The sequence below is a fragment of the Pimephales promelas genome, chromosome 1 (genome assembly GCF_988280905.1).
Source record: "Pimephales promelas chromosome 1, fPimPro1.hap1.1, whole genome shotgun sequence".
NCBI classification, from domain to species: domain Eukaryota; kingdom Metazoa; phylum Chordata; class Actinopteri; order Cypriniformes; family Leuciscidae; genus Pimephales; species Pimephales promelas.
Window position 1 is genome coordinate 41,545,714 of NC_142769.1, and position 144,179 is coordinate 41,689,892.

Here is a 144,179-nt window from a genome sequence, read left to right on the forward strand (position 1 = left end):
TTTTTAAATATCAATGTTTAAATGTTAATTTAAAAAAATTTACCAAGAGGCCTTAATTTCTTCATACTTCGTATTAAATACTTTTGTAATAAAATATCCAAAAATCACTTGCACGGTGTGATATATTTCCTGCAGTTGTGTACTTACAGTATCCCAAAAGTCTCCAAAAATTGTTTTTTATTTCAGAGAAATTCCAATTCTAAATAAGTGGCCAAAAAAAATGTTGCCTCTCAATGACGCAATATCCATGCTATCCTCAGTTTCCATTCATACTGCCATAGCCTTGACGTAACCATGGTGACAACTGCGTAGTGCATAATGTTTAGCGGCACACAGTTATGTTTCTTTCAAACATAGACCATGGCAAGCAGACTTTGGGACAAACAAGGAGAACTAAAATGAGGAACTTCATCATTTTATATCAGAGTGGTGAATAAAGGTGAATTGCACTTATTCAGTCAAAAAAAGAAAAATATATATTTACACTGTTACAGACCTCAGTTTGTTAGCAGCCCTATAAAATTTTTACAAAAAATAATAAATTGACTGAGACATTCTAAGAATGTCTAACTTTAAAAAAATGAATGAGGAGGAGGGTAGTGAACTACGTCCTGGAGCACCAATGCTACAATTTTCTGTATCATAATCATTTGTTAACAAACATGTATTCATTAGTTTAATGAGCTCGTTGTTTCTGCTTTAAAGCTGCAGTCTGGCGTTTTTCCTCCTTGTCGCCATCTCTGTTCGAAATCTGCAATCGCAGTTATTCGCGGAATTATCAACTTTACGTGAGTTGTACTTCAACACCCTCAAAACCATAGATATCAGCACAGCGTGGATGAACACAATGTTTGAGGAGACTGAGGCTGTCATTCACCGCGCTGGTGTGGATACGGTCATTCAGAATCACAGATAATAATAAACCAACATACTAATTTTCGCTGGAAAATGTAATATGAACAAGTAAGAAACATCCACCTTTGTTCTGGTTCTGACATTGCAGTAAATCGCTCTGATTAAATCACTTATAATTTTTTTCACACAAAACATGTGCAAATTATACTTTGTTCTAAAATTGATAATGTTAACAATATCAGCATTGTGTGACATGTAATGTCCTTCCGATATGTATCCTTGTTTTCCCATGGGTCCGGTTGCAGTCTCTTAAGGCTATAAATCTCCACCACCAGCATCCTCACACACAAGCCGACTAACCGAGACTCTTCTTTATGTGTACAGATTTGACATAATGATGCAAATACATGCTCGAATCTCCCGCGGAAATCCATGTGAATTGAAATAAAGACCCGAGGGATGCGTTAAAGGCTTAAATAAAATACCAAATAGGCTGTTATAAGTAATTTCAAATCAAATAATTATGTTGATCAAGTTATTTATACTTTAAATAAATAGTAGTGTGTAGTTTTAAATAAACTGCCCTCCATCTGAAATCGCCCGCTTTCGTGCGTCACCGTAATCACGTGCCTTTTTTTTTGACTTGAAACTTGATGGACACAAATTAGAAGATTTAATAAATAATATTGATTTATTTAGGTTGCACTTTATTTCACAGTACGTGCACTTTCACTTACACAACTACATGGGTTATGGTTAGGTTTATGGCTAGGTTCAGGGTTACCCAGTTATTGTAAAAACTATAATAAGGAACAGGACTGTAAAATAAAGTGCTACTATTTAGAATTTTAAATGGTTAAATACTTCAAATTCTAAATTCTGAATGGATGAGCCACGTTCAAAGGTCACATTTTAACATGAATTCACACATCAGTTGAATCCTATATTAATGTGAGTTGTAACATTACTCTGTAAATGTTTTTTGTAACCTCTTCCTCATCTTGACACTGTATTTTTGTAACTGGCATCACTTTTGCGAGTAAATAATGTAAAACAGTGCTGAACAACGTGATATCCTTTCGGTCAATATCCTGTCTCATTTATAGACCCTTAGCGCTATTGGAAAGAAATCTACTTTAATAATGAAACAAATTTCCAATCTGAGAGGCCTTGTCTTGAAGAACTGAACCACATTCCACCTCTTTCAGCAGGCTTGTGGATTATCCCTGCATTCATCAAGTGTACGAGCCCTTTCACGTCCTCGGTGAGGTCTGGTCTTTAAACGGACATGCAGTTTGGGAACAGTAATTAGTGTTCGCTCAAGGACGCAGGCAATAGTAACCATGGCAACGACATTAGCAATTTAATAGAGAATTACAGCTGTCCCCTCCGAGCAGGACATGGTGAAGGAAACCTTTCATCTCTGAATTAACCCCGGTGTGGACAGGGGCTGCGGCTTTGATAAAGAATCCCTAAATCATTTAGAAACCGCTTTGTTTTGGGAATAAAGTGAAACTAAAAGTGTCTGCTCAGATATTATCTCCGATAACCAGCTAATGACTTCTCCATTTATCTGTTCGGTCCATTTCTGGAACCGTCACGTTTGAAAGGATAGCTGATAAAAGCTGATAAATTTCCTACTGAGAATCAAAAGCAATTATTGACAAGCTGATTAAAAAACGCTTTCAATATGGTGCATCAAGATGAACAGATGAAGGCCAATTTTAGTCTGATTAATTAAAAGCCTAAAGGAGACAACGCAGAAAACACTGACAGCAATTCATAGAGACTTGCAATACGAGGTTCATTCTCGTGTGTTACGCAGCACATTTGAGCTTCCTCAAGAACCAATGAGGTTCATTCTTGTGTTACACAGCATGTTTGAGCTTCCTCAAGAACCAATGAGGTTCATTCTCGTGTTACACAGCACGTTTGAGCTTCCTCAAGAACCAATGAGGTTCATTCTCGTGTGTTACGCAGCACGTTTGAGCTTCCTCAAGAACCAATGAGGTTCATTCTTGTGTTACACAGCATGTTTGAGCTTCCTACAGAACCAATGAGGTTCATTCTTGTGTTACACAGCATGTTTGAGCTTCCTCAAGAACCAATGAGGTTCATTCTTGTGTTACACAGCACGTTTGAGCTTCCTCAAGAACCAATGAGGTTCATTCTCGTGTGTTACGCAGCACGTTTGAGCTTCCTCAAGAACCAATGAGGTTCATTCTTGTGTTACACAGAACGTTTGAGCTTCCTCAAGAACCAATGAGGTTCATTCTCGTGTGTTACGCAGCACGTTTGAGCTTCCTCAAGAACCAATGAGGTTCATTCTCGTGTGTTACGCAGCACGTTTGAGCTTCCTACAGAACCAATGAGGTTCATTCTCGTGTTACGCAGCATGTTTGAGCTTCCTCAAGAACCAATGAGGTTCATTCTCGTGTTACGCAGCACGTTTGAGCTTCCTCAAGAACCAATGAGGTTCATTCTTGTGTTACACAGAACGTTTGAGCTTCCTCAAGAACCAATGAGGTTCATTCTCGTGTGTTACGCAGCACGTTTGAGCTTCCTCAAGAACCAATGAGGTTCATTCTCGTGTGTTACGCAGCACGTTTCAGCTTCCTCAAGAACCAATGAGGTTCATTCTTGTGTTACACAGCACGTTTGAGCTTCCTCAAGAACCAATGAGGTTCATTCTTGTGTTACGCAGCACGTTTGAGCTTCCTCAAGAACCAATGAGGTTCATTCTTGTGTTACACAGAACGTTTGAGCTTCCCCAAGAACCAATGAGGTTCATTCTCGTGTGTTACGCAGCACGTTTGAGCTTCCTCAAGAACCAATGAGGTTCATTCTTGTGTTACACAGCATGTTTGAGCTTCCTCAAGAACCAATGAGGTTCATTCTTGTGTTACACAGCACGTTTGAGCTTCCTCAAGAACCAATGAGGTTCATTCTTGTGTTACACAGCACGTTTGAGCTTCCTCAAGAACCAATGAGGTTCATTCGTGTGTTACACAGAACGTTTGAGCTTCCTCAAGAACCAATGAGGTTCATTCTCGTGTGTTACGCAGCATGTTTGAGCTTCCTCAAGAACCAATGAGGTTCATTCTCGTGTTACGCAGCACGTTTGAGCTTCCTCAAGAACCAATGAGGTTCATTCTTGTGTTACACAGCACGTTTGAGCTTCCTCAAGAAACAATGAGGTTCATTCTTGTGTTACGCAGCACGTTTCAGCTTCCTCAAGAACCAATGAGGTTCATTCTTGTGTTACACAGCACGTTTGAGCTTCCTCAAGAAACAATGAGGTTCATTCTTGTGTTACGCAGCACGTTTCAGCTTCCTCAAGAACCAATGAGGTTCATTCTTTGCGTGTTACGCAGCATGTTTGGGCTAGTGAACTATCCCTTTAAGGCAAGTATGCAAATGAAAGCACTACTAGTTATGCAATATGTCATACCGCAATTCATAATGAAACCCAGGTACTAGTATAAACTGTGTACATCTTCAGTCGGTTTTCTCTTTCAGGCCAACTACTGTCATAGCAGAGCAACAGTCTGAAGATAATACTAAACAAGTAGGTTAAAGTTAAATCGTCAACATATTACGGCTTCCTGAATTTAAAAAAAAAAGTGTCAAGTTCTGGATGCAAGTACCTGGATGCTTAGCCAACATATTAAAAGTGTTTATTGAATATACTCACATGCTCTCTTGCATTGCTGTGGTGATAATGTCTGTTTCTGGCCTTAGTTGAGTCTTCTACCCACACATTTTGGTGGTTAAAGGGTCTAAAAGCTGTCACTGGCGATAAATTATTATTGTTATCATTTAAGCTGTGATAGTGTATGAAATTTGCAGTATTTTGATAATTGCATGCTGTGATTAACGACTCAGCCATTGATGGTGTTAAGCTGTCTAAGCTGGGATGGGAGATAACGTGTGTGTGTGTGTGTGTGTGTGTGTGTGAGAGAGAGAGAGAGAGAGAGAGAGACAGACTACAGTGCCACTCAGGCCTGACATGAAGAACAACTCAATTTACCAGTGGCTAGAGGGGAGGGGAAATACATCCTTGAACATCTTGTGTATGAGCCTTTGTGTGTTGGGTTAGTTGCATGAAAAAATGGAAGCTTGCAGTTAATAATATCATGTATCATGGCAAGGGAATCGGAAGGAATTTAACAATTATTCTAACTCAGATTAAACTTTTATATTTTTTATGCCGCCCTTCTGGACTCCACTCATACCACTCCGGGCTCTGGACATCCAGGTAGCATACCCTCTCACTCCTCAGTAGCCGGTACTGGTGGCCGTCCATTTCTCAGGACGACTCCAGGTATGTCAGAGGGTGCTCAGTCTGTGCCGTTACCAACACCCCCAGAAGACTCCCGGAGGGAAAGTTTGTGCCACTTCCTATCTCACAATGATCATGGTCTCACATTAGAGTTGATTTCATGACTGACCTTCCCCGATCCAGCAATCACACTTGCATCTGCGTCGCTGTGGATCGCTTTTCAAAGGCCTGCAAGCTAATTCCATTGCCGGGGCTTCCAACTGCTTTTGAGGCTGCTGAAGCTCTCTTCAATCATGTGTTTCGGAACTTAGGCATCCCAAAGACATTGTGTCGGACAGAGGTTCACAATTCATCTCTAGAGTGTGGCAAGCGTTCTTCTGACCGGAAGATCCAGGAGATTGGACGGTACAAGAGGACCTATTGCCACCAGTACTAGGACAGCTGGAGCCAGTTCCTCCCCGGGGCTGAATACACCCAGAATTCCCTTCGGACGTCCTCCACTGGGCTCACCCCCTTTCAGTGTGTCCTGGGTTTTCAACCGCCACTCTACCCTTGGTCTGCTGAGCCCTCTAAGCTTCCAGCTGTTGATTACTGGTTCCATCAAAGTGAGAGGGTATGGGACTCGGCTCAAGTGCATGTCCAGCAGGCAGTGCGGAGGCAGAAGGACCAAGCAGATTGTCCCGTTCGGAACCTCTTTAGTACCAGCCTGGACAGAAGGTGAGCCTTACCGTAAGCAGAGTCCTCGATACATTGGTCCTTTCACTGTGCAGAGGCAGCTGAACGAACTCACCTACAGGCTAAACCTTCCTCCTCAATACCAGATTTCACCTTCTTTCCATGTGTCACGGTTGAAGCCCTTCACTGAACCTGTCACTTCTCCTCCCACAGAACCTGTTCCGGCTGACATACCTCCTCCTCCGGTTCCCATTGAAGAGGAGCCCATCTACCAGGTCCGCATCTTCTTGGACTCATGGCGACGAGGACCGCGGCTAGAATACCTGGTTGACTGGGAGGACTATAGAGCTGGTAAGTCCCGCCCCTTCCGCTAACTCCGCTGGACCTCTAGGTTGAAAAATCGTCAATGCAAGTGAATGAGAGAAAATAATTATTTTCTAATCCCGTTTGAATTTTGCAATGAATGTGAACATATGTTGTCTGTGAATTGAATATACCATCTTAATACATGCCTGCATGAATATACCATCTTAATACATGTTAGTACATGCTTGTACATTTCGGGGTAAACTAAATCAAACTTGCTCTAGAAAATGGACACATTTTGTTGCTCAAAAGAAGAGCAAGAACCCTAACTGAAAAACATCCAACTGCATTATGATATAAAGACAGTAAACCAATTTTTAGCTTTCAGATATTCCATGAGATGACAGGAAATTAACATGTTTAGTATAAGAAAACTGTAATTAAATATAGTTTGACTTCCCATTGCACTTTGTAAACAAGTGATTGTTAACTGCAGGCTACTTTATTGCAGTTATGTCATCAACCAATTTGCATGCTTGGACTATTTTGTAAAAGATCATTTTGCAAAAAACAAACAAACAAATAGACCTCGAGGGAGCATATGTTAAATAGTTCACACTTCAACACCGCAATTTCAAACCAAAACTACTACTGAGGGAGCCAAACAGCCAATCCTCCTTCAAACAAAGCCCCGCCCCCTTTGGTGAGTACTGGCTTTCTTTTTCCCACTTCAAGCACTAATTACAGTTCTGTTTGTTAGTGTGTTTGCATTTAGCCCCAGAGAACACTCATCTTGCTATACCGCACACATTTCCCTCCAACCCTCCCCTTTTCCACTTTATTATCTTCAATCTTCTCTCAATTCCCACTTGTTTCTCCTCTTGCCACAGAATACTGCATCATCATGTGGTTTCAAACTCATTTATTTTTATTGTAGAGCACAATAGGAGAATTTTATTAGCACTTTTATGTTAAAATTCTGGCTCCAGTAGTTACGAGTCAAATTGATCCAAATTGAATTCACTACAATTCAGCAACAATCACACCATGAAAGACATCAACAACAAAAATTAAAAGATTGAACCTTGCACATTAATAAATCTCACACATTACAAGAAAATGAGAACATGTGCTTTATAAAACTCTATTTAACAAAAGTTTTTAAACGTTTGTTTTTCACAAAACAGTACGTTAAATAGGCTACTTTCTTTTATATAAAAAAGTTAAAAAAATAAATATTATTAATGTGTGCTTTCCTGAAGCTTAAAGAGTAGAGATTCCAAGCAAATTTTGGGTGTCTTTAAAATTTGTGGATCAACATCACAACGTACAGAAATAACATTACAATCGCAATAGAAATTTTGTATGCACATTCCACAAAACCTCAGTGTATTGAAAATTTGCCGGCATTACACCTATAAGAAACAGCCACACAATTTTCCGACAACTCAAAAAAGTGCTGCGGGTCAAATTGACCCGAAAGGCTGAAACACAGTGGGTTAGAACAACGTTCCAGATTCCTCCTTCCCCCAACCGCATCGATAGTCATGCATGCATGTGAACATGCTCATGTCAACATAAAATGATACAACCAAACACCGGTCTTCTAACAATCCACATCTTCCGATCATTTGATTTCACATGCTTCTCTGGATCACATAAATGGAGGTAACTGAGTTGATGTGATGTGTTTTAGCAGAGTGAGTCGGGAATCCAGCCAAAAGGCCTTAAATCAAATCCACCACAATCCCAATGGCAATAAGCCCACATGAGTTCACTTTTTCTCACTTTCCTGCTTTTCATCAGGCTAAGCGAGCCTACTGTACTATTCTTCTGACACAGAAAAGCCTACAAATCAAAACAAAACAAACGGCTTCATATTAGTGTCAGGTGTAGATATTTAATATAACATCATTTCTGAGTGAATTCCCAGGTGGACGAAGGGATTTGTATACTGATTTGTTAACTTGTAAGTCACTGATTCAAGTCAGTTAAAGGAGAACCCCGGCGCAAAATGAACCTTTGGTCTAATAAAACTTTGGTACTAGTTGACCGTTCTCTGAGATTTGTTTTCATGATAATCAAATATAAAGCGTTTAATCTCTAAAAACTGTTTAGGGTATAATGCTAGTATATGGGGGCATTTAATAAGTAAAAAGAAATCGCTAGTTAATACCACTAACAAGGCTCAAAATAGCACACTAACACAGTAACATAATGAGGGTCCCTGCATACAAAACAAAGCATTGAGAACTTTGTAAGTGTACAGACCGTTTAATAAGAAGATATTTTCTAAAGACAGTTCACTTCGTGTAAACAGGCGGGCCCATCTTTGGAAATCAGTCTCGACCAGTCAAACCGCGAACGATGTGCCAAGTGAGCAGAATTGTATGAAGTTCAGCGAACTTCTGAACTGTATGAACAGCGTTCGGGGATCGACTTGTCGAGACAGTTTTCCAAATATGGCTCCTGCATGTATACACGAAGTGAACTGTCTTTATAAAGTATCTTCTTATTAAACGGTCTGTACACTTATAAAGTTCTCAATGCTTTGTTTTGCATGTAGGGACCCTCATTATGTTACTGTGTTAGTGTGGGGCTATTTTGAGCCTTGTTAGTGGTATTAACTAACAATTTCTTTTTAATTATTATATGCCCCCATATATTAGTGATATACGCTAAACAGTTTTTAGAGATATAACACTTTACATTCGATTATCATGAAAACAAATCTCAGAGAACGGTTGAGTAGGTACCATGTTTTATTAGACCAAAGGTTCATTTTGCGCCAGAGTTTTCTTTAAGGTCTAATGATGTTGCTACCTGTTTATTACCTGTTTTAAAGTTGCATAGTATAATCTTGTTCTTTCAAATTTAAATGTTCTTAATTGAGATCATGTTTATTCATAAAAAAAGAAAATAAAGTTTTGGGTTGGTAAGATTTTTGAAAAGAAGTCTCTTATGCCAACACTATCTCACGACCAATTCGTACGAATTCGACGCATGATTAAAAAGTGTATAATTCGTACGACCTCACTCGTACTAATTCGTACGATTTGTCTAAACCCACGTGATGGTTAGGTTTAGGGGCGGGGTAAGGGGTAGGTCATTCGTGCGAATTCATACGAATTGGCCAATTCGTAAAATATGTACGATTTAGCAAAAGTGAGGTCGTATGAATTGTTACGAATTAGCCACTTTTTAATCATTCGTCGAATTCGTACGACTTGGTCGTGAGATCGGGTTGCTTATGCTCACCAAGGCTGAATTTATTAAATCAAAATACAGTAAAACAATTACATTGTTCCTGTGATGCAAAATTTCTTATTATTATCAATGTTGAAAACAGGTGTGCTGCAGGAAACCATGATACATTTTTTTTCCCAGGGATTTTTTTATTTTCAAATCTCTTCACTGTAACCTTTGATCAATTAAATGCATCCTTTTGGAATAAAAATGGTAATTTCATTATATATATATATATATATATATATATATATATATATATAAAACGTACTGATCCCAAACTTTTAGAAGGTAGTGTATCTGTTTAAAAAGATACAGAGATGTGGATATCTTTTATTGGAATAGCTACAAGCTATTTTTTCAAAGGAAATGTCACCATGTAGTGCCTGAGGGCTGCTTTAAAGTAATGAGCTGTTACAATGTTTGGCTGATTCAATCAATCCACAAGAGAATCGCACTGCTCCTCTGGGCCAGCAGGGATTTTTAATATTGACCGGGACAACGTGAATATTCCTAACCCTCAAAAAAGAGATGGAGTCTTTACCCTCTAAAAATGATTAGCTTTTATGACAGAAATATTTTAATGCAAGTACACAGACACAATCTCCAATTTTACACCTTATTTTGCATAATGTGTATTAGTTTGTGTCTGCACAGGTTTTAAGAGGTTATTGTTTATTTGTGGCACAGGAGGCTAGTTGACATTTCAAGTAAAGCCCACACACTTCATTTTATTTTAGTTTAAGCTTTAGTTTTAGTAATTTTTATGTGATTTTGTCATTTTTTATCATTATTTTTGAAATACCTCTATTTAGTATGTTGTCTTTTCATGTTTTATGGGGACTCTCTGTAGGCATAATGATTTTTACTGGACAAACTGCATATTCTATCTCCCCACCCTAACCCTATAGCCCTAAATCTATCCATCACAGACAATTTTCAGCATTTTTACATTTTCAAAAATATCACTTAGTATGATTTATTAGCTGTTTTCCCCATGGGGACCAAATAATGTTCCCACAAGGACAAACATTTTAGATATAGGCATGTTTCCAGGAGAGCATTGATCAATGTCACATTTGTTTCCACGTAGTGTTTATTCCAGATGAATCATATGCCAATAATGATGTGTTTAATCATGTCTAAATAGCAGATGGAGTTGGATACAGATCTTCCCATTGGCAGTCTAACGGTTTCATTCATTATTAAAGCTGCATTAGGTTTTACCGCATCCACCAAACAGAAAATAGCTTTTTTTAGCTGCAATAATAGGTTAAAAAAAAAAAACGTGCTACCTTACTCTTTGTCGACTGCATTGGTCGTATTTTCATCTATATGAACTGCCTCCATTTCCAATCATTGCAGGAATGTCAAAACAAAGGAGAAATTGGTTATGCTATTCAACTTGATGAAATCACACATTTTATGGTTTCAAGAGTGTGCTTGCATGTGTAAATGCAAAAATACACTATTAGTGCAATGACACGCTAAAGAAAAGCTTTACCAAAAAGGGATAATGCAAGCAACATAAGACACTAATATTTCAATATATTACTGATGTTGTCTTGTGACATTTTGTTTTAGAGGCTCTTAAAAGCATGCAATGGACATTTAATTTGTAACTGCCATTGAGATGAATAATAATGCTAACATTTATTTCCAGATGTTATAGACTTTAAGGTCATGTAAATAAACACTTTCTGTCTATTCTAGTGAAAAGAAAATATACCAAAATAAATGTAAAATACATTATTTCAAATACCATTAACATATTTACTGACATAATGCTTGATATTTTATCTTACTGATAAAAAAAAAATATTATTAAACTTTATTTATTTCACAATACACATTTCTTATTATTAAGTTTTGATATTACTACTATATGATAATAGTAATATATGATCTATCTCTCTCTCTCTCTCTCTCTCTCTCCCTCTCTTCTACCTTTTTCTTCAGCTCTCTCTGAGAGGATAGTTCATATCTTGGTGCCCAGAAAATATTCCACGAATTAATTTCCTGAATGAATTAATTTTCCATTCACCCCAATAAACCTCAGGTCCAAACTGGAGAGTTTAAAGCGCAATTTCCATTTTATCATCATTGCTAAAGTCTGCTGACTATAAGGGTCTGTACTTCCACAGGTTTACAAGACCAATGGTTTTATTTTGAGGAAGGAGAACATTAGAGCTGATTTAAAATTTCCAATGAGATTATTTGAAAAAAAAAAAAAAACATCAAAGTGTGAGTTTAAAGGGAGCAAGGGAGCAACAATTTGATCTAGAGGGGGAATAGTGAAGGTAAAAATTATTAAGCTATGGTTTAATAAATCATATTCGTCATGATTCCAGGCACAAATCGATTAAGTGTGTTTGCCAGTATAATCTTTCATTTTTAATAGTCTGGCACCAACACACGTTCTCTATGAGGAACGTTCTTGTCAATATGCTCTCTGAAAACTGTAAGAAAAGGCTGCTTTGTTATGGTTATTTCATGCAATAACGGAGTAAATATTTCATATTAGGAGCTATTAGAGGAATTTCGCCTCAGTGTGCTTTTTCTTTGGCCATTAAATCTTGTAAAGTCTTTGACATTTGATTATTTCTGTTATTCTTCATTGTGTTGTCACTCGTATTTAATTCAAAGTCAAGAGCATTTTGATTTCCATAATTTGATCTATTTTCTGATACAGAACAATGAAGGCCTGGATATTTTTTTCTGATCTGATTGTGAAATCTTGTCTTTTTTGACAGGCGGTTGGAGGGGAGGAAAGTTGTTTCAGAGACAGAAAAACTGTAAGATTCTTAAAGGGATAGTTGACCCAAAAATTATTATTCTGTCATTACTCTTTTCATGTTGTTCCAAACCTGTATGATTTTTGTCTATCTTTGGAATAATGAAGATCTTTTTGATTAAATCTTTCTGTACCGTCAAAATTAAACAGCTACACAACTACCACATAAAAAAACCTTAAAAAAGTTCATTAAGAGATTGTAAAACTAATCCATATGAATTGAGTGGTTTAGTCCAAATTTTATAAAGAGACACGCTCACTTTTATATGATGAACAGATTTAATTTAGGCTGTTATTCACATAACATTGATCAGTGAAAACAAATAACCTGCTTGATGCGCGAGACCAGACCTCTTGCGTAAGCTCAAACATGTTGTGTAACACACCAGAATAAACCTCATTGGTTCTCGAGGAAGCTCAAACCTGCTGCGTAACACGAGAATGAACCTCATTGGTTCGTGAGGAAGCTCAAACGCGCTGTTTAAAAATGACAAGAACACACATAACAATTACTAAAACTAACTTAAATTAGAATGAAAATGAAATCTACAATTAAAAGCTAATTTAAAATATTCATGAAAAAATATAATAGTATCTCAATGGTAACAGTTTCATGATGATTTCAGATATCTGATATCTTAACTATCCAATCTAGTAATTTACAATTTTGAAGATGATCATATAGCTGCTTTTAGAAAATGTATTAATATGTACTGAAGTGTTATGTCTTTAGTGTGTGTTTGTGTGTGCGTACATGAAATGCAATTTTCATTTGGTTGATAACTTCTAAAAACGTTCTCAGTAAAACGTTTTTTTCCGTTTTCTCAGCACATTTTCAGCATGCTCATGTCACTCATGTATTTCTGTGCTATATTCTTACAGCACACCTCGAAAATGTTGACAGATGCCTGAGAGAATCAGTCATAAATGATTACAGTGATTCAGATTCTGCTTGATCATGCATGACTGACTGATATGAATCAATACCTTCATTACAGTGCTATTAAAATATTTAAATTGAGAAAGATGATCATAATTTAGAGATTAATAGAGTAAGTCATGCGCTCTATTTTAAAAATTAGATTGACTTATTGCCAGAATAATGTGTTTAAAGCAGAAGTCTATGAGAGACATATAATATTAAATGTTCAAGATATTTTAAAGATTCATTCTTTCAAATCAGTCATGCAATTTCTATTTCAAAACTAGTGTTATAATTGTCCTCAAAATCGCAGCCATCAGCAGCTCTCAGCAACAGTTATAGTTTGTAGTCGTATTAACAAAAGAAAAAATAAACAGTACAGAAGTTTAAATTCAAAGGCATCAACCCTTTAGACAGGTGAAAAAACAACACCTGTATACCTAAATACCACTTTAAATTTCTCACAGAGTAATAAAGTCACAGTTCATTGTCTCAGACAGAAAGATATTATGATGAATTGTGAAATTTAAACGGTTATAAATGCCTCTGCTTTTTTATGGCGATTGCATGTAAGACTGAACGATTCACAGGCAAAAGCATCACATCCTCATCTTAAAGATTGCAAAAACTTTCTGCATTCCCCTGACCATGAAAGACAACTAAGTTATTAAAACAAGATGAAGTCGTCAATCCTCAACATCATTCTCCAGCTTTAAACAGGTAAAAATGCTCAAACCACCTCTCATTCAATGAAACATGCAACAATTATTTGGTTCTCTTGAAACAAGACAAGAGACACTGTGACCAGACTCTTCTTTCTGGCTTCCCAAGGTGGATACGAGGGATTGGGAGCAGCAGAGAGACATGATAGAAGGAAAGAAAGGATATGGTCCTACCTGAACTCACATCCCGTGGAGCAGAAAGTGTGGAAGAAGTGTTTCTTGATGCATGCTGCAGAGCGTCTGACACTGAGCCTGTGGATCCTGCTGCACTCAGAGCTCACTCGTACTGCATTGCTTCTTAAAACACACACACACACACACACAGAGAGAGAGAGAGAGAGAGAGAGAGAGTAAGAGCACGAGTATTTGGAAATGGAAGTGAGGGATTCCCACTCCACATAGTGTACACTCACAGACAACATTTTCTGGCTGTGACCAACGTTTGAGCATATCTATCCAATGCATTCTTATTCTTTGGCGTCATATAGGTGATGCCATATGACAGTTCGTCATCATTCTATATAGATCCATGTCTATGTATGTATATCTATGTATGTATATGCATGTATGTTTCTATCTATCTATCTATCTATCTATCTATCTATCTATCTATCTATCTATCTATCTATCTATCTATCTTCCTATCTATCCATCCATCCATCTATCCATCCATCCGCCCACCTGTCTCTCTGTCTACAATATTTATCCATCTGTATCTCTATGTATGTCTTTCTACAGTATTTATCCATCTGCCTGTTTGTCTGTCTGTCTGTCTGTCTGTCTGTTTTTTCTACAGCATTTATCCATCTGTCTGTCTGTCTGTCTGTTTGTCTGTCTACGGCATTTATCCATCTGTCTGACTGTCTGTCTGACTGTCTGTTTATCTGTCTACAGCATTTCTGCCTGTCTGTCTGTTTGTGTACAGCATTTATCCATCTGTCTGTCTGTTTTTCTACAGCATTTATCCATCTGTCTGTCTGTCTGTCTACAGGATTTATCCATCTGTCTGTCTGTCTGTCTACGGCATTTATCCATCTGTCTGACTGTCTGTCTGTCTGCCTGTCTGTCTGTTTGTCTACAGCATTTATCCATCTGTCTATCTGTCTGTCTACAGGATGAATCCATCTGTCTGTTTGTCTACAGCATTTATTCATCTGTCTGACTGTTTGTCTGCCTGTCTGTCTGTTTGTCTAGCATTTATCCATCTGTCTGTCTGTCTGTCTACGGCATTTATCCATCTGGCTGTCTGACTGTCTGTCTGTCTGTGTCTGTCTGTCTGCCCGTCTGTCTGTTTGTCTACAGCATTTATCCATCTGTCTGTCTGTCTGTTTGTCTACGGCATTTATCCATCTGTCTGACTGTCTGTCTGTCTGCCCGTCTGTCTGTTTGTCTACAGTATTTATCCATCTGTCTGACTGTCTGTCTGTTTGTTTGTCTACAGCATTTATCCATCTGTCTATCTGTCTGTCTACAGGATGTATCCATCTGTCTGTCTGTCTACAGCATTTATCCATCTGTCTGTCTGTTTGTCTACAGCATTTATTCATCTGTCTGACTGTTTGTCTGCCTGTCTGTCTGTTTGTCTAGCATTTATCCATCTGTCTGTCTGTCTGTCTACGGCATTTATCCATCTGGCTGTCTGTCTGTCTGTCTGTCTGTCTGCCCGTCTGTCTGTTTGTCTACAGCATTTATCCATCTGTCTGTCTGTCTGTTTGTCTACGGCATTTATCCATCTGTCTGACTGTCTGTCTGTCTGCCCGTCTGTCTGTTTGTCTACAGTATTTATCCATCTGTCTGACTGTCTGTCTGTTTGTCTACAGCATTTATACATCTGTCTGTCTGTCTGTCTGTTTGTCTACAGCATTTATCCATCTGTCTGTCTGTTTGTCTACAGCATTTATTCATCTGTCTGACTGTTTGTCTGCCTGTCTGTCTGTTTGTCTAGCATTTATCCATCTGTCTGTCTGTCTGTCTACGGCATTTATCCATCTGGCTGTCTGTCTGTCTGTCTGTCTGTCTGTCTGTCTGACTGTCTGTCTGTCTGTCTGTCTGCCCGTCTGTCTGTTTTGTCTACAGCATTTATCCATCTGTCTGTCTGTCTGTTTGTCTACGGCATTTATCCATCTGTCTGTCTGTCTGCCCGTCTGTCTGTTTGTCTACAGTATTTATCCATCTGTCTGACTGTCTGTCTGTTTGTCTACAGCATTTATCCATCTGTCTGTCTGTCTGTCTGTTTGTCTACAGCATTTATCCATCTGTCTGACTGTCTGTCTGTCTGTATACGGCATTTATCTATCTGTCTGTCTGACTGTCTGGCTGTCTACAGCATTTATCCATCTGTCTGACTGTCTGTCTGTCTGCCCGTCTGTCTGTTTGTCTACAGTATTTATCCATCTGTCTGACTGTCTGTCTGTTTGTCTACAGCATTTATACATCTGTCTGTCTGTCTGTCTGTTTGTCTACAGCATTTATCCATCTGTCTGTCTGTTTGTCTACAGCATTTATTCATCTGTCTGACTGTTTGTCTGCCTGTCTGTCTGTTTTTCTAGCATTTATCCATCTGTCTGTCTGTCTGTCTACGGCATTTATCCATCTGGCTGTCTGTCTGTCTGTCTGTCTGTCTGTCTGTCTGTCTGCCCGTCTGTCTGTTTTGTCTACAGCATTTATCCATCTGTCTGTCTGTCTGTTTGTCTACGGCATTTATCCATCTGTCTGTCTGTCTGTCTGTCTGCCCGTCTGTCTGTTTGTCTACAGTATTTATCCATCTGTCTGTCTGTCTGTCTGTTTGTCTACAGCATTTATCCATCTGTCTGACTGTCTGTCTGTTTGTCTACAGCATTTATCCATCTGTCTGTCTGTCTGTCTGTTTGTCTACAGCATTTATCCATCTGTCTGACTGTCTGTCTGTATACGGCATTTATCTATCTGTCTGTCTGACTGTCTGGCTGTCTACAGCATTTATCCATCTGTCTGACTGTCTGTCTGTTTGTCTACAGCATTTATCCATCTGTCTAACTGTCTGTCTACAGCATTTATCCATCTGTCTGTCTCTCTGTCTGTCTGTCTGTCTGTCTACAGCATTTTTCCATCTGTCTTTCTGTCTGTCTGTCTGCCTACAACATTGATCCATCTGTCTAATGTTAAATCCTGAAGTATCCCTTTAAGACATATTGAAGTGACATTCTCTAAAAAAAGCCTGCCTTACCATGCCTTATGTTAGAAATGTTTTAGGTCTAAGTTTTATGATTGACTAAGTGTGTTTGCTGGGTGGAAACTTGTGTGCTATAGTTTTATGAAAGAATGGCTTGATTTGAGACATGTATGAAGTGTTTTGGTAGTTTTGGTGCATTTTGAATGTTGAAAATTGGTGAGGAGAACTGTTTGAAGAGTTTTGGGGAAAAATACCCAAGTATTGAGAAATGGGTCCAAGCGATTGTAAAAAAAAAAAAAAAGAAAAGAAAAAAGAAAAACTGTAATATTAATCGTATGTAGCCATATTTGAAGAAAATGTATTAAATGTAAACTTGAAACATTTACACATTATCACTAAAAATCCGTTTGTCTTACTTATGAGCGGTCATATGTATCAGTGAGAGTCCTGTGATGCTAATGGAAGCAGACAAGCAGCAGAGGCACTCTCACCATCCTCCTGCATTCTGGATGTTTCCGTCAGCAGTTAGTGCTGTCGGGACAGGTGCGCCACTCTATCTGCCTGTCCCATAAACATACCTAACAAGGACAAACAAGAGAGCTTTGAGCAAGTGAAGTTCATGCAGTGTAGAAGATCATATAAATGCACTTTGTCATTTGCTGGGTGTCTCAATCTCATGATGAACAGTGTAAACAGAAACTTGCACTTTGTCAATATCTTTATTTCGGCATTCAGAGCTCAATTTGCACCTGACATTATCCAAAATTGCTAATGTGCTTCAGGGACTTTTCAACATTGGTGTTTTCATATATTCCAAACTGATGCATAAAAATGACACCCATAATCGGTGCTCCAGTCCACATTCAGTCAATAATCAGTTCAGTACTATTTCTCTTAAGGGATTTTAAGACAAAGACATCTAATACAATAACATCTATTTAAAATAAATGCTGTTCTTTTGAACTTTATTGGGATCAAAAAAGAAAAGTATATGGAATTCCTTTTTGAAAGCTGTTCTTTGATTAAAATATCATCTCAAGATTAAAATGCATATAAAATTATGACCGTTCTTATATTTTGCAGAGGGGCCGGTGAGATGAAGACATTGATGGCTGATTTATCAACAGGGAATTTCACTTCTGAAGTTTACAGGGCTCAAAGTTTGTTCTGACTGCTGATTATAAAAATTCAATGAACAGCCCTCGTTTAGTTTTGCTTTTCAGTTTGATCTGCCAAGCCTGTCAGTTGTTAAAGCGTTAAAGCGCAGGCTAGTTTTTCTTTACCCGGAAAGCATGTTTAATAAAGAAGAGGTCAGCAAAACTTCCTATGAAGGTGTCTGCAGTGCAAGAGCTTATTAAACCAGGTCAGAGCAGCACTGCAGAGAAACCAGAGGAGGAAATCTAGTACAACACTGCTGCAGAACACATTTATCTATCTATCTATCTATCTATCTATCTATCTATCTATCTATCTATCTATCTATCTATCTATCTATCTATCTATCTATCTATCTATCTATCTATCTATCTATCTATCTATCTATCTATCTATCTATCTATCTATCTATCTATCTATCTATCTATCTATCTATCTATCTATGTATGTATGTATGTATGTATGTATGTATGTATGTATGTATGTATGTATGTATGTATGTATGTATGTATGTATGTATGTATGTATGTATGTATGTATGTATGTATGTATGTATGTATGTATGTATGTATGTATGTATGTATGTATGTATGTATGTATGTATGTATGTATCTATCTATCTATCTATCTATCTATCTATCTATCTATCTATCTATCTATCTATCTATCTATCTATCTATCTATCTATCTATCTATCTATCTATCTATCTATCTATCTATCTATCTATCTATCTATCTATCTATCTATCTATCTATCTATCTATCTATCTATCTATCTATCTATCTATCTATCTATCTATCTATCTATCTATCTATCTATCTATCTATCTATCTATCTATCTATCTATCTATCTATCTATCTATCTATCTATCTATCTATCTATCTATCTATCTATCTATCTATCTATCTATCTATCTATCTATCTATCTATCTATCTATCTATCTATCTATCTATCTATCTATCTATCTATCTATCTATCTATCTATCTATCTATCTATCTATCTATCTATCTATGTATGTATCTATGTATCTATGTATGTATGTATGTATGTATGTATCTATGTATGTATGTATGTATCTATGTATGTATGTATGTATGTATGTATGTATGTATGTATGTATGTATCTATGTATGTATGTATGTATGTATGTATGTATGTATGTATCTATGTATCTATCTATCTATCTATCTATCTATCTATCTATCTATCTATCTATCTATCTATCTATCTATCTATCTATCTATCTATCTATCTATCTATCTATCTATCTATGTATGTATGTATGTATGTATGTATGTATGTTCGTATGTATGTATGTTCGTATGTATGTTCGTTCAGAGAGATGGCTCTGGTGTGTTATAGTCATGTTCCTGTAGTTTATTGTGGGCAGTCAGTTTCAAAAGTCTCCGTTTGGAAATGTTCCGTTTCAAAAGTTTCCAAACTAAACGGTGTCTGCAGCGTTTCCAAAAATCTCGGTTTCCGAGGGCCGAAACCTCCGGAGTTAAACCTTTTTAAAGCGAAAACACACTAGTAAACAGGGCCTTAGCAACACATCATCATAGCCTCGCAACCACTTGGAACCACTTGGAACACTTCAGAAAAATGCTTAGCAAAGCTGAAGTAACCGTCTAGATTCTAGAACACTAGAAAATAATCACAACATTCTAGAAACAGAATCAATGGCATCTGTATTACTTTCCGACTTTTATGTTACTGTGACAAACCTTTCTTTTAGATAAAATGAGAATCTCCGGAAAATCCAGACTGTATAATTAACCTAAAAGAGTCAAACATTGTGTCATCGTGTGTATCCTTGTGTGTGCATTTTCTTGAATTGCATTTGAATTTCCTGACCTCCTATACAGTGTTGATCACTCATTGTTTGACCCTCACTACATCTAGTGGGAAATAGTTTTTTGCTCCATCATAAATCATCAAAAGAGTTACTGGAGTGGAACACTGGAAGATTAATGTTTTCACTGTGTTTGTGTTTCATCATCTTTATATAAAAAGGGCACCATCACTTCTGTGAGTAAGAAATGTGCAAAACAAGATGGAGTCGACTGAGAGCGGTTTCAGTCCAAAACAATGAGCATTACTGTACCTCACATCTGTTCTGATAAAGGAACCTGTGTTTTAAAGACACTAACTTTGATCCTATTCAGATTAACTTGTATTTAACAATGTGTGATGATAAATGATTTTGGAGCAGTGTGATATGAGGGGTCACTGTACGACAGAATTTTAAAGCCAGGGGATTCCTTGGGAACTTGACCTCAATAGGAATCTATTCACGGAATTCATCATCAGATTGTCTCTAGGCACATGATTAATCAGGTAAATCCCCATGGAAATAATACTAAAATTATATTACACTCTTGTGATCGCTGTGTTCTGATCGCTGTCACGATTTAGCTCAATTACAAAAACTAGATCGTGTGACAAAACTAAACAGATTTACCTTTTTTTTAAAATGCTTATACACTATAAGTGGTACTTGAGGCCCACTTGGCGAAATCATTCACTCATACCTTTTTTTAGACCAAAACTGCAAGTACATAATCTGCTTTACACTCAGTTTGAAATTTTGTGAAGCAAACTTTTTTCAAAACTCTAAACTAGACACATAGTTCAAAACTAACAGCATTTGGAAATCAATGCAATTTCAATAGCACACTCGTTTACCGATTACCTACACCTAGCGATCATGTGCAAAAACATTTGTACCTATTTGTTCAATTAAAAAAAATCAAAACTCAATAGCATTTCTGTTTATATTGTAAATGTAGCCTACATAATTTAATCACTTACAGTAGAAATAAAAACTCAAATGTACCTCAGCTCTAACATGTGTCATTATGCAGGTCAAGTCAGTTGTGTTGATTCAGTTCAGTTCAATTACAGTTCAACTGTAAAGTTTATCAACTGTGCATACTGTACATATAGTTTATAATTTGTGCAAATACATGTTCACTTATAAATTGATTAATGAGTTATGGCAACAAATGTTTTCAAATTGCTCATCAAAATAGGCTTATCAATTTTCAACTTTTTTATGTTATACAATAGGCTATTCAATACATTTTTACAAATTATTTCAACATCCAAGTTGACTGTACTTAAAAATGAAAGGCAGCAACTTTAGTGTATACCTATGAGTGATATGACAAACCCCTGTACACTCGACTGCACACTGAACAAACAAAAGACACAAGATACTGTTTTATTTACACATCCGTGCGTGTAGACGTGACTATTTAATGGTTTGTGTGTTGAGTTGCAAAAACACCATTTTTAGAAGTGTTAAAATAGTTCTGAATGAAGTGTTTGCTTTTGCATGAGATGTGAGAAATGTGAGTTATGTGAGAAACAGAGCCGTAGTTTCAGAAATTGGGTGTAGCCTAAGCAATTAACAAAAACTGTAAGGGAAATTCAAGACCATTAGACCATATTAAACACTGTGCAATATAGAAATTTAATTTATACAAATTATTTTACATAAACAGACATGCTTTTGGATATGACAAATTATAAAATGATGGCAAACATTTAACACTTTATACACAAATGAGGAAAACTGGGGCTATCTTTCTCATGGTGGCTTTATTTTAAATCACATTAAGTCTAAAAAGCTTGACAACATCATCATTGATGCCAGGAAAAAAGATACAGTCTAGTTCATTGAACACACACTGACCATTTTCACAATGGAATCATTTTTGATCAATGATTGATCGATATCAATGGATTTTTTAACAATAAAACGATTATGAAACAAATTACATTTTTATTTAGAAAAAATAAATATGTTAGACTTTTATTTGGAAGACATTTCGCAAAAAATATTAACACATTTTCTAATAAACTAGTGTTTTTTTTTTAACTGTGAGTCTGAAACCAATAGCCTATACGAGAAAACTCTACATAGACTATTACGGATCTCAGAACAGGCAGTGATGTCTAAGCGCACACGGCCATAGCAAAGCAACCAGCCAGGTCTGAAGTTCTCGGAGGACAGAAAGGCGCCGAAGCTGCTGCTTGGATCCTGCATTCATTAATTCACTGAAGTCTCGCGGTGTTCACACCACCTCTCAGACATCTTGCGTTTGTCAGACGAACTGCTACATGAACGAACAGAAACGCAGAAAAATCTCACCCAGCATCGCTCGAACGCCATCACCTCTTCACATGCGGGGCTGAACTGAGTTTGCGCGTTTGAGACACTCGGAGAGGATCGCGTGCGGCGTTATTTTCGTATTGTGCGTCATTTCTGCATTTCTGCGTTTCCACCCAGGCAATATGGCAACACCCGCCGCTGTAAACCCATCGGGTGAGTAGCAATTTTATCGTTGTGCTTTTAAATATATTGTGTGTGGTGTTTAAAGGGAAACCGAACGTCGGGGTTTTACCCAATATTGTGTTTTCGCCTTAACAAAAGAAACCGCGGCTGTTTAAACGCACGCGAGCACCCCCTCCCCCCTGCACAAGTAACAACAACGACATTTAGAATAAACATACTGTATCACGGCTATATATCGTCAATATAACGTTAATTCTGTCGTGACTGTAGAACATCGCGCGACTGTAATGTGACGTCAGAACGAAATGTACCACATTTGGCGTTATTCCGCCGTGGTTTGTTACTAATGCAAATTAGATGCTGAATAAATTTTCTCAAACCAGTACGTGATTTGATTTCCTTGATACGCAGCTAGTGAATCTGATACGTTGCTTATGGCACTGTAATGGTGATAATGGCGAGGTTATTTGTTATGATCTTTACTTCCTCAGCCTGTTGATTCCGTAGCCTAGTATTAACCAAAATATTCAAGTTTATTGTCATATGAACAGATTAGAGATTAGTATAGCAAGTGAGATTTTTGATGTCTCTGTGAAACACTTAAAAAGACAACTGGCAAAATTTATCACGTAGCTACAAATTGCAATAAAATAGGAGCAAACGGTAAAGTGACAGTGCGAGATGTAAACACGAGCACTGGATTGTTGTGCAAGATTGTCCCAGGACAATTGTCTCAGGTGAGCTATGTAAGTTTACACGAATGTTTGACATTTTTAGTTTTTCACTGAATAGAGTTGAAACTTTCTTGCCACCAGAGTCACGATTATGTGGGCATTTGTGGTCTATTTTAGACAGCACATAATTTCAGGTTTCGATGTTGACTCAGAACAACAATGATGAATAGATGTAGAAGGCCAAATTATTAAATTAGCAGGGCTGCAGATATAGAAAATTTTCTTCAGGTGACTTTTGTTAACACTTTAGTTGTATTCAGAGGCCCAAACTGAGCAAAAATGTGCAATTTGGTGCAGATGTTGTTATTTATATGGCTAAACAGATGAAATGCTAATAACCTTTAATATAACTATCAGAGCTAATGCTAATAACCTTTAATAATGCTAATATCTTTTAATGTGACTATCCAGAATTCTTTAAAGAGACAGTATCCACAATATGCATGCACATCAGTTGTCACTCTAGATCTCCCAAGAATATATTATATTATTATAGAATATCTTATAAATGCTTAGTTTTATTATCAAGGTTTTGGGTCAAAACATAATGCAATTCAATGCCATTATGATTGTGAGATGTACATTAGTCAAAAGCCTGATGTATCAAATGTGATAATTAACAATTAAAAAAAGTAATTGTTCATCTTGAAATATTTTTAGCTGCATAAAAATGTATTTAATTTTTACTTAGAAGCTAATAATCAAAGATTTAATAGCAAAAACACATTTTTCACAAAGGCATTTTACTTGCTAAAACTGTCAATCAAGTGACTGAATGGATGTAGTAGACGTGTTGATAATTTAGAGGCCCTAAATGTTCATATAAAAATATGTTTGCATACAATCAAAATTGTCTGAATTGGAAAAAATATAAGCAATATTATCTCTTGCATGATAAAAAAAACTCCTACTTCTAGTAAACTTTATGCAACAAACACGCTGTACAAATCAAACAAACTGGGTTAGTGATTGATAGAAGCATGTCACAGAAACCTACTGCTGCTCAATTTATTCAGCCTCCACTTGCTAAAGTAAATTACGCTCCATGACTCTTTCCCCCCCAGCGGGCAATTCCTTTCCCGCTACCTCATTGTAAATGCAAATGAGGTGAAATGAATAAAGAATGTGTGCGTTATTAGCACCTGGTTGACGCACAGAGCTGCCAAGCGTGCTTTAAAATGCACGAGAGCGTTCTGGGCTGAAGTCACATGACTGTAGTTGAACTCAAGGGCACTTTGTTTTAAAGTCAGCTTGCTTTAATTTTGCTTGGTTAAGAAATATGTAGGCCATCTGTACTTTTACCGTTATGCCCACAATGCTTAACAAAAGGCCCTGGTTGCAGCATGGCTGCGATAAGAAGGTGTTTCGTACAAATAGCAGTTGGCGTTTGTCAATGGGGATTACAGGCACAGTTGATTGGCAACAGTTCAGGCTGTTTGCCGACCACTTGTGTTTGTGAAGGAAGCCTTTCTATTGAGAGGAGGGATGGATAACAGGGCTGACCAGAAGTGTAGCATTGCTAAGAAAGACTTGTGTGTTTCTAGAGCATATGGTGGGCCATATCAGCTAGCAAATGCTGATCACCTGTTGACAGGTTTGACTTTTTCTTGGTATTTTGGTTCATTTATATGTCTTTAGTATGTTGTGTTCAGTCAAACCGCATCAGCGTTCGTTTGGAAGTGGACCGAGACCCATCTTTTCAGGGGGCTCTTTCCGCATGTTTGTTGCACACCAGGGTTTGGATGACAGCGTTCACACTTAATCAAATGAACCGCTCTAACAGAGGAATCGCACCAGAGTTTGTTTTAATTGAACCAAACCTGCCAAGTGTGAACACACCTAAGACTTCTGTGTAAATGAAAAGGAAGTCTGTGATGAAAGACAGCAGTACGTTAACTTGCATTTTTATGTGCTGCAAGTCCAATATAGGGTTTTTAACAGCTTCATTCTTCAATAACAGCCTATTTGTAAAGCTGCATGACATTGTGACAGATTCCTTAAACAACTTGTGCTGAAATATATATATGAAATATGCTTCTGATATTTCCTCTTCTTTATGTGGGCGAACCAAGTTTCTGATCATCCAGGCATTGTTGACTTATGTTGTTTTTTAATATATATTGATTTACCTGATATCAGACAGTTGGATTCAGAACAAGTCAATTTGCAGCTTAGTTTTAATAAATGCTTTAATAGTTTTTTCGCCCTGAAAGTTACATTTTGTTTTCATAGTTTAGTGAACTCTTTGAAAATTGACATTTTCATAGCCTCTTTAATTCGGTTATGATTTTTTTTTAACTTATGTCAAGGAATACAGCATTGATTTCTGTAAACTCTTGAAATTAGAATAAAGATAAAAAAATGTTCTGCTGACCATCATGTCTGAAATATCTAAAGCTTTTGGCAGCATGAACTTTCTTTGGCTGTGGAACAGTAGACCAAAAGAGAAGAGTCATTGTTCTTGACATATTCGTGCTTTCAGGAAAAAAAGGATTTGATCATGTTAATTAAATTATTTGTAGATTCTCCCTTTAAACTTGTTACTTTCTGATCCATTCCTGCTCTGAATCAAACTCTTTTCTGCATGGAAATAGGCCAAGTGTCCCTTCAACCTCATCTACACCCTGAAATCATAATGCTTCAGCTGCTCTGAATCACCCTTTTCACTCTTGTTTTAGTGCTGGAGAGAATAGAAACTAAGGGGATAGTTAGATGAGACAATTTTCCATGTGTTTTTTACACATTTTGGTGCACTTCAGAGTGCAAGTTTTTGAAAACGATACCGTTATCATCTCTGTGTAAACTACAAAAACAGGAATCTGTGAAAATGGTGAATGCATGTTCAGTCTATATGCGTCTATTCTTTCTTTACAAAGTTACATTGCCAACTCCTTGCCTGGCAGTGCAATTCAGCATTTTTTGTCATTTTCAGATCCATGTGAACGGGGATCGTTTTGACAACTTTTGTCATCTGTACAGATAAAAAAACCTTCCTTTATTTTTGTACATAGTTGTGTAAACATACCCTAAATGTTAAGTTTTCAAACCTTCCTAGATGAAGAGGTTGAATAATTTAATAGCTAGCTATATGTTTTAAAGTCCATTCTTAAGTCAATTCAGACGTTTATTTAGCTGTAATATTTCTGTTTAACTCATATTCAAAATAATATACAGGGCTGAAAACTATGTGCTCTGCGACTGGGCATTTTCAAGGACTATAGACCATTTCACAAGATGTAAACAACACTGGTCCAAAAGCACTTCCTGTTTCAGTTTTTTAACACTACATAAAAGCTGGGATAAAATACAACCAACAGAACATTTAAAACTGAATCAAAAAGTTAAACAAACATGTTTAAGATGTTTCTTTACATGTGAAATAAAGAAAACAGTTACAAACAGGAAGTGTTTCTGGACCAGTGTTGTTTACATCTTGTGAAATGGTCTATAGAGAAAAGTTTTTGATTTTTTTATGGTATGTATGTTTTTCACATAAGCCTCTTTTGCGTACCAAGGCTGCATTTATTTGATAAAAATAGGGAATAATAGGGAAAACAGTAAGATTGTGAAATGCATTCCTGCACTGTAAAAAAAATATTTTCATGATTTGTAATCACATTTTTTCTTTTGTCAAATATACTTAGATAATTTATGTTGTACAGATAACATAATATTTTGAGTTTCTGATGATTAAATTAATCTCCTTCATTGTATTAACTCAATTTTTTCATTTAAATGAACTTCAAATTTTAAGGCAACTTATTTTTTTAAGTTAAATCAACAAATTTTTTTTACAGTAAGGCAAAGCTAAGCTTTTGCAAAGGAAAAGTAATTTTCAGCTTCAATACTCCAGTCTTCAGAGACATGTGATCTTTCACAATCATTCTAATCTACTGATTTGCAAATGAAACATTTATTTTCAATGTTGATATTTATGCAGAAACCATGATATTTTTTTCAGGATTCTTTGATTAATAGAACGTCCAAAATAACATCATTTGTTTTTCTAATGGTACAAGTGTCTTGTCACTTTTGATGAATTGAATTCATCCTTGCAGAATAAAAGTATTAATACTGACCAAACATTTGATCAATAGCTCTCCAGCATCTGCTATTGCAACACCAAAATCGACTGAAACTGCCGCAGCACAGACCCATGATCCAGTGCTGAACCTCAAGTACGGGTACTGATAATCCAGACCTGAATCATTCCTCCAAAGAATCAATTTATCTAAGTGTATCTGTCACAGCATAGATCCGTAAAGATGGCCACGGTCCAATAGACCATGGTGTTCTTGGAAGTTTTTCCCTACAATTTGATTGAAGAATTTGTTCATTTGGCCTGTTTTTGTCTCGATGGAGTTCACTTCTCACGCAAAACACATGAGGCGTGCACTGTCCACATTTCTAAAGAGCTCAAACATTACAGGCGGGATCCCAATTGATGGGTGCCATGTAGATGTTTTGTTTAGGGGCAGATCTGGATGGAAAACAGGCCTCTGACATTGGAAAGAATGAGTCAGAGGAGAGAAAAGAGAGAGAGGAGCACGTAGGCTGTGGAGTCGTGATTTATAATGAGCGACAGCAGCATCCTATCTCTGTCGTCTATCCTTCACTCCATCCCATGAGACAGGTTAATGAGTTTGACCTGAGGGCTTTCTAAGAGACAATGACTGGATGAGGGACCTTTAGAAAGTTCTGGAAAGCAGTAAGGTATCTACAATGGAGATATTTTGAAGAATGATCACACAGTTTTTGCTATGTTGCATATGTTTCAAACATTTACATATGTTAACATTAGTTAAATATCATTGTTACGTCAGGCTTTTTTTTTGGCTCATGTAGTATAGCGAGAATATAGAGCTCATACTCGAGGAGGAGAAAAATCCTTCTTTTTTATTCAGAGATCCAAACTGTGCAAAAATATGTGATTTGGTGCACTTTCTGATATTTATGTGCATGGCCAAAAAATAAGATGAATATTTTAACATTAAATTTAATGTTTGGCAACCTTTTGCCCATCTGAATTTGCTCTTTGGATTCATGGTTTCTCGTACCTTCATATGAACTAAGGTTTGAAATAAGGTGTAAGTTTGTAAACCTCATAAATGAATTAATGAGAACTCACTGAAAGGGTCTGCTTAGCTAGTACTGGAGAAGTTGAAGGCAGACTTTATCAAATATTAATATGATTCTTAAATCAATGGTGCTGAACACGTCAGTATGTGCTCATTTTCTTAGTCAACTGCTGTTGGCGATGTTAGTCTGAACTGGTGTGTTACATGATGCTGTTTAAATGAATGCGTCAGGTATAATGGTTTTTGGTGTATTTGTGTCTTGCCATGTGACCAGAAACACACAAATACAAAATGTTGAGCTATTACTTTTATTTAGTAGGGATGCATTGAATGATTCAAAAGTTATAAAGATTTATAATGTTACAAATGGTTTCTATTTCAGATAAATGCTATTCTTTCTATTCATTAAATTCATTAAAGAAAGTTTTATGGTTTTCACAAAACCATTTATTAGCACAAATGTTTTCAACATATAATATTATGATACTATTAAGAATTGTTTCTTGAGAAGGAAATCAACATATTAGAATGCATTAAATTCACATTTATTTATATAGCGCTTTTCACATTACACATAGTTTCAGAATGATTTCTGAAGGATCATGTGACACTGAAGACTGGACTAATGATGCTGAAAAAATTCAGCTTTGCATAACAGGAATAAAATATTAATTTCAATTAATTATATTTCACAATATTACTGTTTTACTGTGTTTTGCTCAATGCTCAAAATAAAATACTAGAATTACTCTATAAAATACTCTAGTAAGAATAGCAGAGACTTTCAAAAACATTAAAAAAAATATCTTACGGATCCCAAACTTTTGAGCATGTTTGTACTTTGGCTGGATTGTGTGATGGGACTGACTTCCCTTTACTTTAAATTAGGGAAGGAGAGTGGGAACATTGTGGGTATGCATAAAAGTTGTAAGTTATGCATATGCATCTGCATTTATACACCAGCTTAATGTATGTGGTCAGTGTTTCACTTTGTTGATTGTGAAGATGTTTTTGGCCTTTTCAGAAATGGGCACGGATCTGCCGGGGTCGGTAGCCATGCCAGGCGCTGTGGGTGCGGGCCAGGTCAGGATGGTGGGCACCATGCCAGGGCGAGGAGGCAAGCGGAGATCAACAGGGTGAGTTATTTTGCTAAACAGACGATTATTTTCATATTTACAGATTCTCTTTTTATTCTCACAGTTCAAAGTGTTTGCAAAGTAAAAAAAATCAATAAATAATCAAATAGTCAGCTGTGTGGTTTAGTTGTTTGAGCGGAATGGGGCTGGTGGGGAGAGACAAATTCAAATGTGAAAAATATCCTATCATTACAACATAGAGAGAGAGAGAATTTATGCGTCATCATCTATTTACACACATTCTGAATTTCGACTATTAGACTGTTATTATTACTGAATGAGTAAATTATGAAATGATTGTTCATTCAGACGTTCAGTTTCCCTAAGGGAATGAAACTTCTTTATATACATAGTTTTTTTTTTTTAAATCTATGTTTATAATTTCTATTTACGTAATTTCTTTTTGAATAAAGTAAGATGTGTAATGCAAGCTTTAATGTGAAAGCAGCACATTAAAGCACACATTACACACTTTAGCTGCAATCACTTTTTTAATGAGATATTAATTGAATATAATGAATTGCTAGCTATTTTTAATTCTTTATTAGACATAGTATACACTTTTATAGGGCCCTTTGTATAGATTTGATCACAATTAACTGTAGAATACCAGAACATGATAATTCATCTCAGTGGGTAACAGTGGCATATACTGTTGCTAGAGGCAGAACTACAGTTCCCAGAATGCAAACTACTGCTCAGGGCCCGGTCCCCCAAAACCACCTTATCGCTAAGTAGCTCTTAACCTATTCCTTAACTTCTGTCTTAATTTTATGGCACGATTCCCGACACGTCCGTACACTAAGTTTATCTTCTGTAAGTCAGACTTTTGTAAGGTTGGTCTGGACCATTCGTAAGCTCTCTCTTAGCATTGTTTGAGCTCAAGACGCTAGTCGCCGCCACTGTGCAGCTGTCTTTAGAAATCAGTGCAGCGCAGTACAAGTCAAACTACGGTATGCTGACAATGTTGTGGCTCAACAATGACTTTATGTTATGGACATTTTAAGACTAATAATAAAATATGTTTGCAATGGATACAGGCCTAATTTATGAAGTTGAATTTTTATTTGGTAATATGATGGTAATTAGCCTAGGCTATTTTGGAATGTCATTAAAGAGTTTAAATTGGTAATCACTTTTGATTATTAAAATCTGGCAAAACAATTTTGCTCTAAATGGATAAGATCTATAAATAAGTATGCATGGTGGTGTCTAGTAAGCGACCAACTGTGGCAGCGATCCAACATGTCCTTGTATCGAAGATGGCGCCGGCTGCGGAGCTGTTTAGTCAATGTAATTTTTTTTTAATTCGGCAAAACTTAAGCCCTTTTGACATTTTGCCTGACGTGGCTATATTAAAAAAATCGCCTCCCAAGACAACTCATTATGGAGCTGCTGGACCTTTTCAGACCTGCGCTTGCCAGGCTAACGCGGCGGAATTTTGCTTTAAGCCTTTAAGCCTTTAACCAATGGCAATCAATACCACATTAAACAGAAGTAACTGCAGCTGATTGCCCATCAATTCTAATTGTCAATTACCTTACCATTAATATAAAAGTGTATTACATCATTTTTAGAAGTCGTTAAACCCGCGTTATCAGAGAACCGGGCCCAGTTTTTTACTTTATTAACTGTGTAGTATGTGCGTCATTGTAGTAGTTTGAATCTAAAATGAAGAAAGTATAGTCTCTAGGTATGGTGAAGGCTATGTGATGATGTGGGGCTATTTTAATTCCGAGGGAACTTCATCTAGCCTGGTTCAACCAGACTCTAGTTCATTTCATTTCCACATAGAGTCTGGAACCGCTCCATTGAGAAACGTTTCCTTCCTTGTAGGCGGGTTCACTATTAAAGTTCAAATCTATTGGATCTGCCCAAAGTCACTCACGATCTGCCATAGCCAATCGCTAACGGGGTGTCGTGAGTGACGTATGTCACGCGCCGAAGAGGATTATGTTTACAATAGGATTTCAGTCAACGAGCGCCGCAGGTTTTGTTAATCTAGGAACAATTATTAATTCGAAATGTATATTTGACACGAAGGACAATGATACATCCAACGGTGGAAGCTGTGTCTAATCATTACAAATACGCCGCTGTGGTCGTTTTCTGATCTGCCGCAAATGCTGTAACGTTAGCTGCTACAGTGAATGATCAGTCTGTCTCTATCTGCAGATGTGTAATAAACAACAATTTTTCATATTACGTCTTATTGTTTCTTAATTACCTTAATTTTGGTCTTCAAAGTATGTGTAACGGTTACCAGCTGGAGTGCCCTATTTATCCACCAGAGGGCACTCCAGATAAGACTAGGTTTCACACGAACTCCATTTCCCATAATGCCCCGTACCTAGGTCTAATCACCAACACAGGTGTTCCTCATTTACCCCTCCATATAAGCTGCTCTCTGACTCTCAATCAGGGCGAAGTCTTGTTTTGCCCCGGCGACATTTCTGAGCGGTTTCCCTGTGATTATCTGGATTCTCTGGTTATCGACCCTCGACTGTTCCTGGACTTTGATTCTCTGTTTGCTGCCTGCCCCGACCCTTGCCTGTTATCCCTGGATTCTGATTGTTGCCGCCTGTCCTGACCTCTGCCTGGTATTGTTTATGCTCTGGATTTCCTGCTCTATATTGTATGCCGATCGTTGACTTCTGCCTGTCTGACTATTCTTAATAAATATAACTGCACATGGATCTGCACGCTTCTGACTCTTCATGACAGAAGACTTCGCCCTGATTGAGAGTCAGAGAGCAGCTTATATGGAGGGGTAAATGAGGAACACCTGTGTTGGTGATTAGACCTAGGTACGGGGCATTATGGGAAATGGAGTTCGTGTGAAACCTAGTCTTATCTGGAGTGCCCTCTGGTGGATAAATAGGGCACTCCAGCTGGTAACCGTTACAGTATGTGTTTGTACATTTTTATATGGCATTTATTTTTTTTAGTAAAACAAATCAACCATTGCCATCTAAAACTGAAAATCAAATATCTTCAAAGTATGGTTTTTCACATTTTTATTTATGACAATTATTATTTTTTTAAATCACAACCAATTTGTATGATTTACAACATGTAAAACTGACACACCAACCTCCTGCACGAGTGCACAAAGGGGCTCAAAATGTTCTGTTCATCACAAGAATCAGTAAATATACAGTTGGGAATATGAGCGACTGACATGACTCCTGAGCGGATCTTCAACAATAGTTTAGCAGCCAGGACTCGGGGCTTCCGAACACCGCGAACACCAGGCTAATAAACCGTCCGTCCAAAATGTCACGGTCATCGTGCACGAACTGCCCAGCACAAACTTCCAAACTTTCTGCCTCCTTCACTTGGCCCTCAGTTGTGCAACAAGAGGTGAGAAGATAACAATCCGGCTTTAAATTCTGTATATTCGGCAGTTTCTTTTCCAACAACGGACCGAATAGCTTTTCTCACGTCTTTCTCCGCTGCCATTACTGAACTCAAACTGACGCGAACTGAAATCAACGTCATCGTTCTCAGCCACTCCCTCTATTCGCTGATTGGTCCTACAAAAAATTGATTTCTGGAAACCTAAGGATATGGAGCGATCCCAGACGCAGTACTGAAGTAAAATGAAATTGAGCGGAAGTGCGTAGGAGGGCGCAGCCAGGCTACTTCATCATTATCCTGGATCCATGAAATAACTGGCCTTTAAAAATAAAAATCTGCCTGACTATGGGAATTTAAAATAGGGGTGTCCTGACTTGTGCACCCTGTATTTTAAGGAAGAACATTTATTTATTTATGATGCACTCACCTAAAGGATTATTAAGAACACCTGTTCAATTTGTCATTAATGCAGTTATCTAATCAACCAATCACATGGCAGGTGCTTCAGTGCATTTAGGGGTGTGGTCCTGGTCAAGACAATCTCCTGAACTCAAAACTGAATGTCAGAATGGGAAAGAAAGGTGATTTAAGCCATTTTAAGCGTGGCATGGTTGTGAGTATTTGACAATCTGCTCAGTTACTGGGATTTTCACGCACAACCATTTCTAGGGTTTACAAAGAATGGTGTGAAATGGGAAAAACAACCAGTATGCGGCAGTCCTGTGGGCGAAAATGTCTTGTTGATGCTAGAGGTCAGAGGAGAATGGGTCCGACTGATTTAAGCTGATAGAAGAGCAACTTTGACTGAAATAACCACTCGTTACAACCGAGGTATGCAGCAAAGCATTTGTGAAGCCACAACACGCACAACCTTGAGGCGGATGGGCTACCACAGAACAGAAGATCCCACCGGGTACCACTTATCTCCACTACGAATAGGAAAGAGAGGCTACAATTTGCAAGAGCTCACCAAAATTGGACTGTTGAAGACTGGAAAAATGTTGCCTAGTCTGATGAGTCTCTATTTCTGTTGAGATATTCTGATGGTAGAGTCAGAATTTGGCGTAAACAGAATGAGAACAAAAATCATTAGGATATAAAGTAAAGATCATGTTCCATGAAGATATTTTGTAATTTCCCTAACATATATATAAAACATTTATTTTTGTGAGTGAATATAGCACAATCACAAACATAAATTGACAAATTTAAAGGCGAGTTTCGATTTTTTGTTGTTTTTTTTTTTCACCCTCAGATTCCAGATTTTCAAATCGTACATCAATGAAAATCTTATTTAATTAACTTTCAGATGATGTATACATCTACATTTCAAAAAATGTACCCATGTGACTGGTTTTGTGGTCCAGGGTCACATACTGTGTATATATATATATATCGTGCCTAGTTATTAATCATTCACAAATAAAAAGAGGAACTAAGAGGACTCATTCACAAATAAAAGAGGAACTATTATGGAAACTTAACTGATATTGATTTTTTGAAAAAAAAAATATATATATATTTTTTTAGAGATTGTGCTAAAAAACATTGTGTTTCTATTGTGTAAACAACTCTCATAGTTTATGACTATAAACCTTGCCATAGTTAATTTATTACTAATGAAAGTAAAAACACCTGAACTTCTGTCCCTTACAGCCTCGTATTCATTCACATAAAAAAAATCAAGCAAAATATCACAATCTCCTGATAGAAGTTTCTGACTAACTGACTGTAGAAGTTTGACTGTTACTAGCTAGTGTAATAATCTGCTTTTTGGTTTTTGATTTTATGATGGACTGTTTGGTTACTTTTTCGTTTTTTGTGTTTAGCTTCTCTGTTCTATTGTTACTTAGATTTACTTTGTTTATGTGCTTGTATGAAGTATATGAAGCAGTTTTTCTGTTGCATCACCAGCATATATTTTCTTTTATTGATTTAGATTTCTTTTTTTCTTGTACTATGATGGATGCATACCACAAAATCAGCCCTGCTGTGCAAAATTTATATACAAATTATTTTTATTTAGGATGGAATTTGATGATGAGGACGGAGAGGGACCCAGCAAATTTTCAAGGTAAACTTTTCACATTTTTGCAAGCTTTTTCAGACAAACGACTTACCTAGTCCATGCGCCATGTCCTTTCTTTTATATTTTATATTGTTTGACCATGTCTTTCAGCTGTGCCAGTTTGTGCCATTTCAAGACATCTCTCATGTTTTGTTGCCCTCAACTTATGGTTTCCTTTCAGTTCATGTTCTTTTTAAAGGAGCTGTACCCATAGTTGCACTGCGACTGACGGTAAAGATGCTTCACCGTTAGCTGTAGCATTAGATTGGAGACACTGACTCCTGCTGGGAGATTCAAGAAACACTCCAGCTATTTCACTCCCACTTAGAGGAATGGTCTTAATTTAAAAAAATAAATAAAATGCTGTCATTATTTACTCAAATTTTACCAATAAGTTGTTCCAAACCAATATGTGATTTTTTTTTTTTTTTGTGCAATTGAATTGCAGAAAAGTCAATCCCACTATATTTCTAGGACTGAAATTTATATTGTCAGTGGCCAAGAACTTTGATTGACACCATCAAATCTCATAAAAACAACAATAGCACACATGTTTGGAACAATATGAGGCTGATTAAATTGACATAATATTCATTTTTTGAGTGAGCTCTTCTGCTTAAACATTATAAGATGGCCATATTAGTTACAGACATTTCTTTCTTAATCTCTTTAATTTTTAAAAAATTTCTTAAATACAAAGGTGCCAAAAAGTATTTTCTGCAGACTAGTTTTAATATTATTTAATAATATGTAATGTAATGTAAATTTCTTTTGAATATAAAGTAGTACATTTATACTGTACATTAAGTGTGACTGAAGCAGTTATTATAGTGTTAACTGAAATACAATTACAAGCAACTTTTCTCATTTTCAATTAGTTTAACTTATCAAACTAAAAAAAATAACAAAAAATAAAAACTACTAGCAACTAAATAGACATATATAAAAAACAATAACTATTAAAAATGACAAACTAGAATAATATCTATATATATATATATGCTGTAATAGTCTCTCAATTATACTAAAATAATACTTGGAACCACTTTTTCGAGCTATTTAGGCTACAGTGATTTTATATTCTGCGATACAGACACCTGAGATTGCTTAGTTTGTCTTTTTTGTTGTTTTTCATTATCCAGTAATCTCAGTCCATTTATTATATTACCATATTCACACACTATCTTTAAGTCAAGCCATTCAACATTAATAAATTTGGTTCATGATCATTTCATTTTAGCCACAGTCATAAAACTTAAAAATGGTGTGACTTTTTAAGACATTTTCAGGCTCTTTTTCCGTTTTTAATTCCAATCTCTCTCTTTATTTTATTTTTTTCATCAGGTATGACGATGATCAAATTCCTGGTGATAAGGAGCGTTATGCCAGGTAGGGCTGTCTCGGGGAAGTTCCCCCAGGATAGATTGAAATCAGGCCCCTGATGCTGTCAGGACCAACCTCATTCTCTTAACCTCAAGCGAGAAACTCTGTTTAGATCTAATCTTAAATGAATGTGTTTAATTATCCTCCGCTGACACTCTCTTCTGAAATTGTCATGTTGCTTTGAGCCATTGCACTCCGTGGACTAATACAGTATCCTGGCTTCTGAATCTGTCAGCGTTCAGTTTATTACCGAAGTCTCAGCTAAATCACAAGAATGAAGTGGAAAAAGTCTTATATTATACTCTCTGGCACTTTTTTAAAATGAATGTGTCAGGTGAAGAAGTGTTGCAGTAGATCAATCCAAGGAACTTTTTTCGAAGTTTGACAAGAAAGCACAAGCCAAATAAATGTATTGCTGTATATTGAAAGTAAAGTGTCCTGAACGCCTCCTGAACGAGAATTTGTGATTATTTATTCATCAATCAAAGTTAACGTCGAATGGATTGTGACGTGAGGGCAGCAATAAGTAGGTGGCATTTAATGAAATAATTTCACAATTTTAATTCCACTAGTGAAAGTAGGATCTTAAAAATGCTGCACACACACACACACACACACACAAAATGCCTTTATTTTTACTCTGTATATAAAGTGAATTAATACTGTATGTATTTTTAATTATAATAATAATAAAAAATAGTGAATGTTTTATGTAGTAGTGCTATTATATGTCACCCTGGACCAAAAAAACAGCCATAAGTCGGTATATTTGAAATTGTGGCAATAGCCAACAATACATTGTATGAGTTAAAATTATTGATTTTTATTTTATGCCAAAAATCATTAGGCTATTAAGTAAAGATCATGTTCCATGAAGATATTTTGTAAATTTCTTTTTCAGCTTTCATATGATATATTAATTTCAATGTCAAAAAATGGGCCCACATATGGGTCACATATATGTAGTATACTGTATAATTTTAAAAAGATAACATTTTAAATGTATAATATATATATATATATATATATATATATATATATATTCATATTCTGTGAACATTGTATAACAAGAATAAATGTATAATATATATATATATATATATATATATATATATATATATATTCATATTCTATGAACATTGTATAACAAGAATAAATGTATAAAATAAAAAGAAACTGTAGATATATAATTTGAGTATTGTAGATGTTCAATATAGAAATCGTTATATTTTAAAATTAGTTATTTATATAGGTGAATTAAATTTTTTATTATTATTTATTTATTAATAAAAGTTTTGACATCCTTGATGGTAATTATCCAGTACCTGTGGTCCAAACGTAGTTGTAAAAATGTGTTGTGCGTCTCTCATTACATGCTAATGATGGCAGTATTGTTCCTTTCTCCATCCAGAGAGAACCACAGTGAGATTGAGCGTCGCCGGCGTAATAAGATGACCCAATACATCACAGAGCTGTCGGACATGGTGCCCACCTGCAGCGCTCTAGCGAGGAAACCAGACAAGCTCACCATCCTGCGCATGGCCGTCTCACACATGAAGTCCATGAGGGGAACGGGGAACACGTCAACCGACGGGGCTTACAAACCCTCCTTTCTGACTGAACAGGTGACGAATGACTCGTCTGAAACATTTGATAGACATCAGTGGATCTCAGCTGATTTCATTTTTTTTTTATTAAACACTTGACACTGGCCAAAATGAAACATTAGCATTTATTAATCCCTATAAAGCGTATTGTATCATATTTGACACGTACATTTCTAAAGCCACTAAATTCAAATAGATCAACATGATCGAATTTTAATTTCTTCATGCCCATATAAATTATTGCATATATGTTTGCTTTTTACTTCACTTTATCATACTATATTAGCCATATAAGCCTGATGTATCAAATATGATACTCAACAAAAAACAAAAGCAAACTTTTGTTTTGGGTTTTGTCGATTCAATAAACTGTTACATTTAAAAAAGAAATAATATCTATTTTTCTCACTACTATTTTATATGTCAGGCTGTACAGGGTTAATATAACCATGAACTGCATAGACCCAAATATATACAAAATGTGCAACAAAACACTGTTTTTAAATAGGAAAATCAAGGCATTATATATACTCTAAATGTCTCTTTAAGGTCTATAGATCTCATTTGAAACTCTATTTACTGTCACAGGAACTGAAGCACTTGATTCTGGAGGCGGCAGATGGCTTCTTGTTTGTGGTGGCGGCTGAGACGGGTCGTGTCATCTACGTGTCGGATTCTGTCACTCCTGTTCTGAACCATCCGCAGGCCGAGTGGTTTGGCAGCACGCTTTATGAGCAGGTCCATCCAGATGACGTGGACAAACTGAGGGAACAGCTGAGCACATCTGAGAATTCAATGACAGGTGAGAGACAGACACTTATTACTGCAAGATGCTTTTCTCGCTCAACATGTCCGGAGCACGAGCACTAACTGCTAGACAATGGCTACCATAAATGTCAAGCTCTAGTCATGGTGTCAGACTCAGCAGTTTGGAATAGCTGATCCAACACATTTCCATCCCAGTCTGGGTGAATTCCTTGCAATTCATGTTTTTGGTGTCTACAACCTGTGTGTTGTCATTTGCAATTTACTACCTACTGTCTAAATTTTGATCAATTCAGTGCATCCTTGCTGAATAAAAGGTCTAATTCTTTTTTATTATCTTACTGACCACAGCATTTTAAATAGTGGTTGTTGTGTGTGTGTGTTTGTGTCCACAAAGATATCCAAAATCCTTGTCCTTGTGGAAACCCTGTGTGTGTTTGGGTGGGTGTGTTTTCACATATACATACAGTCAGCAGTTTGTCGTCTCCTACTCATACTCTGAGTGTGTCCGGATATACTGTTTTTATCTGCCTCAGATCAGTAAAAAGGGGCCATATCGTTTTAAGTCTGAAGTGTGATTGGCTTATGATATGGAGATCATCAAAATAAGTAACAGGGCTGAGAAAGACACACAAGGCAAGAAGTAAATTAAGGCCATTTTAATATTTTTGATGCAAATTTCGAATACATTTTAAGTGAACATCAAAGATATCCACTTATTCAGCAAGTGCTGAAAATGTCCTCTTTAATATTTCTCCACAGGGAACATTCAGACGCCTCATTAGTATTTGAGGCGAGAACGAGTCAGCGGTAACTTTAATTATCTGTGAGATTTTCTAACAAACCGCTGCTTGTTTATGGCACTTTGCATTCAAAGTTTGAACAAACAGTTGAAATCGAGCTAATGAACTTTTCATTAGGACATAACTGAAAAAGTTTGAGTTGCATTTTAAGATTTTTTTTTTGAAAATAAAACAAAAACAAGTTCTTACATGATCAGAATCCTAAAATGAGTTTAGTGCCAAAGGATTCAGTGAACTTAAATGTATGAAAGGCATTCAAGACAACAACAATGCTGAGGTAAATGGGTGATCGTATGCAGATGTTGTACTGCAATGTTCTAGTACAGATTATTCATTTAAAAAAAAAAAATGGTTTGTTTGTGTAAAATTAGCTTTGTTTGAATCTCATCATCACAGAGGTCAGGACTTTGACTTTGACTGGCAAACTCACTCTGTTAATGATAAATATCATAGTGGGGTGGGGGTGAATTTAATCATAGACAGATGCTTAGGCAATTCGCAATTCTGAGTTTTTATCTTACAATTCTGACTTTTCTTGAAATTTAAACACAACTGTGAGGGGAAAAAGTCAGATTTGTGAGATAAAAAGTCTGAATTGGAGAGCAGTTTTTTTTCCGAAAACAGTATTTATCTTTTTTCATTGTAGAACCAATGAAACTTAATTTATACTCAAGATGGCTTTGATTAAAAATGTACTGTTTTTATCGGAGTGTCCAAATTATTTGTTGTATATTTGATGAAGATTAGATCAGATTTTTTGGGCAGGTGCTTAAGTTTAGATATTTGTTTTTCTACTCTCCCAACCACACAAGGACTTGTATAATATCGAGAGAAAGCCATCCATCAGCATTCCCATTCATCTTATTTACGGGCAAAGAGGGTTTCTGTTTGGGCGGACCGCTCTCCATGCTCTTTTTGTTGATTACAGAGGCTAGTGATTTCTCAAGACAACTTTTTCAGTGATGTCTGTCAGATAGATAGGGCATTTTCCCATTGTAGTCTCCAAAATGCTAGTTATTTTTTAACTTTCAAACTAAACTTTCTTTGTTTATTATAGGAAGATCAATGGCTTCACCTCAAAACAGATACATGCTTATTGAATCAAGCACACATGTCCTCAAATACTCAAAATAAGTTGAACTTGCCCACAGTAAATGTTTCTCCACTAGATGGCGCTACATACATACAGCAAACATAGGCTCTTTTCTTCTTTGTGAACACCCACAACGTTTTTTTATAAACCACAAGATGAATTATTCTTCTCAGATACAGAACAAAACGTATTTACTGTGAGAAATCTTTCCATCTTGTCATTGAAATGCGGATTAATATTTCAAGGGACTATAAATGCATAATCTGTGAGATATCACTCTAAACATCAGATATGCAATGGGAAGGTTATTGTAGTGTTGCCTTTTTGGTTTTTATTACCTTATTGGTAATAGTATTTTCAGGTTTAAGGTTCAGTGTATATTCTGAAATGGCTTTGTTAGTCTCAGTTCAGCTTTTATATAAAGGACAAATTTATATTTTAACATTTTTTGCATTGAAAGATGCATGAAACTGTTATCCTAAGTGACTTACATTCTATATATATATATATATATATATATATATAGGCATTCTATATATATATATATATATATATATATATACATAATTACGAAATATGTTGAATATTTGTAGAGATCAAATTATGAAATAATGTACAAAATCAAGGCTGAAATTGTTTTCCATTAGTTCATTGGAAATGGACCATCAAGTTGAGTGCATTGAATTGTGGGAAACAGTTTTCTCCCCTTTGTTTTACTCCAAATGTTGTATAGTTCATCCAGGTATTCCATTCATACAGAATATTTGCATACTGTACACATAATAACTGCAGTTTCAAACATAGTTTTACATAAAAGATCGTTTTTAGTTTTAGTATACGATAATTACCCTGAAACGCTGACCTCCTGAAGCATGCAATGACTTTATAATTTAATTATAGTGACAGTTGGAATTATCCATTGTGGTCTCTGTCTCTCAAAGCCCTTTTGTCGTTCTTGTCTGATTTTCCCTTTTATTAAAAAGTTTCAGTGAGCCGTATGATAATATCCACCTAAGTAATAAAATGTCTCTACAGTCAGACAAGGTGCGAGCAGGGCATTGTCACAGTTCATTATGCCAACCAGTCGTGAGATGATGATTATTTTGAGAGGACCCGTCATCGATGTGGCTCGGACCACATTTAAATCAGACTCGGGGTCAAAGTGTCTGCTGTTACTCACCACAGTAATATGAGCGCTGTCAGATCTCTGAGGATTCACTTTAAATGCAAAGAGGCATCTGTGTTCATCTCTGTATGATTTTAGTTGTGTAATTGTATTCAGCACATCTATCTTCCTGTGGTTTGGCTGTGACATGAAACACACTAATGCGTTTGTCTGTAATATGAAAATTATCATGTTCCTGGTGGCTATTTAGTGGGAGCCAAAAGTCTGAGACCACATTGGAAAACTGAGATTTCTTTTATTTTAATATGTAAATGTAACACTTTTTAAAATGTTTTTGACAGAAGTCTCTAATGCTCACCAGAGCTGCATTTGTTTGTTATGATCAATGTTAAACACAGTTATAAAATATCCTGCTTCATATTTTTGTGGAAACTGTTTGATGGATAGAAAGAGCAGCATTTATTTGAATTAGACCTATTCTAACATAACTTAATGCATCCTTGCTGAATAAAAGTATTAAAAGGAAAGTTCACCCAAAGATCATTTACTCACCCCCATGTTTTTCTAAACCTGTATGAGTCCTTATGTTTCTTTCTTCTGTGAAAACAAAAGAAGATATTTTGAAGAATGTTGGGAACTGACAGTTGACGGTAGCCATTGACTTCCATACTATTTTTTTTTTGAACCCATATAAAGTGGCTTTAAGTACATTGCACTTACATTGAAATTAATAATTTGATACAGTGGACTTATTGTGTACGTATGTTTTTACATTGTACTTATATTTTGAAAATACCTGCATGTAGTTTCAGCTGTACCTAATTTATGTAATTACGTTTGTAATTACACTGTTGCCCCTTCCCTTACACCTTAACCTACCCATACCACCACACCTGACCCTAACCTTACCCGTATCACACCTCAATTGCAACAAAAGTGTTTTAAAATACAACGTGAACACAATGAGTACATTGTACTTCTTTTTCGATGTAAGTGCAAAGTAAAGTACTTAATATAAAGTGGCTTCTGAGCTTCTAAAGTCAATGACTTCTGTCAACTGTTTGGTTACCAACATTCTTCAAAATATCTTCTTTTTAGTTCAACAGAAGAAAGAAACTTAAAAGTGAATATGATATATATATATATATATATATATATATAAAATTTGAAATGAATGTTTTGTTGGTGATCTCAGATGTTGTACATCATGTAAAATGTGTACATCTCCAGAAAAGGGTTGTAAGTAATTTCCTTTCCCATCAAAGAAACTTGTAAGTTTTTCCGTTCTTGCAGAAGGTCCAGATAAAATATTGCGGTTAAAATATGGCACTCGTGATGAGGTTTTGATAACATCATATATTTCAGTGGTAAAGTGATCAAATGAAGCGGCCAAGGGAGATATTATCCACGTCTCCTCAAACTATGCTTCACTAATGTGTTCTCTGTGCTGGAATGTTAAGAGTTGGCTCTGCATACATAATTGATTAAGAGTGATTTGGGCTGCTCTGTTAGTGTGTGTGCGTTTGTGCATGTTTACCCCCGAAGTGGGAAATGATGGCTGGAGACATCAGTTAGATCTTGTACACCATCCATCAGACCACACAACACACCTGTGTGAAACTACACAATCTGTTCTTGTCTCATATACATAATCATATATGCATGGAAAGCTTTACATGAAGCCTGCTGCATACTGTATGTAATTCATCAAAATACTTTACATTTACATACAATTATTTTTTATACAACACATTCTATGTTTCGTAATCACTGTTAAAATTCATTATAACCTATTAATGGTGTTCTGAATTGCAAAACATAATATAATATAATATAATATAAATAACACGAGACATCAGATTAAGAGTTGATCTTAATATTTTATACTTTATAAAGCTGTAAGCATTAATAGAAAAGTATTACCATGTTTCACTGCCACATAAAACTGATCCTAATGTGTATTTATAAAGCATAATGAATGGCCCACCGAAGGCATTTCTGCCATTTAGAGACATTTTTACATAACATTAGTTATGCACATAGTGCCATGAGTCACAAATACTGTTGAACTATCAGAATTTTTACAATGCAATTCATCTTCATGGTGACAAAATGAAATATTTTTCTCATCAGTTATTAAAGCGAGCATTGCGACATGCAAAAAATGCTCAAATTTGTTTTTGTTGCCCATAGCTTATGTATCTAACCTGTTTACAAGTTTTGTGAGCTATGAGCTGTAACATGGCATGAAAACGAATGACTAATCTTAAGACAATAACTGCAAATATATGAGAAAGCAGCTGATTTGAATAATAATACATGTATTATTGTTTGTAAAGCATGGTGCAAGCGTTTGCCAACATCACAATGTTGATTTCCAGGGAATCCATGGATTAATGGAATCATGGTTGAATATAAATGAAAGAATAACAGAATACAGCTTTCCTTAAAGTTACAGATTCAAGCAACATCCCGACCTGAAATTCTCTGTGGAAATTAAACACGACTGCCAAATTTAAAAACCATTCCAGAGTGTCTTCAAACAGTGTAACAGGACTTAATCTCAAAAGAGCATTCTTTAGTCGATGACTAACCCGACCCATTTTACCCGAGTTTATTTTTATAAACATACTTTGCTGATGAAGATAACAATCTCATTACATGCTTAAATTTCCATTTGGACACATCCTTGAAGGACAGCTATTATTTCTCTGGCAACACTATTTATTTGTCCTTCCATCTACGACAGTCTTGTCGAAGACGACCGCCGCCTCAATATTTAGCTTGGCTTTGGTTGGTGGCCTGGGATATTTGCCATTTTTTTTGTTGCTTTGTTCATTTTTAGAATAATGATGATACACTTGCCCACAGAGGAGAAACAATGGAGTCTGTGTGGCAAAAATGGGATGTATATGTGCGGCGCGGCCCTTTATGCATTCTGTAATGCTAATGAAACGGGCCTTTGCCCAGATTCCACATTGTGCCTTTTTCTTCTCAGAGGATTTGGGGATTTTGCTTGGAAGTCCTTGTGGTTCTGGGACCGATCTGGGAGTTCTGGCTAACATTTCCTCATTCCTCCAAGTGTTGTCCTTAGATCCCCTTCAGGTGGTCACGGAGTTGAAGCCATGTTCCCATGGCTGCTGTTGGAGTCCTTTAAAGATCGACCAAAGTTCTCCATTGTATAAGCACCCAGGGAACCTGCTCCAAAGCAAACGCCACCTGCTGAGCTCTGCTTTGGGAAGCGGGAAGCTGATGAACGGTCATCCAAACCCACGCTGGTCTTCAAAACAGCAAATCACCAAGCATATATGACTAGCACTTACTCATACCAGTGCAAACAAAAAGATTGATTGAGAGGCGATCAAAGAGAATTACCGTAAAACCGGTCAATGGCTTTTATGAGGTCATGGCTTGAATAAGTTATCAGGTTGTGGGTGCAGCCATTTGGCTTCTGGTGTCATTCTCTTCCAGTTATTTTACCTGTACAAAACTGTACCTATAAAATGTTTTGGCTTATCTGCTTGCCTGTATCAACCTTTTTTTTTACAATGCAACTATTTTTTAGTGAATGTCCGAGATGTTCGATTCATTAGCCACTATATACCTTGAAGAATATCGAAGTGCAGTAAACTGTATAACTATTTGCACTGCAAACTATTGTGTTTTGTAATAGGCTCTATGCACAACTTACTTCCGTCTCATCGCTTCCGGTTCTGGTCTTTTGTATGTGCTTCATGAATTTTTTTGCGGTTTTACTCAAGATAACTTAAAAGGAGCGAGCAAAGATTAGCATAACCAATGTCCCTCACATGTGTAGATTGATATTTAAACGTTTTATAATTGTTCTTCTTCACAGTAACGTTTAGATATTTAAATGGAATAAAACGCCAATAACAAAGTGAACTAGGTAGGTTAGCTGATTACCTTAAAAATCCATAGATATCGTAGTCAGTTCTTACGGCCGTAACACTTTCTCTGACAAGCGGAAGCGATGAGACCTGTTTTCCGGTTTGGTCACGTGACGCTCGGCATAAAGCCAATTACGACAATATTTGAAGTGTAAGACAAATATTTATCACTAGCTGATTGACAAAGTTTTTTGAATCTTTGAATCTTGAAGTTTTCAATATTAAGCTGCATAATAGACTATTTGTAGACCTAAAATAACTGGAAGCAGATGAGACTGGTGTCATGATTCTGCCTTCTTGTCTTTGATTTTCTCTAGTCGTGAGGCAGGATCATGACAGAATCATGTTTTGTGTGCAAGTGCATGGCCTGTTTGGGCCATGTGCTTGTGTTGTCTCGTTAACTTACCCCGCCCCCTTGTTATCCTAGTCTTGTGATTATTGTCTAGTCAGTTTCACCTGTCCTGGTCATTAGTGTTCCCCTTTATAATCCCCTTGTGTTTGCTGTCCTGTGTCGGTTCATTGTTTGAAACATGCTGTGAAACCTGCTGTGAGATCTGTTTGTTGTTTTGTGAAGTTTGCAGTGAGTAATCCCTTGAGTTAACTGTTAATCCAGAGTCTGTTCGTGTTTTAGTATTGTTCCTGTCTTGACCTCAGTTTAAGTCTAGTGTTTGTTACCCAGTCTTGTTTTGCCCCCTCGTGGGCTTTGTTTTCCTTTTTTGTCCTAATAAACCCTGAGTTCATTGTACACTGTCTGCGTTTGGGTTCATCATCCTTCCACTTCATAACAGAATGAACCGACCAGAGAAGAACCCAGCAGACTGTTTGTCTTTCCCCAATAGACCACAACCGGCTGACCAAGAATTATGGTGGCAGTCGGCCATCGCAGATAGTAGAGCTGGAAGACTTCCATTTCCTCCCCAGGGTGAGTTGTCCCTGCAGAAGTATGCTCAGGTCGTTGAAGAAAGGAGATTCTTCCTGCCTGAGGTCCTGGTTTCTCGCTATTTCATCGCCGGTCTCAACTCTCCACCTCCGTTGACTGAACGGGAGGAGCTCACTCGTCGCCCATTTCAAGCTGTGGTGGATAGCTTATCCCGGAGAGAGTCACAGACACCCACAAGCTTGTCACCACCTGCCAGGCTGCCAGTGATCCCGGAGGGTCACATTTTAGCCGTGGTTACGCAGGGGAACCAGGCTCACTCCACTTCGGCTCCCGACGCATCAGCTGCACCCGCAAGTCTCCGTGGCAAGCGAGAGAGACGGCTGTCGTGGGAGTCTACTTCGGGGGCCTCTTCAACTGAGACCACACTTCCTGTCGTGCTTCCCCAACCGGTCACAAGCCTGGCTATGTCCTCTGCTCCACGACCCAGGAAGAAGAAGAGGAAGAAGGGAGCCTCTGGTCCTCTGTCTCTCCCAGAGCCCGCTCCAGCAGGCGCCGTCCCAGAGCCCGCTCCAGCAGGCGCCGTCCCAGAGCCCACTGCGGAGAGAGTTGCGGCCGATCTAGCCGCAAGAGAGATTCTGCAGTCGGTTTCTGCTCGTCAGGAGATGCCCATCTCTCTGGCTGCCAAGACCCTGTCTGACTATTTGTCCAGTCTGATCAAGATCCTCGAAGTGCCTGTCCTGTCCTGTCCCGAGCCCACTGTGTCTGTAAGTGCTGTCCCTGAACCTGTGTCTGTAAGCGCTGTCCCTGAACCCGCTGCTGTAAGCGCTGTCCCTGAACCTGTGTCTGTAAGCGCTGTCCCTGAACCCGCTGCTGTAAGCGCTGTCCCTGAACCTGTGTCTGTAAGCGCTGTCCCTGAACCTGTGTCTGTAAGCGCTGTCCCTGAACCCGCTGCTGTAAGCGCTGTCCCTGAACCTGTGTCTGTAAGCGCTGTCCCTGAACCTGTGTCTGTAAGCGCTGTCCCTGAACCCGCTGCTGTAAGCGCTGTCCCTGAACCTGTGTCTGTAAGCGCTGTCCCTGAACCTGTGTCTGTAAGCGCTGTCCCTGAACCTGTGTCTGTAAGCGCTGTTCCTGAACCTGTGTCTGTAAGTGCTGTCCCTGAACCTATGTCTGTAAGCGCTGTCCCTGAACCTGTGTCTGTAAGCGCTGTCCCTGAACCCGCTGCTGTAAGCGCTGTCCCTGAACCTGTGTCTGTAAGCGCTGTCCCTGAACCTGTGTCTGTAAGCGCTGTCCCTGAACCTGTGTCTGTAAGCGCTGTCCCTGAACCTGTGTCTGTAAGCGCTGTCCCTGAACCTGTGTCTGTAAGCGCTGTTCCTGAACCTGTGTCTGTAAGTGCTGTCCCTGAACCTATGTCGGTAGGCGCTGTCCCTGAACCTGCAGCGGAGAACACCACTCCCAAGTCGGAGAGGATGATCGTCGGATCAGAGTCACCTTCTGTGAGCTCTGTCCCAGTTTTCCCTCTGCGATCTCCTACCACACCCCCCGTCATGAGTCCAGCTTCGTGTCCATCGTTCGCTGTACCCCCAGTTGCTATCCCTGTTGTGACTTCCACTGTTCCCAAGACCTCGTGTGTTTCCCCGGTCAGTCCTGTCTGCGCTCAACCCCGGTCCCGGACTGTTTCCCCATTTGTCCCTGTCCCCACGGTCCCTGGACTTCCGTTTGTTTCCCCTGTCTCCCCTGTCATGGCTCAACCCCGGACTGTTTTTCCCTTGTCCCACACCACTCCTCCCAAGCCCGCTCGGTCCTCTCTTCCTAAGTCCACTCCCTGTGGTCCCAGGACCCCTGTCCCGCCCACCCACCCTGGACAGTCGCTCAAAGACTCTGTGTTTCCTCCACCTCCTCTGCCTTGTATGTTGTTTTTGATGTTTCACCCCAATCCTGTCGTTGTGTATTTTTGTATGCCTTTGTTAGTTTTTGCTATGTACTGTTGGTTTGTGTCTTTGTCACAGTCTGTCATGTCCCGTGTTTAATGTCCCCTTGAGGAGCGTCTGGAAGCCGCTCCTTAAGGTGGGGGTTCTGTCATGATTCTGCCTTCTTGTCTTTGATTTTCTCTAGTCGTGAGGCAGGATCATGACAGAATCATGTTTTGTGTGCAAGCGCATGGCCTGTTTGGGCCATGTGCTTGTGTTGTCTCGTTAACTTACCCCGCCCCCTTGTTATCCTAGTCTTGTGATTATTGTCTAGTCAGTTTCACCTGTCCTGGTCATTAGTGTTCCCCTTTATAATCCCCTTGTGTTTGCTGTCCTGTGTCGGTTCATTGTTTGAAACATGCTGTGAAACCTGCTGTGAGATCTGTTTGTTGTTTTGTGAAGTTTGCAGTGAGTAATCCCTTGAGTTAACTGTTAATCCAGAGTCTGTTCGTGTCTTAGTATTGTTCCTGTCTTGACCTCAGTTTAAGTCTAGTGTTTGTTACCCAGTCTTGTTTTGCCCCCTCGTGGGCTTTGTTTTCCTTTTTTGTCCTAATAAACCCTGAGTTCATTGTACACTGTCTGCGTTTGGGTTCATCATCCTTCCACTTCATAACAACTGGAAGCCAGCTGCGCTAAAAATGGCCACACCCACTCTTAAAATGAAAATACGGTGAAAATACACACAATGCCCTGATAATTCGTTACTTTCCTGTGTTATCTTGAAGCATTCAGTGCCAAACTTAGTATTGGCACTTTATCAGAAGTTCTTGTCATCCTACTTCACACAAAATCCCATTTTGACCGCTACAAGAAGTCAGAAAGTAAAAAAAAAAATTAACGTTGGGGAGGCCGCGAGGTCAGAGTTATTGTGGAGGTGATTGTGGAAAAATTCCTGTCTAATTTGACATCACTAAACTGTTCTTATATTAGCCTTGAAAAACCTTTTAGCGCTTGAAATATTTTTTTTTCCCATTTCCAGTGAGGTTTGGCCTGTTGAAAGGCTGATATTACAAGAAGTCTGACCTATTCTGTGTTATTGGGTTGTTGGTAGCAGCGTGCGGCTATACTCAGGGCAGTGGGTCGCCATCTGTATGATTTACGATCATAGTCCAGCTTTGTTTATCATCTCCATCTGGTTTTTCACCCAATTGTTTGTACAACAACAACTACGAAGGGCCTCTTTCTTGATGTTCTTGAACTTATTGAGTGGTTGTGGTGTTATCCGTCTTGGAGAAGAGTATTAATAGCTTTTAAATGCTTTCAACGTTCTTGGCGTCTGTCCTTCAGACTGGAAAGACTTCCCGACAATTAGATCTGCTCCTGAGGGCTTTCGCAGCTGTCACTGGATCAGTTCGGAGACTGCTTCTTCTCCGCTGAAAGGCATGTCAGCTAATTTGTTTATGGAAATAACTTCAGGCTTCAATAATCCTGAGCTTTTGTCCTAGGTATCAGCATTCCGAGAAGTGTAGCTCACGCTTTGAATATTGTTGTGGGTGTTTTGTCAAGCCAATAACATTTTTTTGGCTGCTTTGGATTGTGTTCCTCCTTTATTTTAGCTGTGCAGGATGGGGAAAAACAACTAAAATTGTTGTGATTTGATTATTTTAGCCAGTCTTCTGTGCCGTATAATCAAGCAGATGTTGTAGCAGTGAACGATCACAAGATTTACCGTGCATCTGTGAGTGTTTGTGGGCACATTTGTTGTTTGTTATGGGGTGCATCAGGATTGAACAGCCTGGGAAAGGCACTTCTGTGAACTGTTACTGCGGGATCTTAGAAACGTATTTTGGAAATTGAGGCCATCATGGTAATGGTTTAAACTAGGAATGTGTACGAGTAGTTAAGTACAAACGAGTTACACAAATAGCTTTTCCTTTGTTTCCTACGGCAGGCAAATACTCAATAAAATAAAGCCCAGCTAAATCGTTCACATAAATCGTATCTTTGACACTAAATGTGCTGGGTGGCATTGCGGATGCATGATGTTGAAGTGCTATGAGTTGATCGCAGGTGCATCCAGGCATATTAGCCGCAACGTGTTGGGGTGTGGATATATGTAAATGTTTTTAAAAAATGTTATAGCCATGAATAAAGGCTTTTTATTTTTTACTTTTTAAGTTCTCGAGTGCCTTATAAGATTTTTGCAGGTTGTGTGGCAATATTTTGATCACGTATATGTGGTACTTGATGGATGATGATGCACCTTAATGGTTGAAAGAATGTGTGTAAAGCCAAAAATGTGGTAACCTTTTTACATGTGCATAACCCTAGTGGCATCTATATCTAATTTTCAGTACTCCTGGAGTGTATTTTCTTATTTATTGGTCTGTAAACAATTGTAAACAATTTTTTAAGAAGTCTTTAATACTCACCAAGTCTGCATTTATTTGATAGGAAATTCAGTAATACACTATAATATAATATGACATTTTTTGAATTTAAATATATTTTTAAATGTAATTTATTCCTGTGAGACACAGCTGAATTTTCAGCAGCCATTACTCCAGATTTCAGTGTCATGTGATTTGCTGAAACATTTCTTCTTATACTGAAAACAGTTGTGCTGCTTAATGTTTTTGTGGAAACTGTTATGCGCTACCATTCAAAATTTTGGGTAAGAAAAATAAAAAAAGAGTGAAAGAAATGAAAACTTTCATTCAGCAAGGAGGCATTAAATTGATCAAAAGTGACAGTAAAGACATGTTTAATGTTACAAAAGACTTCTATTTCAAATAAATGCTGCTCATTTCTATTCATGCTTTATATCCTGACAACAAACTGAATCATGGTTTTCGATAATAAAAACTTTTGAACATTTATAATAATTTAAAAACTTTTGACAAGTAGTGTATATAAATATTTGAGTTATCTTATTGCCAATCTAACATTTGTAAATAAAACATTTTACATTTTCAGGTAATTCAACTGATTTTGTTTGTACTGTACCACAAAATATGAAATGAAGATTTTTTCAATTGTCTTTGCAGGGCGTATTCTGGACCTAAAGACGGGGACGGTGAAGAAGGAAGGACAACAGTCCTCTATGAGAATGTGTATGGGATCCAGACGTTCCTTCATCTGCAGAATGAGGTACAGTTACAGTCTCAATGAGCTCACAGATCTCATAGTCACACGGGGTGGTATGATGTCATGGTCAGCATGACTTCAAGGAAGGAGCGATAGTCTTTTCTTCAAGTAAACACATTATCAGAGAAGAGAAGAGAGGTCACTGCTAGAGGGAGGGGAAGTTATTTTGATTAAAATGACAAGGCATGTGAATTAAAAAAAAATGTGCACGGATAAATTATTTATATATTGTCAGTTTTAATTTTATAGTGACTTTAAAGCAGCATTATGTGTCTTTTGAAATTTTGCTCTCGGGGTCCCCCTACAGTTGGAAAACAGTATCGTCTTCTACTACTGTCTAAAATCTGTCATGGTTACACTAGGGAATACACGCGTGCATTTGTTGACAAGCGATACCCCTGAACTCTGCAGAAGTAAGGAGATCTCACATCTTGGGCAGACTCCAGTGTTGCGTGTGAAATGTCTTCATCCCAGGTACATTGGCATATATTTCAGCATGTCATATTAATATAGTTTTAAGGGCCTTATTTTTGTTAAAACATCAAAAGATCGCGTAGCTCACGTTTACAAGCCAGCGTCTTTATAGTAACGTTAGCCTATTGGCTACTTTTTTACATAGTGGATATGCTAATTCAGTTCAATGTTTGTTGGTAGATAATAGCCATATTGTCAATATTATAATATCAAGCTACCATAGATGAATCTGCAATTTTGAAAAATCGATTTGCATTATAGCCTGAGGCATGACTATCAGGCAACATGATATCAGACATGACGATCAGCCTGCAGACATAGGATAGTTTTCCTTACCGATTATTTTGTCCATAATTATGTATTATTTACGTGCAAAAATGAAGCCCCTACCAAACTCGGTAATCAGTATACTTTCACGTCTCGAGATGGCGTGAGCTGCCCGCCCCGGCTCTACGGGGATGCTTGAGTGTGTTAAACGCCCTCAAAAGAAAGCAATGCAGTCTACATTGGATGCGGACACAACACATTACCAACAGTAAACTGATCGCGTGTGCGCTTTGTTTCTGACGCACTTCACATTTACTGGGGGAGGGGGATTGATGCACCGGAAAGAAGCCATGACAACATAGGTAAAAAAAAACGCTCGTTGGGCTCTCACGTCGGAATTTGAGGAAGTGGCATATACCGTAAAGCAGTCGAATTTTGTAGGTTTTTTTTGTGCTCGGGTTCCTACCCGCTCCCCGAAGTTACAGATGCTGCGTTCAAGTCCTCTTGGGGAGTTCGTACGTACGAGGTGGGAAGTCATGTTTTCGACGTGAGGTGCGTTCAAAATGGCGGTGTACCTTCTTTTAATGAATTACACGAAAATACAGCAAGGTTTGTTAACTCTACTAATAAAAAAAATGAAGAACAAAGAATGCGCTTCAGGTGTGTTTTTCTTTTTATGTTTTTTATTAGCTTATGAAGCCAATGTAAACTCAATCATTAGGTATAATTTTTATATTATAATGATATCATATGTTGTGCAGAGAGCTTGCTTTATAAATGAAAAAGCCTTACAATGTCAATGAGTAAACATTGAAATTCAATTAAAATGTACCGTCAACAGACGTTGAATGAACGTTTCTCACTGACACGCCCCCAACTTGTACAGATCGGGGCTTAAAGAAAATCCCGAGCTCCCCACTGGTATTTACGACATTGTGGTGGCGTTCTAGTGCGCAGCAAGAGTGCCAGTAAAAGCGATATAGACCACGTCAGGCTATGGCAGACCTGTCATTCAACCTATTGTAAGTCGATGTACCATCTCCAGGGTTTTGAAAAATATTATAAAGGTTGAAAAAGTTACATAGTGCTGCTTTGAGGATCACTTGTTATGTGCCCCTTTTTTATTTTATTTTTTTTAAATTCAGGTACCTTTTAGAACTTTTATCAGGTTGGACTATTTCTTGTGGTGTGTTGTTAAAATGCATATCACTGCTTATAAATAAATTCACACACATCGGCCTGAAATTACTATCTACGTGAACAAAAATGTTGTGGAATCACTATTATTAATCTGCTCATGTTAATAGACTGTCTGCATTTTTCTCTTGTAAAATGCTCTTCAATTATGTTTTGTGTTGATCTTTTCCCTGTTTATGCCAGTGTTATTTGTTCATCTGTTATTCTGACCATAACAATATAATTCTGTTGTTACAGTTTAAAGCCTGCATGACTTTTAAGACAATAAAATGCATTCATAATAGGATTTTCTTTTAGCAACGGGGCAAACAGAAACCAAGACTGTTGTTGTTGCTGAACATTCCTGTCGTTCCCGCATTATGTTTAAAAGGTGTTTTCATTCATAATGTTGTCTTGAAACGATCAAATTCATATTTAACAACATGCATTTCCCGAATGTCCTTGCTAGTCAAAAGTCAAGATATAAACCATGACGAACAAATTCCGACATGACGTATGTCTTTGTGCTACATTCAGCACAGAAATATGAGTTTGCAACATCAAGAATGTGTTTCATGTTTTCTATTTGTGTCTGTCTAACAAATTGAAACCGCATGTTAGCGTATGAGCGCATTTGTCAAGTGTGTGTAAAAACACTTGAGATAAACAGAACCCCTTAAAAACATGATCGTCATTCTTAAAAGTTTTTATGCAATAGTTTATCTGAGCACTATTAGACATCATGACTCCACTCTGAAGGACGTTTACTTTCTTGTTGTGATCGAAAAAATGCATGTGCTGTTTATTTGCATACTTTGCATTCATGAACACTTGACAAACTATTTGACAAAGACCTGGGGGACAACTGATTTTGTCATGCCAGGTCTAATGGAAATGATTGTGGAGGATAAACAGCTCAAGTTAAAACAGATGTGAACTACTTTTCCTTCAACATTGTCGAGATCTTGGGTCACTCGTATTGTCTTTACTAGCTGGATTCACAAGATAACAGATCGATATAGTCCTAATAGATGTGTATGGTAATTAGAATATTAGATATCTTGGTAACGCTTTACAGTAAGGGTTCATTTGTTAACATTGGTCAACTACATTAGTAAACTAACTAAGAATAAACACAACTTTTAGAGCATTTATTTCATTAGTTAATGTTAATCTCTACATTTTCTACTACATTTGATGTATCTGTTCACATTAGGCTAGTTACTGTGAACTAACATGATTATTTTTTTATAAACAATCATTAAAAAATCTCATTGCTAAAACTAATTTAACAAATGAGACCTTATTGTAAAGTACCAATATGTTATATTCAATCTAAAAATCTATATTATAGTCCTAATAATGAACTGAGTTGTAAAAATCACATAAACATGTTTGCCTTTGCCTTTCTTTTTAAATGTTAAATTACTTTTTTTTTAACATACAAATGTTAAAATCTTGTTTTAATTGTAAGTGATAATTTGTGTCATAGCGTATCATATTTATGATGAGGTTTCCAAACTTTAAAGTTTAACAAAACAATTTAATTATCCGCCTAATTATTTGTCTAATTTGTTAAATTAATCTCCAGTTTTTTTTCACTGAGAACATATTATTTCAAATTAATTTTCTTTGCTGATAGTACCACAGTAGTTGATCTTTTTATATATTACATAAAAGCTTATAATTAAGTTGAGGTTTCCAAACTTTAAATTTAGTTTTTTTGTTTGTTTGTTTTTTTCATTTATTTCATTTTAACTGTTTTTAAATGTTTCTCTAGGTGTGGCAGTGCTCCATTGGATCATATCTCACTGAATCGGTTGTCTAGCATGAGAAAGAGATACAGGTATGAATCTCTCTTTTTCCAATGGAGTTTTCAAATCTTAAATTTGCACCCAATTCTACGATTATTCAACCCTACTGTATTAACCAACATCCTTACTAATTCAGTTGTTATGTTTGGCCTTACTCTTATTTATTTGTTTGTTTATTTGGGACAATGCATGTTAATGAACATCAGTATAAAATACAAAATGTAAACATGCCGGGTTATAACAACATTGCTAATTTACATCCATAGTCCCAGGCTGGTAAAACAAAGACATTACCAGAGAGAGACCATATATAATTATACTATACATAGAAGACAACATACATTTCCACATACCCAATGTCATGAAAGAAACACCTGGTCACTTCATTCATTTCTTCTGATTGGATAGGTCTCCGATCATGAAAACACCAAGTGTAAATGCCCTCCGAAACGCTATTGAGACGGATTTAAATCCGATCACTCAAACCACTCGCATTCCAGATGAAACTGGAAACTTGTAAATGCAAGGTGTATATGACATGTTATAGCCAGATATGACCGCGCTATTGCAACATGCATCACTGCAGATGAGTTGAGTATCTCTTCAGTAAACCAAGGCGCAAATTAAGTTGTAGACACTCAACACACAATCGTCTTCATTAAACGTAGTCAGACTAAATGATCTTACCAGTGCTGATGCCACACTTTTTCCTATTGATCTTGAAATTAGCTGATGATAAATGAAAATAAGCACATTTCTGTTGCTTTCAGTGACGTGAACGTAAATGTAGTGCGGGAATTTGATTTGGATTTATATTCGTTTTGCAGGGACGCATTTATTTGGCCAAGTGTAAATGGAACCGTTTGAACAAATCTATATCAAAATATCTATCCGATCAGTAAAAAAGTGAATTCAGTGATCAGTAGAAAAGTGATAGAGTAAAAGTGACCAGGTGTAAACAGGCCCAATTACAGAAATTCTTATCTGGGAATCACAATTTGTCTTGCGGCACTTTTCGGCGTCAGTTTGTCAACTAGGACAGTTGGCTTTACATTCTTAGGAGCAACTTCTAGGAGTTTTGTTTCTTCAAGACATTTCCTAGAATTTGTTCCTGAGAATGTAACACCAATGTTCCTATTCATTCCTTTGGAAATTCACCTTTGACCCCCTGATGTTGAACCCACTGCCCTCCTCTCCACAGCAGGCATGTTGTTTGTCCGCATCAAACTTGCAGCGCTGTGTGTTTTGCGGGCCACAACAGCTCTGGAATGCAGGAATCGCCTTTTTCAGGAACATCTGTGAGAAAAGTACATATCAGATGTCTAAATGATAAATGGCGTACGTGTGTCAAGCTTTTATGCAAAAATGAATAAGGGCTGTCGTACAGTTCACAAAACACACAGAGATTAGAACTGCCAAGCAGATGAGGGATGTTGTTGAATAATACATCTTAAAAGGGATCCTTCACCTCTCAAAAGATGAATGTGTGTATAAAATGGGTCATTTATGTAGAAGAAATGTGAAATTATTTTAGAATTTGGAGTTTTCTAGACTGAGAAAAGCCAGAAAATTTATTTTGGGCTTATGTGGATGAAAGACAACAACTCCCAGAATGCACTTGCTTCGCTGCACTAGGAGGCCACGCCTAGGGGTAAGAGCGCAGTAGTAAAACAAGAAGTCTAGACTACTAATGAGTCTCCGTGATGAGTCCGCCCGAAAAAGTGTTTCGTGATCTCCCAAAATGTCCGGGATTCGGGTTTGCGTTCCACAGTCGCCATTCATTATGTTTACTGTGGAGAGCAGGACGAGTGAGGGCCGCGGGAGAACGACGTTTCTCTCACGGAGGAGCGTGAATTTTCTTAGCAATGTTAAAACGCACATCAACCGATCACTTGTTTAGCGTTCATGTAAGCACTACATTCAGATTCACCAATCGGAATGAATTCAGTTAGATTGAATCAAAAGGTGTACATGTAAACAATGAATGGCGACTGCAGAAAGCAAAAGCTGAATCCCGGACATCGACGGCCGGACATGTCCAGGAAAATGAGGATGGTAACCCCTACTTTCTCCACAGAACAAGAGCCTGCTAGCTTAGCTTCCTAAAAAGATGGTCTGACTCTATGTGTACATTCTGTGAGTGAGATCCCACCCTCTATAGGCGGGTTGAAAAGGTCCTTACTGGCTGTAGTCTTTAGCCTCTTGCCAAAAAATCCTCCAATGATGCAAAATGACGATTTTTGTGTCATCAGAGGATATTTTCCAGACAAAAAATACATAAATCTCTAGTCTCAGGGGGATATGAGGGTGGAAAGCATGGTAATTCGAAAATACTACAGGTTTTCTACTAATACAAATGCTAAATCCTGAAGTATCCCTTTAAACAAAATAAATATTGAATATTTCAGTTCACCCATTTTGTAGATGCTTTATCCAAACTGACTTGGATTGTGAACCCAAATCGAACCCATGATCTGGTGTTGCTTGCAAAATGCTCTTTAACCAGTTGAGCTCATAAACAAGAATTAGATAATTAATTCAATGTAAATGCCATGGTGTATCCACCACCATACTCTGCTAGTTGAGCTAATTTAACAGAATTGAATGAATTATAGCAAATTAAATGGAATAACTAAGACTAATCTTGGCTGATTTGACAGGCAGATGGGATTGTGCACAGAGCACATGAATAACATAATGAGAAAGGCACACAAAGTTCTTTTTATTAATGGATTGAGTAAAAAAAAAGTCTGACTCCGAGTTTATGGATGTCGTGAAAATTTTGTGTTCCCTTGCTTTTTTTAATATCTCCTAAGCTCAGAAGCGCAGAGTAAATATTTCTGGAAATGTTATTTTGGTTCCTCAGGAGATTGCTCAGGTGAATTATGTATACTCACCATTAAGGTCCAGACCTCTGTATTTTTCGGTAACGCTTCCTTTTACAGTCCAGTTACCCATGTAAATACTATGTACTTATTTTAGTAACTACAATTACTGGGTAATAACTAGTGAACCTACCCCTGTTCCATGTACTTACCTTATATTAGCCAGTACTTTCTAGGTAAGTACACTGTAAAAGGAAGCGTTACCTATTTTTCTAAGGAGTATATAGTAAGACTTCGATATAATTGGCCTTGTGCTGCAAGGATATTGCACAGCAAGATAACTACCCTTCTCACCTGAGCTGCCTCAGCAGGCAGATAGCGCTCGTCAATGTCAAAAAGTTTGAGATGACAAATCAAATGAAAGTATGGTGGGCTTTATAACAAAAGCTTATGAGCACAAATTCCAGCGTGATGCTTCAGTTCATAAAAGTGCGAGATAAGACTCTTGAGAATTGTGAGATGAGACTTTTCAAGAACATTTAAAAAAAATCTTACCGACCCCAAACTTTTCAACAAAAGTGATTTGAAGATGGTATTAAAAATACAAACTTTGGTAAAGCAAAACTGAAATAATCTTCATGTTTGCAGATGGCCATGTTGTTGTGCTTCTGTGTTATATTTTGATGTGAAACGCTCAAGGGAACATTTTTGCTGAGGTTTGTGCCGGCTTTCCAAATCAGATCCTGCAGACCGTTATCCTAATATGACCTGAATGCCAACTTAAATGTACCAAATACGAGTACCAGACATGTTTTGTTTGTTTCATTTCTCTTTGTCTCTGTCTTTGTTTTCGCAGAAATGGTCTTGGCCCATCTAAGGAGGGGGAGGCTCAGTACTCTGTTGTGCACTGTACTGGCTACATCAAGGCCTGGCCGCCAGCGGGTACGTACACAAACACGCTCACATCTCTTTCAGTTCAAAGCCACTGAATCAGAGAGAAACTAACAAATATACAAACAATTCTGAAAGACTCTAACAAATACTCAGAAGTATAACGGTGTTGTGGAGTAACTAGCTAAAAGAACCCATGAAATCAATTGATGCTAATCTATGCTAGTGTACTTTAAAATGACTTTTTTAGTCTATTGAATTGTTGTTTTTTACACGAGTAACACTTGACAATAAGATCCTGTTAGTTAATATTAGGTAATGTTTTAACTAACTATGAGCAATATATTCAATATGGTTAAAATTGCACATTTCTCTGGATTTATCCCTCCTCGATGCATCGACTGTCAATGCCATCAAAACTGCTGCATCCAAAATCGAATGCTTCCCTACTATATAGTTTGCGAAAAACAGCATGCCAAAAGATTAGTATGCCCAAAAAATACATAGTATTTGAAAAAACAGTTGGCGAAAAGTCGCCGGATGACTTACTGCTTCCGGCAAGATTTTGAAGTAAAAATTTGATGATCTCGTGAGGCTATAGAAGGGGATTTATGAATGGAAGTAAAGCAACACAAATGATGCTGGTAGGTCACGTGACAGTGACAACATGGTGGATGTAGTACGTCTGAATTTCATTCATACTACTCATATTCATACTGTATAGAGCGTACTTTTTTAACGGTCATGAAATAAATTCAAATGCAGTACCTACTCAGACAGTATGCGGCTTCGGAGCAGCGTGAGTCATGGGAAAAAAAATGCATTAGTAGTTATAGTTATACATCATTTTGTTTTGAATATACAACCTTTATTGGTGAAAATTACATAGCGTGCCTTTAAATGTTAGTTTGTTAGCTCGGTCCATTAAAAAATATTAACAGATACAGCTGTGGGTTATAAAAATGGGTTATATTATAAGAATATCCTGTAAGATTCAGAACTGAAAACGTCCTTGTTAATCCAATAAAAGCTTTTATTGACACCAGGCTCAGCAAACGACTTGTTTTTCAAAGTGATTAACTATGATGTCAAAGAGGATAAAACACCACCCCCGCAGAAGAAGATCAACTCCTACTTCAACACGGCCGGTTTAGCCCCGCCCACAGTTAAAAACATCTCGTGATGACAAACCGGGTCGTGAGTGAAACTCATTATAATATGCAAAACTGTTCTCCACTCACAGCAGGGGGCGTTTACTTCCATGTCTTCAGTGCGAGAGCTAGGCTCAAAACTTGGGTAGAAAATAGTGTGTTACTTATTCATTTTGTTGTTTGCGAAACCAAGCGAACGTCATAAGTTGACCTCAGACAACAATATAAAAATTTTAAAAGACAGTTCATGACCCTTTTTTAAGGCCTTATTCTGCATGACCAGATTCTACATCCCTTAATCCTACCCATTCCTAAACTTAGCAACTACATTACTAACTATTAATAAACAGTAATTAGCAGTTCGAGGCAAACATCGTAGTTAATACTTAGTAAATAGTGAGAAGCGTGACCTAAAAATGTATTAGTAGATGTTGAAATGAACATCTGCTAAAAGTATTTTTCATTGTTAGTTCATGTTAACTAATATATTTAACTAATTTGAACAAATGCAATCTCATTGTTGTGTTCCCGATACATGTAAATGAACTGGTTCCAAAATAGATTCATTGAATCATTTGCATCGCTTCATGTAATTTTGATGTTAATTATGACTTCATATCAGAATCACGAGCAGATGTATTGTGGAACTCACAATCTGAATCCTCGTGGCAGACATTGAACATGTGTTTGAACTCCTTGACCTATTAGAACTCTGGAATTTGGTGTTAAATTCTGTTAGAGTCCTCCGGTCCGCAGAACTGTCTGGAGTTTTGGATGACTCCCATATGACACCAGCACGCAAGATCCCCCCAAGGCCTGCAATTCCTATTAGTACAACAGTATGTGAGCTATGTGAAAAGAAGAACTAGACAGAGAAAGAGTTGAGAATTGAGCAACCCTAAACTCAAAAGCCCAAACAAGAACTTTTTGCCTCATATCTTTTCTGGAGGTTCTCCAGGTATCCTCCGAGCACATCTCCTTCAAATTTGCCATGTGTGTGTCTCATAAAAGTTAATCACACATGCTCGACATCCTGTTTGTTGCATAACAGCACGAAGTAAGGATAAAAATAACCTGCAACACTTGATTATCAGCCAATATTGTGTCATATTGGAATGTGGTGATCTAAGCAAAGATTGTATCATTTTCATCACACTGAATGTTAATCAGTCCATTAATGGTTAGTAAGCGCTCTGGCCACACCAGATGTTCCTGATATGGATTGTTGATCAGTTTCATATCGTTCGCAAAACACATTGTGTGCTCTTTATTATTTTATTATTAAATGCGACTAAATAAATCCTGTCTGCTTGTATAATGTCAGTTTTTGCCAATTAAAGGCAGTAAATTAATTCAAACCATCGGTGCATCTGTCTGTAGTATGCAGCCTGTTTGTAGAGAAGGTTTTTTTTTTTCTGAATGTCATTTATGCAGAGTAAACAGTGATGTATATGTATATATATATACAGCTGCTTCTGTTTATTTGTATTACAGAGTCATTCATTTTGCAAACTATCGTTCCTTGCACTGCCATGCACCTCTGATGAATTGAGTTGTGTTTTACTCGAGGTGACAGTTTGCAGTATGAATGTGGGAACAGGCCATGAAATAATGGCAATGAGACTATAAATTTCCCATACTATATATGTATTATTCTGTAAATATTTATGTGTTGACTTTGCTGGATGCGAATAATAACAAACACAGTCTCACGAAGTCTTATGAAGTGATTCTTTAAATGAATTGTTCAATCACTGGTTTAAAACCATCTAACCTCGAGACCTCTATCTGCCATTAAGTGCAACAGTACCTGGCCATTTCTTCAGAATCAGAATGGTTTCAGAAGTATTTTTTCCCAAACATTTTTCCCATAGGTATTTAAAAAAAAAATGTGAAAGAGTTGCCATGAAACAAATTAACCAAGTATGAGGTGAATCGCAACATTACAAGCTTTTCTGATTGGTGGAAATTGCAGGGCAGAATCAATGGAGAATCAGTGAAGTTTTTCACAAGGGATTCTCCTGTTTAACCCTGTCATTTAAAAAATATGTTAAAATAATGTGGGCTAATGGCTTCAACAAAAGCATTTAACATCAATTAATAGCCCCGTAGCTTACAGTAGGTCTGTCTTAAAGGGATACTCCATCGTTTTTTCTTATTAAACTATGTTATTCCTTTAACTAAGATGTGTTGATGCATATCTCTGTCGTCTCAGTGCGTGCACTCAATCGCTCTGGCGCGTGAGATACTTTGATAGCACTTAACTAGCCCATTTCATTCAATATGGGCCAAGCAGAGAAGCGAACAAACACCTCCACGTTTTCCCCAATTTAAATACAGTTACTCAAGCTGTGTAACTCGACCTAGGACGGTGACGCAAAATAAAACGTTGCACTTTTCTAAGTGTGAAAATGGATAAATATATTGTATGGCGGAAAACCACACAAGTGCTTGGGAGCACTTCGACTCGGCACATATATATCCATGACCTTTTGCACTCTATTGGCTGGACAAAACAATAGTCCCGCCCCTCACTCACATGATTGGTTGAGCCAATTTTTTTGCAAAAGTTCTTTTGAGGATAAAATAAGCATTTAGTGTGAAAAACATTGAAAACAATTCTGTTGGAAATAAAGGTACACACTTTTAGAGCTTTTTATAGCCATCTTAAATCGTGAAAGTATTATAGGTATTTTACTTAATTTGTTCTTTCTCACTCTCGTATTTGATTTTTATCTTCTTCGAGGCATTCACAAAGACCCTTGTATCCTGAAAAGCTTTTTAGCCATCAACCATAATGAGGTCAAAGCAAAGAAGGAAATGTGTCAACGAGAAATCGTTAATGTAATTAAAAAGAGATTAAATGCTTTGTTTTTACTTAAACAAAGCTCCAGGACAGGAATCGCTCCTCCGCCCTGGTCTCCATCTGCCGTGACTTCATGTAGTGTTTACTTCAGAAGTTCAGATTAATGGCAACTTCCAAAAACAACTGCATTGCTACTGGTTTTGGATGAATAAACTAAATCATTACGCATAAAAAAAAACTTCTGATGACTCAGGGAGACATTGAAAAAAAACTGTCAAGCAGATGCTAGTGGTGGCATCGAAAACACCTTTTGCGCAAAGATTCCCAAACAGGTCCTTGTGTGGTGTTGTGTCGCAAGAGTTCGTCTCGTTGAAAAAAGGAAGCACAAAAGAATAAACAGTTTAGTCATCAGGACAATAGAGCCAGCCGAACTGTGACTGTTTCAGATCTCTTCACATGTTTTCATTGTGACATCAGTGTTTGTTCGGAAAAATGACTGTTCTTGTGTACGTGTCTTTTTCAGGCATGACTATTCCGGATGAAGATACGGAAGCAGGTCAAACCAGCAAATACTGCTTGGTTGCGATTGGAAGACTGCAGGTATGCCAACCTTAAATGCACAGATATCTTGCATACTGTATATGGCAACAAAAACATGGGTATTATCAACAAGAGAAATAACTCATCAACCGCATAGCAGCATATTAGAAAGCCTCCACAATGATTTTTACAACAGAACTGAATCAACACTGAACTGAATCTGTATTGTACAAAGCGCTATACTGTATAAATAAAGGTGACTTGACAAACATTGCATGCTAAAACCACTCATATTAAGGCATAGCAATGTCACAGTTACTACCCACATCTCCATAGCATTGTTTTGCATATGCTAGCACCACTCATTGTCTTCATAAAATGTAAAAGTCTACTTTCTTTTCTTTTTTTACACTGATTACAACTATTGCAATAAGAGAACCCAATGATCTAAGGCGCATTTATCTTTGATTCAACTTGTTTATGAATATAATTTATCTTGATGAGTTATGGGATGAGTCTGAGATTTCAAAATGTAAGTAATACTTTGCACAGAAGAAATATTAGGATATGTTGATTCTGTCGTTTACCAAAACTTATATTTTTTGGCATGTGATATTTCTGGGAACTTAATTCATCTGTCATTTAAAAAAAGTACCTTGTCAGCTCTCATATAACAAACTCATTTGTTATATTAATGTGTCACTGCGGAAAAGTATTTCTTGCTTTAATAAATATCAGCAACTTTCGAGTACTTAAAGGTGCACTATGCAGGATTTCCCCCAAAAAATAGTGTAGACTCATACAAAAAGAATGGCCCTTAATCAGTATTTATGATGCATTACAAGTGTGTGATGGGGTTTGTGTCTACAGATTGTTTTTTATACACACACAAACAGTGACTCAAAATTTTTTTAACAGTAACTGAAAATCCACCATAGTGCAGCTTTAATGTTTCGAAATATGTCTAATTTATATATATATTAGGGGTGGGCCGTTATCGGCGTTAACGTGCTGCGTTAACGTGAGACTCTTGTCGGGCGATAAAAAAAATATCGCCGTTAATCTATTCTCACAGTTGAGTTGGGAGCTGACTATACCACGCAAGCTATGATGACTTTCACTTTGATATTTTAGCGCAGATGTAGTCGAATTGCACTGTAAGGGCCATTTAAAACCAATATATTGAAACGTCTGTTTATCCAGACATTAGGAAAATATCAGTCTATGCATTTTGATTTATATTTAATATGAGAGAAATACACATCCGTAAAAGGGGTCGCACACCGAACGAGAAGCGCCGCGCCACGTCTAGGGGGCTGTTTACACCTGGCCACTTCATGCGTTCTCTCAGATCGGATAGCTATCTGATTTATCAAAACGATTCAATTAACACCTGGTCACATACATGTGTTTTTGCAAAACGGATATAAATTCGATCTTCAATTCCCCCACGCTATATGCGGATTTAATGAAGTGCACGTCACCGAAAACAACAGATATGAGCTGTTTTGATCATCAGCTAATTTCAAAATCAGCAAAGACAGCAATAAGAGAGAGCGGCAACCTGGTAAGATCATTTAGTTTCTTTACTTTTAATGACGATGATAGTGTTAAGTGTCTGCGACTTGCGATTTGCGGTAGATTGCGGAGCGCTGGCTTGATCACCTGCATCATCTGAGGTGATTCGTCTCGCAGTAGCGCCGTCATATCTGACTAAAATAACATGACATATGGCCTATAACACGCTCTCACACGTTTATTTTTTAGCATTTTTGGGAGTAGTAACGTTTACATTTTTGGGAGTAGTAACGTCTTTTCAAGATCGGATACAGAAAACAATTAATTTCGTGTTACATAGAAGAAAAGTATGTCAAATGGGTTTAGAATAACACAAGAAAAACTTATGAAAAAAACAACAAAAAAAACTGATTTAGTTATTATTTCGTGCTGTTTAAAACTAGGGTTGACAATAGAATAAAATAATTATGATTACTCTCATTATTTATAATAATATGAACATTCCAGTGTTAAATCTTGTATAAAACATATTTAGGCCTAATTACAAACTACCTGCGAGGTTATTTATTTGGGTATAGCACACGCCTTTGGTAGAATTCAAATGAGCCATTTTAATCTAGATTAATTTCAAAATTAATCTAGATTGAAAAAATTAATTTATCCCCACCTCTAATATACAAAGTATATATATATATATATATATATATATATATATATATATATATATATAGAGAGAGAGAGAGAGAGCATGTTTTATTTAAATGTGATTTTTCTTTTCAATAAATACTTTCCCACATTTTCATCTGTGTAGATAACTAACTCTTTCACAATCTCCCAATACTTACTGAGACATGTTTGATCATCCTGACCATCTGTTGTGTAAAGATCCCTTCATCTTGTCCCTCAGGTGACCAGCTCTCCAGTTTCCATGGATATGAACGGACTCTCTGTGCCAACGGAATTCCTTTCCCGTCACAACTCGGATGGCATTATCACGTTTGTGGACCCTCGTTGCATCAATGTGATTGGCTACCAGCCTCAGGTCATTTTGATTAAACGTACAAGATTATATCATTGCACAGTTACAATAGATTAATTTCCTGACTAATAGAGAACAATGGAGGCTTATCACTGTTTGAAATAGTCAAAATGTTCCAGTTGTTATTCATTATTAACTTGATGATGTCTGTACTAAGAGCTCATATAAATCAAGCATTCATGTGACTGTTCACGTTTACACAGGATCTTCTTGGCAAAGATATTCTAGAGTTCTGCCACCCAGAGGACCAGAGTCACCTGCGAGAGAGCTTTCAGCAGGTACGTCAACTAGAACACATCAAACAGCCAATGGTGATCTGGTCACACCCATACACACGGAGGTTTGACAGTCAGCATCATGACTAACATGATGAATGAGATTTCTCTTAGACACAGATGAGATGAATGTAAAAGCTAATGGAGTCACATGGGGTTGAATTAGCAAAACATTCTTAAGATTAAAAGTCTTGTTTTCTTTGAGAACTTGTCAAGACCTGTACTTGGGAATATTCTTATGAACTTCTCAGAATGTATCTTAAGGAATTTCTTAACGTCTTAACACACATTTCAAAGTAAAATAACTGGCTGTAGCATTGTTTCTCGGAGAAATGAATATGTGAACGTAGCATGTTTCATATTACTTATTACATAAACACATTATGGTATTTTTATGCTTTAGTACGGTCAAGAGCACATTTAAGAACTAAATAATATTTCCCAAATTGCATTTAGGAACATTTATATTTAATAATAATTATAACAATTTATATTTACCATAAGAAATTTCGCCAACACTTTACAATAAGGTTTCATTTGTTATATTAGTTAGCATGAACTAGGGCTGCACGATTAATCGCAATTTACATGAAATCCCACTTAAACTGATTTGGCTTATCGCCATTTTGAAATCAGAAAGGCTACGATTGTTATTTTTTTTATGCGCAGCTTGTCATTGATTGTACGGCTCTGTAAACGCTGCTTCATCTGAAAGCATTGCGAGTTTGAGTCACTTATAACGTGCATTTCAAAAAGCAACATACGTCAAACATCTTTCCCAGCATGACAAGCATTTATGAACAGAGAATCTCCAAGTGTATTGGGTTAGCTGTGATTGGCTCATCGTGTTTAAGGGCGTGGCTTAGCCATAGGTCAATTAGACCACAAGCTGGTACCCCTACCAGGTCTTTCTGGCTTCGTCTCTTACCCTTCCCGTCGGGTCTCATTTTTTTCCTGTTCTTTTCCTCATCCTACCTCTTTATCTTTGGTATTTTACAAAAACTCACTGTCTTTCTTTTGCGCTTTATTCCCCTAGCTTTCAGTCTTTTCAGCCCATTTTTCTTTGTCTGAAACGTCCTGTCAGCTATCATCAGTATTCTCTTCACATCCTGATATCCACACACATTTATGCCAACCGTGTGTGTTTGTGTGTGTTTGTTGGTAGTCCACCCCAGGGGATGATATTGTGGGCACTTGAAGGTGGGCTTTACTCCCTAGATGATTGTGCCCTCTATATTACGTGCTCCGCTTCTTAAAAGACCCTCAAATCCTCCGCCTCGCTTTTCCCTGAAGGCCAAGGTTGAGTGGTCAGGTACGCCACAAAGAGATTTGTCAAAGTACTTTCGCCTGTTTCTCTGCGTCGGTCTGTTGACTGCTGATAAAGTCCCCTTTGGCTGATATCCAGAAAAGCCGTCAGATAACTAGACTCCTTCGAAACTCGAGACCACACATATATGTTGTCGTGCACAAGCAAACGCTCACATAGACACCTGTTTCTGAGTCTTATCTGTGTCTTATCTTGTACTTTTGAAGCCAAGTGGAACAAAAGCCGACAATTTATGCGTAGCGAGACGGTGAAAGGCGGGAGATTGTGTTATTCTTGGCCTAGTTTGGATATTAAGTCCCGGCAGATGTCAGAGGCTAGAACAATATACATTCACTGGGTGGCTCAAAATCATTTGATTTTGAGGACTACTGGATTCTTACTTGACGGATTCTTTACCGCATGAAGATGAAGAGACCATTTGTCATAAAAGAATGAAGAATGAAATCCATAGAGAGATATAAATCTAAGATCCTGCCCTGATATATCACAATCCAGAATTCCTTGGCTTCCCTGAAGTCAACTTAAGCTTTAAATTGACCTTTTAATACACATTCCTGGTTTTATAATTTGAATCTGATCTGATTTAATAACTTTAATATTAAAAAGTTTTCGCCATTTGGCGGAAACCACAAATCCCTGTTTTTCAGCGCCCCACCTTCAACCTCCCATCTTCATTCTGGTAAATGTTCACAATCCAATCAGTTGCAGATGGGTAAATCACAGCTAGGCAGGCACCGTATATCTGCGGTCATGTGACTTTAGTAAAATAATAAGCTGATGCATTTATTATTTAATCATAGGCAAATGGTCACATTCATTCTAAAATAATCTAAATTATTTTTAAACACAAATGAAATAACATGTTTACATTAACATTTTTTTCCCCCTTTGGACCCAGGTGTTTTGTTGCTTTCTTTTTTTGTTATCAATATTATTTTTGCATCATTTATATGCTATTTTAGTGTTCATTCATATTTTAATAACTTTTCAAAATAACATTTCATCATTATAATTCATTTATAATAAAACTTTTTTAAAACTTTTGCTTTTTTCAATATTTGTATTTAGCTTTAATTCAGTTCTAGTAATTTTAGTACGTATTTAACTTAACTTCAGTTAGTTGCCAAGTTTATGAACATTTTTCAGCTATTATTTCATTTTACTTCAATTCCTAAATATTTTTTTTGTTTTGTTTTTGCATTGTTTTTAAAACTAATAGCCATTTTTCACTTTACATTATTATAAGATGAGCATATTTTTTGTAATCAGTCTCAAAGAATGTAGATTTATACATCATTGGCTTGAAAACGTAAATGCTTATCAGTATTGGCTATCATTTCCATAGTGACTTGATTTACATTGATGTTTGCCAATTTGTTAAACTCTATGTTGCATGGAAATTGTAAGGCTTTTTACATTCTGTGATGTCTAAAAGCAATCACCAGGATGTTTCTGTGTTATACATATGCTTACTGTTTACTACATACATTTCTCAGTACTTACTACCAAGATGTCTTGTAAGCATTGCCCTTCAGTGACTTCAGACACTCTTATATAAAGCTTTGAAAAAGAGGTTTCCGTTGCAATGCAATAGAATGATTATTTTTGGTTTTCCAAAGAACTTGTTTCTTAAAAAAACTTTTTTTTTCTTAGTGTAAAGGACATAATAATAATCTGAAGAACCTTATAAAGAACCTTTTGTGGAATGTAAAGGTTACATTAAAGGTTTTTTATACCCGTTGATGCCAATAGAGAAACTTTATTTTTAAGAGTAAATAAAAAGCAAATGCCCAAACAGTGCAAGGTGCTTCTGTTAAGAGTTGTGTGTGAGTCATGTGGCCTCAGGTTTGGTTTAGCGTTGACACTATGAACTCTGGGTTCTGTTTCAGAAGATGTGACGTTCTGAAAAAAATGTTTGTGTCTTTCCCTCCCTCCTGAGATTTCTCAAGGCTAAAGGGAAAATGGCCTCTTGTCTCCAAGAATAATATTCTATATCCTCTCTCAAAGCAGGATATACATCTAAAAAGTCAAGTTTCTCTTTATTTTCTTTTAAGTGAATGTATGATTTTTTTTATTTTTTTATTTTTTTTTACTCACTTGAAGGGCTGCCGGCTGTGCTGTTTGTTTAAGAGAGCCATTTTCGGCAGATACTGAACTTTGAAGATCTTTCTCGTTGTCTTTCATGCTCTGTTGAGTGGAAAGTTGTTTTCTCTGGGCACAGATTTTTATTTAAAGCAATCTCTGTACTTGGATGGGCAAACATTGCTTTAAGTGACAATAGAGGTGACTGTGTGTGGCGGGCATGTGGATGCAGTCCAGAGTCGGACATTTGCTCGAGATGAGCCAGTCTTGTTCCTCATACAAATGTTTTTGCATCCGTAATGTGAGGAATACTCCTCCTCATGTGTTGCCTCATGGAGTTCAGAAAGGGAAAACCCCCTCGGCATCCTAGATAAACCAATGATGGTAAACGTTATTTGTTGATGTTGTTTGTCGAGGGGTTTGTTTGTCTTCTGTATTTAATTATAACTCTTGCATAAAGCATGTCAAATTTTAATGTTCTTAATTCCTAAAGCCAATTTGTGTTCACATTTGGCACTTCACTAGTCTTAATTTTGGTGGGGTACCTTAGTACATTTGGCATTTGCTTTAGGAACCGATTGGTTAGATTTAGCGTATTCTGTATGTCGTGCATGGAAATAAAGATCCAGCTATTCGTAAGTTCTTACACAAACTGGAACATAAAGTCCTCACAAGGCTTTGTAACTTGCTAGTTTGTAACTAACTCTGTACCAGTGTTATTTTAGTTTTATTATAGTTTCATTCATATTTTGAATTAGCTTATTTTTAGTTTTTATGTTTAATTTAAGTACATTTTTTTAGTGATTTCATTGTGATTTTGTCGTTTTATTAATATTATTATTAAATATTAATTAATTAATTAATATTATTATTTAATATTTATTAAATATTAATTTTAAATATCAGGTATAGTTTTTATTTATTTCCAGGTGAAAATTGTAGTGCGTAAACATTTCAAGTTTTTAAACTAATATTTATATTTATATTTTATTTTATTTCAGCTTTTATAGTCATAGTAATAGTTTTAGTTAATGATAATAACCCTGCTTAATTTGGTTGCACCATAAGTTCTTAAAGGGATACTCCACTTTTTTTGGAAATAGGCTCATTTTACTACTCCCCCAAAGTTAAACAGTTGAGTTTTACCGCATTTTCGAATGTATTCAGCCGATTTTCTGATATTTAGAAGAATATCAGTAACCAGGCAGTTTCTGGTCCCATTGACTTCCATTGTATATATTTTTCCTACTATGGAAGTTAATCGGCTAAATATCAGAAAATCGTCTGAATGGATTCAAAAACGGTAAAACTCAACTGTTTAACTCTGGGGGAGTTGTAAAATAAGCCTATTTCCAAAAAAAAGTGGAGTATCCCTTTAAGGCAGAGCATATCAAGTTGGGTTGTAAGAAAAATTAAATGCGTAGTTGCATATGATGTCTTTTGCATTCAGTAATCCAATAGCATCCTTTAATTTGTGAGCAGAAGTTGTTTAAATGCTGTGAATTTCAGTTTATGCCTAGGTTGATTCTTTTTTTTTTTTTGCCTCACGCTTTTGTTCAGGAGCTGCGAGTCATTTATGCACATAATGTTCTTTATCTTAACGTAAATGAGTATAAATGTCAACATCGTTATATGTCTAAAGGATTAAAGTCAGTCTGGTAAAATATGAGTTTATTGATGCAATTTGATCACTCTACAGTTCTATTCCAACATTTACTCCTGACTTATGTAAATATTTTATTTTAAAGTCGTAAAGTCAGTATGAAACTGAAATTGTCATAGTCTTTTGAAACTGCTTCTTGAACAAGAAAAATAGGCAGGGCGGGGCTTGATTTTGTCCATGGGGAATTGATTGGATGGCTGGATGGTTGTTTGCTATTGGTTGTTCAACAGTGAAGAGATGTTGCTGCAAGAGGGAGGGGACGTTATTATGATTAAAGATTATGAGGGCACATGAATTTTAAACAAATAATGATGTCCACTGACTAATCAAACACATTTTGTAGTGCATAAGTTGTAACCTTTAGAGCTACCCGCCCGCAGTCTGGTTCAGGACAGTCATACACATTTAAATTTCTAAGATGAAAGTGCATGTGATGTGAATTGATGTTCCCTGTCCTCCCATGTGCTCCTGTTGCGTTTAGGTGGTCAAGCTGAAAGGGCAGGTTCTATCAGTCATGTACCGCTTCCGGATGAAGAACCGAGAGTGGATGCTCATCAGAACCAGCAGTTTCACCTTCCAGAACCCTTATTCGGATGAGATCGAGTACATCATCTGCACCAATACCAATGTCAAGTATGTACAAACTTTTTGTCATCTCTTTAAAGGCTGTTGCAATAGAACAACTAAAATCCTGATCATATTATTGCAAATATTGATACCAAAAAATTTTGGCAAGTACAAATATTTGGTTTTAAAGGCCAAAATAATTGACTGATGTGGTCAATTAGCTTTTCTCCAATGGCGTGTACTATTATGTACACACAATGTGGATAAACTATAGCAAGCTGTGTGGAAGCCAGGGCTGGGTTAAAAATATCGATTTCCTGTTTTAATGGATCTTCATTTTGATGAACCAGTGCTGTTTTCAGTTGATGCATGAACAAAAGTTCACTAAACATTATTTGTAGTGGGCCTACCATCCAGAAATCTTACTGAAATTCATCATGTCTCATGTAATTGCTACACAAGCGTTTTAGCTGCAGAAAGACTTCAATAAAAGTGTTTGTCAGCAATACACTGTTACGTTTACCTCAGGAAAGTCATTCATTGTCCACAGCTCGATAGTCAGCTAGAGAAAAACATCTCTAGAGAGGAGCATTTTTCTAAATATATGCACTATTACATTTTCATTATACTTTTACTTAAACTGTTGTCTTCATTGTTTAATGTAAGTTTGAATAAATCTGTATTAAAAGTTTTTATTACAGCCACCATTTAATACATACTTCAACAACAAATTGGAGTAGAAACCAAATTATATAATTAAAAAGTTGAAATGTCTGTGTACATAGTTTTAGTGTTAATTATTACAGTTGATTAATTAACTGATTATTAAATAAACTATTTTTGGTTTCAGTTCAGCTAAATGAAAACTATTTTTGCTTTCAATGTTTAGCTAAAATGGTTTTAGTGGATCACTAATTCCAAACAGGTGCTCTTCTTCTAGATAAATGATGGTTTTAGGTAATTTCTGTAATTAGCACCAGTCAGGCACATCCATGTGACCTGCCTCGGGACATTTGGCCCTCTGGCATCAGGTCTGAAATCAATACCATTTATTCTCCTTCTGTTTAACACTTTTGAAATATTTGCCTGTTCAGCTGGTGTTGGCAGAATGAGCTTGATTTATGCCCACATTAGTCCTGTGAACTCATAGATATGCATTTAAAGCAGGTTGTATAGAGTTTGTCCTCTGGTGCTACTTTGGATATTTATTTATTTATTTTTGTCTTTTAGAATGGGCTTATCTAAGGACATGGTTCAGCGAGGAGAATATAGTCACCAAATGTACTTTGAAAATAGAAACATTTAGTTCGCAATGCACTGTCACAAAACAACCAGACCTTTTGTCAGCTGGCTTCTGAAGCTGCTTTCCACTATCACTATTGAGTGATGGTTGCAATTTGTCCTCTCGTGGCAGTTGCACTGAACGTTCAAATTGGTCATGAAGGAGCCTTTATCCTCCACTCCAAAAGTGATTGGTAATCAACAGACATAATAGACCACCCGTTTTACTAAAATAGTGTAAGGATTAAAGGGTTAGTTCACCCAAAAATGAAAATTAAGTCATTAATTACTCACCCCCATGCTGTACCAACCCCGTAAGACCTTTGTTCATCTTCGGAACACAAATAAAAATATTTAGGGCCCAAGCCCTGAAAGGGCGAAGGCCCTATTGTTTTCCTTGGGATTATTATTCTTTAGTATTATTATTATTTTGCTACCTTTTGGGCACTTTTGGGGCCCTTAACGTGCTCGAAAACTCTTGAAACTTTGCACACGGGTCAGAACCCGCGGCCATCAGAGCCGGGCTGAAGATGGTACCCGGGCGTGGCAGGGCAGCTCGTCAGCGCCCCCTGGAACGGGGTCCGAACACTTGGTCCATAACTCAAACACGCTTGTATGTAATAATATGAAACTCGGTACACATGTTGATCTCATCGTTTCATCTATACCTCGCGCTCTTACTTTTTACCCCAGCCCAACAGGAATTTGGCTATTGAGGTTTGTTTGTAAAACGCTCGCAATGGAATGTCAAATACTCCTCCTAGAGCTTTGATCCACATTCGACGAAACTCGGTCAGCGTGAAGTCAAGACATTGAGGATGAAAGTTTGCGAGGGGATTTTTTATATCTCGAACGGTTTGTCCGTGGCGAGGAAACGAAATCATGGCGAGAAACATGGAACAGGAAGTGTGTTATAACTTCAGCATACATTAACTGATCTTGATGAAACTTCAGCAGTGTGTTCGCTGTAAGAGGACGATCACATGGATGTGACTATTGTGAGTCAAAGCTATAGCGCCACCAACTGGCAGCAGGAAGTGTGTCACTTTCAAAATGCTTAGATATCACCCTTTTATTTTTACCCGATTTGCTTCAAACTTCATATGTATAATGTAAACATACGGCAGATGTAGACCTGTGAATGGATTCTTGATATCTTTGAAACTGTTGCCGTGGCGACGCATCAAACTTTACCCTTCTTTTAGGATGCTTTTAGGATGCTTTTGAGACCCTTAGCATGCTTCAAATTGCATGAAACTCGACAGACACATCACATTTATTAGCCAGTAGACATGTGCAAAGTTGCAGAAACGGGCGTGGTGAGGGCTCAGTAGCGCCACCTTTTGACAAAAGTGGGGTGGTTAGTTTTAACTAGAGTTACAAAAATTGGTATGTATATTGTACTCCTCGAGCCGGACAACTTTCTAATTGACACTTATTAGCTAGGACCCACAGAAAGTCAGATATTTTTGTTTGAATATGGCCACTCTGAGCCTTTGGCTGGCTGGCTGGCTGTCTGTGTGTGTGTGTGTGTGTGTGTGTGCAGGGGGAGGGGGCTTAACCATTTCACTGCTGTGTGTATGACCTGCATAAAGAAAATACATTTCTCAAGCCTGGTATTTTTTAAATAAGTTTTTATTTTTATTTTTTATAAGTAAAGGCATATAACTAGTTTAATTGTAGTGAATTGACAATAGTTTTATATAATTAGTTTATTAATCAGATTAACTTGGTCAATAAACTTGGTCTGAAAATTTGGTCCATAAATCAAACACACTTGCATGTAATAATATGAAACTTGGTACACATATAGATCTCATCGTTTCATATATACTTCACACTGTTACTTTTTACCCCAGCCCAACAGGAAGTTGGCTATTTAGGGTTGTGTTTAAAACACATGCAATGTAATTTAAATTATTGCTCCTAGAGCACTGAACCAAATTCGACGAAACTCGATCAGCGTGAAGTCAAGACATTAAGGATGAAAAAGTGCCACGGGATTTTTGATATCTCGAACGGTTTGGCCGTGGCGAGGAAACGAAATTATGGCGAGAAACATGGAACAGGATGTGTGTTATAACTTCAGCATACATTAACTGATCTTGATGAAACTTCAGCAGTGTTTTCGCTGTAAGAGACCGATCACATGGATGTGACTATTGTGAGTCAAAGTTATAGCGCCACCAACTGGCAGCAGGAAGTGTGTCACTTTCAAAATGCCGTGGCAACGAAACAAACTTTAACATTATTTTTTGATGCTTTTGGGACTCTTAGCTTGCTTGAAATTGCTTGAAACTCAACAGATACATCACATTTATTAGCCAATAGACATGTGCAACTATGGCAAAAGATTAAAGTAATGTCAAAAAAGTAAACACTAAAAGCCTCATATCTTCTAAAAATGTAATTATACATCATTTGTTTCTAAATTAAATTATACAAATATTATAACTTCCCCAATTTTTCCTTTTTTTTCATTTAAGAATTGTGTTTACGTTCAAAAACAGCCAGAATTGTTGTAAAATTCATAAAAAAATAATAATCTGAGTCATACGTAGTGCTATACTGCCCTCTTGTGTTCAATATCAGGTAGGCCTATTGTGTATATTCCCACCGGTTAATCAACGTGTGACTCCGCTGGGACTTGGGAGCTTTTAAATCGCTTACTTAAAACCGAAAGTCAAAATACGGATGTCCGCACAAGACATTAATGGTGTGGAGTAGAGCGAGCATTTTAAATAAATTCCTATTAAGTAGGATTGAACTAAACAGAAAGAATGTTCACTCTGTTCTGCTGGTTCCTCGCTGGTGGATCATATGATTACTTTGTCATAATCTATGACAAAAATGCTATTATAAACCATATTAATAATAGATAATACACATTGCTCTTATTTTTGAAAAATACATTCATGAAAAACAAGATAACAAAAATCATTAAAAAAAAATATAGCCATGGCTGCTATAAAGCAACATATAATTGAAAGGCAATTAATAATCTGTCATTACGTCACTGCATTATGATATTACGGCTCCAATACGGTGCAGCACAAAGCACTTATGTGCATCCCGAGCGGAGAATGATGTGCTTGAAGCCACATGAAGTTACAGCGCATTGAGTCCGTATTGAAAAGTTCAAAGCACAAAGGAAATACATATTTATGAACAGTGTATTATACATTATCTATCTATGCAATAGTTTATTGAGCCTTTTCTTTTAAAGGTTTTAAATTTCAGTTACTGTGTGCGTGAAGAACAATTATAGTGCTCTGACTCTAGTGTTGTGATCTAACCGACAGCGTCCGACACCCGGTAGAAAGTAACACGATTAAGTTACAGCAATAAAGTCCAGCAAGAAAAAGTTTCTTCATTCGAAAATATAGACCTTTAGACCTTTATCTTAAAGATCCAGTATAATAGGATTAACATTGAATCATTGAAGATCGTTTCATCATTGACTGTAACCGAATGTGACGTGCTGTTTGAATGCTGAATGGAGAATGACTGACAGGCGCAGAGAGGGAAAAGTTTGTGTTCTTGAATTTAATGACTTAAATATTAATTTCTATATCACATAATAGCTTCAGAACACTAATAATACAGTACACAAAAACTTTATGGTACTTTAGAAAGTTTTTGTGCCTTTGTGCCTAACAGAATAGTATATGCACAATATAGAATTTGAATCAGCCTCGTCAAAGATGGCAGTGTCAGAGCCGATACCGATCCTGAGTATCTAATCGGCGCACTTCTTTTCAACAGTCAAATTGAAATTGAAATTGCTTGAAACTCAACAGATACATCACATTTATTAGCCAGTAGACGTGCAAAGTTTCAGAAACGGGCAATGTGCAAGGACTAAATAGCGCCACCTTTTGACAAAAGTGGGGTTGTTAGTTTTATCTACAGTTACAAAAATCGGTATATACATTGTACTCCTCAAGCCGGACAACTTTCTAATACATAGTCATTAGCTCGGACCAAGAGGAAGTCAGATATTTTGGTTTGAATATGGTGAGCCTCTCTCTGAGCCTACGTCCCTGTATGGCAAGCCCTTTTAACATTTAAAAGCTAAGTTTGCCTGTCCGGAATTAACATTGTAGATATCAACAACGTCTTTCTGTCTATTCGTAATTACATTTTGGATAGTTTGTATTATCATTTAAGACATCTGTAACATAATTGTGACTAGTCGAAATGACAGAGTATGGCAAGCCGTTTTAACATTTAATCATAAAAGGGCCAAAGCCTTCGGCACCGCTATCCGGGTGCCTTTAGGTAACTAAAGGAACCGGGGTTGCGGTGCCACCGGCTTGGGCCCGCCATCGCTGCTCGCAGCTATATTTTTGATTGAATCTGAGAGCTGGATCAGTCCTAGATAGGCTTCCTAAGGGACTGGCTCTTGACGGCCCATACAGTCATTAAAGAAAAGGTTTAAATATTCCATGTGCCTACAGCGGCTCAATTATAAGTTTATCAAGCGACGAGACTACTTTTTGTGCGAAAAAAACATAAATAACGACTTAATTCGACTATTCTATTACTTCCTTATGGGCGCATGCGCGAGAACTGAGACGAGGACGTTACCGGCTGCTCACCGCTCAGGAGTATTACCGCCCCCTACCGTATAAGATGATGTGCTGATATAGCTGGAAGCGCAAAACTTTCTGTTTACAAGCAGAGGAAGATGCACGCTGTACATACGCTTTTCGATTTGCGTATTTTCCGCACTATAAGGTGCACTTAAAAGCCTTTAATCTTCTAAAAAAACGACAGTGTTCCTTGTAATCCAGAGCACCTTATATATGGATCATCATTTTATACGGTAGGTGGCGGTAAAACTCCTAAGCGGTGAGCAGCCGGTAACAAGAAGTAGACGAATGAGAACGTCCTCGTCTCAGTTCTCGCGCATGCGCCCATAAGGAAGTAATGGAATAGTGGAATAAAGTCGTTATTTATGTTTTTTTCGCACAAAAAGTAGTCTCGTCGCTTGATAAACTTATAATTGAGCCGCTGTAGGCACATGGAACATTTAAACATTTTCTTTAATGACTTTATGGGCCGTCAAGAGCCAGTCCCTTAGGAAGCCTATCTAGGACTGATCCAGCTCTCAGATTCAATCAAAAATATCTTTATTTGTGTTCCGAAGATGAACGAAGGTCTTACGGGGTTGGAACAGCATGGGGGTGAGTAATTAATGACTTAATTTTCATTTTTGGGTGAACTAACCCTTTAACACTTTAGAGGAGAACAGTTTTTTGCACTCATATATGGTTAGCATACATCACATCCAGGCTGGTAGTCGCATACAGTCAAGCAGAAAAAGTTCACATATTTTAACGCACATGATCCTCAAGCTGAAGTTCTACTCAGAATCTTTCCACTCCTTTTTAGCCCATGTTGCTAAGCTAACAATGAAAAAAAAAAAGCTCTGAAAGCTTAAATTGTGAATAAAGCAGTTATGTTTTAATTACAAGGAACTCTCTTTACACTTTTAAGTACTGTATGAGTGATATTTATAATCAGCATTTCTCTCTCTGCTTCATAACGAAGGCGGTGTAATTTTGCTACCTGCTGTTTGATGCCTTTGCGTCAGTAGCATTTAAATCTCACTTTAACATCTCACTAGGTTTTGGAACAGAGCTTGTGTCTCTTTCTGATCCAGAATCAGTTTGAGGGAAAATTCTGTGAGTAAATACTATTAAACTTGACTTCATTGTCAGTACAGTAGCATGTAGCATATAGCATAGCTTCCTGGTAATACTGGTACATTTCTTGGTATTTTGAGGTAGTTTGAGCAGTCAATTATGGGCATAGCTTGGCAAACAGCGGTTGCAAAGTAGCTTCTACAACACTGCTAATGAATGCCACTGAAATCGAGTCTGTTACAAAATGGACGTCCCCCTCTTCCATGGTCGATAAACTTTCTCATCATTTCATAATTTCCTTGCCAGTTATTCTCTTCACACAATGGAAAAACAAGAGAGTCTTTGCACATCGTAATGTTTGAGCTTTTATTAGGTTCGTTGAATGTTTGTTTTGTGTGTGGAATAAGTGTTCATGACCCACGAGAGAACCGGCTTTTTCAACAATTTTAATTTGTATATATTATGAAAATCATTTTGTATATCAGTTATGTTTGGGAGAGCAGTGTGCTGAAATTAACTCGGGAGTGCTGTAACTAAAGTATTTTGATACCTCTTTTTTTATTTATGAGGATATGAGGAAACCCGAAAAGACATTCATAATGTTACAAAATTATGTCTATTTTAAATAAACACTGAAGACTAGTGGTGCTAAAAATTCAGCTTTGCATCAAAGGAATAAATTACATTTTAAAATATTTTATTATATATATATTTTTTAATTATTATTATTATTATTGAAATAATGTATTGTTTCAATCAAGTTGAACAAAAAGCCAAACAACAATATGTTGTCAAAAACATTGTTTTACTTCATCTATTTTTGTTAGCAATCCAAATGTTTAGCTTTTGGTGTGCTGCAATCCACACTGCAATCCAGCACTACAGTTTGTGTGCCTGTAAACTCCTGAGTGATTGTGTTTGTGTGTTGTACTTTTGGGAGAATATGAATATATGGGAGAAATTCATCACACATGGCATCAGCTATCCCAGACTCCCCAGTCCATGACACGTGGAAGAATGCTAGAATGAGTCACCCTGGGGACAAGAAAGGCAGATCCTCCTCAAAAATTAAATTGGATGAGAAAATTATCATTTTTTTCACAAAAAAAAACCTGAAAGACATATCCTCCTTAAAATGAAATTGGATGAATTATCAGTTTTACAAAAATAACAAAAAATCCCAAATATTGCAAAATAGAAAATAGAAAATAATAATTTTTTGAAAAGCAATAAAAGCAAATGAAGGCCTCTTTTGAGCTTGGTGTAAGATTTTATAGCATGTTAAATTGAGGTGAAAAATCCTGTGATAGGAGGCAGTGTTTCCAGAACACTGTGATTGGCTGATGGCAGATTGACTTTTTTTTAAGGATAAACATTCAGCGAGAGAAACAAGAAAAATAATATTCACCATTAGGGTAAGAATAAGCTTAATTCTAGATTTAATAAGCTCAATTCCCTGAAAACAAGTCTTAATATGTACTAAATGTAAATTCATCTTATTTTGGAGACATTGAGATATTTTTACTGGAAAACAAGACAAAAATAATGATTAAGAGAGCTTGTTTTTGCAGTGCGCAGGCCAAGAAATCCCAGCTTGAAAGTTATTTAAAAAAAGGCAGAAATAAACAAAGTTTTTCTCACATTATGTGTCATTTTCTCCGTATTGACTTTGAGATTATGGGAAAATAATAAGAGCAGCAGGTACCAGTGAGATGAATATTCATGCACAGCAGTGCCAAGGTGAGATGGCAGCTTCAGGGCTCCAGACTGGCAAACTGCCTGCAGATAGACAGTAATGCTCTGGGTGAGAGAGGGCATGGAGAGAAGAAGAAGGTGGAAAGACACCGATAAACACTCACCCCTCAGACAGACGGTGCGGTTGGTAAGCAGATAAGATGTAAACCGCTAGAATAGAGCCAAATGCTTGGTGTCACAGGCTGACGTGCTGTGCAAGGAATTGTTTAAGAAAATGGCAATTCAGGCATTATTTTTGTTCCCTCATTTCGTCCCACACCTGCATGCTGCTGTTGTTCTGTCTATATCTTCGCTGCACAGTGAACGTTCATAATGACCACGTCTGTCAAGCTCCAAAAACACCATAAAAGTAGCTTGTATGACTTGTGCTCTTTATTCAAGTCTTCAGACATCTAGTTTAGGTTATTTATAGAAAATCCCCTGTACGGCAGTTCTCAAATCTCATTCCACATTCTATATATTTGAACAAATGAAAGAAGCAGTGACATTTGCCATCAATGATGTCAGTCTCTGTGCAATTGCAAATGAGATTTCGGAGTGTCTGCAGAAGGCAAGATTATCATTGAATTACAAGTCTCATTAAGAAGTCTCACCAAGGCTGAATAAAATACAGTAAATACAGTAATTTTGTGAAATATATTACAAATTAAAGTGGCTGCTTTGTATTTGAAAGTATTTTAAAATGTAATTTATTCCTGTGATGCATAGCTGAATTTTCAGCATCATTACTCCAGTCTTCAGTGTCACATGATCCTTCAGAAATCATTCTACTATGTTGATTTTCTGCTCCAGATAATATGTTTCTTTTTTTTCTTCTTCTTTTTTTTTCAGCAGTTTTGCTGCTTAGTATTTTTTTGGAAATCTTGATACATTTGTTTCAGGATTCTTTGGTGAATAGAAAGTCCAAAAGAACAGCGTTTATTTGAAATCTTAACCTCATCTGTAACATAAATGTCTTTTGTGTCACTTTCAATTAATCCTTGCTGAATTAAAGTATTACTGACCCCAAAATCACACATGCGCAAACTATTTTTCAGTCTTTTGTTCTATATAACAGCCTGAAACATATTGAATGTTTTTGTTGTTGTTATATTGCTTGGCCTTAGTGACCAGCCGTGTTTGTCTTCTAAGCAGGGTTGCTCAAGGGGACAGTGATGAATCATTGGGGTTCATCTGAGGGTTTGAATCTACAGTCTTTGTGTTTACAGCTTTAACCGTAATCCCACACCACCACAAGACCTAGATACCCGTCTAGAGACATCTCCATATAAAGGACCTTGAGGTTAAACATCACAGAAAAAAAATAGACTGATCTTTAGTAACTCTGAAACGATAGTTTTGATATTTTCTTACAGGCGCCAGACAGAGTCACAGCTCACACAACTGTCAGAGCTGCTGGACAAGTGCGCTGGATGAATGGATAGTATTTAGAGGTGCTGCTCTGTGAACTTTTTTTTTTTTTTGAGCGAGAGAGAACATTTGATACTATGATATAAAGTACTGATGTATTATTGCAGAGTTATGGGCTTTTGCTGAGCAAAGGAGTATACAAACTAAAAGAGAAATGCTCATGAAATGAATTGGGCTGACATCTAACAATAAATACAGTTTTGTATGGCGACTCAGCTACACAACTAAAATGCTGTTTGCCAAAGTTACTTATTATTTCTTCAACCAGGAAGAAACTGATCCAGATGCAAGTTTTAGCAAAGATGAAAGTTTGTTTAGTTGTCTCGGAATTATAGCATTATTAATGATCGTTTATCATTAATTATAAATAATAATTAGCCTATATCAATCCAGATGAGAACAACATTACATTTGTGTTTTGAATGTGAGTGTGCTGGTGTCTGTTTAACAAGCATCAAGACTTAAAGGAGCTGTATGCAAGAAATTTATTTCAATTAATCATAATTTTCCCTGATACGTCACTAGACATTTAAGAAATAATTTTCATTTCAAATACATATCACTGACAACAGTAGTCCGGCCCAGATATTGTCATTTAAAAAGTGAAGTTGCAGCCCTTGACTGATGTTGATGTTGTCATGTTGTGTTTTGTTCTGATGTGTCACCCTACACCGATCATGGAGTCAGTAGTGTTGCGGCATGCTCTTCTCTAGTTACCACAGCTGCACATACAAAGTGTCTGAATTGGATAAAAAAAATGTCTAACATTGCGAAACCAAAAAAAAACCTTGATATGAATCCGAAATACTTTGTGACAAAGTCCGAAATAAATAATTAACAGAAAAAAAACTCACTGTGTAGGACTCTTCACTTGCCATTGGAAGCTTCTTGTAGCAGCCTACATTCCTGCTGGAACATGCAGCATATCTGGCAACCTCGAGTCATGGGGAAGGGGGGGGATACACCCTAATTTGTAAGTGATTGCAGTACCAGTTTTGGCCACAATCTTGCATACACCTCCTTTAAAACATCTAGAAAGAGCATGCTGTTAGCTCATCTTCATCAGTCACGCTTTAACGGTGGACAACATGGCTGTTGGCTTCACGTTAGATTCGCGTTTTTTGAAAATAATTTATTTAAATCTATTTTTAGCAGAGAAATTTAGAGATGCAGTTTGGAATTAATTCAAATAAATGTTCCCAAACCTCTGAGTAGGCAGTAAAGGCATAAAATATGCATTTTTGACTCAAACGTAAGGCAGTGTGATTATGCTGAGACACCATTTCATGTGTATACTACAACCCCATAATGCATTGCGACAGGAAAAGTAGATTGTAGATATATTGTTTATTATTTTATGTATCCTCAAAATCAATAAAAATAGTTCAGTCTAATTCCTTTAGACCAAATAGTCAGCTAGTCATCCCAGACAACCTACCAACTAGCTGAAAAAAAGAAAGCGAAATTCATACTGGTGTCTGTGTTTCAACAGTGATGTTGAGCTGCTGGAAATAACGAATCGGTGCATGTCGTTCTCGTGTCTCATTTTTCCTGTGTCTTGTCTGTCTGCTTGTCTCAATTTATATCTGCCTCTCTCAACATGCATGGTCCAGTTTCCCTCTTTCTCCTCCCTTGTTGCCATGACAACCGTGGTCCATCATATAGGTTCCCTTATACTCGCATCCACCGAGACTCTTCCCATTCAGAAACGTGTGGCAGTTACCCAAGCTCAGGCGGCACGTTACCGACTCATGATTTCCCATGCCGAGATAAAAGTACTGTGGCGTCCCTGTAATCGTTTTTCATATTTAGAGACATAGTGAGTTAATTGCAGAGGGAGGCAGGGGAGAGTTTAAGTTCCTGTGGAAACTTGGATGCTCGGATGTTTTTGCCCTTTTTACATTTTTGTTTCAGTTTTTCCCCTCAGTTCTTTCTGTTCTCAAGAAGTTCAAGTGTAGTTCAGTGTTTTGGGCTTAATCCATCTCATTCCACTGTTGGTCCAGGTGGCCTAGTGTGCTCTCAGAATGTCTGCGCACTTTTCAAACCCTAATATCTGGGTCTGTGTGTGTTTTCATGGGGAATTTCCAACCATCTCTTGATATAATAGTTTTTTGTTTTGTTTTTTATGAGGGTAATATAATTTCCTTTTAGACAGGAAAAGCACCCCTTTTTGTCACTCACAAGCTCCACAACATATCATATTGATAGTGAAACTGAACAAAGATATCTTATAATAAGAGCTTTGCTTCTCAGGAGGGAATTTCCATTCAGCTTAAAAGCAGCCAGAGAATCGGTTTTCCTTAGAAACACACCAGATCTGAGCGGTGCCTAGTGAGCGGCCCACGTAGGCAGTATTTAAGGCATCAAAGATGCATTTTTAATGCATATGAAGTGAAAGACATGCTGATTGTTAATATATTGTATTCAATCCTAAAACCTTTTTGTAGCCAGTTAAGAAATTAAACCACTAAACCAATATTCTATGCTATATAATAGTCCATAAAATTATATTAACTATAGTATAGTCCATATTGGAGTATTACAAATAAATAGTCAACTGTCTAAATTGGCATCTGGATAGCAGCATCCTAACTGAAATGGACCCTCATAAGTAACCAACTTTGTGCGCTCTACATAGACAGCAACTCTTTCTTATTTAACGGGACGCACATGAAACTGTGTGGTTGGTTTCAATAACATTTGATTTTAGCATGTACAATCATGTGAAAAAGAAAGTACACCTTTTTTTTTATAGTTTTGCGTATCTAGGCATAATAAAAAATCATCTGGTCTTTAGCAGGTCTTAAAATTAAGTAAATAAAACCTCAGATGAAACACACCACATGACATGACACCTCTTTATTTATTTAACAAAAATAAAGGCAAAATGGAGAAGACGTGTGACAAACTAAGTACACCCTATGATTAAATTGCTTGCTGAACCGAACCACATTTAGCAGCAATAACTTGAAGTAATCATTTTCTATGTGACTTTCTGTTTCTCACTGTCACTCACATTGTTGTGGAGGAATTTCGGCCTGCTCTTCTTTACAACGTTTCTTCCGTTCATTGATGTTTGTGGGCGTCAGAAGTTGCTTTCTCCTGGCAACCCTAACAAACAAGCCATGTTTGTTCAGTCTTTTTCTAATTGTACTGTCATGAACTTTAATATTTAACATGCTAATGGAATGAATGAATGAATGAGACATCTACGTATATAGCGCTTTCATATGTACATATATGTATATAATTGAATCAGGGAATCTCTCCTCTCCTCACACACCATCTATAGGGTGGAGAGGAGAGAGAGTGATAGAGCTAATTCAATTGATGGGGATTATTAGGAGGCCATGAATTGGCCATTGGATGGAATTTGATCAGGACACCGGGGTTACACCCCTACTCTCTGTACCATGTGAAGTACCATGGGATTTTTAATGACCACAGAGTGTCAGAACCTCAGTTTAACGTCTCATCTGAAGGAAAGAGGCCTGTAGAGTCTGAGATGTAGCGCTTGGCTTTTTTGCAGTTTCTCTAAGCACTGCACGGTCTTAACTTGGGGGTGAATTTGCTGGGACGTCCACTCCTGGAAAGATTTGTTTTTCCCTTGTGAAATATCTTCCTCACTGTAGAATGATAGACTTCAATTTGTTTGGAAATGACCTTGTAACCCGTCCTAGATTGATGGGCAGCAACAGCAGCTTCTCTAAAATCATTGCTGATGTCTTTCCTCCTTGCCATCGTGTTAACACACCTGAATCCCCTGAAAGCAAACTGCTAAAACTTCTGCTTTTTAATGCTTGCTGATGACCAACTAATTGAAAGACATTTGTTTTTTTAGCTTTGATGATCTTAGGCAATGTATACTATAAATAATATGGATTGGAGTGTTATGTATATCATTTATCTGGTTTTACTCAAACCGAAAATTCATTTAAGGTCGTTTATTGGACTAGTGTGTATATATATATATATATATATATATATCAATCTGGAATATGATAAACAGCAGGTGTTGTTGTTAAAGTTGTATGTTGGTTGTGTTTTGTTTTTTTCAGGCAGCTTCAGCAGCAGCAGCAGGCCGAACTGGAAGTTCACCAGAGAGATGGACTGACTGCTTATGACCTGTCGCAGGTGCGCATACACACTTTTCTCTTAGGTTGTCATTTAGTCACCTAACCCTTACAGGTGCATTGCTCTTTTTAGCTTGTGTAGTATGTATAATTTATCCTCCTTTATTTTATATGCAAGTCCCTCCATTAGTGTCACAGCTGAGCCTGTTCTAGATTTATAAAAAAAAAAACTTTAAAAACTCAAGAGACTTGGAGTTAAGGTGTTAAGATGTTTTATTAACTTCGTCTCAGATGTTTCTCAGAAAATCCCTTAGTTATTGTTTCTATTCTATATATACTATATACTTTATTCTAAGTAGAGTTTAGAGATATAAAATTAATATGGATAATGGCTAAGATCATTTGGTTTTGGAGGCATTTGATGAGAAATGAATATGAGTTGATATAATGTTTGATTGTCAATTACTAAATCTGCGGAAACTCTAGACCTCAGAGTTTGCCTTTACTGACATCAGAGAACTGTGAACATGCAAATGTGTTGTGGCTTTTTGCATAAAATAACAGACTTCAGCAAACTTTTCCATTTGTTCTCTGTTTAATCTTATTGTTGTCTAGGAAAAACAGTGGAGAAACTGAGATTTTCTTTTTCACAAGCGGTAGACATATCTCCCCTAGCTTTTCTGTTCTTTCAAAGTGGTTTTAGCTTTATAATCAAGTTAGTGAAAATTTATTTTTTACAATTATTAGGCAAAAACACTTTCATTTATTCAAGTTTGGTTTTCGCCTTGAAAATAGACAATATTACTGGTGAAATACAACATACTATTTTTTTTTTTAGTAAGTGAAAATTTATTGTACACTGTTGTCTTTAATTAAATGATTTGCTTAGTGATTAAATTATTTTGTCAGACAATGAATAAAACAAAGTCATCATGAAATAAAATGTATTTTTTATGTAACTGATCTTATTGCAAACAACTCATTCATGCATTTATTTATTCATTTAGTTTTACAAAATATTGTGATCTTTAATTAAAATGTCCTAACTCGGTCATCCTGTGATATGCTCATTTGATGACGCGCTGCAGCCATTCACATTCAGTTCTGCCTCTGTTCCAGTGTGCAACGCTCACTTTTTACAATACAATCAACAAGCTATTTTTACCTCTTTTAATCATTGATAAAATGGAAATATGTCACAATATGGTTGTAAAATCAGTTGCAAATTTCCTTTCATGCCTACATTTTTGCCTACATGATTTTTAAATACTTGTTTGCTTCAAATAAGAGTTTGTAATGTTGTGATTCATCTCAAAGCTAGTTGGTTTAATTAATGGCACAGAATAATAAAAAAATCAGAATCAATTCCACTGTACAAGTATGAGGTCACTGTTGTGTTCTTTATGCTTCACGACATGTGTTAGTTTGCCTGGTATGCATGGTAGAATTGCTTAAAGCACTGTATGTTACTGTGGGTAATGACTTATAAATGCAATGGAGAATCTGCATAATTTTAGTCATTTTAGCTATGGACTGTTAACTCGCTCTCTGTTGAATCTGCGCTATAAAAATAGGACATAGCTATGAGGTGAAGTCACACATATAACACCCGTCATTTGGAATATGCCCTCTGTCTTTAACTTTCACAACTTTTACAACTTAATGCACATTTGCTTTGAGTCATAAGTGATTATGTTGTTATGCTATATCATATGCTGTTTATGTTAAAGGGGTCATTTGAGTCAATCTTAATAAAGCAGTGAGGATTATTTGTTGAAAATAGATAACTCCTCACACATGGGATCTTGGGTAGCACCCGCCAGCATTTACAATCTATATGGATGTTTAATGCCTGTCTGCAGTTTTTTGGTTATCCATTATTAATTCCTGAGCTTGCAGTTTAACACTTTGAGTGTTAGGTTTGTGATCCTTGTGGCATTGACTTAATCTCTTATTTAGCATTTAGTTTTCATTCAAGTTATTTAATCAATAACAAACTGAACCTCTCACGTTGACACCCATAGGTGCCGGTTGCCAGCGTTCAATCCGGCGTTCATGAGGCGGGCAAGACCATCGACAAAGCCGATTCGCTGTTCTCCCAGGAGAGAGACCCTCGCTTCAGTGACATGTACACAGGGATATCTGCATGTATGTTCTTGGATATATTACATGTGACTAGCACTGCATCACACACTGATTTTAATATAAACAAGCAATTTGCTGAAATTTCGCTTATTGTAATTACAAAGCCTGCGCATGTGAGCCGGCTAGAGTTTATACACTATTTTAATTAATGGTATGATAATGTATACAATGTATGATTGCTGCAGTTGGTAGGTATTACAAAGAAATTAAGCCGGAAATTCCAGCTAAAACACGTACTGGAAAATCCAGCTTCTGATGGTCAGAGTCAGGGTCATTAGCTGGTCAAGGCTGGTTTAGTTCTGTTAACGTTACATGTCTTTCCTCAAATATATATATATATATATATATATATATGATATACTTTTTCTATTGAAAAATATATGGCTAAAAAGAATTAATTGTATTATTGCATATGATAAAACAAAAAAGATTTCATGCTGGTTTTGCTGGGTAATTCTGATAAGTCTTCTGTCTGTCTTCTGTAGTTTGTCTCTATTTGTCTGTTCTTTTTCCAAAGTGTTTTCCTAAGATGCTGTGATGTGTTGTGAGCATGATAAGGATCTTTGTTTATTTGGTTTGTTTGTGTTTAGCTGATAAAAAGATGATGGTTCCCTCCTCCACTGCTGGTGGACAGCAGTTATACTCTCAAGGCAGCCCATTCCAGCCCGGACACTCTGGCAAGAGCTTTGGGTATGGATGAACGCATTTCACTACTTCAAATTAAATGCAAATACACTCTGGTCATTATATTGTTTTGTGCAGAATATAACCCCTGATTGCATAGTTTTCATGTAATGCAAAATCACTAAAATGTTACTGATACACTACTGTTCAAAAGAGTTATTAATTTTATTCATCTGTTTCCACATTGATATTAAGAATGATATTATAGCTATATTTTCATCCACCTATTTTAAAAATGTGCATAGTGAAAAAAATAATTATGTGCTCAATTAATCCGATAAGAAGACATGCACATAAACACATTTACCAAATAAATCCCCAAATAAATTTCTGAAGGATCATGTGTCACTGAAGACTGGAGTAATAATACTGAAATAATACACAAGGCATCATGAAAGCCTGTGGCGGTTGTTGATGCAATGTGATTTCTGCCTAGTGCTCTGAATGTCAAAGTGAAGAAATTCAATGAAGCGCGGATAAACGGTGAGAGTAACAATGACTCTCTTTGGCCGATTGTAAAAAAAAAAATGTTGTAAACAACTTTTGAACGCTAGTGTATGTTGTCACATTCCTGACACAAAGTGGATGTATGGATCTTTGGAGTCAATGTTAGCTGAATTGAGATCGTTTATTTATTTCTTGCTGGCCATGACAGTATTTGTGGCATTATTGAATTAGATTGCCTATGTTGTGTTGTGCTTTTGAAGAATATATAGTTTATTTTTCTTGTCATTATCAAGACACATCATCATGAATTTTTGCCTAAAATTCTTTCTTTGGATGCAGTGAATGTTGCTCTCATGATCATCATAAATGGTAAATTGTCACAGGGCCTGGTGTAAAAGGGTTCTGAAGCATTTTTTAAGAGTTGAATGCTTAATTCTGGCAAAAATCTGTGCCTGCTGTGCCAGATGTTTGACAGAGAATCAAGAGGAATGTTATAATGTGGTGCGTGTGTGTCTTTCAGCTCATCTGTGATCCACGTCCCAGGTGTCAATGACATCCAGTCCACAGCTGGTTCAGCCGGACAGAACCTAACCCAGATATCCCGGCAGATCAACGCCAGCCAGGTGTCCTGGACAGGAAGCCGACCGCCCTTCTCCGGCCAGGTGAGAATGAACCCATCGCTGCCTTTGCATGCCTGCGCTGTCAGCTGGCCACTGGCACTGTATTCTCCATCAGATTAATTCAAGCAATGGAACATTCCTCTTTAGCATTGTGATGGGAGAATTGAAACCAGATCCACGTTTGGATGTGGAGCAGTGGCTGAAAAAGAAAATTCAGGGGAAAGCAGTTGTAAAAAAAATACTTTAATACTTGCCTTACCAAAAATAATATGCATGTATGTATGTATGTATCTAAAGTAAGACAAATATGTATAATTATATATTTTACTATATATTATATATTTAGTTGCGTACAAATATGCAACTAAAAAAATATTTATTATTTTATCAAATATACAAAAAAAAAAGATTGTTTTTATTTTCAAACTGGATAGCTGTAGAACTGCAAACATTAAGTGCAACTAAAGTAATATGAATCAATTAGAGGGGGGACAAAATTAGAACTCTTAAACAGTCTTTTAGGCCATAATTAATCTCGAGTCCTGCCATTAGAGAAGGTTACCAGGGGTTATGTAGAGCCTTGCGTTGTTGATTAATGTGCGTTTTTAATCATCTCTGATGATTTGTGTATGCTTTATGGTCTCTCATCTGGTGTCTCTCTAGTAAGGAATAAATTGCATGCATATCATTTTAGTGTCATATTTGTAATTTTTTAAATAATAACATATGTACAATCAATCCCAATATTAAGTGCTTTGTTATTGCAGAAGAACAGAGAAATGCTGGTCCAAGAGTAGCTCTGCGGTTCTCCATTGATTAAAAGTAAAGCTTGTTGTCTGCAGCTGTCATTGTGTGATTGCAGTGGTTTCCCTTCTGCCCAGCCGAGTTAAGACTTTTAGTTTGATTGTAAGATCTGATTTATGGCTGTCTTGAGTTTGACATGAAATGGAAAGTGTTGAGGTCCTATTTGTTCTTAAAACACTTTCAAACAACTGTCCTAACCGAGTTTGTGATGAAAGTTCAAAAGAACCATGTAGCAAGGTTAGTTGTTATGGGAAGGAGGTGGCGGGAACCGGCGAACATTGAAATACTTTTTTAATAATAACAAAGACAAAATGAAAGTAAAGACTGCAGTCCGTCACTGACGACTGCTGCCGCACATAAAACACAGCATAAAATCCAGGCCTGTCCTCTCACGATCATCGTTCCTCCTTTTATGCCTCCGCTCCTCCATTAGAGATTAGGCTTGCCGCGATAGACGGTGTTGACGGTGTTACCGGTTTTAAGCCCCATCACCGGTGACATCACTTTCCCACCGTGACACCGCGATGTCTTGACTTTTTTTTTTAAAGTATTCGTTTTTGCTAAAATATTTATTTGAATTAATTAAAAATAATAATTTTCAATTATTTAGTTCTGAAGAGAGCATTATAATTAACAATGAACTGCGCAACGCGTGCCGTCACGTCACAGATCAGCAAGCATCAGGATTCCATTTAGCACGTGTGGAGACAAGAACGAGTCAAATTACAGAAAAGCAAGGTAATGGCGGAAGATTTGGTGTCAAAACGCAATGCAAAAGCGCCTGTTTGGCAATATTTTGGCCAATATATATTAATGTTAATAAATGCCAATTTATAGTGTTTTACTTTTTTTAGAGTGCTGTCATTTATGTAGGCTAAGGTCCTTTTTAAAGTTTTTATTTTATATTCGTCTTCTTTTTTTATTTGGTTTTATCTTATTTAAACTTTGTTTAATTTATTTAGGCCTATTTTGTTTTCTTATTCGTTAATAAACGTTTTATTTTTTTTGGGCCCACAGTTTGCCGATTTTCACTTTTTTCAGCCTATGCATGGGGTTATTTTTATTCGTTCGTTATGCTAATAAAAGTTCTGTCTGTATTTTATTCGTTTATTATTCTAATAAAAGTGCTGTCTAAATAAAAGTTTATTGTCAGCGAGTTGTTTTTTTTTTTTTTTTTTTTTTTTTTGTCCATTCCAGCAATTGACGCTGAATTGCAATTGACGCTTATTTCGAAAGTGAAAGTATGTCATTTATGTAGGCTAAGGTCCGTTTTGAAGTTTTTATTTTATATTCGTCTCTTTTTAATTGGTTTTATCTCATTTAAACTTTGTGTAATTTATTTAGGCCTATTTTATTTTCTTATTCGTTAATAAACGTTTTATGGTTCTTATTTGTTTGGGCCCACATTTTGCCGATTTTCACTTTTTTCAGCCTATGCATGGGGTTATTTTTATTCGTTCGTTATGCTAATAAAAGTCTATAAATAAAAGTTTTATTATCAGCGAGTTGTTTTTTTTGTCCATTCAAGCAATTGACGCTTATTTCGAAAGTGAAAGTATAACGCGCACGCATTTAAAAGCTATTTAACCCCCCCGCCCTGCCCTCGGTGACACCGGGATTACCGGTGTTGTCACACGTCGATTAACCGGTGGGAAATTTTCCTCACCGCGGCAACCCTATTAGAGATGTGAGACCGCTGCGTCGGGCAGGTGTCGCTAATCATTAATCACGCCACCGGCCTCGCACCGTTCTCTCAAGGCCCTCGGCCTCGTCCTGCTCGTCAAAAATAACATTTGTTTTACATAAAAATGTTTTGTAACATTTTGGCTCCGTTTACACCTGGTATTAAGATGCATTTTGTTTGATCAGATCACAAGTAGACGAGGGAGACACATTACCGTTTACATCTGGTGTTTTAATCTGTCTATTTTGTCCACTTTCAACCACTTCTCGAGGGGAGGGTCTATGAACTGGTAAAAATATATGGGCTTTTCCAGATCTTTCAGTCTATTAGACAAAACAGCTCACACAAATTATATATGAACCAGAGGTGGGGACAAGTCACACATGGTCAAGTCCAAGCAAGTCTCAAGTCTTAACCATCAAGTCTCGAGTCAAGTCTCAAGTCGCAGTTCAGATAAATCAAGCAAGTCAAGTCAAGTCAAGGGTTCACCCTAAGCAAGTCAAGTCAAGTCCTGATAAGTTTCAAGTAAAGTCAAGTCACACTACTAAAATAAATAGAGGTAAATTTTTTCGATACATATTTATTTTTGCACAGAAAAGATGAACTTTTATACATATATTATGTATCTTATTTAATAAACATTTGCTATATTAATCATATGCATATCTGTGCTACATTAATATCTGAAAATAAAATAAAATTGTGTTGTTTACACAAAACGTTCAGAGTCTATAGATGTATCGATTCTAAGATGTATAATCCAATCTGTCTAATTCAAATTAATTGAAACGGTCTAAAATGTATGAAATCTAAAATGTAATATCTTATATCTTATATAAATGTAAAATATAAAATCTAAAATGTATGAAATGTATGAGAATATAAAATGCATTTTTTTTTTTATTTAGTAGTTTTTCTTATCATAGCCAACAAATGTCTTCGGAAACTCCTTTTCCTCGATTTACTGAAACCTATATGTAAAACGCATTTGCAGCTGCACAGCCGTGTATATCTATGCTGCATATACAGACATCCCAACCTACAAGAATTCATTTCAGGGAGGTATATCTCAATGAATGTAATGTTAGGGAGGGGGGGATATAAAATATGTTAATAAATATAAAATATGTTAATATGTTAAAATATGTTTAAAATAAATATAAAATAAAAATGGTAATATGTTATATTAACATATTTTATATTTAATATTACATATTAAATAATATTATGTATATTATATATTAAATTTACATAAATATTAACAAATGATTGTTTTAATTATGGAATTCTCCATAATTAACTCCTAAACTTCAGTAGAGAACAATTCTTTGTAAGGAAGGAGGGGTTTCTTTATTGTACATTTATTTGCATGTAGTATGTAGCATATGGTTTGCGTTGCTTTAAATTGGTCCGCGCTGCGCTGACGAATCGGCTGCGCGGCTCGGATCATTGAACCGTGCAGATGACATGTCTGCGCGGCACGAGCTCTGTAAAGCCCCGCTGTCTCGTCCCACTTTTGGTTTGTTTGGCTTCCCATATCTCTGCCGTGCACACGCCGCACGCTATGTATGTTATACGCGCAGTATCTCGCTCTAGATTCCGGGAGATTTTAACTCATTTGCGGGCATCAGGGAGACGCTATCAATATGCGTGAGACTCCCGGAACTTCCGTTTGGCGCGGTTTAAATTGAGCAGCGTTAAAGGCACAGATGCCGATATAGTGATGCTGATGTCACAATATATATATATTTTAATTAACTGTATTGCTGTTTGTTTATTATATGTTCAAGTCATTTTCGAGTCTTCCACTTCAAGTCAAGTCAAGTCTCAAGTAACTTGTTCTCAAGTCAAAGTCAAGTCAAGTCATTTTTGTACTTTAATCAAGCAAGTCACAAGTCCTGAAAATTGTGACTCGAGTCAGACTCGAGTCAAGTCATGTGACTCGAGTCCCCCACCTCTGATATGAACGCACCAGGTTGACATTGAATGGGAAAACATACGATGAGCATCAGCTTTCGTTTCTGCTCTGATAGACTCAAGACCATCCCGAAAGCTGTGAGTGCGTGTTAGAAATAAGAAATGGTGAGAGAACATTGTGCTTGGTACGTTTTTCATCTTTAAACCAATCTTGGGTGTTCACTAGACAAAGTTGGGCGAAAGCAATCCAGTCGAATGTGTTTTCGACTACCTCTGGAAGTGGTCAAAAGTGGACAAACTCAAAACATTTTAGACCTGTATCCAGCGTCGTCCACTTTTGATTCAGTTGACCTGTAGGGCCTCATAAATGTCTTAACTGTCACTTTTGATCAGTTTAATGCATACTTCCTGAATAAAAGTAATCATTTCTTTCCAAAAAAAAAAAAAAACATGCTAACCCCAACTTTTGAACTGTAGTGTATATGATTTTCCACTGTATATTAACATCATTATCATCACGTCTCCTGTCAATCCGCCACAGCAGCAGATTCAAGCTCAGTCCAATAAGGCTCAATCCTCACCATTCGGCATTGGCTCCAGCCACAGCTATCAGGCCGACCCGTCCTCATACAGCCCTCTCTCCAGCCCCGCCACCTCCTCGCCCTCTGGAAATGCCTACTCCAACCTGGCCAATCGCAGCGCTGCTTTTGGTAAGATCTGTTCAATTATGAAAATAAATTGCTACATTTTGGTGCATTGGTGGTGTTTATTACGCTAACATTGCTGTATATTAAAGAGGTTCTATTAGCATTCAAGAAGCATGAAAACGTCTGCAAAGTTAAGAGTAAGAAAGTCACTCCAAAGGGAGGTATTCTTTATATCAGTAAGCACTGTTTCTGAACTCCCTCAAACGACTCCATTGTGGTATTGAGTTTTTTGGTGGGAATGTTCATCACATTATTCCTTATTTAAATAATTCCTGCTCAAGTTTCATGTAAAAAAGGGGTAAGGCCTGGTTGAGTTGCGTTAGTGTGTTGAACGGTAAGGGGAGTGACATTTCTGCATGCTGGAAGCAGTTGACCAATTGCAACACAGTGGTCTTGCTGACCAATCAGAGCATATTGCACTTTTCGAAAGGAGGAGCTAAACAGAGCGTTACTGACAGACTGGGGAGAAAGGTACTGCAACAATATGTGAATAATAAGGTATTTTTTGAACATTTAAAGCATTAAAACTTATTCTAGTAGATCCTAAAAACAAAATAAGACTTTGTAAAATTCATTGAATCATTTATTGATCAATGTGATCAAGTAAATTTGAACTTGTCACGTGTCAATGTCTTGATTCAAATGTTAGTTTTAGTTAGTAAGTTAATTATGTAAACATTTTTGTTGGCTTCAATTGGATTTGTCTCAAAATACTGAATTTGAGTGCATTCGTTTGTTTTGTATTGTAATAATTTCTATTGATCATCATTTAAAGTATTATTTTGACATTGTGACAACCCTCTGTTTTTACCTGAAACGGTTGAATGATCTCACCGCATGATTGACAGAAGATTCCTGGTGCGCTTCAAACCATGATCTGTTCCAGACTGACGTCAGTCTTAGATTAACAGGCATTCATATGGAGGTGACATCACTACACCTCTGGGAAACCAAATTCTCCCATGGGCCCTTTCAGATGCCTGTATGAACCGTCTTTTACATGTACAGCGATTTATAGATCCGTATAAAACAGACTATAACACACAATGACTGAAACAGACATTTGTCTTCAACAAAACAGTCTTTGTCTTTAACAGCAGACAATGTGAGAATTGTATGGCATCCACTGTGAGACTAACAGTTTTGTTGTTTTGGTTTCTCTGGATTGGCCGCTTAATCTCTATTATAGACCGTTTAAAAAAACAGATTTCTGTGGTTCGAGTGATCACAATTGTTGGACAGCAGGCAATTAGATGTTTGTTCTTAGTTCCTTTTAAATCACTTCTCAATAGAACAGCTACTTTTAATCATGACTGTTACACAACATCCATAACTTATTCAATAAGTTTGGAAAATCGCATTTCAAATAAGTTTATGTAATCAAAACGTACATAAAGAAAGATGTCACAAAAAGTGAAATAGAGCTGGGATGTCCAAACCTTTTTTTTTTTTAAAGGAGGCCAGATTCGATGAAGTAGACGCACTTGGGGGCTGGTTACTTCTCCATGATATACAGTGGGGAGAATAAGCATTTGATACACTGCCGATTTTGCAGGTTTTCCCACTTACAAACTATGTAGAAGTCTGTAATTTTTAGGTGCTCTTCAACTGTGAGTGACGGAATCTAAAACAAAAATCACATTGTATGATTTTTAATCAATTTATTTGCATTTTATTGCATGACATAAGTTGGGATGGCTGGGATGGGCTACAGGACAATAGGCAAGCAGCTTGGTGAGAATGCAACAACAGATGGCGCAATCGCTAGGAAATGGAAGAAGTTCAAGATGATGGTCAATTTCCATCGGTCTAGGGCTCCATGGTAGATCTCACCTTCTGGAGTATCAATGATCATGAGGAAGGTGAGGAATCAACCCAGAACTACACGGCAGGACCTGGTCAATGACCTGAAGAGAGCTGGGACCACAGTCTCAAAGAAAACCGTTAGTAACACACTATACCGTCAAGGATTAAAAAGATTTAAAATTGCACACAAGGTCCCCCTGCTCAAGCCAGCGCATGTCCAGGCCCGTCTGAAGTTTGCCAATGACCATCTGGATGATCCAGTGGAGGAATGGGAGGAAGGTCATGTGGTCTGATTAGACAAAAATAGAGCTTTTTGGTCTAAACTCACTGTGTTTGGAGGAAGAAGAAGGATGAGTACCATCCCATGAACACCATCCCAATCGTGAAGCATGGAGGAGGAAACATCATTCTTTGGGGATGCTTTTCTGCAAAGGGGACAGGACGACTGCACCGTATTGAGGGGAGTATGGTTGGGGCCATGTATCACGAGATCTTGGCCAACAACCTCCTTTCCTTCTTCAGTAAAAGTATTGAAGATGGGTTGTGGCTGGATCATCCAGCATGACAACGACCCGAAGCACACAGCCAGGACAACTAAGGAGTGGCTCCGAAAGAACCATCTCAAGGTCCTGGAGTGGCCTAGCCAGTCTCCAGACCTGAACCCAATAGAAAATCTTTGGAGGCAGTGTTTCTCAGCGACAGCCCGAAACCTGAAGGATCTAGAGAAGATCTGTATGGAGGAGTGGGCCAAAATCCCTGCTGCAGTGTGTGCAAACCTGGTCAAGAACTTCAGGAAACGTATGATCTCTGTAATTGCAAACAAAGGTTTCTGTACCAAATACAAACAAAGACAAAGGTCTGCTTTTCTGATGTATCAAATACTTATGTCATGCAATAGAATACAAATGAATTACTTAAAAATCATACAATGTGATTTTCTGGATTTTTGTTTTAGATTCCGTCACTCACAGTTGAAAATTGTATTTATTACTCACCTGTGATAAAAATTACAGACTTCTACGTGCTTTGTAAGTAGGAACACCTGCAAAATAAGCAGTGTATCAAATACTTGTTCTCTGTGTATATATATATATATATATATATATATATATAATTGTGCATTCATATCGTCCACTCCTATTCTATCTTACATCAGTCAAACTCACTTGCTCTTGCGTGTCTTTCTTTTGTAATGTGCAGGGCTTTAAACACCCTGCAGTGTGTTTAATTAATCTGTCATGTGCTGCACCTTTTAACTCACGCTACAAGAGATCTGGTTTCTGTATCCTGACACTTTTAAGTAAGGAATTTGACCAGCGTGACACGAAGGGCAAAGATCCACCACCACCACAGTTGTGCAACTTTTCACATTCCACATTCGACCGAAGGCAGAACATGCTGAACGGCTTAAAGGGAGAAACTGTAGAATCGTTGTTATTGCATTACATCCGTTTAAAGCCGCCTCGAATTTCCCCACATTCAGGTCTAGGAACCGAATTTAATTTGAAGCAGGGCGTACGTACGGAGGCTTACAGGATGACATTTTTTTTTCCCCATTGTTGTGTCCCTTGAGGGGAACTCTCTACCTTGAACCTGTGATTAGTGTGTCCATTTAATAAGTAATTTATGTTAAAGAGGTGACATTAAAAACCCACTTCAATTTCGAGTGTATTAGGCTCCAAATGGCTTTCCAAGCCCTGAAGACTTTTTGCCAGCCGCTTGAAAATGAAGCCATGTCCAGATAATTCTTTTTTAATATGGTGTCGTTATAGAAAATGGAACATTTATCTTCGCCTCCTCGCGTGGACAGCCCTTGAACGCGTAAAAAGGAGGAAGGAAGCCGAGACTGCAGGAATGTCTTTTTTTCCCTATTTGGAATTAGTTCATTGAATTCCAGCAAACTGAGCACATTATTGTATTTTAATCCTTAGTTAGTGAAGGTATGTGCACAATTTTAACCAATGAGAATTGAAATTTGCCTAGTTGATAAGTAAGACAAGTGAAATCTTCATTGCCTTTGCCAAATTTGCCATTTGAGTATATGTTCTTGTTCCCTTCCCAGACTTATTAACTTTCTCTCTATGATGAATTCATAAAAAGGAAAGATGTACTTTGCACCTTTTCCAAAGAACTTATATATTTTCATATTTCATATTCAGTTCTGATGGAAATGAGAAGTGACAGGGGAGCACATCTCCGCCAGAGAAGCAGTTTGAAGATCATGCATTTCATTAATTTTAACATTTTTATATAAGGAACTTATTAGGTGTCTACCAAACCACTGCATGTTTCAGAAATTCAGTTTCTTTTTATTTTTTATAGATTTTAAGTTAATTGACTGCTATTGTTTGCTGAAGGATCCAGGATCTTTGTTCCAGGACATGTGATCAATGTATTTAAGTGTCCAATCAGTCACATACAAGTAGATCAGAGAAAAGAACATCAGCAGACAGCAGAGTAGGAATAATATAATTGTCAAGAAGTACTAACTCCAGTCATGTAAAAACATTCACATGAAATCAATCTTTTATTTACAGACAAAAAAAAACCAAAAAAAAAAACAGCTCCTGCTTGATTTGTACTTCATAGTTTGTACAATCTTCTTTTTTGTAACTAACGCAACGCATAAACAACCATCATACTGCCTTCATTCAAATGTTTCATACTGTGATAATGCTACATTGTGACTTAATTGCAGTCTTTAAATGCTTACGTGAAAACCAAGAGCTGCATTCATCGCGATGAAAGCGAGAGAATGTGTGCTTTCAATCATTTTGATTTGAAGAGCACTTGGGACTAACAGCAAAGCCCTTTATTTGAAATGTGTTTGCTTGCTTTTTGCACCGTTTCAGTTTTAAGAATCACGTTTGATGGAGTGGTCCGAGAGTAAGCGGCATCTAAGCTCCACGTATACCGAGGGAAAACATGACGCACGCCGATTTCAGATTGATGGGGACGGAGAAAGATGGCTAGGGGAGACACAGACAACGAGAGACCAATGGGAAAATTGATAGAGAGATATACGGGGCGCATCAGTGGAGCCAAACAACCGAACCTTGAGGGAAAGACAGCCAGAAATCGAGCCAGAGAAGGGACGCTCTCGTCTGTGTCGCGAGCGCTAACACAGTAGGGAAATGAGAAGTTTGACCTTACATCACTGCCTCATCAACATGGAGAATATGAGAAACAGCCCGAGGGCATCGCTGTGCCATCTTGCAAAACACCCACCCACGCCGTCACCTCCGCCTGCGCCCACCGCGCATTAGTCTTCTCGACTCTGCTCGTTTCCTAACCAAAGACTCGGGCCCTGCGGGTGAAGAGACTCTAGATGTATGCGTTTAAATGATTCTGTCTGCCTGTAGTAAATGGGTTCCCCTCCTGTGCGACAAATTGAGCGAAATGGAGGTCGCACGCTTGAAGTGTTTTACATGCACGCTCGATTGAGATGCTGCAAAAGTAGACGTGTGTTGGAGTTAAAGGTGAAAGTTGATACCGCAAATTATAAAGAAGTTTGTTGAGAAGTGGTGGAGGATGTATATCAGAACATTCTTCCTTCATTGATTCAACCTGAATGTTTTTTTTTTCTATAGAACGCAAAAAGTTTTTTCCAGTGTTATTTTTGAATTATTTATATACTAATATAGAATTTATTTATTTATTTTATTTTATTAGATTTTAAATTTTGACAATAAACACACCAAAAAGAAACAGAACAAACAACAACCTATCTACCAATCCCTCCCACCCACCCCGCGGTCTCTTTATAATGGGGTACAAAATGGACCGATAAGTCAACAGAAAAACAGTCACAGGAAATATAAAACATTTAAAATAAAAATAAAAAATAGAGAAATGGGATAAAGTGTTCAAACTGAGTCCTGAACATTGCTTTGCGCAATATACTTGGAGACCTTATCAGCGGCTGTTGTCCAAATTTTTAGTGTTGAGATTTGAGCCAAGTTCACCCAAACTCTAATATAGCATTTATTAATGTTTTTAATTAGCTTTTATTTTGGAATTTTCAGTTTTCATTTTAATTCTTATTTGTTTTAATAATTTTGTGCTTTTGTAATTTCTATTAGTTTTTTTTTCTATTTAGCGTTATTTTTTTTTAGTTTTAGTCATTTTAGCACTTTTCTATTATACTCAGTTTAATTTTCTTATATTTTTTTCTAATGTAACTAAACTAATATAAATTTTAACTAACATAATTTAACTTATCAAATCGAATATTTCTATTTTAGCTTCATTTCGTTCAACAAATGATTTTTAATAGTTTTTGTTAATAACAAGACATTTTATTTAATTTATTCAGTTAATAATTTTCTTGCAAGTCATTTAATTACATTTTATTTTATTCCAGCTTTATTTCAATCAACACTTAATTTTTAATAGTTTTTGTTAATAACAAGACATTTTATTTAATTTATTCAGTTTATAATTTTCTTGTAAGTCATCTAATTACATTTTATTTTATTCCAGCTTTATTTCAATCAGCACTTAATTTTTAATAGTTTTTGTTAATAACAAGACATTTTATTTAATTTACTCAGTTTATAATTTTCTTGTAAGTCATCTAATTACATTTTATTTTATTCCAGCTTTATTTCAATCAACACTTAATTTTTAATAGTTTTTGTTAATAACAAGACATTTAATTTAATTTATTCAGTTTATAATTTTCTTGTAAGTCATCTAATTACATTTTATTTTATTCCAGCTTTATTTCAATCAACACTTAATTTTTAATAGTTTTTGTTAATAACAAGACATTTTATTCAATTTACTCAGTTCATAATTGTCTTGTAAGTTTTTTTAAAAAGGTTAGGTTTGTCATCTAAGATTTACATTTTATATTATTTCAGGTTTTTTTTTTTCAATCAACAAATGATTTTTTAATAGTTTTAGTTGACAGTTATAACACATTTTATTTTTATTGTATTTATAATTGTTTTTTTTTTATTTTGTTGAAGTTTTTCATCTAATATTTATTTTCTTTTATATTATTTCAGCTTTGTTTCAATCAACAAATTGTTTTTTTAAATAGTTATCGTTAATTGTTTTCCCATAAAACATTTCACTTGAATTCCAATAATGGACACCATGAAAAATCATTATAGATGTATTATATGTTGATCTGTAAGCTCAAGATGTGTTGGTTTCTCCAGATGTGTCAGGTGAAAGCAGCCAGAGCGGAGGGCAGTTCCAGGGTCGTCCGTCTGAGGTCTGGTCCCAGTGGCAGAGTCAACACCACAGCCAGCAGGGTGGAGACCCACATCCTCATCCTCAGTCCAGCCAGACGGAGGTCTTCCAGGTGAGCGCTTGACTTCACATTCATACACATCAGAATACACCTGTGTTCAGCACATGTAGAGCTGCATTGGTGGGCAACAGAACATTTGAAGGCCTGTGATCGTAAACAGAGTATGCTAACCAAACGAAAGAATATAGAAGTAAAGATTTGAAGGAATGGTTCAAATGAAATTTCTGTCATTGTTATCTAACATTATTTACTGTCATTCATTCATATGTATTAATTATTGAATTAAGTCTTTCATTGATTGATTGATTCATTCCCTGTTTATTTTAAAATGTGTGTGTAAATATATAGTTTTGTGGTGATCATTTACTTTTTTTTATTCGTTTTTAATATTTCTATTTAATCTTAATTTTTTGTAATATTAGTAGTTTAACTTATTTTATTTTAGTTAGTTGCCAAGCTAATCTGTACTACTTGTATTTCGTTTATTCATTTTATTTAACGATAACGACACTGATCATTACTCATAATGGCCATGTCTGTGAAGCTCTAAAAAGAAAAAAGAAATCTTTTAAAATCATATAATTTGGTGAAAATCTTTCTTTCACTTGTAGCTCTTGAATACCATTTCCATTCATTCAAATATGCTGCATTAATTTCATACAAACGTGAAGCAAATATTTTCCAAGTTCGCCAAAAAAAGGAGAAAAAAAGTGAAATAGGTTCATTTCCATCAAGTTGTTCGAGCGGATAAAGTGGGTTTAATGTTCACTTAACCCCGTGTCAGAATTTACCCATTTTTCACCTCTCAAGTGAGCGTAAAAATTTTTGCAAATTAAAGGGTTCATGAACTGGCTTTTTAAATTTTATTATATTGTTGTCAAAAGTGAACTTATGACGTTCGCTTGGTTTTTCACATTCAAAAACATCAAAATGAATAAGTAATTGGCTATTTTCTACCCTAGTTATGAGCCTAGCTCAAAAACGCTCGGTTTTTATGGGCATCTCGCACTGAAGACTTGGAAGTAAATGCCCACTGCTGTGAGTTCATAACAGTTTTGCATACTATATTCAATAGTTTTGAAAATTTGATTTCTCAGTTCATCACCCCTTTAAGGGATTTTTCAGCCGAAATTTGTCATTTCCATCACCATTTCTGATGCAACACTTAAAAATGCAAATAAAAACAGAGTGACGGAAACAGCTATTGATGCTTTGTGCAATGAATATCATTGACGTCAAATGACGTCTGATGTGAACCAGCCTTTACAGTTACACTGACTCACTGGCAAAGCAGTAACTGAACTGTCTGATTCAACAGAGCGCTGTATTTCTGTCCCACAGGATATGCTGCCGATGCCGGGCGACCCCACTCAAGGATCAACCAATTACAACATTGAAGACTTTGCCGACCTCGGCATGTTCCCGCCGTTTTCTGAGTAAATGGAGACTCGTATGTTTGTTCGTTTTGTTTTGGTTCAGACTGCAGTACCTTTATCTCACATGTGACGAACATGACGCTGCTGAAACACATTTCTCAATTCACTTACACAGTCTCTTGACTTGATCATTCATACACAAACAGTTAAAAACACAAGATATAACCCATTCTTGATGTTCCTCATCATCTGATCATCGTGTGATGATTAACTGCTGCCATTATCAATAGAAAATATACGTAAACAACCCTTTTAATAAATATATTTGCATTTACAGTCCAATTTTTGAAAGCGATAACAGTGTAAGATTATAATTTACTTTAGTTAATAAAGCGCAATAACTAGTAAGTCTAATTTACATTGAAAGCAGGTGAATTCAATGCCTGGGTTGGGTGAAATGTGAAAAAGACGCAGGATTTTGTGTCAAAATGACTGTATGCTAACGTTAGATGATTCATGCGGCAACCTCATATCTGGACTGTTTTCACACACAAAGGAATCCAACAAAAATATAATGAAGAGTTTCTCTTTTTTTGACGTTTTTATCGTACAGAAGTATTTTCATGATGCGAAGCATCTTTTTCTCTTCAAGTGTTGCACCTCATTTTTCATTGCCAAACAGCATCTTGCTGACGAAAAACGCTGAGATATTTTTACGCTTGCCGTGTAAAATGTAGTCTATGTAGTGATGTCTATAACCTAGTTAAACTAACAATAAATGTAGGCAGATATAAAGAAAAAAAAATCAGTATTTGATTTAATTCGATTTTTTTTTTTTTTTTTCTAACAAAAACACTTGCAACAGTGTCACTTTGTGAAGTAATCGACACCAGCCTCATATGAGCAAATGCAGCGTAAAAATAAACAATGTTCATTGTAATCTTTGTGGCAGCTGCAATTCTTGCTATTAACTTTTGGACTAATAATGTGGACTCCTCGTTTTCATGATGAAACTCGATCACGCCACAACTATTGGACTTGACGATGGAAAGACGTCGACGTGAAATCGAAACCTTTTTGCAAAATCAAATGGATGTTTAATGTAAATAATGTGATTTTTATGTCGGACCATGTTTCATTTGACATAATAGCTATATATACTTGTGTAGGTTTAATATCATTGTGTGCAATGTGCGTACATATTTAACTCTGGAACTTAGTTAGCCTGTCCATTGTACAATGAGTTTAGGATTGTATAAATTGTGCAAATGTGTTCCATTATTTTTGTGTAACTTTATGACAAGAAATTGTGCTCGTGACAATAAATTCTCATCGACTATGTGCATTTCAATCTAATAGACTGAGCTGTATTCATTGGGTTGCTCAATACACGCATTTATTAACATAGTAAATGTTCATTTTGCCAGTTTGTTTTAACAGGCCATAAATTGTGTAAATTCAATCCTGAAAATGATGATTTCTCTCCATTAATGCTAATCTGCATTGGTTTTGTGTGTGTTGGTTTCATGTTGACTTTATTTAGGTATACAAAAATCTCATTTCAGCTAAAATGTTAAACAGCGTTTTGTGCCGTTTATTAAATGGTCTGCATGCATGCAAATTTATTGCAGCTCCTAGAAACATCAATGGACAAATTGAGACTGCCTGTTCATTTATGCTTCCTTATCCTGCTTATTTTGGTTGTTGGTCAGGGAACAGGAAGGGGATTTGACCACAGGGATTACTCATAAACACCAGCAGATGCTAAATATGACAAAAATAACTCCACAGAAGAATAATGAAGGCCTTTAATGCTGCTCTGCCCTCATCTGCACAAGTTCCTAAACTCTTATCTCATTGTTTTTTTGGGGTTTTTTGCACACATTTATATGTGCTATTGTTGCTTTCAATCACATTTAAATGATTTTGATTTAACTTGGAGCAATTTCCTATTTCTTTCTTGCTTTTTCTCTTCCTCACAGACACAGGAAGCACCGATTCAACAGAATGCAGTGCGAAGGACGTGCTTTTGGTTTGTATTTTACATTTTTGTCTATTGTATCATATCATTCTGCCAGAGAGACGTGTATTTTTGTTATGCAACCTGTTGCCTCGTAACCCAGCTCAATGAGTTGCAAAAATAAGTCATACAGTAACAATTCACAATTACAACTAAGCAGTGTTATTTTAATTTTATTTATGTACTATTACACTGTAAAAAGTGATCAGTTGACTTAACTTAAAATAAAAGTGAGGAAACTTGTAATTATTACGTAAATAAACCATGAAAAATGAAAAAAAAAATAAGTTATGTGGAATTAATGAGGTTTGTAACCCATGTGGTAATGCTCATTTGCGCTTATCTTGTATATGACATGACTTGGAGATAGCAAATCGTTGTTGTTTTTTTAGCAGGTGGTTTTCTACTACGTGCATGCGAGCGTGGTGAGAGGCCGCATCAGCTTGTCGTATAATTGCATTTCTGTACACTGTCAAAAATGTTAATGTTAAGTTCCTTCTGGGAGAAGCATGACAAGACTTGACTGGCTAGAAGCGTAAACAGCAGCTCCATCAAATCACGTTCATTGCGTGCATCTCAGTTTAATGCAGAAGTATACTTTTCAGATGTTCAGCATTCCAGCGGATCTTGATGCTCTTTGATTAGACTGTCTGAATGCTCGGATGACACCTCAGATCAGTTTAATAGGGAAACCTGAGATGTTCGGCAGAGGTCAACCGCCTGAAATCTGGCTGCATTCACTGTCGTACCTGCATGTTTTAACGCTTTTGTAACAGCTTGAAAAGTTTTATCGAATTGGATTCGGTTTAAAAAAAGGAAAGTATATCTTCTAAAGTCACCATGAAATCAAATTGAGAATTCTTTTTAAATGGACTATTGCAGTATTTATTATAAATTATTTATCCATGCACATCATTATGTTTTTAACGTGTGTGCCTCGTAATCTTTAATCAAAATAACGCCCTCTACCTCTTGCAGCGGCATCTATTCTCTGATGATGTGTTTACTGGTGCAAGGGCGGGACAAACTGTCACTCACATGAGATCAACCAATAGCAAACCACAACCATCCAATCAATTCCCAATGAAAAAAATCAAGCCTCCTCACCTAACATTTGTTCTGGTTCAGGAAGCCACTTCACTTTGATATACACTCACCTAAAGGATTAATAGGAACACCATCCTAATACTGTGTTTGACCCCCTTTCGCCTTCAGAACTGCCTTAATTCTACGTGGCATTGATTCAACAAGGTGCTGAAAGCATTCTTTAGAAATAATGGCCCATATTGATAGGATAGCATCTTGCTGTTGATGGAGATTCGTGGGATGCACATCCAGGACACGAAGCTCCCGTTCCACCACATCCCAAAGATGCTCTATTGGGTTGAGATCTGGTGACTGTGGGGGCCATTTTAGTACAGTGAACTCAATGTCATGTTCAAGAAATCAATTTGAAATGATTCCAGCTTTGTGACATGGTGCATTATCCAGCTGGAAGTAGCCATCAGAGGATGGGTACATGGAGTTCATAAAGGGATGGACATGGTCCAAAACAATGCTCAGGTAGGCCGTGGCATTTAAACGATGCCCAAACCACCACCACCAGCCTGCACAGTGGTAAACAAGGCCTGATGGATCCATGTTCTCATTCTGTTTACACCAAATTCTGACTCTACCATCTGAATGTCTCAACAGAAATCGAGACTCATCAGATCCGACAACATTTTTCCAGTCTTCAACTGTCCAATTTTGGTGAGCTCTTGCAAATTGTAGCCTCTTTTTCCTATTTGTAATGGAGATGAGTGGTACCCGGTGGGGTCTTCTGCTGTTCCTCAAGGTTGTGTGTGTTGTGGCTTCACAAATGCTTTGCTGAATACCTTGGTTGTAACGAGTAGTTATTTCAGTCAAAGTTGCTCTTCTATCAGCTTAAATCAGTCGGCCCATTCTCCTCTGACCTCTAGCATCAACAAGGCATTTTCTCCCACAGGACTGCCGCATACTGGATGTTTTTCCCTTTTCACACCATTCTTTGTAAACCCTAGAAATGGTTGTGCGTGAAAATCCCAGTAACTGAGCAGATTGTGAAATACTCAGACCGGCCCGTCTGCCACGCTCAAAACTGTAGTTCAGGAGATTGTCTTGACCAGGACCACACCCTTCAATGCATTCAAGCAACTGCCATGTGATTGGTTGATTGGATAATTGCATTAATGAGAAATTGAACAGGCGTTCCTAATAATCCTCTAGGTGAGTGTATGTTACAATAGCACTTTAAAATATGCTGGGTTGTTTTTAACCCAATTTTGGGTCAAATATGGACAAACCCAAATGTTGGGTTAAAAATTGTATTTAAAAATGTAATCGAGTGACTGGGTTTGTCCATATTTGCCCCAAAGTTGGGTTGAAACAACCCTTAGAATGAAAAAAGAAAAGACTTGCAAATTCTGTTTCATGGTGACTTTAAAGGGATAGTACACCCCAAAATGAAAATTATATCAGTAATTACTAACCCTCATGTTGTTCCAACCCCGTAAGACTTTCGTTCATCTTCAGAAAACACAAAGATATTTTTGATTAAATCGGAGTGCTGGATCTCTTCTCCATAGGCTTCTAAGGGATTGAAACTTGTCTCTGACGCGAGTTCACGTAGTGTAACAGTGCAGTAAAGCATTTATCTTAATGTTTATTTCAACATTTAGTGCTTGATTTAATGCACGAATGGAACCTTATTATTGCTTTATTAATATTCTGAAGTTCTAAAAACTTTTCTAGAAGTCAAGTGATTTTCAGCTTTTCTATACTATAGGCTATATTATTTCTTTATTTACCGTCTTCCCAGCATGCACCCTCATAAATAGCATCACATTGTTTGGCTGTTTGCTAGTGTTAATTCGACTCATTGATTTATTGTCACGTTTAACTTCAGAATGAGTTTGTTACTCAATTTGAAATAATTGGTTTGTTTAATACTTTACAACACTTATATCTGTTAACATTAGATGCACTATGAACTAACATAAACAATGTTAAACAACTGCACTGACAAAGATTACGTAAAAATATATTGCTCCCTTACTTTTTGCTCATGTTAGTTAATACATAATTACAGGTAACAAGTGAGAACGTTTAGTAACTTGTTACCGTCTGTTTAGTTTGTGTCAATAACTTAAGACAACAAGCACATATTTGAGAAAAAGCACAATGTTGGACCATTTAAAACATGCATAAATAAATGAAACAATTCACATTTAACACTGTTAATTTGACACAAGAGCTTTTTAGACTTAATCTAAAGTTCATTGAATACATTTATTTAGAATAATATAGATTTCAACTACAAAAAGTTTTTTCTTTTTCCAGTTCTGAATAACTGTAAAGTAAAAGTTGAATTCCCCATGCATCTTACAGGCCTGCAGCTATGCAATCAAACCCTGTTTTTGTTTTGGAAAGCTACCAGCGAATTCATTTAATGTTGCGTGCAACACATTGTCATATCTGACAGGATCAGGTTAGGCCCTGTTAGGTTTTGCTCATTCAAAATGAGTTTTGCAATAAAACCATTAATACGTTTTAAGAGTGTCAAATAAACACATGGCTTCTGCCCTGCTGTTTTCAGGTGCGCTTTTAAATTGTTTTGTATGACGGCCAGATATAGTGGAAAAGACGATGATAAGGATTGCTTTGTCCGATTAAATGGTTACATATCATTCCATTGACTTTATCATCACCTTAGCTTTGCCAAAGTTATACGCACACTGGATCAACATATTTAGTTGATCCTGGAACAACTATCCGGTCTGGTATACCCCTCTAAAGCTAACCCTATACCCATAAGTTATCCCTAAAATCTGAGGGAAGTGATCGTAAGCCTAAACTTGATATAAACCGTAAATGTGTCCCTCAAATCTGATTGGTTGATTGTAAAGTTGTTCCAGGATCAACAAGGATGTTGATCTAGGAACATGTTGCACTTGGTGAAATCAGGTTCTGCAACTCTTGAGTGTCCGGGATATAAGTTTTCCCATTTATGTATGTCGGTTCGCTCTGCTGGATGCTGGATGTTCCTGCTGTCTGAACAGTGTGGAAGACTGATGTCATGAAAATGCTGACAAATGGATGACAAGAACACACACAGCCCCAAACCATTCACTAGCGACCGTCCTAAACTGTGATGTCAAAGAGAAAGATCTGTCCATTCCAAGCGGTTTAGATTTATGTCCATCCTTTGTGTGTTCATTTATTTCATATTCTGGCTAACTTGAGGGTGGCTAACTACTGTGAGTGTGTACGTTCAGCTCTGTTTAATATATTTTACACACTCTAGCCCTAAATTGTTAGCCCTAAATTTAAGATTTCTGCATTAATTTCCATTCATTTGGATTACACAGTTTGAAAGGGATAGTTCTTGTTCCTGTGCATGCCAAATCTATATGCCACATATTTTCTTTCCAAAACAGCATGAAAAAGGGGGGAAATGTCTCAAGTTCAGTCTAGGCCTAGTGATAGGTCACCATTCAAAGGCTTTCCCCCCATTTTTAGACTTAATTAAGAAATACTGCACATATGTCTCTCAGTAAAGGCAGCATTTTTTTTTTACTTAATATTTATTTGTAGCAAAAAACCAGCTGTGCCTGTTCTGATACATGACATATGTTCAGTGATGTTTCTTTTCTTTCTGATTTCTCAGAAATGTCAGAGGCCCCTAAAATAACAAGCCATCCTGCTGTGTAGTACTTGTCCTCAGTTTTGAGTATGTTCAGTTAAGTACAGGAACCAGGAACATTCTTTTTTCTTTTTTTTCCCTTTTTTTCTATATTACAAAAGAGACTCGCTCCGTTTTAAACATATAGGTTCCTACTATACATATATGAAGCGTTATATTATTAGTATGCTGTATTCTAATATACATTCCTTTGCCCAAATTCTAAAGCAACACTTTTTTCCCCATCATAAAAGCATTAAAAAATCCAACATTTAATTGTGTAATTTGTTATCCAGTGCCTTGACTCTATAGCTTTGAGATGTCAGAAACTCCTAACTTCATTAGAGGAGAACAAGCTCAATCTTGGTTCCCATAAGATTCCCAGAATCTCAATTAAGTTATGTTGGCGTAATCTCCATGTGTGTAATGTGAGATGGTTTCTGGTTCCTCTTGAATATAAGTTGACGTGCTTTACCTTCCAAAGTGAAACCGTGGTGTCGGTGATCATTAGCTGTGAGAATCTCCCTTGGGCGAAACTTTCTCGAGCTTCATCATTGTTTACAGCTAAAACTCTTAAGAGGACATCAATTACCTGGAGGACCCGAGGCAAATCTGTGATGGACACGTTGAAGATATTTTGACAACCTCCTCCACCTTTAAATCATTCAAAGAGAGGGCAGCTGGCCCCTGAAAAAAAATTCTTTACTTTGAATATGGCGTGATGGTGTACCAAACAATAAAGCCATTCCTTTTTCTAGGAACTTGAGACAAGAAAATTGCCGTTTTGACTTTTTGATTTTGGTTGGTTGTTTTTCTGCTCACTGTACGTTTGTTGGTTTATGTGATCGTACAAGAAACTTGTTTTTAGTTTCTGTATAAATTAAGGATGAACTAATTGTTCGTCTGAAGGCAAGGCCAAAAGGATAAGATTATGTTTATTCTACATATTTTTGAATTTCATTTAAATCATTTAGGTATAAACATACGTGTTTATGCCGCATTCTCATCCTTTAGCGTCATATAGAACGCTATGACAAAACGGCGCTATACGCACATGGCACCCGTTATCGTTAATATAACACGCGCTGTGACGGTTAGGTTTAGGTGTAGGGTAGGGTAGTCTCATATTACGCTAAAGGATTTATGACGCCTTGGGTTCGTGTGAATATTAACGATAAAGGGTGCCATGTGTGTAGTATTTGTACGCCGTTTTGTCATATCGCGTTCTATGTGACGCTAAAGGATGAGAACGGGCTGGTTTATGCATGCAGGTACTGCACCAATTTTTGTCAGTTTATTGAATTTATTCAAATCAATTGAATCGAATCAATTCGAATGAATCAAATTCGATTTCAGATTCTGACGGTTTACAATGAACACTGAAGTTCGAATGCATGCAGTGTCCAGTTGTTGCATTTTTGCCTTCATTACATATTGTAGCCTTTTTCAGAAAATGTTTAATAAACATTCAGTCTTCTCTAACAACCGTAAGATGTAAATAAATTTAGACACGTTAGTAAGATATAAAACATAAGCATTTGGATCATAGGTGTGCAAGGTATATGATGGAAAAATGGTTGGATTTGAATGCTTACATGACATCTTTTTTTTTTTTTTTTGTGCTACTTTTTACTGTTACTGTAAAGCTGGGGTCTGGGACCCCTCACATGAAGATGATCAAATTTGTGGTTCCGTAACATCTAAAAGACTGAATACTGGACTAAAATAATTTTTGGAAACAACAGCTTATTGCCTGACTTTTGCAATTACGATGTTGCTAATATTGTATTTTTCCCATCATCTCAGTGACTGAAAGTGTATGTAAAGTTAACCCTTCACATGCAAACATTTCAGCTTTAAATTCCTTCAAAACACAATGGTGAGGGACTGCTCACTTCTTATGTAAATATTGTTATTGGTTATTGTGTCCAGTCAGATCTTCCTAAAAATCATATTTCCAGACACATCACATCAGTCCAGGGCATATGATTAGCCAGCTAACTTACTCCACTTTTTTTTGGAAATAGGCTCGTTTTACAACTCCCCCAGAGTTAAACAGTTGGGGTTTACCATTTTTGAATCCATTCAGCCGATTTTCTGATATTTAGAAGAATATGAGTAACCAGACTGGTCTCATTGACTTCCATGGGAAAAAATATACTATGGAAGTCAATGAGACCAGAAACTGTCTGGTTACTCATATTCTTCTAAATATCATAAAATCGGCTGAATGGATTCGAAAACGGTAAAACTTGACTGTTTAACTCTGGGGGAGTTGTAAATTTGGTTAAAACCAACCATAAAATTACAGAAAACAAAAGCCGGAGCATTCTAGACGTTGCTCGCATAAGCTTCCAGTCAGTTGCTGTCCATTTGAGTAAAAAAAAATTTTTATCGCACCATCTGGATAATTGTGCCATTGTGTTCTGATGAGTGATCCTGATATCGTCATAGACTTCAGAGCCAGAACTTCAGATCCTACTGAGACTCTGGAAATGACCAGGCAGAAGTGATGATGCAGGGTGGGAAAGTAACCGGAAAAACAATCCTGCGGCATCACTGTTTATTTCCTCTAAATGTTATTCTCCTTTGCATTGGTGTGTCATTGGCATCTATTTAAAATAACATTTTCCACATTATATTATGCCATGCATAATGATGTGATGACTTAGGCAAACAATTACAGTTTACCGGAATAATTGTCATTATCATCTCATGTTGTGTAAAGCTCGGAAATCGAGGTCGAATTTAGACGAGGTTTTATATCACTAATGCCAAACACCATCAGCAATTCGTAAATGTCATTTGAAAGTAGAGGGCAAGATTTTCATCCCGAGTTTGTTTGATTTTATAATGTGTAAAATTTGTTTCTCTCAGCGCAGACAATTTGTTTATCTCAAAACCACAGCCGTAACATCTCAAGATGATTTTAACGTGTTAAGCCAGTTGCAGACAATGCATCATAGAAAGATACAGAAAGCATACATTTTGGTGAATCTCTACATTTGCATAAGAGAATGAAGAATGAAACCACCTTTTGGGTTCATTTGCATTGTGAGATAACATTATGACAATGAAATCATTATATATATCATACACACACACACACACATATATATATATATAATGTTCGGTTTATGTTCTGTTTTTATTTAGTTTTATGCGTTCCCAGTTCCTGTGTTTATTTCTCTTCCTTAGTTTACCTATGTGTGTGCCTGTTAGTTACCATAACAACCTATTGAGTCCACATGCCCCTTGTTAATTTACTTATTTACTTTGCATATTTCCCTCTCTAGTTCAGTTTCTTGTGAATTTTTACATCTCTTTAAAGGAGTAGTTCATTTTTGAAAAAACTTTTGCTGATAATTTACTCACCCCCATGTCATCCAAGATGTCCATGTCATTCTTTCTTTAGTCGAAAAGAAATTAAGCTGTTTGATGAAAACATTCCAGGATTTTTCTCCATATAATGGACTTCAGTGGGAACCAAACGGTTCAAGGTCCAAAAGACAGTTTCAGTGCAAACTGCAAACTGTTCAAAGGGCTTTAAACGATTCCAGACGATGAATAAGGGTCTTATTAAGCGAAACGATCGCTCATTTAAAATAAAAATAACAAAGTTTAAGTTTTATTGCTCTGTTCTGCGCATTCGTGACTCTCCTGTTCGAACTCGTTCATCAAAATGAACAAATCTTTTCGCGAGTCAATTCGTTTATTTCGTTTATTGATTGAACCAAATGACATGAAAAAAGATTCATTCATTTTGATAAACGAGTTCGAACAGCAGAGTCACGAACGCGCATCACAGAACAGGGCAAGGTAATCATTTGAGCTTATAAAACTTAAACTTTGTTATTATTTATTTTTTTTTAAATGAGCGATCGTTTCGCTTGATAAGACCCTTATTCGTCGTCTGGAATCGTTTAAAGCCCTTTGAAACGATTTGCACTGAAACTGCCTTTTGGACCTTGAGCCATTTGGTTCCCATTAAAGTGCATTATATGAAGAAAAATCCTGGAATGTTTTCATCAAAAACCTTAATTTCTTTTCGACAGAAGAAAGAAAGACATGGACATCTTGGATGACATGGGGGTGAGTAAATTATCAGCAAAAGTTTTTTTTTAAAGTGAACTACTCCTTTAAGTTTGCTGTTCGTTCTAGGTGTCATTGTTTCTAAAGTCCTCAGTTTTGTCCCATCTTCACTAAAACGCAAAACGGAGCTGCAGCGTTTCTAAACTTCTCCGTTTTAGGTCTTTGTTTTTTTCCGTTTTTGTCTTGACGGGAGGTGCAAACGTAGCAAAAGGTCTCCATTTTTAAACGAAAGCGCAATAGTGTGAACGGGGCCTAAGGTGTAGTTTCTGTTTATGGCTTGAGGATGCGCCATTCGGGGGTGGAGCGTAATGTCAGGTTTATGTTCTGTTTTGGTTTAGTTATGTGTTTTACCAGTTCCCAGTTAGTTTCATGGTGCGTGCCTGTTATTTGCCATAACAAACTATTGTGTTCACCTATAATTCTTATTTAGTCTGTCTGTGTGTATATACTCCCTGTTTTTTTCAGTGTCTGTTGACTGTATGTATTTGTTTAGTGGTTGTTTTTCTCCTGGGTCAGACATTACCTGTTCATGACCGGTTTCATATTCTCATTGTTTGATTTGCAGGATCTGTTAGAGTGGTTATATTTTTTCATATTCCCTATTTTCCAACTTTATGGACCCAATTTTCATATAATGAGATACTTGAGTGTGGCAGTGGATAAAAGTAGCCTACCTGTGGTGATTGTTGTAAAAAAAAATACATGTTGTGATGAAGTGTTTTTCCTGTTTTTGATTTGCAGGTTTGCTGCTCTCACTGCTGTCTGATGCATTAAAACACAATTCTGTGAGGTTCATATGACCCTGATAATACTGCGTGTGATGGGCTCAAGTCTCCTGAGATCAGAGGAGTCAAAGCCCAGAATCCAGCTGTCTGCTCTTTCATTTAGACACATGTACAACCCTGCAGACACAAAAATCCATTTCACAACCAACAGCTGAAAAGTGAACAGACTTTGGTGTTTTACCAACTATGTGTTTTGAAAGGCTTACAGAAAATGTCTGTCGTCACATCTATTGGAGGAAATTGCTTTGCATTCTTTTGAAATTTATTACAAAGTTCAGATCTGCTGAATACACATTATGTATTTTAATGGCATACCAAATGACAGGCCAATTACATACCATGAGGAAACTGATAAACACTGATTTCGAACACACCGTCTGATTCTATTCATTAAATCATTTGAAATAATTCACTAACAGTTGTTGCTGTGCTCAACAACCACTTACTTAAAGGCTCCCAAATATCATCTTTATTGCCTTCATACATTTTGTACATATGGTTATGGAGATTTAGTTTGTAGGGTGAAGCCATGTTGAATGAAACACACAGTGGGACCTGTCCTTTGACCACCAGTCTGTTTTTTTTTTTTTTTTTTTTTTTTTTTTGCCCCATTTAATGAAAAGTTATGCATGGCTGGGGGGATGGTGATGGGTGCATCTTATCTCCTTGAAAATATAAAACGCAGACGGAGCCAGGGCAATCAGTACCCAGAGCATTTCCCATGCATCCACACTTCTTCTGAACAGGTCCCACAGTGCATTTCTACCTCCAACGAGCACATTATTACTATCTAGGAAATGTGCTTCATCCTCTAGGGTATGATAAATTCATTCCACCCCGGACTCCATGTGCTTTTTACTGATTAGGTGAGAATATGAGGAATGCCAAGCCAGCCTCTCATTCTATCTCCCATTCCATTCAGGGCATTCCCATGAGTAATATTCTGATGTTTATGAGCTCAAAATGTCTTCAAAGTGTTGTAGTTATACATTTCTGCCATATTATGACTGAATTTTCCCACAGAAATCTGATTAATGGAAAATTGCAAGTTTAGAAATATGGAAAATGTGAAACGCTCACCACAAAGTTAAATACTGAAACCTCTGGGATTGCTGTCATGTTTCCTTCATTCTTAAACTCAACAGAATGTTCTTCAAATGTATTATTTGCTCGAGGATTTTAGTAACCACAATGGCATTCAGCCAAGAGTCAACTATAAAGATATATTTGAACAGAATGTTTCAACTATATTTCTTCATTAATGTCATGTCAAGGAAATATTTCAATCAAGACAGAATTTGGTGGCAAAAAACATATATTTGGTATTTAATTCCTTGCATTGTGTTTCACTAAAGCTAACCTAGCCTATCTTTCCCCCCCCCTGGATTCATCTATTTGTAATGTGTGTTTCATGTCAGAAGAATTCCTTCAAAACCATTTAAACATCTTAGCATGTAGCCTACCTAATGAGGGTGGTTTAGTGAATGTCCAGAGTGTGTGATGGAATAGACAATAAATAAATGATTTATATACAGTTTTTATTTGTTTAATATTTGTAAACATAATCATATTTTCCATATTTACTTTTTTATTTCACAGTTTTGATGACTTCATTAACGTCCAAGTCCTAGGGGAAAAAAAGCACCATCCTAAATTTCCTGCATCTCATCCAAGGAAAAGGCTTGTGACGTCGACGTCAGCCTGCGGGAGCCGGATATCCGCCATGACCGGGAAAATCCCATATTTGGGCATTCTTAGCAGGAGTAATGGCAGCTTACATTGTATGTGAACGGCTAGCTAGACGCTGAATATTGAGTTAATGATCGATTTTTTGACATTGTCATCCCACGATTGAGACGGATAAGTGGTCGATAGGAAAGTATATTTTTTAAAAATGTCAAAAAGCAAATGTTAGGGACGTATCCGTCAAACCACTACCAATCCGAAACCACTTAGCACGGCTTTAGCATCCTCGAGACCGTTTCCTATATTTTTCCGCTATTCGCAACCCTCCGACGCATAACCGGTATCGTCCGAGCTCCATGCCCGAGCAAGGCCCGAGAATGAACTTCTCCCTCGGTGAGTTGTGCTGGCTCTTCTGCTGCCCGCCCTGTCCGAGTCGCATCGCGGCCAAACTAGCGTTCCTGCCGCCCGAGCCCACGTACTCCATCCACACGGACGCGAGCGGCGCGACCAGCCTGCATCTCACCGAGCGCGCCGACTGGCAGTACTCGCAGCGCGAGCTGGACGCTGTCGAGGTGCTTGTGACCCGAACCAGCCGCGGGAACCGGGTCGGCTGCATGTTCGTCCGGTGCGCGCCCAATAGCCGCTACACGCTGCTGTTCTCTCACGGGAATGCCGTGGATCTGGGCCAGATGTGCAGCTTCTACATCGGCCTCGGGTCCAGGATCAACTGCAATGTGTTCTCCTATGATTACTCGGGTTATGGCGTCAGTACCGGGAAACCCTCCGAGAAGAACCTTTACGCTGATATCGAAGCGGCCTGGCAGGTTCTACGGAACAAGTGAGTGTTATGAGCAGGTGCTTCTGTGTTTGTGTGCCAACTACGATTGTCTTGCGGGATGTTTTCATGCATTGCACTGTGCATATGTATTCCAAAACATTGTCTTTCCTTCTGCAATTCATGAATGAACGGATGTAATGTGAAATGAGTGAATGTTATTTATTGGCTCATAAAGTTCCCTATTTTCTTATTTGATGTGTTTTGAAAAAGATCTGCATTCTCGTTGAGCTCATCATATTTCATGAAACGCCGAGAAACTGTTGATCAGTTTGTTTGAATATCGGTTATAAAAAATATCAAACTAGTGCATAACTGTCTATCACCTTTGCGACTAAAATTAAGCATTATTACTGTTGTTAATTTTTGTAGTTGTTGTAATGTCAAGTAAAATTCTGCATATCGCTGTCGTCATTATTGGCATCAGTCATAAAAAGTAGGGATGCACGATGTATCGGCCACCATATCGGTATCGGCTGATATATGTTCTTTGCAAATATTGTCGTTATCAACCCGGTAAGATAATAATTTGGCCAAGATATTAAAGCCGATAAACTAAATTATGGTTTATTTGCTTCAGCTTTGATGCGTCAGATGCACACCAATCGTCATGATGGTTTTGAATTGCTTGAAATATGATTGAAATCACTTTAAAAAGTCTGCCGTAAAAATTGTGCGCTTTTAATGGTGAGATTTTTGGTTTTTGTAATCAGGTTTTCAAAAATTATATGGAAATTTAGATTTAGTTTTAATCTGCCAATATATAAATTATCAGCTTAATCTGCCAAGCCAATATATCAATTATCGGCCAATATATTAATAATTATCGGTATCGGCCAAAATTTTCATTTAATAAAAGGGCTATGAACCCGTCCTACCCGTTCACACCAAGGATGACAAAGTTAAAGTTTTAAAAATGGTTCTTAATTTCAAAGAATAGCAAAGTACACAAAATGGCAATAACAATATCATTAGAATCACTTTTTCACATTATTTTTTTTTTCCAGTTGATGAATAAAAACATTGACAGCCAATCAGAATCTGTTTGACTTTAAAAAAATTTAATATTTAGAAGAATATCAGTAACCAGACAGTTTCTGGTGTCATTGACTTCCATAGTATATATTTTTTTCCTACTATTGAAGTCAATTAGACCAGAAACTGTCTGGTTACTGATATTCTTCTAAATATCAGAAAATCGGCTGAATGGATTCGAAAACAGTAAAACTCGACTGTTTAACTCTGGGGGAGTGATCAAATGAGCCTATTTCCAAAAAAAGTGGAGTATCCCTTTAAGGGAGCTTGAGAACATAAAGTGGCAGAATAGACCTGCAGTGTGCACTAATAAGAAACAATGCTATTGTGCATTGATATGGGTGCTAATAAAGTTATCATTATAATTATAGTTCATATATAATTATAGTTATCTTGTTTCTTTCTTTAGTGTCCTGTTGATTTAAGTACTTGGAACCTCTTTGAACCAGTTCACTTGAGCTGAGTGATGACATAACTAAGTTATTGCATAACTACTCAAAATCGCATCACATCCTTGTCTGTGAGGCTTGTAAATTTTAATAACTTTTAACAGCAAAAAGATTTGAAAGTTAGAAGTCGAGTCTCGACTGATGTTTTTTTTCGGCTGGTGCTCATACCGATGTCTAAAACAGTGACTGATGGCTGATAAGATCCCAATATTATTCTCTATATAGGCTAATACAATTGGTTGTGTAAAGTAACTATCTTGTTAAAGTGAATGGCCATTTTCAAAACGAAAAACTAAGTGCTAATTAGTAATTGACTTTTTGAAGCTGTAAGTAATTTGAGGGAAGTGGGGAGAAACCGCTTCTGGTTATTTGGTCGATATAAGTCACCAGAAGTTATGATGGAAAAAAAATGTGGGAATCAATTCACATGTGATGTATCTGTAAATAAAACATTTTGTTTTAGACTGATAGTGCAAAGTGAAACAGGAATGGGATATGTGTCAGATGAATGGCAGTCTGGCTCTTGGTTGGAAAGTCTGTAGACTTTATTGTATTTTCTATGCTGAACATTAATTTAATTTGATAAAATGTTTTAAATAGTGCTGAGAGCTTTGCAGTTTTATTGGTAAATCTTATCAAATTAGCTTAAGTTTTTAATAAAAATGGGATGTGTAGTATTTATCAGATGCTCTCTTTCTGCTGAAATCCGTAGCGCTTTCCACATGCAAATGTCTGTTAGCTTGTGTGTGAGATATTTTCCTCTATATTGATTGGTCATCATTAGGTCATAGTTATCTGCTGGTCTTTAATGTGGATTCAGCCTCAAGTTGTTGAGGACTGAAGTCTGGTGCTCTAATGGGTTCTCATTAGTATTATCTCACTACATTTGTTTTGATTGTACCATTGGCTAAACCTATCAATTAATCAGTCTGAACAACAGCTGACCTCATATTTTGGTCCACGGACAGCATTTTAACCATTGGACTTTCTCCTAACCACACAGAATTGTTTTCTTCCAGAGGCAAACCAAGACAAAATGCCTTTAGAGACTGTTTTATAATCCTCCTACAAACTCATTAAAAAGATGTGCATTTGACAGATTGAAGACAATTGCATAAGGTGGCTTGTCTTTAGTAATATATAACAGGGCATGTTTACACTAGGGAGAGTAAATGTCTGTAATTATTTTTGAAGTAGGAACATTATCATTAGTTCGCACATCTGGCAGCGGAGGTTGGTTGAAAACAAAATATAAATGGCTTGGGTTGTTGCTCTGTAGGCACTAGGCAATGTAGGGATGCACCGATACCACTTTTTCCAGAACTGGGCCTTTTTCTCTGCATTTGTATTGAGAAACAAAATGAATCGCGCATGCGTCGTGGAAATCTAAGGAAGTCTCGTTTCGGACCTACAAGGAAGAAAAGGAATAGTCGAATAAACTCGTTATTTTTGTTTGTTTTTTCGCACAAAAAGTATTCGCGTCGCTTGATAAACATATAGTTGAGCCACGGTAGTCACTTGGGATATTTAAACATTTTCTTCATTGACTTTCTGGGCCGTCAAGAGGCAGTCCCTTAGGAGCCTATGTGGTAGTTATACAGCTCTCAAATTTAATCAAAAATATCTTCATTTGTGTTCCGAAGACGAACGAAGGTCTTACGGGGTTGGTACAGCATGGGGGTGAGTAATTATTAATGACTTAATTTTCATTTTTGGGTGAACTAACCCTTTAAACTGTTGAGTTTTACCTTTTTTGAATCCATTCAGCCGATCTCCGGTTCTGGCAGTACTGCTTTTAGCATAGCTTAGTAAGCATACATCATTGAAGTGCACAAGATCATTAGCATTTCTCCCAAAAAAATTACTAAAGTGTTTCGATATTTATCCTATTTAAAACTTGACTCTTCTGTAGTTGCATCATGCACTAAGACAGACGGAAAATGTAAAGTTGCGGTTTTCTAGGCTGATATGACTAGGAACTATACTCTCATTCCTGCGTAATAATCAGGAAACTTCACTGCCGTACCACGAGTGTAGCAGGCGCGATGATTACACAATCTTAGTCCCGGTCACGTTGGAAGCTGGGGACTATATTCAGGCGCTGCGTCATAACATTGAGCTACTCCATGCACTCTCTAAGAATTGGGTCAGTGGTTCAAATGTAATACCAGTGAAATTTCTCAGTTCTCTATTAAAATTTTGATACTACAGCAAAACTATAGCCTAATTCTTGTAAATTTGACATTATTAAAGATAAGTACATTAACAATCAAATTACAATTAGTTTTCACAAATAAATGGCTATGAAGTAAACCATGTTTGGTTTTTTGTTTGTTAATCAAGCTTTCCAGGAAATCATTAGGAAGTTAAGTAGTTTCATTATGGCCATAAGGAAGCTCAAAAGTGCTTCATAGCAATAATCAATTATTACAGAGTCAGATTCATAGTTGGTATGTTCATTTACTGTTATGCTCATGTTGAAACCATTCTGTCAAATTTCGGAAGTAGCACCATGTTTTTACCATTCACTTTGTTGTTTAGTCTTGTTCCTGTTGTTTCTTTACATTTCAAATCTAATGTACAAGCTTATGTATATGTAGCTGTAGTGTAAATGTATTAGTGGTGTGCACGAATATTCAAATTTTTTTAATATTTGATCTCTAATTATGATTCGAAAATTAAAATACTATTCGAATTTTACTATGTTGCTTTGCTGGCTGTAAAAGCAGTGAGTCCATGATAAATCCTGAGCACTATCTCGCAGTTTAATTAAATGCACTGGATGGCACTGTGGAGTGTGTTAACAAGTTGTCTGTATTTGATCACAATGTTGTCGTCTGCCTTGCGAAGTTTGGAATTACTTGAAAATGATCTTACTAAATGGAATTACTTTTGATCAAATTAATGAATTAATTAATTAAAAAAAATAATTAATTAATTTATCGGAGGTATCAGAGCATATTTTTTTCTCCCCTCCGATCTAGTGTTCTGGGCCAGTATCGGCATGATAGCGATGCTGCCGATCAGATCGGGACATCCCTAATATATATATATATATTAATCCCTAATAATATTTTGCGAAAATATTAGTGTGCCTTAGACTTCTGCACAGTACTGTAGTGCAGTGGTTCTCAAAGTGGGGTCCGCGGACCCCTGGTGGTCCGCGAGCTAAAGCCAGGGGGTCCGCGAAATAATTTACAACCTAACGTTTTTTTCCATGCTATGAGTCATGTTTTCTTTATCATCTGAAAACATGCTGTTTATTCCTAAGTAACTTATATAAAGCATTTAACATAAAACAATACAAAGTAGACACTTAAAGTTTTCTATAGATAGATAACCTATATCTGTGCGTCAAGTAGATTCGCTGCTGTTGATTTTGCGGGACGTGCGCCAGAAAGGAGACAGAGAGACGGCATGAACCCGCATCCGGTTCTTTTCTGTATTTTTAAGAGGCATGACATTTTGTAGTCATTTATAATGTAGCCTATACACAAATAAAAAATGGACACTTTACCGTTTCGGATGATGCACTCTCGTCTTATCTATGACCAAAAATAAGAGTATTCCTGTTTCCACTGCTGAGGAAAAATTCCCATGTAATTGCGCGCCGGCGTCTCGCGTGCGCGCACAATAGTCAGTTCTAGCACTGCTACTGTAGATTTGACATTAGAAGTCTGATCATTATCAAAATAAAAGTGCATAGTGACAGGGCCGTACCCACAACTGAGGTTGCAAGGATGCACATCGCGATGATACTGACCTTCTCGTCTGAGGTGCTTCAGCAGACTAACAACGATAGCTCGTCAATGTCAAAATGTTTGAGTCGGAGTGAACTCAAAGTTCCCCGCACGACGTTTCAGTCAACGGTCATAAAGTGCGAGATAAGATGTAGGCCTTAATTAACATAAACTAAACAGCTGTTTTAGATAAAAGTTTTAAAAAACGACTGAAACAATCAGTTTGCAAAGTATTAATCAAGCTCAACTTTAACAAAGGAAAAAGCAGGTCAAAACATACTGTGCCCATGAGATTAACATTATGGATTCATATATTTAACATATACTGTATGTTTTTTTTAGCTAATTAGGCTACAGTAGCTCAAATTAACAACGCACGCACCTATTAAACATAATGCCATTATCATTGTATTTATAGGCTTATGGGCTTTATTTGTGTGCAGAATAGGCCTAATTATTGAAACATTTCTCTTTTAAGGCCATTCCTGATTGGAATATGTGATTGTGTTTCGTGACATCTTGACAAAAAAAAAAAAATGTATGCCACTGACTGACATGCTTCTACAAAATCTATAGTTATCCAATTGTGGGGCCTTAAAACACCTTAAAATGCACATGTGTAGATCAAGAACATCAAAAATTCCTAAGTGAGGGATCCTAAGTGATTCCTAGCAAGATCACTTTCGTTACCTCAGTAGGCTATTTAGAAATTCCTGCATAGTACCCTGGGTGGAGACCATTCATTTTGTGCAAAAATATTTCATTTGCCGCTCACACATTAACTTTGTGCTCAATAACTGTTATAAATATGAGGGGGGTCCTTGGAATTTTTTTTCCCCTGAAAGGGGTCCCTGGCACCAAAATGTTTGAGAACCCCTGCTGTAGTGGTGTGTATATATATATATAAATATATCCATCCATGTCTAATGTTGGAGAATTTCTGCGACTCTTTGTCATGGAATCTAGTCTACTGCGCAAAAGCAAAGTATTGGATGCAAATGTGCTTGTGCTGCATTATAAGTTGCAGTCTGAAATGATCGTATAGCTTAAAATGTTTCCTTGTTTTATTTATTTATTTTTTTGTCCTTCCTCCTGTCGGTGACTTGCAAAACTTCTGCATTACTATACTGTGTGCACTGCAGTAGCCCTTCAGGTTGACTCGTTTCCACTATGACAGCTCTCCCCTGAAATTGATCTGGTGATGTACTGGGTTTTGAAAGTATGACAGAATGGCTGGGCAATGTGGCAAAAAAATAAAATCTCGGTTTTCTTTTCTGAGCGATTGACCAGTTCGCAATTTAATTTTTTAGTCATCTTAAAAACATTACCAAATGTGATTTCAAGTTACATTCTCTTTATTAACCATTAAAAAAGTTCTATTCCAAGTGCACCACATCTGAAGTGATAAACATGGCTTGTTATTTGTTAAATGTCTTTGCAGAATATAGGCACGAAATATGAAGGTGAATATTGTATAAACTTATCTTAAACAAAACTTATATACTCAAAAATAATGAAAAGCAAGAAAAATGCTAAGCATTTCTTTGTCAAAAAGTAGACATTGATTGGGTCTCATTCACTAATGTTTGCTTGGATTAATTTGTATTTGTACGCACAGCAGAACTTCTCATGTAAAATCTCTGTCGGTAACCAGACATTTGATGGACCCCATTGACTTCCATAGTCAATGGGGCCCAGCAACTGCCGTATTGTCAGCATTAGGGATGGGCAATGATTAATCGTGATTAATCACATCCAAAATAAAAGTTTGTGTTTACATAATATATGTGTGTGTGTATAATTAATTTGTATATATAAATACACACACATGCATATAGATTTAAGAAATATTTGCAAGTATATGCTTTATATATATTTATACATAATTAATAGAGCCAGACCGATATATCGGCAGGCCAATATTATCGGCCGATATTAGGCATTTTCCAAACTATCGGTATCGGCAGTTATATTGGCCAATAAACGAATATTTCAAAAATAAAATAAAAACGGACGAAACACGCTTCAACCATGTCATGTTGGAGTGTTAGAATTGTATAGTTTGTCCACCAGAGGGCACTCTACACAGACCCTGTTGGCAACACTTGTTTATAACGCGCAACACATTCTAGCTAACCACAAAGCTAGCTAATGCCACTATTATCAATGGAATTTAATGAGCTTTGTTAATTAATTAATGAGGTTTGGTTCCTCCTCTGTTCTGTTGCGACAATAAAAGAAACAAGTTTCTTTTTGAAATGCATTATCATATTATTTTAATTGAAACTCATATATAAATACAAATAACTAATGTTAGGGAAATCTGTTAATGTTTTGTTGTGCGTTCCTGAAAAAACTAAAATAAAAAATATCGGCCGATATATCGGAATATCGGATTTTAAAACCATCAAATATTTGTATCAGTAACGGCCTTCATAATCCTTAATCGGTCGGGCTCTAATAATTAATATTATATATAAATATAAATATTTGAGATATTAATAACATATTTTTCTTAAATATATACATGAATGTGTGTGTATTTATATATACAAATTAATTATACACACTACACACACATATATTATGTAAACAAACTTTTGTCATGATTAATCGTTGCCCATCCCTAGTCAGCATGTCTAATTGTAATATTGCCTGACATTTTTATTCAAAACTGCTTTTTCTCAATTTAAAAATAATAAAATCGTGGCAAAACATTAAATTTGAATTAATCAAAAAAAAAAAAATCTGAAAAATTGCCCAGTCCTATGATCTGACAGGGTAAATCAAGCCGGAATCTGTTGTATGCTGCTAGCGTAACAGTAGTAAGTAATGACATTCTCTACAGACGTTCTCTATCAAACATTTGCTATAGATGTTAATGTCATGTTTGTTTGCTGATGCAAAGATCATAATCACACTGAACTGTAGTTCAGAGTTGACCGAGTAATTTAAAATTCATTGGATTGTGAAATGAGTTTAATATTAGGTGAATGCCTGAAACAACAGTCCGAGGACCCTCAGTGCTGCCTGCTGATTGTGACATTTTAAAATGGTTTTATCAGTTCTCCAATGTTATTGGATAGAGCTTTTTAAAACATGTTTTTTTAAGAAAAAAAAAATGTAATTGGAAAGAAAGCCATTAGTCCAATCGCTTGGCGTAATGCTCGGCCATCAACAAGCCGTATGATTTGCCGTCGGTGTCTAGCAAAAACTGTGCAGTACGACACACATGATGATGAAGTATAATATGTTTTATATATTTTAACTTTTTGGTGTTCGTTATGCTTAGCAATTGACATTCTCCAATATGGAGACAAGTTGATGTTTGTATTCAATGCAAAGGTGGAAGCCTTCAAACTAATTTGAATAAATTAAAACTCATTAAACTGAGAACATGGCTCTCAGTACTTTTATTAATGCTAATCTGTTTTAAGTATTTCCATATCAGCACCTGGCACCTTTTTGAGGCCATTTTCTCCTTCCAAACATTTGCCCGGATTTATGCGGGGTGTTTGCTCAAGTAAGATAATGCACAAAGGATTTGACTTTTTAATGTGTCATTTACCTCCTCTGCGCTTCCTCCTGGGGTTTCTGGCCATTGTGCATTGGCAAGTCTTATGGAACGTAATGCATTTCAAATAGGCAGAATTACTTGGACAGTCCAGAGGAAAGTCCTTTTTTTTTGTCCTTTTTTAATGCCAAGGTCTGTTGGGAGCATTTTCTCCAGATTTAGTATGACGAGCAGTTTCTATAACCATAACTTTGTGCTTCTTGCCATTAATCTGTTGCAGTTTAAGTAACTTGTGAAATGTCTTATTCATTCAGCCAGCAGTGTTTCAGTCTTACGACCCTCTTCAGGCGATAATATTGTCTGTGTTCTCTGCACCTGCTTGTTTCTGTCCAGGTTTGTGCTGGGTAGCAGGGGTTTATGCACATAATAAATTAACTTTAGAGGCAAAAAGTGCATCAATTAAACATTCCTTAAGTCATCAGAAAAAGGAAAAACTGTTCCCCATAACAGTGTTAACTTAAAGTGTTCATTAAAATCAGCCTGACAGTGCAGGTTTCGCCGTAGCACTCCCAGTGTCTTTCCTCTTGTGAATTATTTACAGTGCACCTAATGAACCAGACAGAGCTGCCACGGGATGTTGGATGGCAAATTCTGAGACTCGGTCTGTTACCTGCATGTCCAGGGCTATAGTTGAATCTAGTGCTAAACTTGAGATTAAAAAAAGGTAAGAAAAGTAGTTGAATATTGGCACATTTTTCACTTTTGTATCGTATTTATTTTCTTCTCAGAAGTACAAGGTAAGGTTTCTTGGATCACAACTATAATTTAGCTTTACCTGATTAGTTTCCACCCTATTTCTGATTTCTTTTTGCTACCATACTGTAAAGATTTTTTAGAAATTACCTTATGATTGGCTAACATTGTTCATCAGGATTGGTCGAGCTGCTGATTTCTGAAGAGTTGTTGATTTATAAAACTATTTTTTTTTAAAGTACTATATATAAAAAAAAAATCTTTGTCCATTGAAATCTCATTGCTTTGTTTTGCATTTCATGCAGTCCTTACACTGTAAAAAATTTGGAGTAGGATTTACTTGGAAAAAACCTTGCTAAACTATCTCACTCAGAAAATGCTAGTAAATTTACAAAGATTTGCCAAGTAAAAACCTAAACATATTTATCAGTAGCTTTAATTAGAAATCTCTAAGTTAAATTTACTTGGAATATGGAATTAAGTAAATTTTGTAAGTAAAGTAAATATGGCGGTAACATTTGATGGGTCGTTTTTGTGTTTGAATGTCATTTTGAGCAAAAAATTTACTCGAAATGTCACAAAATGGCAATTTACTAATACTGACAACAAAAATCAATGATAAAACAGTGTAACTACAGCTGGAAACCAGTGAAAAATGAGCCTCATTAATTATTCAAGGTCCAGTGCATGATGGGAACCCCAGTATCAGAAAAGTTGAGTAATTTTTACTTAATTTTATTGAGTTGAGATTTACACTTTCATTTCTACTGGCTTGAATTAAGTTCTGATATGGAATTTACTTAGTTTTTTAAATTCTTGTCTGAACTAACTTTTTCAAGTAAATTACATTGGGGTTTTTTTTTTTTTTACTAGTATTTACTTCACAAAAAAAATCTTTTTTTACAGTGTAGGCAGTGGCAGAGCTGGATTTCTCTAGTTTGTGATGGGACAAATTGCTGCAACTTGGGAGGCTTTCACTGGAAATGCGACAGTTGCCTTGGAGTTATGGCACTTCCACACACGTTTGCACATTTTATTCAGCTTTGCTACTGTTGTAGCCCCAGAGCTTGAGAGAATGAAACAACTCTAAAAGGTTTTAGAGGACAAGGCCATGATTACATTGTATGACATTGTACAGCAGGTATATTGTATGCTACAATGTAGTCAATACAATAGTATTCTTAACATGGCGTTACATAGACACAGTGAGCAGATTTGCTTTGGCGAGTTTGCTGTTATTGTTTAATGTCCTTGTGTTAAGGACAACAAGATGTCGATCAAGCTTTTCCTGAAGCTATATGCAAATAAAACAGTATTTTTCCACTTAATGATTTTATGATGCTCCTATCGAACCATACGATCCACTCAGAATGCGTTAGGCTATGCTATAAAAAAAAGCATACAGCCCCAAAACGTTCATCTCTTTGATTTATTTACCTTCAAGGTTACTGTTTCAACTGCTTCAAAGATTTATTTTAAGGCAAATTGTTTGCATGTCACGCGGTCCTTAGGCGGTTTCTGTTAATAGATATTTCTTGGTAAATTTCCCTATTATTATATTTGAGGAAGGCTTTAGAAAGAAATCCAATCTATTTTTGCTCTCTCTTGCTACTCTTTGCTTTAAATTCAGTTTCCCTTTTCACTAGAATGTTTTTTTTCCTGCTTTTAAAGGGAAAACTTCCTCTGTAACTACTGTACTGTGTGCACTGCTCCCTCAGTTTGACTCTTTTAACCTTACTCTTTGCTGACAGCTCTGCCCTGAAAATGATCTGCATGGCTGATCAATGGTACACTCTTGGACAGATAGACTTTGAATTCTGGGATATTTCGTGCCCAGTTAAAAGTACGGAATGAAAATTTCTTTCCCAGCCTCCATGTGAATTTATTTGGGGGTAGCAGTAATTAAAGTTTACACTGAACTCACTGCGGACCATCTTTTAGCAAATGATTAAAATGATTTAAGTCTTCAATATTAAAAGCAAGTAAAGTTTGTATTTTCTGGGGAAAATGTGAGTTTTGCCAATGCAAAACTCTGCCACAATGCTAGTATGTTGAGTAGAATGTTACTTTGTGGTTGAAAAGGTTTTCTTTGTGGTTGCTTACTGGCAATTCTCTCAGATGTTATGGTCTATCGATCCCTCCTCGTCTGTAAGTAGAAAATCATAACCCTGCCCACTTAAAACAGTAAAGAAAAAAGAACAAATAATACAATTATGAGCAACACAACAAACATGCATATGAAATAAATAGTGCTTTTCATGTTTTCAGATAGGTCTAACTAGTGCTGGGTAGTCCTTATCACGGTCATATCACATATGACTTTTTTTTTTTCCTAAGCATGATTGGATTAACCACATTTTCTACTGATTGAGAGAGGAAATACTGTAGTAGATTGACTTATAATTTGACGTATAATTCCTTATTTTACGGTCATGAGTGAATATTGTAGAAGAAATCCACACTAGTATTATTACAGGTTTGCAAGACTTTTTAAACGTTTTAAATGAACAGGCTTTTATTCATGATCTGTATGACTGTAACTTGGAGACTGTCTGTCTGTGGAACATGCTTGGGAATATTTTCACAATGACTTTTCAGATTTTTGTATTAAGCATGCTCCTGTAAAGAAATTTAGGATTTAGTGGGAGGAATAACCCATAGTTTACTGAAGAGTTAAGCTCTATGATCAGAGAAAGAAATGTTGCATGGGGCAAAGCTCAAGCTCCAAATTCTACTGCTGACTGGACTGCTTTTAGAACCTTAAGAAATAAATGCACAATGCATATGCAAAAGCAAAATCGGATTACCATCTAAAAAACTTGGTAACCCCCAAAAATTCTGGAAGCAAATTAAGGAACTGTCTGCTCTAATTCTAATTCAAGTCTCCCACAACATAGTTTTGTAAATTCAGTTGAAATTAAAAACAAAACTGACATAATTGACCCTTCGCTAAGCCCCGCCCTCCCTAGTTACTGTTGCTACGCCTGTCTGCTCTAATTCTAATTCAAGTCTCCCACAACATAGTTTTGTAAATTCAGTTGAAATTAAAAACAAAACTTGACATAATTGACCCTTCGCTAAGCCCCGCCCTCCCTAGTTACTGTTGCTACGCCTGTCAAGCTTTTTTTTTTTTAAAAAAAAGCATTCTCTTACTTTGCACCATGGTCCTGGAATAATTTGCAAAATTTGTTGCATCTAAATGGTCTTGTCCCATTAAATGAATTTAAGGCCATATTAAAATGCCATATGTAACTCCCATATGTGACCTTTTCTTTAATGTGTGATGCTTGTTTGATTGTTTTTGAATATGATGTATTTGTATTTAAATTGTAACTGGTGTGTCGTCTTGGCCAGGTCTCCTTCGGAAAAGAGATTTTAGTCTCAAGGGACTTTCTGGTTAAATAAGGCCGTTTGTCCACCAAAGCGTGTTTAGCCAGCTGAAAATGCCAGACGCTTTGCTGAAGCGCAGCGTTTTTTCCGTTGAGACGTTTCGTTGCTATGATGCAGAATATGCGCAGCACAGTTAACTGATTTTGCAGATAATTTGTTTCATACTAAAAATGTATTTTTCATCCATTTTGTTCGGTTCGCTTTGTTGGTTGATGTCGTTGTATAGAAAGAATGTTGTGACAGTTGGTCAGTGTGGTTTAGTCCCGCCCCTCCTCCACTGTGATTGGACGGTTGGGTAAAAAGTGACAGTGATGAGCGCTGCATTTTATCCAAAGTTGAACATATTTCAACTCTCGGCGACCAGTAAAAAACGCTGGGTGCTCGGCGATTCAGCGTGAAAAACCGGTCAGCGCCTCGTTACACTCATGCCGTTTAAAAAACGCGGCGCTCCCATTGAAAACAATTGAAAACGAACGCCAAGCGCATGGAAATGCTTTGGTGGTCACATGGCCTTAGGTAAAAATAAAAACAAAACAAAAACATCTATCACCACAGAGTTCAAGAGTGAAAACAAGGGACTCGTCGTGCCGCGCCACGTTCCGATCATTATTAAAGCGTCATACACCGGTATTGCAGTATATAAAAAATTGACCATAACAAAAATAAACACTCAGTATGAACCGGTATACCGCCCAGCACTAGGTCTAACTAGTGTTGTCACGGTACCAAAATTTCAGTATTTGGTACCAATACCAGTAAAAATTCACGGTTCTCGGTACCAATTTCGGTACCAAAGCTTAGTTTAAATTTACATATATTTAAGTGTTTATCACGGTTACAAGTATGGAAACTGTAGCCTACATTTGCATTATAAACACTTTAGAAAAAGATTAGATAAAATGACCTAATATAAACAATAGTATACACTAACACATTTTTAAAGTTGTTTGTAAAGTTTTAATCCATTAACATTTATTTATGCACAATGAATGAAGTGAACAAACATGAACAACCAAGTGTTTGTATTAAATAACATTTACAAACATTAATTAATGTTGTAAAAATACATTGTTCACTCAATGTGTTGATGTGAACTAAGTAATGTTGATGAATGGTATCTTATTGTAGCATTACCAAACTATAGAGGAGATAAAACATGTTTTATTTGACTTGACTGTACTTTTATTTAATCTAAAACTGCATTCATATTTAATTTTAAAAAGGCTTTTTAAACCTGCTGACTCTGAGTTATAAAGGGAAGAATACGCCTAGCACTGACATTAAATGACATAGGGATGCGTCGATACTAAATACCAGTAATACTCTGGTGTCGGGTGGAAACTACTGTGCTCATGTACTCGTAAAACTCCCCCGAAAGCACTTTAGAGGCAGTTCACATATCGCGCGTGTTTTTTATTATATTTTTGCGCGCGCTTATTCTTTCCAAAGCGCTTGCTCTCACGCGGCGTCTGTCGTTGCTATGCAACGAGTTTTTATTATGAGCGCGCTTAATTGCCTCGCGCCTATATTTGAAATTGCGAATTTGCATGTAATCGGCCTCTTATGGCGACGTGACATTAGCCTAATCCAAAATATTTCCATGTGGCTCTTTCCTCCTTTCGTGTCAACAAGTGGATTCAGAGAGAGAGCATATCAGCGTTATGAAGAGGACGCAACTGTGCACCTTTCAGACAGCGCGTCTAAAACTGGATTAACCTGGTACTCGGTACCTAGAAAAGCTGGTACCGTAAAATTTTTTTTTTTTTAGTACCGACTTGGTACCGAAGTACCGAGTTTTTTGACAACACTAGGTCTAACAGTAGCTTAATCAAATGTAAAATAGCCGCGCTGTTTAATATAAACTAAATTTAATATAAATAATCCTGAAAGTTGCATAAGTTATTCCGTCAAGAGTAGATTGAGGTTTCATTCATGTGTTGCGTAGATTTTTTTTTTTTTTTTTTTAGGGTTAGGGATTTCAGATCCCCAAGTATGAGTAATAGTAATTCTGACTTCAAACTTATACCCAGGAGTGAATGATCTTCCGTTTCCTTGGAGACCCTGCCCTGTCTATCACTCCAGTCACTGGATCAGCATTTTCCCAGACATTTTCCCATTATCCCAGCCGTTCCCCTAATGTCTCTGTAAAGAGTAGGTAGGTAGGCTTGTGCCCATTCATTGTGTGCCTTTTTTCCATGCCTGCCAGTTAATCTAATTTCAGAGCGACATCTTTTCATAATTCCCAGGAGGATGGACAGCAGTTTTAATCAGAGAACGTTCACCTGTGCGGTTTATCGGATAAGCTTGAGCCTGAGACTTACATGGTCCATGGCTCCCCATCCCACTTTCCCATTTCAGATTAAGGTTTTTCTCCATTTGAACACAGGACATGGGGTTCCTACTAGTAAATGTTTGCAGCAAAGCAGTAAATCCCAAATGATAAGAGGAGCAGCCGGTCACTAGAACCTTCCAATAAAAACGGCGGTAAACTTACAAGGGTAGTTTCAGTGGTGTGATTGACTTAGATTGTTTTGCACAGACCAAATAGAAAAGGAGAAATGTGCTTCTATTAAATTACTTTGAGCTCAAGGCGGCACCCAACTAGCTGACTCGAAACAATTTTAGTTGGGGATGTCCTGCTGACTTTTTTTCTGACATCTCGCCCTCATCTGTTAAGGGTCGGTCATGCTCTCAGATTCAAAATGAAATCGAGGTGGTGAACTAAACGGTTGTCTTACTCTTAGATGTTTCTTTGTTTCCTTCTGAAAGAAGAACAGAATAACTGCACAAACTGTTGTACTACATTGAATTAGGATGCGGTCTGTGGAGTTGTTTTATACTCTTAATGGGATGGTTCACTCAAATTCTGATATATTATTTAATTTTCTTGTTTCAAACCTCAATGCAAAAGATATTTTGAAGAATTTTGGGTTCCAAGACAAACCATTGACTTTCATTGAATGGACCGATACTGAGAAGGTCCAGCAGCTCCATAATGAGTTGTCTTGGGAGGCAACATTTTTTTTTAATAGTCACGTCAGGCAAAATGTCAAAGGGGCTTAAGTTTTGCCGAATAAAAAATTGAGGTGGACTAAACGGCTCCGCGGCTAGCGCCCAGCGCCGTTTTTGATTCAATATAAGGAAACGTTAAATTGCTGCCACAGTTGGTCGCTTACTTATTTGTAGATCTTATCCATTTAGAGCCAAATTGTTTGCCAGATTTTAACTATCAAAAGTGATTGCCAAGTTAAATGCTTTAATGACATTACGAAATAGCCTAGACTAATTACCACCATATTGGTTCTGATACCAAAAAAGTCAACTTCTTAAATTGGCTTGATCCATTGCGAAAAGATTTTAACATAAAGTCATTGTTGAGCCACAACATTGTCAACATACCGTAGTTTGACTTGTACTGCGCTGCGCTGATTTATAAAGACTGCTACACAGTGGCGGCGACTAGCGTCTTGAGCTCAAACAATGCTAAGAGAGAGCTTACGAATGGTCCAGACCAACCTTACAAAAGTGTGACTTACAGAAGATAAACTTAGTGTACGAAAGTGTGCCGGGAATCGTGCCATAAAATTAAGAGAGAGTTTAAGGAATAGGTTAAGAGCTACTTAGCGATAAGAAAGTTTTGGGGAACCGGGCCCATATTTTCTTGCAATAATACAAAAGCTAATGGGAAAATCCTGAAAATTTTTGTGGTGGGAACCAGGGTGATGCAGACTTCCAGGTAAGTTTGGCACACAGTCATCCCTGCAGCACTCTATAGGGTAGCTTAAAGTTTAGTGAGGGGGATAAAATATTATATTTAGTAAAAAGACTGTTCTGACCTTACTTTCTTATTTTTAAGTCTTTTAAGTGTAGTTAAACCCCTCAGTATAACAACTGGCATTTGCTGAAGGAAACGTTTAGATCAGATCCAAGAAGGACAGTAGATTATCAGTTCATCAGTGTGAGAACTAGCTCAGTGGTCTCAAAGAGATGTTGTTTCGAGTCGGCAGGGCTAAAAACTGCTCACCCGCTGCGATGTGCGTCTGTGTCGCCGTCTGATTCATCTACTAGTCTGTCAATGAGGCTTATGACTGAGAAATGGTTATTAAGAAGCTTGCGTCACGGTGTGAGGGTTGAGCTGAGAAAGGAAGCATTCGTGTTCTGCAGTGAAGCTTGGGCTAATTTTTAACTGCCCAGGGTTTGTGTGACAGACGATTGCAGGGCTCGTCCTCCCTCTGCTTTTCACACCTACGCAGTATTTACCACAGTTCATCTCTCTTCACCGATCCTTTTAAATTTGCTTCCTTCACTTCTTGTAGTCCTTCCCAGTTCTGTGAATACGTTTCTGTTGCCGACTGCATGCTAACTACATCTGCAAGCCCATGCAGGTGTCTTTTATATACTGTTGTCCGGATGCTGGAATAACACTCTTGAGGACCTGAGGTTACAAAAATCAGCTTGGATTCGATTCAGCTTTGATTGGGCCTCCCGTGTCAGCTGCTGATTTTCAGTTGTGACTCATGGACAAAACTAGGATGAAACTTCTGTTTAGGCTCTTTTTTTTACGCAAGCATTTACATTGAAATGGATTCCAGCTTATGATGGATATTTTGGTGGTTGCGTTACTTAATAGCAGTGGTTTTAACCTTTTTTTACTCAAAGGCCTCTTCATTGTCCAACACAATATTCAAATGCCCCCATAAGATGATTTAACTGTTAATGCTGTAATTATGAGAAACTACATTGATATAGGAGAAGAATATATATATATATATATATATATATATATATATGAATGATTCATTTTGTGATTCTAGATGTTCCAAGAACTGTTTTCTTAAATAAATCAATAGTTATTGAGGGGGAAAAAAATAAAGGATTTCAGTTTACATCTTGATTGTATGTATTGTATTAGCTTTTTAATTTTGACATGAGTTACATTATTGTAATGTATTGAAAATGAATATCATTAAGTCATCCGCTAAAAGGCCACTAGGAACACCTGGCTGGAGAACCCCTGACTGGTCATGTACTCACATTGTTGTTCCAAACCTGTATAATATTATTATTTATTTTTTACTTCTGTTAAGAAAATATTTTGAAGAACGTTTGGACCCCATTGACTAATGTACTATTATTATCCCATTTTTTTAAACCAGGAAGACGTATTCAAATTTGCTAGAGTATTTGCATTTTATTGCATCAGTGTGGTGTTTGACTTCTCCATTGTGAGAAGTAATCTCATGAACCTGAGGTAAGCTGGTGTTGGTAGGTCACCCCTGACTGCGCAGGAAAACAGTAAAAGGATTTTAAAGTACTTTGGGGCTTGTAAATGCAATAAATGAATCCTTTTTGCAACATTTACATGTGGAGTGTCTCTTTAAAGAGACATGTGAGGTCAGAGGACATCCTCTTAAAACAGCCGTTTCTTTCTGCCAACACACAGACAGGTGAAAGCATATTATACTGGATGTGTTACATGGGTGCTGTTGTTTTCTTGAGCATATGAATAATGTGACCTGACAGTTTAGAACTGAGAGTCTTTGGTGTCAATTGTGGGATTGAGGTTTTAGGGTTATTATTTGTAATTGCAAGTGGGATTGGCGTGTTAGAATATAACTCATGTCAGGCTCTGTGACCTAGTATTCAGTAGTTCTGTTCCAAAACCGAATGAACTGCTGCCTTGCTGTGTCTACTGCATATATGGCAGCATCTTAAATGCAATTGCGATTGATTTGGAAAGCAATAGATATGCAATGACTTCTCGCATTCAATGCATTGGAGAGAGAATCAACTCTGAATTGATTCCGATAGATTTTGGGATTAACTCTGAATTGCTTTCAATATTAATATCATTATTTTAAGTACTGAATTTCTAAAATAAACATTTCTCACTTTAGCCTTGTTGTGCGTATGTAGGTGCTCACTTGGATTTGGAACTGATCCTAGTATCATGTATGATGTGAACAAAGTCTTTAAAAAAGGGGCTAAACTACATCCCTGAATTGTAATCTTGCTAGCATTGAACTGTTTTGGATTCTTTTCACAGGGCACTGGAGCTATGAAGTTTTTGTCTGAGCAAGGACAGCTAATGAATTGCCTGAGAATTAGTAATGGATAAAGCTCAAGTTATTATCAGTAATGCCAGCTAATTAAAATGCCCCTTTCACCCACAGCTAGAAACACTGAACCATATTCATTTACTGCAGAGACAAAATGGCATGTGGATGAAGATGCATGGAGTCTTCTAATCCTGCACAGCTGGGAGGCCATGTTAAGAAGGATTTCACCAGCAAATTAACACAAACTTGTTAAATTTGTTGTTGTTTGTAGTCTTGCTCAGTGCAAGCTTGTAAACTTTTGTTGTCATGGTAACATTCATATTTTGCCATTTTCAGCATAGAGGTTGGAGGTAATGAGAATATATTTCTGATTTTAGCAAATAAAACAAGTTGCAGCGTTGTTTGGAAACATTAAAATATTTAAAGGGCTAGATCACTTCAAAATGAAAATTCTGTCATTAAAGTTGACAGACCCTCAAGTTGTTTCAAACCTGTATGAATTTCCTCCTTCTGCTGAACACAAAGGAAGAAATTTTGAAGAATATCAGTAACCAAACTGTTACCCATTAACTTCCATAGTAGGAAAAAAAATACCATTTGGAAGTCAATGCGTCCTGTTAACCGTTTGATTACTGACGTTCTTCAAAATATCTTTCCTTGTGTTCAGCAGAAGGAGGAAATTCAGAAAAATTTTCATTTTGAAGTTAACTATCCCTTTAAAGGTGCTGCCTGAATGCAAAAACAACAAAATATCACATCACTGACTTTATATATATATATATATGTATATATATATATATACAACGAGCAACTCCGCATTCGAGACCCGGGATAAAATAGTCCGAATATAAACACTTATTATAGGTGTACCGTAGTGAGACAGGATAAGTCAAAAACACGGTTTGGAAAACGGATTCATGATGTAGCCTACTCATTCATTTTGAACATAAGTTACGGACTGCCGCAGCTGATACAACGGCGTTCTGTTGCGTGAGCATCCACTCGCACATATGGGACCACATAAAATTTTAACTCGCACATTCTCAAAAAATGGTCATAGTCTGGAACCAAATTATACAGAAAGCGATCAAAGAACAATTTCACACAGCGCGAGTTTATTTGGAGTTCAATTCGTTATAAAACCAATGACGCACGTTACACTGCACAACAAAGCTCTTACTGTATGTACATCATCGTGTTTGCATTGGTGAAAGCATTAGAGAGAGTGCAGAAACTGCGTTGCAATAATAAGATCTTCATTCAACAGACTGTCATCTGCTTGCTCAATGCTCATCACAGCAACATTTTATGTGATGGGAATAGATCTAAATACTTCTCACGATTCGTTCATCTCGATAGCTGTAATAGTAAAAATACTAATAGCTGTAGTAAAAGTATTTTTGAGAGAGTTTCATATGTAATATGTTGCTATTTCATATGCAAGCATGTCAGCCAATCACAGCAGTGGGCAGTTACACTCAATCCCACAGCAGACACGCCCCTTCAAACAGAGCATTCAAATCAGAGGCTAAAATCAGGCTAGCCTTTTATTTCTAAATTAAGACTATTTTTGATGTAAAAAAAAAAACATACCAAGACTATATAAGGGCAACCCAGGAAATATTATAAAATAATAAAAGTTGATTCTCCAATGGAGACAATTAATTAGATTTTTGCTTCCTGAAACAGTCCAATTCAGTCTGGTGCAAGACACAGAACAGCTAACAACATTTCTTGCTGTATGACAGAATGTTTCTAGCGTGAAGTACTTTACTTATCCAAACTGACAGCGGAAACTCATTTTCAATTGTACAATTCATGCCAAGAGCCATTTTTGCGAACATTTTTTTTTTTTTTGCCAGAATGCAAGGCAACTTTTGTATAGCCATCAATTGTGCATTTTTATATGATAACATTAGACTCATCCTGTAAGTAATCTTTGTTACTCATACATCATTATTACACATCAGTGCTCACTTGAAGCATCAGACAATTGCATATTCATAATTCACATGCATATGGATTACTCAAGAATTTGTTAGGCATCTGTTTCCATTGAGAACCCAGCAGGGCATTCACAGCAAGCGAGAGGAGAGTTATTTTCAGGGTAAACCTTTTGGGTTGGCAACAGCATGTGGATTTCAGCCCAAAATCCGTCTGTAAATGTTTAGTTTGGCGGAAGGACGGACTCGCGAAACAGACTACTGTGTGTGCGCCGTACGTCCTGTGCAGAATCACAGAGCTGAGAGCTCCTATTTTTTTTTTTCAAGATTAACATATGCAGACAAAAACACACATCTCTTTCCCACTCTTTCTCGGGTTCCTGTATTGTTACAGCTCGGGATAACATGGCAAATCACTTGCAAGTCTAGCTGTTTGTGCCGCTTCGGCTATAAACACAGAAATTTGGTTTTCATTCCAGTTGTTCCATGGAATTGGACCTTGGTGCTTGTTTGGACAAGCCATTTCTCATTGCCTTAATTCAGGCTAAGGAAACACAGCATTTGCATCAACTTGTGTGTTTTCGCTTGTGTTTTCAGTAGTTTTCCACATAGGAAAAATGGGGATGTTTGTGCTAGACGCAGCGTGTTTGTCCTGGCTCAAAGAGTTTTCCCTCTTTTCAGAGTTTTTCGGATAGATTTCTGATGTTTTCTCGGTGTGTGTGGAAATGGATTTGTTTTGGCAGATCCTTCAGGTATTATTCACACCCTTGTTCTCGCTATCTCACCATCAGTGTTTGGATCTTTCCTGAAATGTGATTTTAGGATCAGATAAGAATAATTAACTTCCCTGCATGTTGAAGCAAAGGTGGGTTTTTTTTCTTCTCATTAACACTTTACGTAAAGCCTTTATGTATAATGCATTATAAAAGTATTCATAATGCATTTTTTTATTATAAATAACTGTAACCAAAGTTAAGATGCATTAGTATTTGCAGATTCCTTGGTACATCTGAAATTGATTGTTTGTTGTGTCTTAATGCATTGTACTTTCTTAAGGTGTTCAATCAATAGAAAAGTATTATAATGTATCATAACTGTGGTTACAGTTATTCATGAGCCAATAGAATGATGCATTAAAAGACAGTAAAAATCCCTTTATAATGCATTTATATATATATATATGAAGAGTTCAGATGCAAAAGCCTCTAAGTGCCATTTGAAATTTTCTTCTAGAATGATCATTTTTATCAAGCTTGTATATTTAAGTTCAGTAATTTCACTTAAATGGCATTGATAATTACCTATTGTTATTTAAGTGAAATTACTGAACTAAAATATAAAAGTTTGACAAAAATCATCATTAAAGAAGAAAATTTCAAATGGCATTTAGAGGCTTTTGCATCTGAACTCATCATATATATATATATATATATATATATATATATATATATATATAAAGGCTTTAAGTAAAGTGTTACTTCCCATTTCCTCTTTTCAGACAATGAACTAGCAGGTCTATCTGCAGTCCGTGCATGAGTGACAAAGGATATTGAGGCTTGAAAAGATCCCGGTTCCATTTCCAAGCTGCACGTTTGCTCATCCATACTAATTTTGACTCATCCAGAATCCTGATATCCAGCTATGTCCCGTCTTTTCCAAGAGTTTCTGTTTTCATCCGAGATGTAGTTGTTGTTTAAAGGCCTGTTCACACACCAAGGACGAGAACTATACTCTTTATAAAGATGACGAATGACGATAAAGATGTAGTTCTAAAAATCGTTCTCAATATTAAAGAATACCAGAGTATAAAAACATTGTTCTTGGTGTGAACAGGCCTTGTGTTTTGCGTCATGGTTTCATTTACTGTACTGATGATTGTTTGAGTTTTTTTTCCAGCCTGACAACCTTCTGGAGATTTGTGGTGTGCTGTTTTTCTTCGAAATATAACAGCATGTACTTTTCACCAGAAAGTTCAACTCTTGTCCTCTCCGTTTACAGAGCACTGCAGCAGTAGTGTTTGTTAAATGTCTTGGTGGTCTTCTGCAAGTTGTAAGATGGACAGCAATGTGTTGTTTTGTCCTCTGTAACCTCCTCTGAGCAACTTCCTGTGCAGTGTTTTTCTCGGGTCTTAGTGGATATCAAGAGATGAGAGATCCTGCAGGTCCAGGTCCTTTGAGAGATGCCTGAGCACGCCGACTCTCTGATCCTCAAACATAAATGAAGATCCTCAGTCTCAGCTGTCATCCGAGGATGTTTGTAACTTCTCTGAAGACTCCATGACATGCCCTTGCATTCATCTTTATTGGACGCTTCTAGGAAGTAGCAAGTGTGCTGACTTCCTGCTCATGTTTTTTAACTTGTTTTTTCCAGTTCTAAATTCTTATAGTTTCATTTGGAAAGTTCCTGTGTCCATTATATGTTGTGACTGCATCTGTTTGATTCAGGAATCTTGTAGGGCTCTGCTATTAATCAATCATGTGTGGCACAATAATTTGCATTTCGAACAGAGATGGCGACTGAGGAAAAACTGCGGACTGCAGCTTTAAGCAAGTCAACGTATTTGTTCAACTTACACTTTTACAACTCAGTGACAGATTTTCGGTGTAGAACATTTGAAGAGTTCAGATGCAAAAGCCTCTAAATACCATTTGAAATTTTCTTCTTTAATGATGATTTTTAACAAACTTGTATATTTAAGTTCAGTAATTTCACTTAAATAACAATTAATAGGTAATTATCATTGCCATTTAAGTGAAATCACTGAACTTAAATATACAAGCTTGATAAAAATGATCATTCTAGAAGAAAATTTAAAATGGCACTTAGAGGCTTTTGCATCTGAACTCTTCATTTTAAATTATTTTTGCTGTTACATGACAAGTCCATATATCATATGATGTCAGTCATTGACATTACTTAGTACTTGATTGAACTATGTCTTTAAATAAGGTTTCAGTTTATCAGCCTTCCTTATAACAAATCCAGTTCATTCATTATGGTTTACAAACACTTTTTCACAAATGTTTGCTGACTCACAATGTGGATTGTTCTTGATGGAGATGAATTACCTCGTTGATGTGTTTTCTCTCGGCTCTGTTCTCATCTCCATAAACTTGATTTTCAAGCCTGAATAGTCTGACACTGTGTCTATCAGCTCGGTCACATTGTTGGTTGTTTATTTACTGGAGTGGTCTTTTCACTCTGTAATGTCTGTCTATGTGGGAGATGGAGACCTCATGTTCTGTTACCTGATAAAATCTCGCCAAAGCTCTCGCAGGGGTAGTCCAGTTCAGAGGCTTGTGTAGCCAGTGGTCTCCACGGTATACTTTTTTTTTTTTTTTTTTTTTTTTTTCCGTATCGCTGTGTGTGGATGGAGGACTTCCAACTACCTCTCACTTGGTGCTTGGCAAGTCTATGATAAATCTGATCTGAGGTCAGACATCAAACACGTTTTCTTTCTTTCGTTGACCCCGGTACACGCCTCGCAGCCGCTGCAGCTGATCAGATGTCAGGCCTGACTGCAAAATCAGCCGGGAAAGTCAGAGAACAAAAACCTAAAGTGCATTTTTCCTTTCTCCATCTAAGCCTTGCCTTCTCACTCACTGCCTCTAGCATTTCCTTTGAGCGCATCTTAAAGTGTCAAATAAAGCTTAGCCAAGTCCTGTGTTCACAAGCTCAGGGACTCGTTCAGATCTTTTATGGAGTCTGAATCCACGCTGTCAGTTTAATTCATGTTTCTATTTTTAACGATTTCCCATTAAAGAAATGAGAAATCATTTCTCATTAAAGAGAGGAGATTTCTCCTCTGTGTTTGGCCATTTTGTCCTATTGGATTGTCTAATATGCCTTGATGGAAATTTATTTTGCCACAAATCATATTGTTGCTATAGACACTAGTGTAATTCAAAGTAAACAGCTCAAGCTGTTTGTGTAGCGACGTAATTTCTGCTGAGTTCACCCACATAGGCGAGGATGCCAGATTTGTACCACGCTTGGAGTTGTTGATATGAAGCGTGATGATTTACAGCTGTTGTTTCTTTGTTTTTCCTTCCGAAGGTATGGAGTGACCCCAGAAAACATCATCCTCTACGGTCAGAGTATAGGGACGGTGCCGACGGTAGACCTGGCGTCCCGGTACGAGTGTGCGGCAGTGATCCTTCACTCTCCCCTCATGTCCGGTTTGCGCGTGGCCTTCCCTGACACACGCAAAACTTACTGCTTTGATGCCTTCCCAAGGTAAGATGCAAACATCTGTGATCCAGAATGTAATGCTTGTGAACATGCAAGATTATTTTTCAGTAAGGATGCATTAAATTAATCAAAAGTGACAGTTAAAACATGTTGGTAATGCTTTACAGTATACTGTAGGTTCCATTTATTAACATTAGTTAACTACATTACTTCAATGAAACTAAAGCATTTAATAATCTTACATAATATTAATTTGGTTAATGTTAAAGTTGGATCTGTTCATATTTAATGGCCCTAAGCTAACATGAATTAACAATGCACCGTTGTTTTTTTGTTAACTAACATTAACAAAGATTAATATACTGTACAAATATATTGCTTATTGTTACTTAATCTATTGAATAATGAGACCTTAAGGGGTGCCCCCAACTAAAGTTTTTTCTAGTTGAGTAGTCGTTTGTTTGTGCCATTAGTCAACTAATCGCACGTTTATATTCATTCAATTAATTAAATGTATACTGGTGGTGGAATATGCCTTGCACCACTCAAGTGCCCTCATAAAGCTTGTCGCAAAGCACTGGCAAAAGTAATGATTAATAAACAGATAATTTTTCCTTCATTTAAAAAAAAAAACAACTAGTGTTTTCTGAGTCGATATCGGCTGCAAAGATAAAGTTGACAATGCTGACTCGCCATCTCCGAAGCATATTGGCTGCGCCTTGAAAGAAATGCAGCTTTCATATGGATTACGTAATAAAGACTGTTTGTTTTCTATTTTATAATATTTATATATAAAATATTGATATTGATATTTAATATAAATTATATATACATCTATATACAGTATAAACATTCTTAAATATATACAAATATATATATATATATATATATATATATATATATATATACACACAGTGCACCCACATATATTACGTAAACACAAACTTTTATTGTGGATGTGATTAATCGTTTGACAGCCCTAATTTTTTTTTTTATGTGTTGTTCCAATTTTGTGTGCAATATGTTTTTTTAGATCCATAAATGGTTAGTTGGTTTCTAAGATTAAATGAGTAACTGGTAACAGCCTGAAGCTGTACACAGTTCATTGCGTTACCCACACAGATGGGTTGCAGGAAACTCAGGAATCTGAATGAGATTGAATCGGAGTTAGCCATCTCCCTCAAGCTGTATTTCCCTTACTTCCTCTTCCAATGGTAGTTTTGTTTTTACAATCTTTCAGAACTTTTCTGAGTTTTTACTGCTCAGGAAGTGGCTTACATATTTACCACACTGAGTTAAAGTGCTAAAAATGTTCCTTCTTTTCAGCAGTTCAAGTGAAGGCTCTCAAGTATACCAAGTATATGTGTTCTTTTTTTCTTAAAAGTGAAAGTGGTTGCAGGTGCCAAGTAATGTAATGAAAGTTGAACTGGCTGTCAGCTATTTGAGATTTTTCATGTATTAAGAAAAAGTTAGTTTTTGTACTAGAAAACTGCCACTCGTAAAAAAAAAAAAAACAGGTAGATGTGTATTGATAAGATGA

At 36.9% G+C, this 144,179-nt stretch overlaps 2 protein-coding genes across 6 annotated transcripts in view; both read left to right on the forward strand.

Moving 5' to 3' along the window:
• The first annotated feature begins 22,071 nt into the window (after positions 1–22,071).
• Positions 22,072–103,651, forward strand: arnt2 (aryl hydrocarbon receptor nuclear translocator 2). 4 transcript variants are annotated; one of them, XM_039670521.2, is made up of 20 exons: positions 22,278–22,442; positions 29,249–29,360; positions 34,747–34,794; positions 36,133–36,177; positions 37,583–37,796; positions 38,367–38,580; positions 51,308–51,410; positions 55,105–55,170; positions 58,820–58,905; positions 63,335–63,411; positions 65,777–65,911; positions 66,112–66,186; positions 71,737–71,888; positions 85,978–86,053; positions 88,017–88,140; positions 88,728–88,827; positions 89,789–89,930; positions 94,835–95,003; positions 101,975–102,120; positions 103,411–103,651. In XM_039670521.2, the coding sequence occupies exons 1-20, from the start codon at positions 22,412–22,414 to the stop codon at positions 103,507–103,509; spliced, it is 2,214 nt and encodes a 737-aa protein (XP_039526455.1). In that variant the 5' UTR covers positions 22,278–22,411; the 3' UTR covers positions 103,510–103,651. The 4 variants fall into 4 exon arrangements, with proteins under 4 accessions (XP_039526619.1, XP_039526714.1, XP_039526455.1 ...); XM_039670599.2 differs by having other exon boundaries at positions 94,838–95,003; XM_039670685.2 differs by lacking the exon at positions 36,133–36,177 and having other exon boundaries at positions 22,072–22,442.
• A 13,114-nt stretch (positions 103,652–116,765) lies between these two features.
• The window catches only part of abhd17c (abhydrolase domain containing 17C, depalmitoylase), a 44,975-nt gene continuing 17,561 nt past the window's right edge, over positions 116,766–144,179 (forward strand). For both annotated transcript variants that reach the window (XR_005622733.2, XM_039670372.2), the window contains exons 1-2: positions 116,766–117,568; positions 142,505–142,684. Coding sequence is in view for 1 of the 2 variants with exons in the window: in XM_039670372.2 (XP_039526306.1) it covers positions 117,087–117,568; positions 142,505–142,684 (662 nt within the window). In the remaining variant the exon portion in view is untranslated. The remainder of the gene's footprint in view (positions 117,569–142,504; positions 142,685–144,179) is intronic.

Bases quoted from the DNA above. Each gene is read 5' to 3' on its own strand.
- arnt2 (XM_039670521.2), top strand. From the start codon at position 22,412: ATGGCAACACCCGCCGCTGTAAACCCATCGG. The intron at 51,411-55,104 runs GTACAGTTACAG...ATGTTTCTCTAG, and splicing joins TCCTTCATCTGCAGAATGAG to GTGTGGCAGTGCTCCATTGG. The intron at 71,889-85,977 runs GTATGTACAAAC...TGTTTTTTTCAG, and splicing joins TGCACCAATACCAATGTCAA to GCAGCTTCAGCAGCAGCAGC.